Source organism: Onychostruthus taczanowskii, unplaced genomic scaffold, assembly GCF_017590055.1.
Source record: "Onychostruthus taczanowskii isolate IOZ18803 unplaced genomic scaffold, ASM1759005v1 scaffold155, whole genome shotgun sequence".
NCBI classification, from domain to species: Eukaryota; Metazoa; Chordata; class Aves; order Passeriformes; family Passeridae; genus Onychostruthus; species Onychostruthus taczanowskii.
Window position 1 is genome coordinate 343,952 of NW_024498741.1, and position 142,876 is coordinate 486,827.

At 51.6% G+C, this 142,876-nt stretch overlaps 1 protein-coding gene across 1 annotated transcript; it reads right to left on the reverse strand.

The window, feature by feature from the left end:
* Positions 1-43,987: 43,987 nt before the first annotated feature.
* EPHA8 (EPH receptor A8) lies at positions 43,988-94,910 on the reverse strand. The gene is made up of 17 exons (XM_041399107.1): positions 94,826-94,910; positions 82,338-82,402; positions 72,125-72,788; positions 59,250-59,405; positions 57,628-57,963; positions 54,691-54,815; positions 54,428-54,590; positions 53,558-53,654; positions 52,837-52,904; positions 52,240-52,365; positions 51,311-51,496; positions 50,647-50,708; positions 50,062-50,271; positions 47,939-48,088; positions 46,553-46,743; positions 45,400-45,555; positions 43,988-44,102 (listed from the first exon to the last, which is right to left on the reverse strand). Exons 1-17 carry the CDS (start codon positions 94,908-94,910, stop codon positions 43,988-43,990), a joined length of 2,955 nt encoding a protein of 984 aa, XP_041255041.1.
* Positions 94,911-142,876: the final 47,966 nt, after the last annotated feature.

The following is a 142,876-nucleotide window of genomic DNA, read 5'->3' on the forward strand; positions in this document are numbered from 1 at the left end:
TGCTGCAGCTCCTCACCCTTTATTAAATATCACACCTTGTGTCAACTGCTGATTAATTTCTAATCAAATCTGTTTTCCAGTGGCCATCTTCAAGCCCCCAGGGCTGCACTGCTGAGGATCCTGTGTCTCTGGCACCTCTGAGGTAGCATTTCTGCTGTGACCATGTGCCTCAGCCTCATCCTCAGCAGAGCTAGCAGACAGTCACAGAATCCCATACAGGTTTGGGCTGGAGGCAAACTTAAAGCTCATCCCATTCCATGGCCTGCCATGGGCAAGGACATCTTCCACTATCCCAGATTGCTCCAAGCTCTGCCCAACCTGGCACTGGACACTTCCAGGGATCCAGGGGCAGCCACAGCTTCTCTGGGCACCTGTGTCAGGGCCTCCTCACCCTCACAGGGAAGAATTTCTTCCCAATATTTAATCTAAATTTATCCTCCTGCTGCTTTCTCATCCAGCTCTAGAGGGTCTCTGCAGGGTAGGACAGATGGGAACCATGACTGTGACATCCACCTAGGGAACGCTGGCCAGACTGCAGGGGAGCACTCTGAGGTACGTGCCTTAACCAGACATCTTCCTTTTCATTACTGTTCATGACATATTTGCACTTGCCTGTGCTCTCAGGGGGCCCTGCTGTGTGCACCTCCCAGAACCCTGCGGGAAGGCTGCAGTGCTAAATGGTCCTTCATTCGATGGTCCCATGAGAGGAACATGGGATCATCATGGATCAGGCTGTTCAGTTTGGAGAAGTGAAGGGAGAACCTCAGAGCCCCTTCCTGTGCCTAAAGGAGCTGCAAGAGTGCTGGAGAGGGACTTGGGACAAGGGATGGAGGGACAGGACAAGGGATGGAGGGACAGGACAAGGGAGAATGGCTTCCTGCTGCCAGAGGACAGGAATAGATGGGATATTGGGAAGGAATTCCTGGTTGTGAGGGTCGGCAGGCCCTGGCACAGGGTGCCCAGAGCAGCTGTGGCTGCCCCTGGATCCCTGGAAGTGTCCAGGGACAGGTTGGGAAAGGGCTTGGAGCAGCCTGGGCTAGGGGAAGGTGTCCCTGTCATGGCAGAGGGTAGGACTGGATGAGCTTTAAGCCCAAACCAGTCTTGGATTCTGTGATCCCTGCAAAATGCAAACAGTGTCCTGGAACCAGGCAGTGGGAGGAGGAGCAGTTGCTGCCTGATTGTGCTCAGGGGGTGTATTTGGATCAGATTGAGGACAGATAAATCATCTGCATTCAAAGTGCTTTCCTTGTGCACAGCTGGCTCACATGACAGATCCGGGAGTCAGGGAGCTGGCGGGGAAGGTTTATCATACCTGAGATTAGAGAGGTGTCTGACAAGTGCTCACTCTGTCAGCCAGAAGTAAAGGACCCCTGTGTGAGTGAGCAGCGGCACCGGGGAAAGGCACTGCTGGGACTTGCTTTCCTTGCAGAGCCAGGACTTGGCAGCACTAATGGGCCAGTGGCCAGGGAGGAGCTGCAGGATGAGGGTGTGCCTATGACACCTGCACACAGCTCCCAGCCTGTGTCCCCTCTGTGCTGAGGCACCTGCCTGCAGCCCCTTTTCTGTCTCGCCCAAACCTCTTCACCTGTTGCCCTAACCCTCTGCCCTAACCCTAACCCTTCCCTGCCCAGTAACTCCTGTGACAGATGCAGACAGCACCAGCCAGAAAGGAGAACCAGCTCCAGCTGGGTGGAGGAGCTGGAAATAGCCTTTTGTTAACCATTTTTAACAGTTCATTTGGAGATGCATTATTTTGCCAGCAGAAACTTCAGCGTGCTGTTTATCCCTCTTAGGGGAAGGTTGTTATTAGTGCAAAATGAATCAGTGTGGATGCAGCTCCTCAGCAGCTCTGAGCTGGGAGGGCAGCAGGAGGGATGCAGCAAGCACAGAGAGAGCCTTCAAAGTGCCATTATTAATTCATGCTCACATTCATTGGAAGAACACATTCAATTGTGGCAAATTCAGCTGCTTTAGCCACTTGGTGCAATGGGCTTGTGGAGCTTTGTGAGTGCGGGTCCAGGCTTGGCCTGCAAAGACAGAGTAGACTGGTAGTGGTTTGACTGGGACCCTGGCAGGGATGGTGGCCTTCACATCCCACAGCTTGCAGTTACTGGGCACAGAGGTGAAGTCATTGTGACCCTGTAGGCAGGGATGGCTCATGGACATGGATATTCACAGAACATCTCAGATCATCTCCTCCAGCATTCACAGCCTCCTTCAGCTCTCATTTCACAGATTGCACCACATAAAAGAAGGGTTACATAACACCCCAGTGTCCCCCAGTCTAGTGCCCATCCTGTGGAGGCTGCATGGAGGTTCCCATTCCATAGGGAGGGCATCCTGGTCCTGTGCTGACCCCAGTCCCTTGTGCCTTGACTGAGGCACTAGTGCAGGGCACAGCAAAAGGCTGCACATATGTGATGGGAACAGGAGGCGTGGGAGGAGCGGTGGCACCCAGACACACAAACACTATAAATGCAGGTACAGCATGGACAGGCACCCACTCCCAAGCACAGATACACCACTTACTGTTCTCTGCATTTGTCACTGAGGATTGTCAAAATAGAGAGGGGTTTTGTATTTTTAACAAAATATATGCCCAAGGAAATGGGGCAAGACACTGAGAGTGTTTGGTGCAGGTGTTTTGGCAGCTGACCTACAGCTTGTCTTCCTGCCTGCTCTGCCAGCAAGTCTTGATGGACAAACTTTGGAGAGAAAACTTAATGGCAGCCCAGGGATGCAGGATTCCCGACACTGGAATTTGGTGAGGGGTGGGATTTTGGATAGTAGCAGCAGGGTGTCCATGTCCATGCCCTCTCCAGGCCAGCCACGGAGGGCACCTCCCATATGCTCCATGCTTTGCCCTTTTTGCCTGGAGTATCATCCCGGCAGCATCGGGGATGATCCAGCCTGGTGCCTCATTGCCAGCAGCAACACCAGCACTGCCCATGAAAAGGGAGGAGTATCCTGAAGATTTTCCCAGATGGTGGTGCCCAGCAGGAGCAGGGTGGGTTCAGTGACACCAGAGCTGTCACAGGGAAGGGACAGCACATCCCAGCCAAGCCCAGAATGATGCAGCTGAGGAAGGGAAAAGAAGGAGGAGGGAGTGGGAGACATCCTGCATTCCCTTGGGGCTTAAACCTGCAGCCCCATAGACACAGGGCTTTGGGAACATGTGTGGGCCACATGAGAGGGGTCTCAAGGAGGAGGGAGGTTGGTCAGAAAGGCTCAGACCTGCGGCTGCAGCAGCGCTGGGCACAAGGAGATGCTCTGGACTCAGCAGAGCCAGGCTGTAAGGATGACAAACCCTTCCCATAGCACAGGGTGATTGAATATTTGCTTTGTTTTTCTGGCCTTTGCTGAGGTACTAATGAAGTGCTGTGAGGCATGGCAGCAGTGACGGCGTCTCCTCGGCCCGGCAGTGGCTGCTGGAGGGGCTGGTGCCGCATGCTCAGCGCTGTGATCCATTATTTACAGCAGAGAGCCGGGCCTGCACTCAGCTGCACAAACAGGCACTTTAACAGGGCCAGAGGCAAGGTCACACGTGGGGAGAGGAGGTCACACTGTCAGACGGGCTGTGTCCTGGACAGCAGGGCCCTTGGAAGGGGACTGTAGGAGAGCACACCTCACAGAGGTGCTGTTGGTGTGTCCCCAGGGCAAATGAGGTGCTGGTGTGAGTAAGAGGTGCCAGAGAGGGGAATGACCTCCCTGTCCTCGTGTCTGGCTGAGCCCTTGAAAGATGTGATGTGGCTGATGGCTTTTTCCAGCAGAGGATGTTTCTGGTGCTGTGCTGGGTGCTGCAGGCAGATGGGCTGGTGAAGGTCAGGCATGAGTGACTTTGTCGTAAGACAGATCCTCCAGACCCAGGCAGATGCCAGGTATTGCCTGAGGTGTCACTTAGACACCAGCTCCACAGAGGTGTGATCTGAGACCCGCTGCCCAGCTGTCCCATCACTGCCATCACCTCATCCATGGCACAACCAGAGCAAAGCAGGTACTCATTCATATAATGGTATCAAAACATGGTCAGGAAGAGGCTCAAAGACCTGAAACTAAAATGTGCCCAAGGAACAAAACATACCATGTAAATACAAGTATTCTATCTTCAGGTCCATTTTCTCCTGCAAACCTCTGGGTGCTACTCACTCACTGTCACAGGTGATGTGAACTCCTTCTTCTGATCTCCTGCTCCACATGCTGCCACCATAAAAGTTCAGGGGGTTCTGTGGTCCCCAGTAAAAGGAGGATATGGACCTGTTGGAGAAAGAGAAAGGCCCAGAGAAAGGCCACAGACTTGTTCAGGGGGCTGGAGCCCCTCTGCTCTGGAGCCAGGCTGGGAGAGCTGGGGGGTTCACCTGGAGAAGAAAAGGGAGACCTCAGAGCCCCTTCCAATGCCTAAAGGGACTCCAGGAGAGCTGGAGAGGGACTGGGGATAAGGGATGGAGGGACAGGACACAGGGAATGGCTTCCCACTGCCAGAGGGCAGGGATGGATGGGATATTGGGAAGGAATTCCTGGCTGTGAAGGTGGGGAGGCCCTGGCACAGGTGCCCAGAGAAGCTGTGGCTGCCTCTGGATCCCTGGAAGTGTCCAAGGCCAGGTTGGATGGGGCTTGGAGCAACCTGGGATAGAGGAAGGTGTCACTGCCTATGTCAGGGGATGCAATGGGATGAGCTTTAAGATCCCTTCCACCCCAAACCTGTCTGGGAGTCTGTGATTCCTGCTCCAGGTCAGAGCAGAGAGTGAGCAGGATGGGTGAGGGGAGACCAAAGAGGCAGGAGCGAGGAGTGAGGGAGTGAGGGCAGGGGACAGCACCTGTTGATCCCTGTGGCTGGAAGGATGGAGGGACGCAGGCCATGCAGGGAAACCCCTTCCTCACACTTCATCTTCCCTGTGCAGCTGGAGGCCACGTGCTGTGCTGGGTGCAGGGAAACCATCAATCTGGCTGTTTGGGCCTGATGCCAGCACTTAGGATCAGGATGTCACCTCCAGGGAGACGTGGGTGACACTGATCAGTGACTGGGAAGCTCTGGCTTGGCCTGAGTGTTGGCTTGAGACCCCTGGAGCTGCAAGCATCTGTCCATATAGAGATGCTTTGCTGTGGTGGAGTCCTTCCTCTGCCACCAAAGAGGATCTGCATCCCTTCCCTTCTGTGACTCCCATGTGCAGGTCTCTCCTCTCTGTCTTGTTTCTTGCTGCCTGAGCTGAGCAGAGCTCCAGGTCTCTGCACAGGGATACAGCACAGCTCTGCTGCTGCACAAGCTCTCATGGCAAGCTAATTCTGGAGTCACTAATTTAATGATGATTAATGACAGGTACACCACCTTTTCCTTCCTACTTTTATCGATTGGGGAAAAAAAAAACTGGAGCAGAGCCGGATATTAATTAATTCTCTCAAGTGGAGGGGAAAGTAATCAGACTGAAATCAGATTGAATTTAGGACTTGCGGGTGAGCACGAGGATGTGCTGAGTGATGAAAATGAGAGATGCCCAGTCTGGCTGGGCTGGGAGGGACAAGGCTAATGAGCAGATTGTCCTGGAAAGTGCTGGCAAAAGTGGATGTAAGGGACAGATATCCAGGCTGGACCTGCCCACCTGGGGCACACAGCCAGGCCCCACACTGGGAGGGAGTGGGGATGATGGGAATTTGATGCAAAGCCTGGCACGGATTTGGCCTGGGTGGCCTCACCTCTGCCCTGCCTCCACTTTGGTTCTCTTTCCTACAGGCAGCATCACATTACACCTCACTGGCAGTGGCCAAGGCCAGGCTGGAGGGGCTTGGAGCAGCCTGGGCTAGTGGAAGGTGTCCCTGTCCATGGCAGGGGTGGAATGGGATGAGCTTTAAGGTCCTTCCCACCCAAACTAGTCTGGGATTCCGTGATTGTATGAGCACCCAAACCGATTGAGCTGCCACAGAAAGCCACAAAGATTTTGCAAATTTCTGTGATCATAGATTTTTTGTTTCACCTGGGAATGCCAGAGCAGGGCTAATCAAGGCTGGGGAGTCAATCTGCCAAGCATCTAACTGTTTTAAAACCACATATCCTCAAGAACATCCATTTCACCTTGAGAAAATACCTCCTTGCCTCCTTCCCTGCAAATCAGTTCAGTGGGAGGTCAGGGCTGAGCCTCACAGCTCACTGAGGCTTGGGGCTCCAGCAATCTCCCAAGTACTTAGGCATGACTAATTGGCTTGTGCCTACCATACAAGGGATTTAAAACCTGTATCCTATTCAAGCATTGGTCAAACCCACAACTGCCTAATTTCTAATAGCATGCACACTCAGCCATCAGACAGGAGACATTCCAGAGTGCCCTTTCCCTTTGCAGTCCAGAGCAGTGTCACCTCACATTAGGACTGGGACCATGAATCCTAAACCTGTGACCCCAGTGAAGCAGTCAGTGATGCCGTGTCAAAATCTTTTGACATTATGCTTCAAAAAAGAATCTTAAAGAAAACGAACGAAATTAAATAAATGCAATTAAACAGACATTTTTCATCAGAAAAGAGGTTACTCACTGGGTCCACTCCAGGATGTGAGCAACCTTGTGTTCATAAAGGACAAGAGGAAGTTTTCTGCTGAAGTCTCCAGTTTGGGCAAGGCTTTGTGGGTCAGGTCGGATTGGACTGAGCCAGGAGTGAGGGCTGTCCTCCAGCTCTACGGGGGAGTGCAAGGCAAACACAGTCTTAGGAATGGCTGGAAAGAGAAACAGGAGCAAACCAGCAATCTAATTCCTGCTCCTGCACCAGCAGTAGAGACTAATTTAAAAGAATCATGGAATATCCTGAGCTGGAAGGGACTCACAAAGATCATCCAGTCCAGCCCCTGGCCCTGCACAGACACCCCAACAATCCCACCCTGTACCTGAGAACATTGTCCAAATGCTCCTGGAACTCTGGCAGCCTCAGGGCTGTGCCCATCCCCTTGGGAGCCTGGGCAGTGCCCAGCACCTTCTGGGGGAGGAACCTTTTCCTGATATCCAGCCTAAACCTGACACAGCTCCAGCCATTCCTTGGGTCATTTCACTGGCTACCAGAGCAGAGATTGGAGCTGCCCTTCCACTTCCCCCTGGGAGGAAGCTGCAGACCCCAATGAGGTCTGACCTCATCCTCCTCCAGGATGAAGTCAACTGACCTCAACAATTTAAACACACTGCCTTTATGCCCTGGAGACAAGGTGTGCGAGTTTGCTGGATGTCTGTGGGGATGCCTCAAGGGCAGGACATTGTGGAGACAGCAGGCTGGAGGGAGCACTTCCAGCACACAGGCATGGAGATGAGGAGAGGCACAGCTTTTTGTAGGGTGGGACTACAGAAAATGGGTCCAAGCCAGAGCCCTTATGTCCTATCACATGTGCCACCACCTCCAGAGACCTGTGTGATAATGAACAAATAATTTTCTCCTGTGTTTTGTGGAAAGAGCAGAGTGAACTCAGTGTCTGAGCCAGGTACTGCTCTGCAATCCCCGGGCCAGCTCTGGGGATATTCACTGCTGTGTGCCATGGGGACAGTGAATCACTGAGGACTGTCACAGCAGTCCTGCCCTGCCAATGGTCACACAGCAGCAGGAACTGCCTTTGACTTATGGGCTCTCTGAGAACCCCTCACCAAGGTTCTGAGTGACCCAGTGCTCAGTGACCTCAACTGCAGAGGTTCAGAGGGTCTCTCGGGGGATCGGGGCTGGCATTTCTGAGCTGGACTTGGGCCAGGATGTGCAGGAGAATCACAGAATCATTCAGGCTGGAAAAGACCTCTGAGATCATTGAGTCCAGACACCAAGGGAGCAAGGGGAGGGTGGGATGAAGGTGGGAGAGAAGGAAGGGAGGACCATCCCTGATCCCTAGCTGACATCCCAGCCTCCTGCTGAGGGAAGGAGGTCAGTGGAATGATGGCACTAAGGGGCAGAGGTAGGGCCCCCTCTGGCTGCCTCCTGCAGCCCTGCCCAGCTGAGAGACAATTGTTAAGGGCTCTGAGTAGCCTGGTCTGATGGAAGGTGTCCCTGTGCCAAGGTGGGTTGGAATGAGATGAGATTTAAAGTCCCTTTCCAATGCAAACCATTCTGGCATTCCATGATTCTGTAAGTCTAGAAGGGGGATATGTTGGGGTTGACTCAGCCCAAGATGAAGATTGTTATAATTAAAAATGAGATAAACCTATTTAATAAAAAAAATCAAAAGTAGAATTTATTACACGATTGATATACAGTATCAAAAGCCACAAAAATAAGAGGCAATGTCAACCCCGGGAATCAATGCCGGGTGAACCGTGGTCCAGCCTCTATCACACTGAACCCCCTCTGTTCACAGATTTGGTCTGGTACAGTCTGCTCTTATACTGTTTTTCTGGCCCGAGGGAGAGTTTCTCTTGTTCTTTTCGTAGTCAATCATATTCATGTGTCTCTCCAAGATGGACTAGAGGATGTCGTTCATAGTCAGCGATGAACTTCAGTCAAATATATTCATGTTCCTCTCAGGGTTTGGTTTGACAAAGCAGTTCCTGGCAGGCTGGGATGGCTGATGGCGTATTTATGGGAACACAATATTGGGATGCAATTTCCCCCGATAGCCCTCGCTGTCTTGATCTCACCACTCAGTTCTGGCATCGCCAATTTCCACCCTGCCAATTTCCACCCAGCTAGGTTCTTTAGATTGTAAATTGGACATTCCCGCTGCCAGCTACAATGCTGCAATGTCATGCAATCCGCCCACAAGCTGTAACATTCCTCAGACCCCCACATGTAAGTTTACAATATCCCTTACATTACCTATAGCTCTTACTACATATATATTTTATTTTATATTCTATAACAGCACTAATTAGATATTATATATCACAAAGATGAATTAGAAATAAGACCATGGGAAAACCACTCATACCTATAGAAAATCACAAAAGTCTGTCCCAGCATTCCCCAGTTATTTTATGCAAATTTGTACTAGAAAGTTCTCTGTTCTCTCCCAGTTGATTTGCTCCCAGTTACCTCGATGTCCTTGATTGGTTGATGTACCCCTGCAATGTTTTCCACATCCTTTCCTATTGGGCCTTACCCTCAGACCCTGCCTTAACTCTGCCCTTCTACCTAACCTATATGTACCCTGCAAGCCCACAGACCCCCAGCTCCGGTCATCTGTTTTAGGGTGCTTCCATGTAGTTTATTCATTTTCCAGTTATTGAAGTGTTCAATTCCCAAGCCACTACACTGGATGTTTGTCTCTCTATTCAAAGTCGCCCCATCAGACTCTGGACCTAGGGCTGGGACACAACAGGGATGTGTCGCTGAGGCTCTGGGAACACCAGGAGCACATCCTGACCCTGCTCTGAGCAGTGACGCTCTCGGAGGGGCCGGTCCCTCCAGCTGTCTGTGCTGCCTCCTCTGCCCACAGCAGAGGCCGTGCCTGCAGGCAGGGCTCCTTCCTCCCTTCCAGCATGGAGGCCGTGCCTGCAGGCAGGGCTCCTTCCTCCCTTCCACCATGGAGGCTGTGCCTGCAGGCAGGACTCCTTCCTCCCTTCCAGCGCGGAGGCTGGGCCTGCAGGCAGGGCTCCTTCCTCCCTTCCACCCTGGAGGCCGTGCCTGCAGACAGGGCTCCTTCCTCCCTTCCACCATGGAGGCTGTGCCTGCAGGCAGGACTCCTTCCTCCCTTCCAGCGCGGAGGCCGTGCCTGCAGACAGGGCTCCTTCCTCCCTTCCACCATGGAGGCTGTGCCTGCAGGCAGGGCTCCTTCCTCCTTTCCACCATGGAGGCTGTGCCTGCAGGCAGGGCTCCTTCCTCCCTTCCAGCGCGGAGGCTGGGCCTGCAGGCAGGGCTCCTTCCTCCCTTCCACCATGGAGGCTGGGCCTGCAGGCAGGGCTCCTTCCCGCAGCCTCGGGATGGGAGCAGCCGTGCCTTGTCCCCGGCAGCCTGTCCGACAGCCCCGCTGCTCCCTTCGGGGCTCGGCTCCCTGGGACCGGCATGGAGCCTGCCCTGCGCAGGGCGGGATGAGTTTGTAATTATTATTGATTGTCAGGAGCGGGGAGTGCTCTGCAGGACACGGAGGACAAGGGAAGACAGGCTCCGCCTGTGCTTCTGCAGCAGGGCTGCTGTGTGATAAAAGTTTAATAAATTGAAAGACACACTTTCCATTCCATTGGTAATTAACTTCTGCTGCTGTGTTCCCTCCTAATTGTCTCTATTACTCCAGATAAAACTGAGATCAATAGAAACCAAAGTCTGGAGGCTGGGAAAGTTGCAATTAATTAATTATCTCTCTCTTGCATGCGTCCTCCATCTGCTGGTAATCAAATGAGACAGGCTGGTCCTCGTGCAGATCCTGGCCCTCCATGACTGCTGGAGTCCTGTGGGGACTTTGCAGTGGGCTGAGCAGTGTGTCCTGGAGCCAAAAAGGGCAGAGGGACAGCTCTCACTGTGCCACTGCATTCCTCCTGGGTGTTTGGCCTCTCCAGGATGGATTCCAGGAGGGACCACTCCACTTCTCCCAGGGTGGGGGCTGCTTGTCATTCCCTCAGGCTCTGAAGTTTGTGCTGGGACACAAACACCAGGAAGCCCCTGGAAGGCAGTGGTGTGACACATCTTCTGTTAAGGCCTGTGACTGTGAACAAGGCTGAGAAGAGCCAGAGCATTTTTCACATGGTCTCTGAGAGCCTCTAGCAGTCTTTGGCATGCTTCATAACACATGGACTGAACCACCTGTCCCCAGAGCCAGCTCATCTCTGGATCCTCTTTTAAAGGCTGGAGTATTTATTTCTCACACTCCTTCTATTTCTGCTGTCTGTAGAAAGTGCTTTTCTGGGATGCTGTCAGCTCTCCCAGCAAAAGCTCTGTCTGCTGGAGATGGGAGCAGATGGGGAAGGGTCTGGAGCACCAGGAGCCATTGAGAGAGTTGAGGGAGCTCACCCTGGAGGAAAAGGAGGCTCAGGAGGGACTTTCTGGCTCTGCAAAACTGACAGGAGGGGACAGCTGGGGGGTTGGGTCTGCTCCCAGGGAACAGGGACAGGAGGAGAGGGAACAGCCTCAGGCTGGGTCAGGGGAGATTTAGGTTGGATCTGAGGAAGGGTTTTCAGGCACTGGCACAGATTGCCAGGGCAATGGTGAAGCCACCACCCCTGGAAGTGTTCAAAAACCATTTAGACGTGGCTCCTGGGGACATGATTTATTGGTGAACACATGAGTGCTGAGCTAAGGTTGGACTCAATCTTAGAGGGCTTTTCCAACCTTATTGACTGTGATTCTCTATGATTTTATACTCAGCAATGCCCTGCTGTGAGCCAGGACTGCAGCAAGTCACATCTGCAACCTGTGCTGACATGGTGGCCAGGCCCCTCCTGTGCCCTGTGTCCCCTGGGGCTCTCGTAGGAGACAGCTGCTGCTGGGGGTGGACACTTGGTAAGGATTTGCATTAAGTTATTCCACTGCTCTGAGAAAATAATGTCATACCCATAAAGGTGAACACAGCAGACCTCCAGAAGAGCTGTGCCATTGCCACCATCCATCAGTCACAGATGGTGGGACTTCCTGGCCCAGACACAGGTGCTGAGTCCTGCTGCTCCGCTGCCAGGCACTCCTTGGAAGGTGGAGGATTACTTCCCATTGTGTACTGGCGGGTGCTGTCACATTTGCAGTGTCCTTGGCCATGGCAAGAGGTTGGAGTGAGATGATCTTTAAGTTCCCTTCTGACCCAAACCTGTCTGGAATTCTGCGATTTCGTTTTTCTCCATGCTTTAAATTGCTTGTTTCAGGGTGTACAGGGAATCCCTGCAGGCAGGCTGATGCATGGGTGTGTCACAGCAATGGCCCCTGGTCTGGTAATAATTAGCATTGACCCCATGATTCAGCTGGACCTAATTGGTCTTTCAATCCAAACACCATCACCATTGGCTAATTAAGAAACCACCCTTTGGTAAACAAATCTCCATAACACATTCCACATGTTCAGAACAACAGGTGCAGCAAGTGAAGAAAAGAATTGTTTCTCATTCTTTTCTCTGATCTTCTCACAGACTTTTCTCCAGGACAGTGCCTGGGAAAGTTGTTTCTCTCTGTGGCCAGAGAGCTGCTGCCACACCTGTGTCCTGACAGCCCATTTATATTCCCCTTGCAGAATGGCTCTCTGTGGTGTTCATATCATTTGCTGCGATGTGGGTGCTGCTAAATCGAGAATTTAAGAAGAAGCACTCAAGTGTGCTGCACTGAATTTCAACACGTCCTTCCCACCAGTGCCAAGGACCTGCCCCAGCCCCCTCCCAGCACTGGTCTGTCAGAGGAGCCTTTGCAGGCACAAAGCTGCTCTGGGAGCCTCTCCACCCCAGCAGCTCCATGCCTGAACCACTCCCATGCATGAGGAGAAAGGTTCAGGAGTTCCCTGGCTTCCATCAGTCTCCAGGGGACAATCTGTGGTCTTGTCCTACTCTTGGTGCAGATGCTTTCAGACAAAGTGAGTCTTTGGGTCACCCTAATCTCTTAATTTTCCTTTGGCAAGGGGATCCTTCCTGGTCTTGTCGGTTTATTTTGGAGTCTCATGAAGATGTGGGATGCAGGGAGGAGCTGGCTGGAGTCTCAGTGTGCCCAGCCAAGTCAGTTCTTCAGCTTCTCCTATGGCACCTTTCGTCTTCTTTAGGCCTTAAACATCTTCCACATTTTGGATTGCAGAAACTATCCCTAAGAACACTGGCTGCAGCTCCATCCTATTCCACCTGTGGATGTGACTTCTCCTCTCTGATTGTCCACCTATTCATTCGTGATTGCTTCATCCAGGCCCCTGAAAGTCATCCTTTGCCCTCAGAGGTTCCTACACCAAAAACTACCCTCTCAGAAGGAAACAAGGGGTCAAGACACAAGAAACCAGGAGTCAAGAAGAGACTGGACTACCTGAGCTAAGCCCAGTTCTCTGCAGTCATGGCAATCAAAGAATACCAGAATGGTTTGGGTTGGAAGGGAGCTTAGAAATCATCTCCTTCCACCCCCTCTAATGAGCAGGGACACCTTCCACCAAACCAGGCTACTCCTCATGGATGTTTGCTCCAAAAGCACATTCACTGCACTTGGACTTCTAAAATATTAAGGAAAAGAAGATATTTTTGCAAAGCTTGACAGGTATCAAGGAAGAGAACTGACAGCAGGCAATTTCTCTGGGGAAAATTCCAGCTAATCCCGGGAGAAAGTGTACAAAACCTATAGTACAGAGGGAAAATAACAGCATCTCTGGCTGGGGGAGCTTCATCCAGACCTCAGTTACAATGACAGATGTGTCAGGTCTAACTGATCTTAACCTGTACATCATTCCAGCTGTTTCAGTGCTCTGGCAGGGAAGAGAACAAAGAGACTGTGTTAGGGGAAAGAAAAAAAAAAATAAAGGAAAAAATGGTTTCTGGCCCTGCAGGTGGCCAGCAGGAACTGACAAAGAGATGCTGGCAGGCAGTGATGGACCATCCCTTTGAGCCTCTCCAGGGGATGCTGTTATTCTGTGTGTGATGCAGACCAGCATTTCCAGCACCAGGTTGACTCCTTCCTTGACCCTTTGCTTTGGAATTAATCCCAAACCTCTTTGTCCCATTCTCCCTGCTTGGGAACCCATTCCCCTTTTTGTGTTTGTGAATCTCTTAATTTTCCATGTCACCGTGGTTACAGGCAGTTTATGCAGATTTCATATGCTAACAGAATTGTCTCTGAAATCGGATAATCCCTTTCCATATTTAAGAGATGGTGATCTCCTTGCTAGACTCTGGTTGTGTCAGGCCAAGGTCCCTGTGCTCCTCCAGTCCCCAAATCCTCCCAGCACTGCTGCCAAGCGCTGGAGCTGGAGATAATGATGTGAGTGAGATCTTAACACTGCCTTGTACGTCCCTGTCTCTGCTGCAAACGCTCTGTCTGCTGCATTGTGTGCCCGCATTAGCCACAGACTATTGGGAATCAAATTAGATTAGAGGAAAAAAGAGATATCAACTACCCTTGATCTCTGAGGTTTGAGACCAATTGTTTGTGACTAAGATCTTCACTAAGCCTGATTTGAGAGGCACATATAATTTGCCTGGAGTGAAACAAATTAATGGAAAAGCCTCTCAAATGAGGTAAATCCATTTTGGGGTCTTGGTCATGGTTGTTCATCCATAACTGCCTCTGCTATCTTTCAGTATGATAAACCACACTTTTAGGGCAACACCAGGCTGCTTTATAAACCTATAAATGGAAGGAGTGGTTAAAAATCTGTAAAACTTCTGCACTGCTGTGTGTTAAGGGGGAGAAATGCTCTTTTAAACACTGCACTACAGCATTGCTGGTTTGAAACATCTACCATGGTTAAACTGCAAAGTGAACCAGTTTCACAGAAATTTTAAAAAAATAAGGTCCTAATGCAGAAAAGAAAATTGTGGCCAGACCTGGGCAAATTAAGTGTCAAACCATTATGAATGGAATTGAATATTTTTAAGAGCAACTTCTTAGCAGCTCATCAGCTAAGAATGCAATTCCCCACACACATTAGGAGGTCACACAGTCAGGAGTGTCACCTCTCCTTGGTGACATTCTAGTAGAGGACAGTGGGAGCACATGGCTCCACAGAAAAATAAAGTTAAATCTTTGCATGATGTTCTGCAGTGCATGAATACCCTCTGATCAAGGAGATTCCTGCACCATAAGAGCTTTGCCAGGGGCTAAACACAACAAACTGCCTCAGAGAAGCATCAGAGGAGGTGTTGGAGCAAAACGTGCCTGACGAGTCCCAAACAGTCAGGTCTATGTGGGACTCAGACAAGAATTCCTGAAGAATCAAATCAGCTACAGGCTCCAATGTGTAACCTCAAATGGGTGTTGAAGGTGACATGTGACACTGAACCATATCAAATACCATATCAGATAATGTCATACCCATAAAGATGAACACAGCAGACCTCCAGAAGAGCTGTGCCATTGCCACCATGAACCAATCTGAACCATACAGATTTCTCTGTGGCCACCTAGACAGCTTATCACCAGTGGGTCTAAGTGTCACACCCAGCAACTGGGGTAAGTGCAGCGAGGAGCAGAAGAGACACCTTGATGAACAGAATTCATTAAGAAAATGCCTGAGATTTTCTGTAGAGGGGAGTCAGCTCTCTCAGACCTTGGTGAGATCTTTGAAGTGGTGAAAAGGAATGTGGAGGACTATGAGGACAACACCAAGTCCTTGGATCTCTGTGCCAAGGTACCGCAGAAGAGACTCCTGTGCTAAGGGGCCATGGCTAGGCCTTGTGGACTGATAACAATCTCAAAGGAGAGAAAATCAGAACTGGGATGAGATGTCCAGGTACATGGTGGGAGAGCTCACCATCAGGTCCAGGAATTCTGGCAGAGTCCCAGGCTTGGTAGTATGTTAGTAACAATGAAAGGAGATGGTGAAAGCTGAGACAGCAATACAAATCTATTGAGAATGTTTGGATCTGAAAGGGAATATGAAAAGCTGCAAAGAAAGGCAAAATAATGATTGACAGGCAGATAAAATGACTCTGAGTCCATGCCCCAGACACAAAGCCATTCAGGTGGAAAGGAAACCCAAGCTGAATGCAATAATGGGCTCCAAACTAGAGGCACACAGAAAGAATCTTGCAGCTACATGAAGCTCCCTGATTTTGCCTTGAAACTGTCCAGTAGCAAAGAGAAAGGAAATTTATGAAGTAAAATATTGAGAGCAACAGGGAAGCTTTGTTACAGCTCCAGTGACCTGAACAGCACTGGCAGTTCTGGCCTTGGCACCAAAACTGGTTTCTTGCAACAGAAATGGGGCCAAAGGAGAGAGGTGGGATGGTGGGAGAGGCAGACCAGGTACATGAAGATAGATGGAAGGGCTGGCAAGATAGGCTGAGGAAGAGGGATGCTTTGGAGATCTGTGCAGTCCTGCTGGGTGTGGGATGAGGAAGAGCTGTCAGAATTGGGAAGAATTGGAATTGGGAAGGGATGTGTTTCTGGAGGATGGATTTGCCAGAGGTGGGGTGCTGGCCCTGGGAGTCCCTGTTCTGCCAAGGGCTGTGCTGCTGTGGCCACCTGCAGTGTGCAGCAGCAGGCCCAGCCCAGGCAAAACCTGTTGGCTCCCTGCTGGTCCTGGATTCAGCTGCTGCATGAGGGACAGGTTGGGCAGGCAGCCATAGCCTGCTCAGTGACCCACCATGAGCTGGGAAAGGACTGGGAAAACACACACCATGAACAGGCAGCAGTCCAGTCAAATCCAGCCACTGAGTTTGCTAGAAAATTGATTCCCTGAATTGCTTCTTTGCTGCAGATAATGAAAATTAGAGAAGGGAGTGTAAACTGCTAACAGGAGAGAAGGGCTGATTTGTTCTGCCTTGGGTTTGATGGAGCTTGGCAAACCCACGGAGCCTCTGCTCCCCTCCAGGTGACACTGGGGTGCACTGGCACCATCCCAGACTGGCAAAGGTGTTTGCAGGGCTCCACACGAGCGGGGTCCAATCTGATCTGAGCTGCTGTTGGCACAGGACAACTTCTCACAGGCTGGAAGGGATCCCTCATGGACCTTTTTCATGGATCCTGATCTTCTCTGGAGCCAGGGCACACCCACTGGGACACAGGCCAGAAATAATCTTCCTGTCCCTGCTGTGCCCACAGACCCTGAGGACAAGGTGCAAGAGCGGCACAGGAGGTCCTCCAAAATTTGGGCATCCCCAAAGGCCTTTACATACCTGCCCTAGTCCTGCCCCCATCTCTGACTTTGTGCACTCATATGAGCAGCAGCTCCATGTCTTTTAAGTCATGGTTGTGAATGTTACTTTAATTCCTGATTTGAAATCCTGTATCTTTTGTGCTCCTGGTTCCCATCCCTTCTGTCAGCTGTAGCCCATCCCTGCTTAGCTTCTCTGCTCTCCTAAACAGGGATGTTTCTGTCTGGCTGCGCCCCAGACACCTGCTTTGCCTTATCCAATGTCCCATTCCATCTCTGCAGGCTTTGCTAGGCATTTCACCTTCTCTAAGGCAGAAATTCACTGTCACAGCCATTTTCAAGTCTGCTGTACCTGTGTCTTGCTTTCCTGCTCCTCTGGCAGTTCCCTTCCTGCCTTTGCACTCACTCGACCCCTCCTGTCCATCTGCTGCCAGGCTCTGAATTCTCCTTGTTCTCTGTTCCCCCAACCCCTGTGGACGTTCCCCTCCTTTTGTCTCACACCTGAATCACAAACCCCTAATTACTCCCACTGTGCTGCCCTCCTCTGATCTCGCTGCACAATGCCCTGCCCATGCCTCCTTCTCTTTCTTCCTAACACTTTCTCCTTCTCTTCTCATACTCTTTCTCCCCACTGCTCCTGACAAATATTCCCTTCAGATCCTCGACGTTCTGAAGGCTTTGCTTGGCCTTGCCTCACCCACCCTCTCCCCCTCTTTGGGACAACCCTTGCTCCCTGCTGCCCCATCAGTAACAAGGCTGGGGCTCATTAAAGCAACAGACCCACAGCCCTGTCAGGAAATACCCTGTAAAGAATAGGCCAGAACCTGGCAGCTGAGCTGCTGGCAAATACACAGTGGATTGTGGAAACAGAAAAGCCCTTTTTTTTTTGTTTCAGTGCCATAAATTGATTCCACTTAGGGGCCTTTAGTGCTCTTCTCCCTTTCCCATCACCCAGCCAGCATCTCCCGCAGTGGAGTCCTCTGGAGCAGCACGGTCTCTGACCTGTGAGGGGATGCCATGGCATCCCCTGGGGACCTGAGGCCATGGGGCTTAGTGCCAGCTTAGAATGAAGCAATTAATTTTCACATCTGAAAACCCTTCACATTTCATCTCATTCTGCAAGAAGTGCTGATAAAGCCACAAATTCCACAAGGAAAAGGGTTATCTTGACAGTCGATCTTGTTTGCTCTCTTCCCGTGCAACTCCCCCATCTCTGACAGGGCAGAGCTGCATCTCCCTTGGCACAACAATTCCAGCCCAGAGGATGCTGAGGATGTGTCTGTGGGAAGCAGTGCCTGATCCCATTGTGAACTAACAGCACGATGACATTTCCCCTCTGTGCTGGAAAGCTGCGGCTCACCAGCCAACCCCTCCCATGCTGCCAGGAAAGATAAAACCTCTGCAGCAAAAGTGAGGCTGTTTGTTCGCAAATATTCTGTTTTGCAAGGGAGCTGAGCGGGGAGTGGGGATGGGAGTACTTGAAAAGCAAATGAACTTATGTTTTATGCTTTTTAAGATGTCTAACAGAGTACAAAAGTTCATCTTTAATAGGAGGGCAACGCAGGGTGCTTAGAGCTGCAGTTTGACACAGATACAGAGCTCAAATGCCTTTGAAGTATCTTCTGATTCCTCATTCTGCCTGAAGTAACTTTAGATTTATGCAGCAGATGGGAAATAGTCCCTTGTTACGTGGCTCTCCACTTCAGCGCTGACTCCAAGATAAGGCAGCCTCGCTGCATCTGCACTCCTCAGAAGCGCTCTTAGTGCTTTAGTCTTCAGGGGCCTGAGTTTGTAGTTTGCATATTTTTTTCCTGTTTTTCTCTAAAATTAGTCTTGATAAGTCCAACATGTTGTGAGACTCTTCAAAGGAGAATGAGGAGGAGAAAAGTTTGTCTGTGGAGTAGAGGTGATTCATTTCAATGCGTTTGAAAACAGTTCTGTGTGTTTGGGAGAAGAGCCTTCGGAGAGGCGCTGGGGAGCGGCCTCGCGGTGACCCCAGCCTCGCACACGCCGGCTTTGAAGGACTCACTGAAAAAGCTTTTGAGTGGCTCTCAGCACTACAAACCGCACCCTCAGCCTCAGCGAGGTCCCTGCGAGGGGGCCGCTCCCCGAGGGGGCTGCAGAGAGAGGCCAGTGTGCGCCGGGCCGGGCTGGGGCCTGCGGCCACCCTCAGCTCCGCGGGGCCCGCGGCCGGCCCGCAGCCCCGCCGCACGCACGGGCTGCTCGCACAGCCGCCTCCAGCAGCCTGCTGGGCTTCCTTCTCCCTGGCCATGGCACCAGCCTTTCTCCGGGGGTTCAATGCTCCCAGCCCCACGTCTGTTCCTTGGAAGGGAGGCGAAGCTCCTCACTCCCTGCCTGGCACGGAGTTGCCTCACCTGTTTGAACCCGCGCCCTGCACCACAGCCTGGAGAAGAGGAGGCGCGGGAGGGACCGAGGGACCTTCTCCTCCTCTACAACTCCCTGTCAGGAGGTTGGAGCCGGGATGGGGTTGGGCTCTGCTCCCAGAGAACAAGGGAGGGGATGAAAGGAAATGGCCTCAAGCTGTGCCAGGGGAGGTTTAGATTGGATAGAAGGGAATTTTTTTTCACAGAAAGGGTTGTGAAGCATTGGAACAGGCTGCCCAGGGCAGTGGTGTCTTCACTATCCCTGCAAGAGTTCAAAAAATATGTGGATGTGAGACTTGAGGTTCAATGATGAGCATCCTGGTGGTTCTGGCAGAACGTGATCTTAAGTGCCTTTTACAACCTTAACAACTCTATGATTCTATGATTTTTATGCACTTCTTAGTTCATTCTGCATGGTCAGGACAAGGCTGATCAGTCCTGAGGGCTGGCCCATCCCCTGGAACTGGTCCAACTCCCAGCAAAGCTCAAGCCAGCCTGACTTAGGGTAGCTTCCTCACAGGGCTCTTACTGCTCCAAGAGATGGTTTAGGCCGCTCAGGTGCTCTCCCAGGGCTTGGATCGAGTTGTGCCTGGCAGGTGCTGGGTGGGGCAGAGCAGTGATGCCTTGACGGTTGTAACCAGGTGTGCTAGGGTGACATTATGATGCTTGTATCCCCAACTGTGTGTTCTGTTAGTGCTGGATATTATATTCTCTGCCTTCAAGACTGGTTCTGAGAGCAAAGGTGGGGAGAAGAAGAAGCATGGAGTTTGTTATCAGAGACTGCACTCACTCCTCTAAAAGCAACACTCCTCTACATTCTGTGCTGGACTGTGTTGTCTGGGCACTGATGGAGCAGAAGAGAGTGCTCCTTTGCTTTTTAGCTGGTTTAGCTAGCTGAGGCAGAATTTTCCCTGGACTGTTTTTTTCCCTTTCCCTTTTCTGGGAACTGTTCAAACCTGCTCTGGACTGGGACCTGGGGAACATCGAGAGCTTGCACCTTGTGGCCTACGGGGGTTGCTCTGGGCAGCAGCCTTTCCCCCTGCCAGTGGGATTGATAACAGAGCGACCACCCACCAGAGAGACTTCCTGAATTTGTTGTCTCTTCAGAGCAGCGAATGAGTTTTGTCATCTGGTATTGTTCATTTTTTGTGCTGGGGAGTGCTTTGCCTGTTAAATAAACAGTTTTTTTCCACTTCTCTCCGAGGAAACATTTCCCAAACTGGTTGGGAGGAGGGGCCGTGTGGGTGGGCTTTCTGGGGGGACCCCCTTTTGGAGGTTTTCTCCCAAATTTGCCCTAAACCAGGACAAATGATTGGCACCCAACATGGGGCTCGAGAGAGTGGAAAACACCAGGAAAGCTTGTATATTATATCACAAAGTACCTGCAGTAAGTGAGATTGTGCAAACACCAATTTTATTCTGGCAGGACTTGCAGCTATGATGGAATTGGCTTTGTTTCCAGCTTTGAAGTTTTCCCCTCTGACCAGATGCTGACGGTTGTCATGTTTAGCCTCCTGCATAAAAGCCTTCTTTCACATACAGCTTGGCATTTCTGCTCCTTTCAAGATTCCCTGGAATGAACCATGCTGGAGCATTGCACTCCTCAGATCCTACCCAGAAACTTCCGAAGTCTCCAGTGCCCATTGCCCCTGCAGGGGCCCATCCAGGCACAGGAATCCTCTCCCTGAGATGGTGCTGCAGGAGCTGCTCAGCCTGGGCAGCCAAAGGTGTCTCACAGCCTCCTGAGGCTCATTCACCACTACAGAAGGCAAGTGGGGATGTTTAGGACAGGGCTGCCTGACACCCCTCTCAAGCATCTACTGCTGGCCCTTCTCCTGGGGTGCCCTGCAAAAACTCCAGAATGTATCTATATAGATGTAGATGCCATATATATTTATATATTATATTTGTATTAAATAAAAACATATATATATGTATTATATCAATATATGGCATGACATCATGCTCAGCTGCATGCTCTGGGCTACAGGACCAATCATAAAATCCCAGAATGGTTAGAAAGGACCTTAAAGCTGATCTGTTTCTACCCCCTGCCATGGACAGGGACACCTTCCACTATCCCAGGTTGCTCCAAGCCCCGTCCAGCCTGGCCGTGGACACCTCCAGGTACGGGGCAGCCACGGCCTCTCTGGGCACCTCAGGGCCTTCCCACCCTCAGAGAGGAGAATTTCTTCCCAATATCTAGTCCTAATATCCTAATATCTATCCTAACATCCTAGTTCCTAATATCTGGCATGGACACTTTGTCTATTTATTGCTGCCATGTTCCAGCCAAACTGTTCCTGCCTTCTGCCCTTGGTTAAAATCCTTGGAATCCATGTCAGCCCAGGTGCCCCAGGCATCCCTGAAATTGCCTGTGTGAGTGGGGAGAAGATGAGGGGGCTCCTGTAATTGGGACAATTCTTCTCTCAGTCCATTTCCTGTGATGTTTATGCCTCTCTCTTTGTCTCGGGTGTTCAGAGCTGGCTGATCGGCACAGTATTTATGACTTGTTTGTACAGTAATTGCTGCTTAAGATAAATGATTCATAAAGTCCTACCATAGTCTTGAAAATGGTGTAAACAGGGAGAGCAGCTGGAGGACAGCAGTGGGATGCTAATGAGGGACCTCCATGGGGAAGTAAGTGCAGAAAGACTGGGGAGGAGGGGGATTAAAGCAGCCCCTGATGCTGAAGAGCATCCAGTGCTCATCTGCAGCACAGGGCAGAGCCCAGGCTGCCCCCGCCCCAATCCTGGAACAAGAGGTCTGCAGGAGTCACTTTGAGCAACGAGGGCAGGAAGGATCTGAGCCCAAGAGCCAGGAGCCAGTGTGGGCAGTTCTGAGATGGCAGCAAGGACACGGAGGGAACAGGACTGGACAGCCAGCCCCAGGCCCCAGGAGGCAGGTGGGACTTGCAACACCTGGCATGGGGATCAAAGACACCCAGCTGAGCTGAGCTGGAGCAGGTGAGGAGCAGGCTGCTGCTGAGCAGGAGCACAGGTCGCTGCTCACCAGCTCTGCTCCATCCGCTCTGCCTGGCTGCCACCAGCTCTAGCTCCAGCTGTAACACCTGCATTGACAGGACACAACACATGGGGTGGAGGGCCAAAGGCTAGGGACAGCCCTGCTGCCAGGTGCCCAGAAAACACTTTGGGGAGTGGGAAATTGTTATTCCACATACCAACATATAAAATTCTCTATGTCTCCTACTAAGAGTGTCAGTCATGGGGGGTGCTGGGTGGGAACCCTGCTCCAGCCCTGGGAGCAGTCTGAGGACAGGTTACAGGAACAGTTTTCTGGGGTCATGTTCCTTTGACAGGGGGCAAGAGCTACTTAAGGATAGGCATCTGACCTGCCTCTGCCTCACTGCTCTCCTCTGGCTGCTCAGGGAGTGTGGGCACTCAGGAGGGGTCTCCAAAAACATTCTTCTGAGCAACACTTGGAAGAGACCAGCTCCAGACCAGCACCTGGAAACAACTTTGAAGAAGATTTACATGTGCTGAACATCCCCCGTGACCACCCTCAGCTCCAACACAGTGTCACCCCATGGAAAGACAAAGGGCTCTCCCTGCCCACTGCTGTCCAGGCACCGTTCACTAATAACACAGAGGCTGCAGGGCAGGTGTGGTATTATTCAGCCTCTCATTGAAATTAAAAGAGCTGAAACTGGTCACTCTCTGATCCCATAATGACAGCAGCAGAAATACATTCCTTTACTTTCTACACAACAGCTTCAGCAGGCTGAAGAAGCCAAGCCCAGCCCTGTCAGCACCCATCCCTCATTGCTGGATGTGGATGGAAAGGCAATGCAGTGTCAGTGCTGCAGTGGCTGTTCAAGGCATGTTGCTGTTGAAGAGCAGAAGTTACCATTTCATCACCTGGGCAGAGCAGCTTGGAAGTGGGGCAGAAGGATGAAAATGTCAATGTGTGGGGCACTTCCATTGTCTCTGACTGTGGGGCCACTATGGAAGGGTCTCTGTAGGCTGTGAGCAGAATGCTGCACCCAAACATAGCCAGAAATCCCCTCAGTGCTCACCCTCTCCAGGCTAATCAGTGGCTGGATAAATAAACACATGTAGGAAGAAGATGGACTACAAATAACAAGCTCCCTGCAATGCTCAGGTGAGTGACCCAGGACAGCAAACCCCTCCTGCTGTAGCACTTTCCTACTTTGTGCTTTCTGGGTGTTGGGATGGTGTGGTGCCCCAAAAGGAGGATTTTGGGCTGCACGCTAGCAGGATACCACACACACATCTCTGCAGCACCACCCTCTAATTGCAACACCTCCTGAATTTTTCCAGTCCCCAAACCTTAGTGCTATGGCCCCTTGCAGAGCAGCTGTGACCTCCCCACTCCCCAGAGAAGCCCTTGGAATAGCTGGGACACAGCCAGAGCAGACAATAATGGTGACAGGGCCAGCTCTGGGCTGCTGCAGACTGCCATCCTGGGCCAGAGTGCAGGCAGAGGTGTGAAGCTAGGATTGATTGCCAAGAATATCATGCAAACCAGACCAGGGGCTGGAGCTTGGATGCAATGCAAGAGCTGAAGTCAAACTCTTTCAGATTAATTCCCATTTTTAAGGGCTCACGCTGTCAAGCAAATGTGTGATGTTCAATGGCTGTATGTGAAGCCCAGGGCTGAGGAGGGAGGCAAAGTGTGGAGCTGTGCTCCTGAACTGACCTGGGACCAGAGCTGGGATGGGCTGAGGCAACTGAGTTTGTTTTCAGGGTGCTCTGCCCTGTGCCCAGTTGAATATGCAGGATTCCAAGATCATCAAAGGTCACAAGTGACAGGACTAGGGGAAATGGCCTCAGGTTGCACCAGGGGAGGTTTAGGCAGGATATTGGGAAAATTTCTTCACTGAAAGGTTGGTCAGGTATTGGCACAGGCTGCCCAGGGCAGTGGTGGAGCCACAGTCTCTGGAAGTGGATGTGGCACTTGGGGACATGGCTTAGTGGAGAACATTAGCAGTGTTGGGAGAGTGCTTGGAGTTGATCTTAGAAGGCTTTTCCAACATTTATGGTTCCATGATCTTATGAATAAAATTGCTCCCTGCAAGCTGCATCCCCCTACCACCACCAGTTCTCTGTGCCACCAGAGCGAGGAGAGGACAAGAGGTGGCAGCAGCTCTCAGCACTGCCAGCATCCCTGTGGGAAGGCCAGTCCTGGCCATCCCAGGCCCAGCTCTCTCAGCACCCTCCAGCCTGAAGCAAAGGCAGGAGCTGCTGTGAGGGGACACACTGCTGGAGGTTCCTGGTGCAGGCGCCAAGGCAGTGCCATGTCCCTGTGCCTTTGGAAGGACTGGAGCTGATGCTGAGCTAGAGGAGCATCCATTATCCCAAGGCAGCACTGGCCTGCGAATCCAGGACTTAGCTGAGCTTCCAGGGAACCAGAGAGCCCAGCCAGCCACCACGATTTAGCCTGAGGAGAAGGGACTAAGCATCACGCCTAGTGCTGGCTCTGCTGGACCCCAGGAGCTGTGGGACAAATGAAGAAAATGACAGACTAGAGGGAAATTAATAGAGCAGAAAATTTGAAATGATGTGGAAATAATTTCCCCAGCTTAAGGAGATCTCCTTGTATGTTTAATTTCAGAATGCAACTGTTTTCGTGTTGCTAAATTACAGTATCAAAGCGAGGGGCCCTGCCTGGAGCTGATGGGACATGGGGACATTCCCATGCCTGTGGTGAGCTCTCCCACCTGGTGCAAAGTAAGGGCTGGGGTGACCTATGCTTGCCATAGGGTAGGGGGCAAGGAGCTATCATGGCTGCTCTGGAGAAGTCCAAGTGCTGCTTGTCACCTCCATGAAGATTTGTCCCGTTAACCTTTCATCCCTAATTTGGGGCTGCCAGAAGCAGCTGAGGGGGAGGGCAAGAGGCTGTGGGGGCTGGGAGGTGTCTGCTGACTCCTTCCCCCACTCCCACACTCTGCTCCCCCTCTGCATGGGGATTTCTGCCCACTCTGCTGTACATAGCCAGGCTTGGGAGCTGGAGGAGCCAAGAGGGATGGAGGGAGCTGCTGCAGTGGAAAGGCTCTTCTTGAGCCAAAGACGGGGAGGGCACCCAGGACCCAGCTGCCTCTGCCAGGACCTGGAGGAGTTGAGTGGAACTCTTCCTGGGCACGTTCCCAGTCTGGGGATATGAGGTCACTGGGCAGGGGCCACAGAAAGCAGAGAGTGCAGTCACCCAGTGAAGAGCCAGATCCATGGCAATGGTGCTCCCTGCATGCCAGCCCAACCCAGGGATCCCCTGCTCTGGCTTGGTGGCAACCGTGGGCTTACACTGCCAGTGAGTGCCTGGGGAAGGAGGCATAGGGAAGATGCTCTTTCAGAGGCTGGAAATCTATTGGGAAGTCCCCAAGGAGCCTCAGGGAGTGAGGAATCAGCTTCTTTCCTGACAAAAGATGTTTTCAAGGTGTCCTTTAGGCTTCAGAGAACAGAGTGAGATTGATCTGTGCTCAGCCCCCCAGAGAAAATCACCAGTCTGGATTTTCTCTTTCCTCACACATAAATGGGCAGGAGTTGCCCACATGTCCCTGCCAGTGGGAACCAGGAGCAGGCAGCCCAGGAAGCAGGGAGAAGGGAGACAGACAGGGTGTCAGAGCTACATCCAGCTCTGTCCCCCCTCTCTCTGCAGCAAACACAACGGGCTACAGACTCCTGACATGCAGGGTGTGCAGGGCATGGACAGCAAGGGACAGAGCCCTGGGGTGTGGGCAGAGGAGCAGGTGTGTCCCATCTGGAGACGTGGCTCCTAATTTCCCTGGGCAGAGTGCTGGGAAAAGGGACAGCAGCTTTTTGCAACTAAAGTCCTGCCCTGTGCTTGTTCCAGTGCAGCCTCCACCGTGCACGCAGGACCCACAGACCTGCAGCCCTGACGGGACATTCAGTCAGCACACCGGGGTGGCAGCTGCTCTGCCCCACAGTACCGGGCACTGGGCATCTGCACAGAAAATGTTCATCTGACACAGGGTGCTGCAGAATGCCCTGGTGCTCACGGGCGGTGCAAGAAGGACCAACCCCAGAGGTCTCTGTCCTCTTGCTGGTGAGTTAGAACGCTCCAGGCACTCTTTCTAATCAAGCTGAGCGGAAGTTTCAGTCTTCCTGGGAAATACCCGGGCTTCCCAAGGCTGCATCCACAGCCCAGTTCATCCCTGCCTGTTCTTGTTTCCGCCTGCTCAGCGCCGCGTATTCCCCCAGCGCTGGGAGCTCTGTGCAAGCTGCAGAAATTCCACTTTTGTTACAGCAGATGGAGTGCGAGCCTTGAGAGGAGAGAGGAGAGAGGAGAGAGAGGAGAGGAGGGGAGGGGAGAGGAGAGGAGGAGAGGAGAGGAGAGATCCTCTGCAGCCACAGCCTGTGTGGGGCTTGCCAGATATCCCCTCTGAAGCACAGCAGGGCAGAGAGGGAGTGTTCTGCCTGTCCCTGGGGTGAACATCTCTGCTCTGATAGCCTGGACACGGGTAACCAAGGGTCCCCCGCAGTCACCCCCTTGCACACACCAGCCCTCCCCTTTCATACACAAACCTCAGCCACATGGGATAGTGCTTTCCCTCTGGTTAGAACATTCCCCATTCCAAACCCCTGAATTTCCTACCTAGATGGAACCTCTGGGGCATCTCCTATGCTTGGGTTGCTGCCGCTGGTAGTGCCTCACCAGTGGGTCTGCTGTCCTTCACTTCCAGCACTTGTAGCATGGAGAGATAGCACTTTGGCAGTCACTCACTCTGGCTGCAGCAGAGTCTGTCTCTCTTCCCTGGAATTCTAAGCCCCAAACTGAGCTTGCTGGGGAGCCCTGGCTGAGTGTGGTGCATGGCCAGCACATGAAGATGAAGTGCACCACAAATGCATAGAGAAGAAAACACACAGTGAGCCCTCTGTGCATGGAAATGGGCCCAAACTGAAGTGCAGGAGATGGAAAAACGGCCTTGGATTTAGGAACACCCTGTGACAGTTTTGTCACCCCCGAGGCTAGGTCTGGGAGAATGGGTGAGGGACCACGAGGAGTTGCAGCTTCCAGAGCTGGACCACTGTACCCAGTGGTTCTTGGCTCAGAGCAATGCCAGCCACTGTCAGCTGGAACTGGAAGAAGACAGACAGACCCTAAAGCCTGGCCACAAGACCTAAGACTGACAAATTCAAATTGAAAAAGATTCTCTAAACCATACTGGTGAGGCTGGGATAGTCTTCTCCCACCAGTGACACCGGTCCAGGAAATGCTGCAGAGGGAAAGCCATGAAGGCTTCACCGGTGGCCTGGGGCAGGTAGGCAGCGAGGGGTGAGAGGCAGAGTGATGAACCTGCTCTGCCACTGCTCCCTGCCCAGCACAGCCCCTTCCGCTGCCCGAGCAGCACCCGCTGCCTGCGGGATGCTGGCTGGGAGGAGGACAAGCCCTGGGAGATGCAGGGCGAGAGCGTGTGTGTCAGAGAAGCCCCTGGCCGCTCGCTGTGTTGTGGCAGCAATAGCGTGTAAAGCGCTGCCTGTGCGAGAGGAATCGCGTGTCGAGCGCTCCCCGGGGCCGTGGGATCGCCGCCGCCGCGCCCGCCCCGCGCGGGGCCGGGGCAGAGCAGCGGAAAGGGGCTGGAAGCGGCGTCTCCGCAGGCAGCCCACCTGCCGGGCAGGGAGGCAGCCGGGGCTGCAGCCCTGGGCACAGCCAGGCTCCCCCAAAACTGGTGACATGCTCCCAAACCCGCCCCGCCAAGCCAGGGGGGCAGTGGGTGTTGGGGTAAGAAGTGGGTCAGTGCATTGAGGCTGCTCATCTCAGCTCTCATCCTCTCATAACTCTGTTTATTCCAGCAGACTGGCTTGGACCTGTAGCCTGTGGGATGTCATTCCTGCTCCAGCACATTGCCTCCCCTCACAGTGTGGGCAGGAGTTCATGGAAACCTCTGTGCCCTTGGCTGAGGGCTGAGGGACATGATCTCCCCAGGCTAAAGGTGTCACTGCCACATCTTGAGCTGCACCCAATTGTCACAGCACACGTAGGCAGACTGAAAAACCATCCCTGGAGCCAAGTGACAGTCTCTGAATGGCACTTGTTGAAGGCCAATGAATCAACCTGTAAGAAAGGCCAGAGCTTTTCCCAGAGCAGAAAAACCCTAGAGGATGGACTGGATTGTTGCACCAGGGAAAGAGCAAAATCACACAGTCCAGGGGCTTTGTGGTTCTGGGGCTGTCCTGAAACAGGACTCAGCCAAAGATTTTTGTTGGAAGGGCTCCCTGGAGATCCACAGCCCAGCCCCCAGCTCCAAGAATGGCTACTTCAAAACTAGATCAAGATTGCCCTTGGGCTGAAAGTCTTCACCAGTGTGGATTTTTTGGCCCTCACCAGCACTGCCTTGGAAATTTTACACATGCACACAATTAACAGCACAGGTGCCATTCAGGGGGGTCAAAAGCAGAGGAGAGTTTTCACCTCTCCTGCAAAATTACCCATCTGTTTTCAGATACTTGAGCATTTACATTTGTGCAAAATTCTGGTGCCTTGGATGCCTCCTGCACCTGGTTGCCTGGGAAGAAGACTAGCAAGATCCTGCCATGCACGAGCCATGTTCTCAGGTGTGTGGATGGAGCTAGGAAGGAATGGCTGTTCCTGCACAAGAAAAGCTGAGGCAAGTTGGGATGCACAGAGTTTCAAAACTAAAGGTACACATCAGCTCTAAGGTTGCCCTGGGAAAGCACAGGGACAGAGAGAGGCTCAGTAGCACTGCAATCTCTGCTGTGTCCCCTTTTCTCAGCGCCTCAGAGCAGCTCTGAGAAGCTGCTAGCACTCATGTTGTCCCAGATAAGTGAAAATTTGAACAGTAGGAACGTCCTTGCTAGGTACAATTAGCTGCCTGAAATAGCCCAGCGGAATTCTCCAGAGCTAGGCCTGGTCATTAGGAAAATCATCAGGATCTTACTGAAGAGAGAGCATTTATCAGCCTGTTTGGGACCTGATCTTGTGTCCCTGGAGCAGGAACAGGAGCTGTGTCCTTGGTGCAGGAGGTCTCTGGTTGCACACCTTGAACTGCATCCTCCACACCAGGCAGGGCCCAGCCACCTCTTCCCGAGCAGTGCTGCTCCATGTCCCACCGTGCCCAGTGGTGAAAACCCCTCTGCACTTGGTGTGGGAATGAGCCCTGGGAACGCCAGCTTAGGGAGAGGGAGGCAGGCAGATGCCAGCTCACTCCAGAGCTGCAGGAGACGGCAGGGGCCAGCAGTGGCAGGGCCAGGGGCGGAGGCAGGAGAGGCAGACTGCATGCAGCAGGAGCAGCCGGCAGCAGCGGCTGGTTAATCAGCCGGCTGCTTCCGTGACTGAGCTCCGAGCTCACAGAAAAGAGCTCCAGAGAGGAAAAGGCTTCTCACTCATGAAAGAAACATCAGGGCTAATTGAATCCGGGTCCAGCCCAGCAGCACGCGACAGGCCACGGTGCCTCATTCATATTTCATGCTTTGCTCCACTTTGGCAGCATAAAGGATGGTGCAAAAGGTGGGGGAGCCCTGCCTGGCATGGGGAGAACCCCAGGAGCATGAGGAGTGGCCAGGGGAGAGAGGAGCCAAGGGCTGGGTCACACATGGGCTGGGGCTCTGGGAGGGACTTGCCAGGGAGTCAGTGATGTCCCAGGTAAGCTCGAGTCAGTGCTCACCCATTTCAGGTTCTGGCCTCTGCAGGTCAGTAAAGCAAGTGGGATGCACGGGAGTCTGTGGCTGCTGAAGGCTTTTCCTGGCCCCTGGATTTGGGCAGTTGCTCCTCAGTGCTGGTAGAGGTGGGTGAGAACCCAAAGAAGTCCAAGCAGATCATGGCTAGCAAGGTGAGACGGCAGCCCCTATGACAGACAATGACTGAAGCCTGTTTGCCTCCAAAAGCATCTCTTTAGAGGCTTTACCCTTGTCTGGAAGAGACTGGGGGGGACCCTACTGAAGTGAGGTGGGGTGTGGGCACAGATCCCATCAGCAGGCACAGGGACACTGCTGGTGCTGGAGAGGCAGATTGCAGGCAGGACCCTCAGCCCATGGCAGGAGGTACTGAGGTGCTAGAGCATATCCAGAGCAGGGCAATGGAGCTGGGGAAGGACTGGAGCACAAGTCTGAATAGAAACAGCTGAGGGAGCTCAGGCACTCAGTTTAGAGAAAAGGAGGCTCAGGTCGTCTCATCACTCTCTGCATCTACTTGAAAGAAGCTTGGAGCCAGGGGGGGGCAGGCTCTGCTCCCAGGTACCTGTGCCAGGGGAAGTTCTGGTTGGATATTACTGAAAATTTCTCCACTAAAGGGCTGTCAGGCATTGGCACAGGCTGCCCGGGGCAGTGGTGGAGTCGCCACTCCTGAAAGTTTTCACAAACCTTACAGATGTGGCACTTGGCTACAGGGTTTAGTGGTGGCCCCTGGAAGTGCTGGGTTTAGTGGTGGGACTCAATGATCTTACAGGGATTTTCCAACCTTAGTGTTCCTATGATTCCAAAGTTTCTGCTGTGCAGCAGCAGAGCATTTTCTGTGAATGAGTAGCTGTGGGGGGAATTGGCTGCAAACTCCCAGCAGGAATGGAGGAGGGAGGCATGCAGGGAAGGCTGATGAACCCATGATCAAGGCTGATAAGCAGGAAGAGATAAAGCAGGATTAAAGCACACAAGCTGGAAGTTAGACAAACAGGCAGGGAGCCATCCCCACTCCTCTTGGAGCTCTGACAGAAGGCACAGAGGAACAAGACAGGAAACTTCTATTTTAGCTCCACTTGGCCCATTCCTGGTGCTTCTCTTCAGCATGCCCAGAACAGTACAGCAGCTGGTGGCAGCTGGTGAGCCTGTCACTGGGAGAGCCTGCTGCCTTTCCTGTGCCAGGTTTCCAACTCCCAGTAGTACTTTCTGCTTTGGGTTTTCTTAGAATCACAGAATCATTAAGGTTGGAAAAGCCCTGGAAGACCATCGAGTCCAACCACTAACCCAGCACTACCAACTCTGTCACTAAATCATGTCCCCAGGTGCCTCATTCACACCTCTTTTAAATCCCACCAAGGATGCTGGCTCCACCACTGCCATGGGGAACCTGTACCAATGCCTCACCACCCTTTCAGGGAAGAAATTTTTCCTAATATCCAACCTAAACCTCCCTGGCCCAACTTGAGGCTGTTTCCTCTTGTCATATCCTGTGCTTCCACGTGGCTCAGGGATGCCATGGAGATTGCATGGAGAAGCAGCTGATTTTGGTGGAAATATCACTGAGCCTGTGGCTGTCTGCAGGACATTCCATCCATCCCAGCACTGTAGGAATGTGCGCCCTCTTGGCAGAGTGACTAAATTATTCTTTGTCTGCTTAGAAAAGCAAAAAGCTCAGAAGTTTCTCTCCCAGTTTGGTACAAAGACACCTCATGCAACCTTTGGGACTTCACCTCAGACCTGGGGCTGCGGAGCGGACAGAGGCCAAAAGGTCCCACCTGGGGAATTCACTAGAAAAGGAAGAGAACAAAGGAAATAATTGCTTTTGTGGGGTGTTTTAGCAGGAGCAAGAACCTCTTGCCCCTGGCTCAGTTTTTCTCTGTAAGAGCTTCGTTATTTTATCTTTTATTAAACCTTTTTCTGTTTCTAGCACTACCTCAGAAGCCACCCTGCTAATTTTATGCCATTTGGGATAGCTGGGCTGTCTCAGGTGTGATAGGTTCTGTGAGAGCTCATAAGAGCTGGCTTGAGGAGAAACCCATCACACCCCCTTCCAACCCTGCCTCATTTCCACCCCTACTCCAAGCCTCTGTCAGGAGCACAAAAGCCAGCAGAGATCCTCCTGCAGTTCAGTGGCAGCTGGTGGGTCCTGCCCTCCACAAGGTGTGTCTTGGCCACCAGCCAGGTGTCCTGAGCCCTCCAGCTGTGCTCCAGGGGCGACCAGGCTCCTTCCTGTGGCCAGATATGTGGTGGAAGCTCCAAGAGTAGAGTGCAGACAGGTGCCAGTGAAAAACCTGGGGCCCCTGTACTACATTGCTGTCTCCCAGGGACTGCAGCCTGCTTTCAGCCAGAAGCCATCTCCTGGGCTCCCAAAGCTTTCCATCCAAAGCTGATGACTCATTTTGGCACCAAGGGCACTGTCAGGCAGCTCCCCCCAGCTCAGCAGGTCAGTAGCAGGGAAGACACCTTCTCCCCAGGGCAGATCAGTCCTACATCAGGAGGACACCAAGGCAGGGACTTTGGCAATCAGGGGTGGCAGAGCCGTGCAGGAGCAGGGAGATACCATCACAGGGGAAGAGCAAAGGAAGGAATGGCAGGGGCAGCCACTGAGGCTGGGGCTCATCAGAGATTGCCACGAGGCTGTGGCTTCCCTCACCCTCCTCCCAGGGCCACAGAGGATGCTAAAATGTTCAGGGGTAGTGGCTGAAAAGGTGATTGAACCCTCCAGACTCCAGGCCTCCCACAGGTCTGGGGTGTTAGGCAGCATCCCACACTGTGACCTGTGCATAGGGAGAGGGCTGGAACTGAGCACCAACAACCCCACATGTAGCCTACAGCAGCAAGGAGCTCACTTGAGGGCAAACCCAGCCTCCTGGAGGTGACCCAGAGCAGGGTGTACCTGTCTTGTCCCCATAAGTTGCAGGCTTGCATCCCCAGCTCTGCCTCAAGGAAAGGTACTGAAGCCACAGCAGGGAAAAGAAGGATTCAGGTCAAGCAAACAAAAATACCAGCAATTTCCTGGATGGTCTCTCCAGATGGAGCCTTCCCTACCTCCTCTTCCCACTGAGTGTAAACTCATGATGTGTCTGCTCTCATGTCCTACGCTTGAGCTTCCAAAGCCCACATGAAAACACAGGCACACTGAGAGACACAGCAAGATCTGTGGGCAGTCAGCACAGGTGCCTCCCATGGACACTGAACATTCTTTAAAAACTGTGAATGTCACCCCAGCTGTGATGCTGGCTCTTAAAAATCTGTCCCAGGTGCCAGCCCTGTGTACCAGTCCTTTCCATTGCTCTTAAATTCCACAGTGTCCCCCAGCCCCCCACAGTGTCCCCCAAGTCCCCCAGCGCCCCTTGCAAAGCTCTGGGATGTAGAGAGGCTTGAAAAGTAAATGTAGACACAGACATGGTAGTGGATGTGAATACAGACATGGCAGTGGACCTGGAAAATGGAGAACAAAAGATGCAGGACTAGAGAGAAACAGCTGGGGCAGAGCCTCTTGTCTTCCGAAGACTGTTTCATCAGGCTGGTGGAGAACTGGGCCTGCTGCTGCTCATCCTTGAGCTGCTTCTTTTCACCCCAACAGCTTGTTCCTCAGCACAGGCCCTCCCCATCGAATCACAGAACCAAAGAGAAGTTTGAGTTGGAAAATACCTTAAAGCTCATCCCATTCCACTCCCTGTCGTGGACAGGGACACCTTCCACTGTCCCAGGCTGCTCCAAGCCCCATCCAGCCTGGCCTTGTGCACTTCCAGGGACAGGGCAGCCACAGCTGCTCTGGGCAACCTATGGAGGGCCTCCCCACCCTCATAGGGAAGATTTTTTTCCCAATATGCCATCTAAACATGGTCTCTTTCAGTTTGAAGTTATTCCCCTTTTTTCTGTCACTCTCTGCCCATGAAAAAAGTTAAAATCCCTCTTTTTTAAGCCACCTTTATGTACTGGAAGGCCACAATGAGATGTCCCAGTTATAGGCTGTGAGAATAAAGGTTTTTTCATACTGCACCAGAGCTCTGGAACGGACCAGGATCCATCTGTGGATTCTCAGCAAGGGCAGTGTGGGCAGGGAGGGCTCTGTTCGAGGACAGGATCAGTCCCTGTTCCAAAGCACTCATGTCAGGTCTTTGCTGCTGAAACGAGGATGTGTAAAGGCTGAGGATGAAATTTTGTCAGTGGTGGGGAGAGGATCAGACTGAAGGCACAGCTTTGCAGGGGCAGGGAGCTGGCAGCTGTCAGCTCTGGAGGGCTCGTCAAAGCTCCCAGAAGCACACCCCGAGCATTGCTCAGCCCAGCCACGTCTGTCTGTCCATCCTGTCCTCCCAGAGGTGGGCGTCTCTGACAGGCTCTCTGCAGAGAGAAAACAAAACCCAGCTCCCCCCAGCCCAGGCCCCTCCTGAATACATGTGCAGGGAATTTCAAATGTGATGCAACTCTGCTTTTCCCAGGAAGGAGCTCTGTGCTGCCATCCTCTTGCAGGCAGTGTATTGTCCCTGTCACAGCTGTCCTCCTTGGGCATTGCCCTGCTCAGAGGACACTCTCAGGGAGGTGAAACAGGACTCACAGAACCTGAGACTGGGAGAGATCCTGCCATGGGCAGGGACACCTTCCACTGTCCCAGGCTGCTCCAAGCCCCATCCAGCCTGGCCCTGGACACTTCCAGGGATGGGGCAGCCACGGCTTCTCTGGGCAACCTGTGCCAGGGCCTGCCCACCCTCAGAGCACAGAATTTATTCCCAATATCTAGTCCTTATATCCTAATATCATCAGAATGTCTAACATCCTAATTCCTAATATCTGGAATGGGCACATTGCCTAACCCTGCCTTCTTCAATTTTAAAACCATTCCCCCCCTTTTCCTATCACTACATGAGTACCATGGAATCCCTGACCACCCCAGATGTTTTCCCACCCTGCCCACTGCCCTCAGTGGGCTGTGAGGAACCTGAAGGAGAGGAGATGGAAGGCTTTCAGGGAGCAGCTGAACAGAGGGTCAGGAGAGCAGGGGCAGGAGAAGGGTATGGAAACCAGAGAAGGTGAGCTACAAGAAGTCTCGTGGTCACTTTCTTCCAGGACAGGATCTCCAGACTCACTGCACACTGGAAGCAAAGCTTTGCCCGCAGAGAGCCGTCCCACGTCCCTGTTCCATGCCTTCTCCCGGCCATGTGCAGAGACACGCTGAGCCTGCCACTGTCTTTTCTGCGGGGGCACTGCTGCCTCACTGCTGTCAGCTCTCCGTGCAGCCTGGACAAACGCCAGCCCCTCCTGCTGCTGCCTGTGCCACACCCGGCTGAGCCCACGGCTGCTCCAGGGCATGGGGGACAGGCACGGCTCGGGGGAGGATGCTGCCTACTGCTGAAGTGCCAAGCCCTTGCTGCTGAAAAGGTGGAAGGTGGGGAAATGTCTCAGAAAGCTGTGTGATGACATTTAGGTACTTTATGTGCAGCATTTATCAATGAGTTGTGCTGCTTAGAGAGTTTCACTGCCTGGAAATTTCATAGGATGGGCAGGGCTGGTGAAAGGGACCTCAAGGTTCTCCTGTCCAGCATCATGTTTATGGTGTCACTGTCACTTGTCACAGGTCAGGTTGTCCTGCAGCACTGTGTGTCCCATCCAGGGGTGCAGCATGTCCTGGCTGAGCGTGGCTGGAGTCCTGCCAGCCTCTCCTGATTATCGACTCTTCTGCTGCCTCTCCACTGCCAGCCCCAGCCCCTGGGTTGCCCTGAACGGGCAATCCCAGCCCACTGCAAGCACGGGTGGGTGTTGATCACTGTCACAGTGCAGGCAAAGCAGCTGAGGCATGGAGGGGCGAGAGCTCCATTTCTGGCTCAGAAAGGAGCAGGACTCAGAAAGCACCAGGAAACAGAGGCAGGAACAGCACTGAGGAGATTCACACCTCCCCTCAGGCTGGATGTCCCTTATCCTGACAAAGCCTGAGAGGATCCATGCTAGGAATGACAAACCATGTCTGTGCCTGTTCCCTGAAGTACCAGAGCACTGATAAATGAAAGGGCCTGGAAAAGCAAGGATTCAGGGAGGAAGGTCAGGTATTGATAGGAGCAAGGGCTGGGTTTTTTTTTGCTTGGTGAGAGCATGCACAGAAATGTGCCCATGGGCAGAGAAGGGGCCACACACCAGCAAGTCCCATCCTGTTTTCATCTCTCTGAGCAGAGACACCAAAGATTTCACTAGAGCTTTTGTTTCCTTTGCAAAGCCTGTGCTCAATAAGCTTTTGCCTCTACTTACGAAAAGCCCTTTTCCACAGCAGGCACAGCTTGCCCTGGGCTCTTATTTCAGCTACTGCCCCACTCAGGCCTACCTTGACTTCCCTGTGCTTCTTATCTCCTGTTCCTCCTCCTGCCTCAGCCACATCCTACTTCACCTGAATCTGTCCTATTCACCTTCCTTTTCCCACCACCCATCCCTCCCTCTCTCCTGAAGAACTCCACTCCCTGAGCAAGGTGCTTCCATGCAATGTTTACACCTCTCAGAGACAGAACTTCAGCAGTGGAGCTGGTGGACTTTTGTGTCCTCTGAAGTATCTGCAGTCAAGGAGACTGCTGCTCTGCTCCTGAGACCCTGCAGAGCCCAGAGATCTCCAGGTCCCCAGCAGTGGGGACCTCTCCCCACACCCCAGCAGTGTCACATCAAAGAGCACAGCCTTTTTTAGGCCCTGTTTGAAGTTTGCTGCTAATTTTTGGTATGCACGGAGTGGTGTTTGGCTCCTGCTTGTTCCTGGAATAAATGCCCATTGCATTGCTCTTAAATTATTGGAGACCTCCAATTTTAATCTTTTATTCATAATCTTCTTTCAGCTCAGATACAGAAAAAAACATGTAAATTCAAAACTTGCAAGAATTGAAAATTTCATAAGTGCTGCTGACCCTTCACTGGCAGCTCTGAATGTGAGAGAAATAAAGTAATTGTAGTGAGGAACCACATTTTTGATAACAGGTTTAGAGGACCCAGGCATGAAATGGGGTTTCACACGTTCCTGCTGTGTGTCCATGAGAGATGTCATCAGTCCTGCTGGGCAGGGACTGTAATCCTGCTGCTCCTGCCTCTCTGTCATCTCCTGCCTCTCCATCTCATCGCCTCTGCACTGAGGTGTGAGCTCACCTGGTGATCACCTGGTGATGTTGGGACATCCCTGCCTGTGTTGCCTCACCCACTGGCCCCCAGGCTCATGTCCCATTGGTCACCAAAGCCCAACAACCCAAACTGCCTTGGTCCTGCCGTGTTCCCTCAGCTCCTGTCCAGACACAAAGGCCACTGCTCCCCATGGCCTGTACCACATCCCTCACCTCTCCTTCTTAGAATTGTGATAAATATATATTAAATTCGTGCTTGTAGAAATATATATTAAATCATGTTGGTAGAATGTATGTTATAAAAAGCACCCAGGTTTTAGAAATCTTACACAGGGGCTGGGAAATCAATTACCTCACTGGATTGTAAAGCACAGGTGGTCACTGAATAGGAGTCCTAATTTGCAAGTGAAGGAACTTGCTCCTGTGGAAACTTTGAGCATCCAAGGAATCTCGGAATATCCAAGCCATCATCGGCCAGTAAGGACCCCAGATAACCGAGGGACAGCCCAGGACTCGAATGTGAATACCCAGCTCCCGTAACTCGACTTTCCACCTATCTTTTCCCCAGGCTCTGTATTGTATTCCCCAAGACAGCTTTGTCCGAGCAGGAGATGGAATTCCTCCAACACCAGAGGACAGAGGACTGCATGAATATTCAAATCTTTCCCCAGACGAGGTTCTGTCTAGTCGAAGATAGGATTCTTCCAGCACTGGACAGGGGATGAAGACCACATGAATATTCGGGAAAAAGAAAGAAACAAAGGAAACTTCGCTCTGGGCAAGAAAAACAGTATATAACCAGGTCTCACTGAACAGACTTTGTGAACTCAGTAGATCTGATGTGAGAGGGGATCAGATCTGTGTTCACCCAGTGTCGAGTCCCAGGCTTGGTGCTGACCCTTTGATTGTGGCTGGCAATGATTGTATTTTGATTCGCGAAATAAAATCTATCTTTGAATTTTAATCTGGCTTTCTCAAATGACTGATTTGGCCTTATCTGGTTGTTGCCTATAACAGGATCATGGAATGACAGAATCATGGAACATTCTCAATTGGGAGGGACCCACAGGGATCATCCAGCTCAACTCCTGACCCTGCCCAGGACACCCCAACAATTCCATCCTGGGCATCCCTGGCAGCGCTGTCCAAAGGCTCCTGGAGCTCTGGCAGCCTCGGGGCTGTGCCCATTCCATGGGGAGCCTTGGCAGTGCCAGCACCCTCTGGGGGAAGAACCTTTCCCTGATAGCCAGCCTAAACCTCCCCAAGCACATCTTCTGCCATTCCTTTGGGTCCAGGTTCACCCATCCTCTGCACCATTCTGTGCTTGGGAAGGAATATTATCTGTTGTTACCTGCTCAGTGCCACCCCCCTGCCCACTCCCTGCCAGGATCACGCTTCAGGACAATTTTGTGACAGGAGGTTTAGAATTCAGGGAGGAAATGAGAGACATGATGAGAAATAAGAAAACTTTAAAAGACTCTGGGGTCAGGCAGACAACAGTGAGTGCTGGGAACAATTTCACCTTCTTTCAGCATTAGCAAAATGAAAAAACTTGTCATGGCTGGGATTCGAGATCAACAAGTTCCAAAGCCTTTACCCTTTTCACAAGGTTCCCATGTGGTGTGCAACTCCTTTGTACTTTTAACTCCGTAAATAAATTCTTGCTTTTTGGGTTTTTTTTTTTCTTTCTGAAATGAGCAGGATGGTGTGTAGGGAAATACTTCCAGCTCTGCATCCAGAAACTTTTCTGGCACTTGCAGATTATCTGCAATTCTGTTCTGGAAGGACCATCATAAGCAGGAGATGTGCACTGGGGCTTCCCAAAACACAACTGCCAGGAGTTTTCACCCAGGAAAGTTAAGAGGCTTTGTTGTTTGAATGGATATTGGGGATTTTTGACAACCTGTTCAGAAGAGGTTGGTGTATGATGGTCCAACAAACTGCTGAGGGTGCAGAGGTGAGCATCCTGCTCACATGCACAGCAAATCCTCCCATCTCAGGCCGTGGGGGCTGGGACATGGGTCCCTGAGGAGCTGGGCTGTTGGGCTGTCCCCTGGCACTCCCTGAGGAGTGGGATGCTTCAGGGGGCGTCCCACGGACAGTGGGATGTACATGGTGTGACTGCAGGTTCAGTCAGGCTGCTTAGTGCAGGTTTACACCCAAAGGAGAGAGGGAGTCCCCCCCACAGGAGGGGGTGAAGTGCCACTGCCTTCCTCCTTTTTGCTGTCACAGCAGGGACTGCTCTGAGATGTGAGACCTGGTCTCCTGATGTGAGACCTGCCTCTCTGCCCCGAGTCCTGCCCCGTATTCCCAGGCCTGCAGCAGAAGTCAGGGCTGCAGTCCCGGCTCATCTCTCCCCAAGCCTGGCTGGCTTGAGGTGGGGAGACATTGGGCTGGTGGCAGAGTGAGCACTTCTGTCATCCTGGGGTGAGCTATGATGTAATCTCAATCCCTGATGGTGGTTTTCAAGACATGACCTATGGGACACTTCAAAACCCATGCAGAACTTTACCCATAATCCTTCCAAGAGTTAAAGCAGCAGCTGGGGCTGATATTTCTATCTTACATCAAATTATCCTGAGTAATTTATTTGGACATGATGCTAAACGACTGTGCTAAAAGCAAGGCGAGAAGGTGGTTTGGGAATGCAGCCTTCTTGGCAGACTAAGCTGGTATGTGATCAGACAGGACTGTATCAGGGAAGCCGAAGCCGAGTTCACCATCTGTTCCCGGCAGCCTGGAACGCATCTGACCCCAGCAAAGCTGCGCGGGGCTGGCACCGACCGGAGCGAGCTGGGGCAGAGGCGAGGCGGCTCCACGCAGGGCTCGGCAGGGCCAGACTGCCACCTCCAGGCACACGGAGCTCACAGAGCCTCACCTCCTAATGACACAGCCAAATCGGGCCCGGGCAGCTGCAGAGGAAATGCTTCCGAGATGAGTTACTGGAAGCCTGAGGTAATGCTGGTGTGAGAAGGAAAAAAAAAGCTGTTTTACCACGGAAAGACCAGCTCCCAGTGGTGCAAGATGGGATAAAATCCTCTTGAGGGACATTTAAGTAGGTGTGAAAATCCTGAGGTCTCTTTTGGTACAGGAAGGGGTTTATTTCCTGGTGTATCTGAGTGAGGCTGTCCATCACCTCTCCTGGGATCGAAGACTTTGCCTCTTGACCAGCCCTTTCCCCAGAATCCTCTTCTCAAGGGGTTTTCTGCTGAGCCAATTTCTCTCAGCCATCAGGATCCCTGGGTGCATCCCTGGCCCCAGCCTGGCCAGATGGGAATGCAGGAAGTCTGAAAACACGGCTCTGTGTCCTGGAGAAGTGTCTCCAGTGATGGACCTTTGCCAGACCACCAATTCCCTGGCAGTATTTTTAAAAATGACACAACTGTGCCTCATCTTCCTGAGGCTGTGAGCAGGGTGATGCCCTGGGCATGATGTTCACAGGCTTTGAAAAGTGATGCTGCAATGACCAGGCCCCTCCCCACACAAAGCCATGCACAGCAGCCTGGCTGAGTGCCCCTGCCCCTACCCAGGGAAGGAGCCAGGCACCAGCATCATCCACCCTTCCAAATGTTTGGTCTAAGAAATGTAAGAAAATCTCATACGTTTTGCACAATGTGGACACTGGCTTTATTAATAACTGAAATACAGTAGTGAAATGTGTGTCCTCAGTGAACAGTAATAGGTTCCAGCATGCCCAGGCTGTCCCACTGTGCACAGTGACAGTACTGCACCATGAGCAAGGTATGATGCAGTTGCTGTCCCTGTCTGCATGATGTGATGAGAGTCTGAGCAGAACCTGCCCAGGTGTCTGCACTGCACAGGCACCTGGAGGGGCAGGATGAGGTGACCTTCAGAGATTCCATCTAACCATATTTATCACAGAATGGTTTGGGTTGGAAGGGACCTTAAAGCCCATCTTGTTCCCCACCATGTGCCATAGTCAGGGACACCTTCCATAATCCCAGTCTGCTCCAAGCCCTGTCCAACCTGGCCTTGGACACTTCCAGGGATGAGGCAGCCACAGCTTGTCTGGGTAAAGGAGAAGGGTTAGGAGAAAGTCATGGTTATAGTGATGGGAAATGTAAATACAGAAATGGGATAGGTGAAGGGGAATGCAGAGCACAGGACTTGAAAGCTCAATCCTCAGCACAGGGGACACTGACCTGGAACAGCTTGTCCAGCCTGGGACCTGTGCTTCTGTAAAGGGGCACCAGAGAGAGTGGTGTGAGGGGGGACTGTGAGGAAGGAAGCTCTGGATGGGCTGGCATTCCATCTGACAGTGTGCAGGCAGGCTGGGGTAGGACAGAGCCCTGGGCTGGCCTTTCCTTATGTGTGGGATGGGGAGTAAGACTGGGGCCAGTGAACAGTCACCTCTGTCCTTGAAGCGTGGCAAAGGCTGGGAGCATGTGAGCAGGCAGTGACAGCTTTAGAGACAACCCCAGCCTGTGCTGGGGGGCCCTTTTTTCTTTTATAGGGCATTTCCTAAAAATGGTGCTTTCTTTGTCCTGCAACTCATTTGCTGGTAAATCCTTATCTGAAGGGCAGCTGGAACACAGCTAAACACCTTCAGGAAGAGTTTTGCAAGCAGACCTACAATATACTTTAGCTCAGACTTCAGGAGATGAGGGTTGAGGTTTTACTGGTTTGGGTTTTTGGTGTTAATTTTTCTTTTTTCTAAAAAAAATTCTGCATCTCCAGAAGAAGGTAAGGCTGAGTCTAGGAAAACCTGCAAGACACCCCCGAGGTTCAGAGGAGCCTTTGCACACAAGGTATCTTTTTCTTTCATCATGTCCTGCATGAGACACTCCTACATAGCAATGACTTGGTGGCTTTGGGGAGTGCTCTCCCAGTCCACAGCACCACTCCCTGGGAGCCTACAAACATCCTCCAGGCTCTTCCCTGTCCCTGTGGGCCCATCCCATGGCTACTCCTGCTTTGCAGGGAAGCATCCTTCACTTGTGGGAGGCTTTCTGGAGCAAGGGAGGTGCGACTAGCTGAGCATCTCAGTGCTGGTCCCCCTGAAGCAGCTGGGGTGTCCCCTATCCTCATTGCAAGTGGTGACAGCTCTGTGCAGCCCAGCAACAGTAACAGGCAAGGAGATGGAGCATGGAAAGAGGGATTTTTATTGTCCGGGGGAAGCACACACTCTGAACATAAAAGGCAAACCCTGCCCCACCATCCCCACAGCCAGGAGCAGCCCAGTGACCCCACACTGCAGGATCTGACTCATGAACCACCTGGAAAGGGGCCATCTGGCAGCTCCCAGCCTCAGATCCTGCAGCCCACCTGACTGGGGTTGTCCAGCAAACCCCAAGGACACAGGTGTGGCACTGGTCTGACCTCTGCTCTCACCAGTGTGTCCGTGATGGAGTCCCAAATGTTGGGAAGAGAGGACAGGGCCAGCACCCAGCCCCCTGTGCTGCAGGGCTTGGATGAGCTTCATCACATGCTGGCTGTGGGGAGGGAGTGTGCCAGGGCTGAGTGCAGGATGCAGGGTGCAATACAAATGAAACAACACATTGCATCTGTCCCCCTTACAAAAAGCTTCCATAGGAAGAAGTAAAGTACCCGCCATAGTCAGAGAATCCATCAGCAAGCACACAAGTGCTCTGCGTGGAAAACCAAGCCAGCCCTGGACAGGCTGGTTTAGCCAGGATTATTGCAGCTGAGAAATGGCTTTAACCCACCCCCCACCCCCTTGTGCCCAAACAGACCTGGCAGGAACAGCCCTGAGGCCACTTCCCACCAGCACCTGCCTTGGAGTGATGCTGGGTTTGCTGTGCCATGTGAAGGACAGGGTGCTGTGGGTCAGGCTGGACCCTGCAGGGAGCGTGGCTCCTCTCCAGTCTCTCTCCCCTCCTGTCACCCCCACCCCAGCCATGCTCCCAGCAGGTGTTTTTTTTTGCAGTGAGTTCAGCCCCACAACTGAGGCTTCTGTGCTTTGAGACCACTTTGTGTACTTAACATCCTACTTCAGTACAACAGTTCCCAAACCCATAGAAAATTGTATTTACACCAAAAGGAAACTCCCAGCCCACAGCCTGCCCCACTCCCCAGTTCATCTGCACCCAGATCAGCCTCTTGGACCTGCTCCACACATCTTTGGAGGCCACTGCTCAGCACCAGGCAAGCTCACCCAGAGAGATGCTCCTGTGGAGGACAGACCACTCTCCCAGACACTGGGGTCACCAGCAGTGAGATACTCTGTGCCCAGAGCCTCTGTCCCCAGCCACAGGATGCTGTGATTGCAGCTGGAAACACTGTCAGGATCCCTTCTCATCAGGTGATCCAGCAGCCCTGGGCACTGGCAGGCAGGTGACGGCACAGCTCTTGGGTTTCTCTAGGACAATATAACAAAGAAGAGCTGTTTCTCTGTCCCTCTATCATGTGACACGGGAACACACTCTCCCATTCCTCTCTGTTGTGGGGGACGGCAGGATGATTCTGCTGGCAGAGAAACCTGAGCTTGTGGCCCTAAAAATATGCCTGGGCTGCCTGGAGGGCTGTGCTGGATCTGTGGAGGAATAGTGCTGGTGGGTTAAAGAGGTGGGGAGTGTCCTGCAGCACTCCAGGGCTTCTTGAGTCTCCAGGTAGAAGGCTTTGGACAACTCTCTTTCCAGCTGGGAAGTAAGGTCTGAAGGCAGAGCCAGATGTTCCTGGCACTGCCACCTTGTGTTCTGTCCCCTGCCCTCCTGCTCTTGGTACAGGTGGGCCACCTTCAGGCTGGTGCAGTTCAGGAGGCCCAGGCTGGAGTACGCTGGGAGGTATGGGAAGCAGGGCTGTCTCTGCTGTGTGCAGTATGTGGAGCCCTGCTCAGTTCGGAGATCCCAGGAGCTCCCCAGCTGCCTGATCCAAAGGAGCTGTGTGCCACGGCAAGCCCAGCCCACTGCTCCTGGTTATTGCTGATGTGTCTGATGCGCCTCCACTGCAGGAGCAGCTGGACCATCCCACTGGGTGAAGGGGTTGTCTCCTGTCCTGCATAGTTGCGGGGAGATCCCCAGTCCCACAGGGAAATAGCACAGTCATGATGTGTCTGCTTGGAAGGCTGCTCCCCCCTTCACCTGGGGGAAGGAAGCAACAGGACCACCAAGGTATCTGGAATACCATGTTTCCACCAATGCTGAAATCACAGAGATGCTGGCAGGGCTCCAGCTCCTGGTGCCCCTGTTCCTGCTCACTACCCTGCAGCCCCTTTGCCAGGGTAAGTGTTAAGGAATGCCTGATGCAGCTCTGCAGAGCTTTTGGTCAGAGATGCCTCCTGGGGCCGTTTGTGTTCAGCAGCTGGGATCTCATGGCCTGGATGCTGCTCAGGATCTTCTTCTGGTGGCCCATCATGGTGATGCCCAGACTCCGAACATCCCTGGAGAACAAAGACACTGTCAAAGACACCTGTGCCAGGCCCCAGGGAGACAACTGCACCCTGTGGACCAGCCCAGGGGCCTGTGCCTGGCTCTTCTCCACTTGCCCATCAGCACAAGGCTGGTCCTGCCGAGGGTCCATGGACGTCCTCCCAGGGACAGAGAGACTGCCATTCTCTTGGACATGTCCTCCTGACAAGGCCACTGTGACAGCCCTGTGGGGAGCAGGAGCAGGATCACTCCTGACAGGCTCGTAGATGACAAGATCGATGCTGTGAAATTGGATTCAGTTTTAGTGAGATGCCCTCAGATAACCCAGTCAGAAGGATGGATGATGAGCCTTCCCCATTCAAAAGATTCTCTGATGTGCATGAGAAACAAGGATCACTATCAACTCAATCCCAAAGCAAAGGCCCCATGTACAGCCCCGATCAATGCACTTGACAACTCTCTGTGTCTCTCTGCCTTCCCTTTCACTGCCACAGGAACCACTGTCCAGCAGCTCCATGCCTTTGGACAGGGAACAAGTCACCTTAGAGGCTGAACAGGCTGTCACTACTGGTAACAGCAAGGGATGAGGGATGTAAGCAGGTATAAGGGCAGGAGCTGGCATAGTTGCCTTCTTTTCTGGTACTGCTTGGATGCTCCACCTTGGAAACTCCCTAGATAGGTGGGAGATCGAGATTCTTACAGCAGGAGGGTGATGAGACAGATCTTCTCCAGCTCTACTTCCTTAACCCACCTCTGGTAATGTGTTAATGACCTTCCAGTGATGTCTCCCTCCTGGCTGGACTGAGCAGGGAGCCAGTCCTGTGTACAGGGTCTGACAAAGGTCCAAGGTAACACCCAGCTGTTTCCCAGTGATCCTAGAGAAGCTGTGCAGAATAGCACAGCCACACTCTAGTCCAGAAGTGCCTTTTGCAGGGAAAGAGGAGACAAGGAGACAGCAACCTCCTGCCAGACCCTGCTGTGACCAGGAGATCGGGTTAGCAACCCAGCCTGGAGCACGCTGCAACCTGAATGACCTCCTATGGGCCTATGGTGACATTAAGGAGACACCACAGAGCATTGGAGGTGACTTGGGGTTCACAGCCTCTCAGTACAACTCCCACACCTTCCCTCAAAGCTCAGCCTTGGTCATTGTCCCAAGTCTCAACACCATTTGCCTGGACATATGTCTCTAGAACCAGGGACCAACTAGAACGAGCCAGCAGTGGCAGGACGGTCACTGTTTGGGGCTGGCGGGTTGGTGTGGGTCTGGGGACACCCAGACAGTGCTGTTTGTTCCCTGCTACTCACTCGATGTTCATGCGCATCACCATGCCCAGGGAGGAGTACCCAGCCATGGCAAAGTTGTCCCGGTAGTGCCCCAGTCGGATGGAGTCCAGCCAGTCCTCCACAGTCAAGCAGCTGGTCAGGTCAAGGAGACCCCTGTCCAAGCGTGTCTGGGTGAACCTGGGAGCAGAACAGAAGGGGCTAGATGAGAAAGGTTGGTCTGAGGTGACCAGGCTGTGAGGGCCACCTGAATGCACCTATAGAGTCAGGAAAACATTACTGCTGGAAAAGCCTTCTAACATCATCAGCTCCAACTGTGGACTCAGCACTGCAAGGGCTACCACTAAACCATGACCCCAAGTGCCACATCCACACCTCCAGGAATGATGACTTCACCACTGCTCTGGGCAGCCTGTGCCAGGGCCTGACCACCCTTTTTGTGAAAAAAATTTCCCTATTATCAAACCTAAACCTCCTATGGCACAACTTGAGGCCATTTTCTCTTTTCCTGTCCCTCATTCCCTGGGACCAGAGGCCAATTGCTGCCCAGCTGCACCCTCCTGTTAGGGAGTTGTGGAGAGCCAGAAGGTCCCCCTGAGCCTCCTTTTCCCCACGCTGAGCCCCTCCCAGCTCCCTCAGTCTGGAGCCAGGGTGCTCCAGACTCTTCCCCAGCTCTGAACACACTCTAGGCCCTCCATTTTTGTCTTGTCATGAAGAGCCCAGAACTGACCCCCAACCCCAGGATTCAAGGTGGGGCCTCACCAGTGCCCAGCACAGGGGGGAAATCACTGTCCTGGTCCTGCTGGCCACATTATTCCTGATCCAGGGCAGATACCATTGGTCACCTGCCCACCTGGGCACACAGCTGTGACACAGCTGATCTACAGATCGTGCAAAGCAGAACAGAGAGAGCCCTAGCAGGCAGATAAAGGCAGGGATACTGCTGCACAGACACTACTGCATTTCCTTGGCCTTGGCATGGGGATGCCATGGTGGGAGCAAGCGGATGAAGTGCAGGAAGTTCCTCACTACCCACCACAACCTATGTCCACGGGCCTGTGTATGTCCATACTCCCAAGGGACATTGGTGCTGCAGCCAGGCAGGACTGCAGCCCACATGCTCTGACCAGCACCAAGCCATTAGCCCCTGCTCACACAGGGGTCAGGGAGCCCTCACCTGTTCATGGTGCCCGCGCACTTGAGATTGTCGGGGTTGCGGATCAGCTTGTCCAGGATGCCGACAATCTGGGAGAAGCGAGGCCGGTCGCTGCGCTCCTTCTGCCAGCAGTCCAGCATCAGCTGGTGCAGGGTGCTGGGGCAGCCCATGGGGGCAGGCAGGCGGTAGCCTTCCTCCACAGAGTTAATGACCTGGAAGGAAGCCACAAGCTGCAGTGGGGCTGCACCCCCATCCCACTCCCAGCCCCGCCGATGGGGAGATCCATGAAAGCTGCTGGGGCCGTGGAATGGGAAGCAGAGGGATGTGCACAAGCTCCGTGCTACACAAGTGAATGGCTGCGTGAAGGCTCTGTGCAGAGCTGGCAGCAGGCTGGACATCACACACACGCAGGAAATCAGTGACATCAGCTATGACAACAGAGTTGTTTAGTGGTCCAGTGGCCTAAAATACTGCAGCTTCCCTCCAGCAGACAAGCCGTAAGGGCTGCACTCACACTCAGTTTTTCTACAGCCAGGGTGTGGCACTGGTTGGCAAGGCTGGAGGAAATGCTGCTTGAAGAAATTTTGTGGAGGAGGTAGTATAAGCCACTGCATTCATGCCCTGCTGTCATCAAAGCCACCACAAAATAAAAAAAAAAAAAGGAAGAGAGGGGGCTTCCAGCAAAGGGGGAGATTTATAGTACTCATAGGTAAAAAAAGGAATCCTGTGGTTCTGCAGAGCCAAAATACTCATTTTACTGCCTCCTTTTGAAAATTTTGCCCTCAGGTTGGGGTCAGGATTATAACCTACATTTCCCTTCAGATTTTATGCTACTCTTGAGGTGAGAGTGGCTCCACACAACTCAGACAAGCCCAAAGCCTACAGCTGGGTGGTGCTAGCCTGAGGCTCTCAGCAGACTCATTTGGACAATGGAAGGGATGGACGCCAAGCATTGGAACTGGCAGGCTGGTGCAGTGGGGCTGCAGTGATCCTAGGGAAGCCCTGACCCCTTCCAGGGACTGGAAAATGTGGCACAACATGAGCTGACTCTCTCCAGCCAGCAGAAAGGCAGGATTGCAGACAGCCACAGAGCGCACAGCCAGTGTGGCAGAGATCTCCTTGCCTGCATTTGTACTGGGAACTTAAGTCAGTGTCCCCAGGAATGGGGCAGGACTGGAAAGAGCCAGCAGGTAGGTCAATATATGAGCTCTGGTCACTCCTGGGTTCCACGGGACTGCAAAGGCAAAGGCTGTGCAGTGCAGGGATGGACTGCTGTCACCACAGAGGGGACATGCACCCTGTGCACAGCCCCTGGGGATGACTGCTGATTGTTGGGCCCCTGTTCCCAGCCCCCTGCCAGGCTGGCCTGGGGAAGACAGGCAGAGGGGCAGGTTTGGTACCACTCACGTCCCGGTTGGTCATGTTCCAGTAGGGCCGCTCGCCGTAGGCCAGCACCTCCCACATGACTATTCCATAGCTCCACACGTCGCTGGCCGAGGAGAACTTGCGGTACGCGATGGCCTCGGGAGCCGTCCAGCGGATCGGGATCTTCCCACCCTGGAAAAGTGAGAGTGGAGGCTGAGAGCAGGCAGGGCTCAGCATTCTGAGCTCTGCAGCTGAGACAGCTGTTGGACAAGTGATAAGCTGGGGTGGCATCTTGAAAAAGGACTGAGGAGGTAATCTGCCCAAAATAAGCCCAGAGGTGTATGTGAAGGACGACCTCAAGGTGCTTCCAACAGAGCAAGGAGAACACTGTGCTCTTTTACAAGGTCTTCATGCACAATTTGGTTCCCCAGTGCTCAAGAGACAAGGAATTCAAAGTGATGAACAGGAGCCCTGGGCTACCAGAGCACACAAGCACAGAGCTGACTCTGTGCAAGCAGAGAGCCTGACTTTAGCAGACAAGGAGAGTGATGGGGTGTGCTCCCTGTCCTTCCCTGCTTTGACTTTCAGGCAAGAACTGAAAAGGCAGATGCATTCAATCAAAGGACCATGCTGACAAAAAACAGCAGTATATGGACTAAGAATGCTTTTAAGCTGGAAATGTGGTTGCAAGCCATCTGAAGAGGAAAGTTGCAGTGTAGGGGACATTGGGTGGGCTTCCCAGAGCATCTGGGGCAGGAGTGGTGTGCCATCACCATTCAGGGATACCTGTATAGGGAGAGTTGCCTCTACCCAGCTGAGTCCTGTCTGCTCTGGCATGTGCCTTGATAAGGACTGAAGATTAACAATATGTCTTTTGGGAGAGTTCCTTGGGTGAAGCAATCTCCTGAGCATGTTGAAAACAACACAGGAGGAATACAAGTTTCTGAACACAAAATAAACCTCATTTGCAGGGTACCCTGACTGAGACCTCACCAGAGATCCTGACTGTGCCACTGCATCCTTGTGGTTCAGCTCTGCCCACAATATGCACTATCCAATCTTCCTCCAGAGCAACCAGATCTGGTGGGTTTCACTGCATCAAGGTACCTCAAAGCACCAGAAACCAAGCAGCAGGAACCTTCCCCAAAGTTAAATTATCTGGAATGACATGCTGTTTCTTGAGAAGGAGCAGATGAATGCACAGACACACACACACACAGGGAGCCCATCTGGCTCAGCTTCTCCACTTTGCTGAAACCAAGCAAAGACCATGAAGGGCCACGTTCTTTAGGCTGGGCCATGGTGCACTCATCCCTCAGAGCTACAGCTGCTCTGGGACATGCTCAGCATCAACTACCCCAAAGGAGCCTGAAGCTCTTTCTGCTTCTGTAGTCTTGGTCTTTCTGAGAAATGATGCTCGGACTCCTTTGCTACAGCTCCAAACTGGCCTCCATCAGGAGCAGTCTGTCCACCAGATGTGTTCCAGGGGAGCACACTACTTCTTTTCATGGCTAGAGAAGAGCAAAGAGAGCTCAATTTATTTAACATAGTCTATGTATTTCATGAAAATGCATTTCATTTTGCTCCTAATGACCTCCCATGGAGGAGGACATCAAGAAACAGAGCTGCCATGTTGGCTAGAAAAATCTCAACATGGCTTCACAGACAAAAGTGTCCTGCATGAAATAAAACCACAGGTTGCAAAATCAATTCCCACCTTTTCCACATCCATGAATGAGGCAGAGTCACATGGAAAAACCAGTGTGTGGCCACAGTGCTGAAGGGTGGACCAGAACACCCCACTATGGATTGATGGCTCTAGGACAACTGAGGAACGGATGGAGCTACACAGCTTAGGGAAGGACTCCAGTGGGGACACAGAGGCCACACACACCCATGGGAGCAGTTGGCTGGGAATGTTTGATAACTCCCTGTCCTGCTGCTCTTTGTTCACTGCACACTCAGTTCTGGGATGTCCCTGTGTCAAGGACAATGCATTAAGGCTCAGGAGCTCCTTGACTTCAAACTGTTGGCCCAGATATCACCAGGAAGTAACATCGCCATTCCTGCTCTACCTATTTTGACTTGCGAGTCTCTGACTTTTCCATGTGTCAGAGGCCTGGGGCAGCAACCAGCAGCAGGGACCAGCTCTGTGAGCCACCCACCGTGGTGGTGTACGCAGCATCGGGGTCGTCCTCCAGGATGCGGGAGAGGCCGAAGTCGGACACCTTGCACACCAGGTTGCTGTTGACCAGGATGTTGCGGGCGGCCAGGTCCCGGTGCACGTAGCCCAGGTCAGACAGGTACCTCATGCCTGCCCCAATGCCCCGCAGCATCCCCACCAGCTGGATGATGGTGAATTGCCCATCGTGCTTCTGGAAAGGAAATACCCCAGAGTTTGCTTGTGGTGCTCACCGCCATCCTGTTGGTGCTGCTGTCACTAAATCAGCCCCCCAGTGCCTGTCATCTTTGGCTCTGTACCTCCTCTGACCCCAGTGCCTCCTGCTTGTGCCCCTGCCCACTTCCTGCCCTCTCAGTGCCTCTGACACCTGCTCAGGCTGTTGTCCCTGCTTTTGCAGTGTCACTTCAGGGAGCCAGACACAATGCCTTGAGCCTGTGTCTGCTGGAGAGGTGAGAGCCCAGCACCCACAGCTCTCTCTCACACAGGGGTTTCACTGGCTGTGAGGCTGAGGAGCAGGAATCAGGCCCAGGGGATGTGCAGTGAATGAAAACACAAACTCGCTCCTTACCCTGAGGAAGGTGTCTAGTGAGCCGTTCTCCATGTATTCAGTAACAATCATTACCAATTTGCCTGCAGAAGACAAGGGAGGTCAAGTTAGCAGAGAAGTCACCTTCCTCCAGGAAGCCCAGTGCCAGGTTTTCACTGAGAGAGACATGAATTCAGGTCTGTGGGTCTTCTGCAGCCCCTCAGACTGGTGTCACCCCTGCACTGGGCAGGACTGTCCCAATGATGGGGATGTAGCAACAACCCAGACAGGTATCCCTCCCTCCAGGTGCTAATGACATGGCTAGGTCAGTTTCGTTACCCTGCTGAAATTTGCATGCCATTAGTGTAAGGCTTTGCATCAGAATGTGCCTTTTTGGAGGAAGACTTCAAATTATGATTCAGTACAGGCAGCCTTTAAAATAAATGCCTTTGAGTAGGACATCTCCCAAACCAACAACGATCTAGAGCACACTGCAGAGCATGGTACTGCCATGGGGAAGTTTGTTCTGGAAAGGAAGGCAAGGGGGTGGCTGTCCCAGGTAAATGCAGAAATCTGAAAAGCCACTGGGGCAGTGAAGGATGGAGTGCACTCAAAGTGAGCCCTGACCCCATCTCCCAGGCTGCCCCAAGGGAGATGAATCCCAGCTCTGCTCTGCCATACACTCCCTCCCCTGCCAGCCACATACTCCTGGTGACCACCCCCTCCAGGTGGATGACGTTAGGGTGGTCGAACTGTGCCATGATGCTGGCCTCACTCAGGAAGTCCCGCCTCTGCTTCTCGGTGTAGCCAGACTTCAGTGCTTTGATGGCCACGGGAATCTCCCTCTTCCCTGGCAGCTTCAGGCGGCCGTAGCACACCTCTCCCGACTCCCCTGCAAGGCAAGGGAAAGTGGGGGCATGGAGAGCTCCTTAGCTTCTTGTGCTCACCAACCAGCACCATGAATCATCCAGTCAGCATACTCACAACATGCCTCAGCCCCTCTAGCTTTCAGTCTGGATTTCAACCCCCTCAAACCCCTCCAGGATTCAATCCTCTGAAAGGATTGATCAGCTCTTGCTTCTAGTTCAGGAAGGGTGGGAACAACTGAAACACCTCTCTCTGGTGCCTGTCACTGAAGGTAATGGGCCAAGGGCAGTGATTACAGTGGCATCATTCATCTGGGTTAGGCCCTCAGGGTGCTGCTGGTGAAGTTCTGACTCCAGCTCTGCACTGTGCTTCCCCAAAAGCCTCTGTTCCTATGGAAAATCCCCTTTTGTTCTGAAAATGTGCCATTTTGCTTGGAATTTCACTTGCATTTTATCACTCCAGGTTTTTTCATGGGTGCATGTTGGGACACCCCTGGGGACAGGCTGAGCCATCTGCTGTGTCAGGTTGAGCTGCCAGTCCCACACCTGCTGACAAGCAACTCCCTGCACCAGGCTGCTCCAGAGGGTTTATTTCACTCCTCCAAAGCCCCACTCCACCCAAGGTTTAGATCTCACAAGGCTAAGGAGCAGATGACATCCTGATGAGCACAGCTCTGATCCCAGCGGGCCAGGGGCACGGCACAACCTCAGATCATGGATTTCCCTGAGCAGACACCATGCAAAGGGGCAGCTGGCCACCAGGACTCACCAGACCCGATGACCTTCTCAATCTTGATCCGGGAGGCCTCTATTTCACGGGTGAACTCATGCACAGCTTGGCAGGGGTCCTCGTATGTGTGGGGGTCCACATAGAACTTGGACTCGGGGAACTTCACTGCCGGGTTTCAAAGTGGAGAGGGGACATCAGCACTCTCAGGCAGCCCTGCTGGGAGGAGGGACACCCAGCCACAGGGCAGAGGATAGGCAGGGGCAAGACAGGCTGAGGAGCCATGGAGATGCAGCACAAGGAACCCTAAGTCATGCTTTGGTGTAGCAGTGTCCTCAGAGCAGTTCAGGACCTGGCTGCCCAGGTGTTCTCCACAGGATTGTCCCACTCCATCACCCCCCACCCCTGTCCCTGGCCTGCTGCTCTCTGGGACGATCCTGTGCACTCACAGTTCAACATTTCAACCCCACTACCAGGATGCCCCTGGGATCAGATCACCCACTCAAATCTCCTAAGACACGTTCCCAGAAGGAGGCAACATATAAAACTCTTCCCCTTGGAAACCACAGCACTGTCAGGGGATAACAGTCCATCTCTGCCCATCCATGGGGCTGGAGTTCTTCCCAGAGAGTGTCCTACCTTGCCCATTCTGATAATGCATCTTCTCCTCATCAGAGTCCTGGAAAGCCTTGCTGTACCCACAGTGCCTGCCACAGGAGGACCAGGGTCAGAATAGAAGCCCCCATCTCTCACTCCCACAAGCATTCCAAAAACAGGGTAGAAGGCAGTGCATGCTGGGGCTGTGGGCAGCCAGAGAAAACACTTGGCCATCCACCAGCTGCATCCCTGCATCTCACTGTACTGAACTTTGGTCTGGATCAAAGTACTCTCCAGGTGCTCTCCAAGGCTTGGCAGTGCTAAAAGCATGTGTGCTCCATGTGCCTGGTTCAGCCATGCTCGTACAGAGCACACAGTCTCCCTTGGATCTGTCTGCTGGAGAAAAGATCTCTCCACCCCTGACCTACCCACCAGTCCCTCCAGTCAGCTCTCGTACTGGTAGTAGTTCTGTTACTGGTATTGCTATTGCTCGTGCTACTGATATTCCACCTACCATATATTATAATATACACACTGATTTATTACTATTCAGCCTGCTGGCATGGTGGGAAGATCTGGAGACTGGCTCTGACTTAGGGAAAGTGGTGACCCTTAAATGAAGTCTCTTGGCTGCTTATTAACCCTGGACCTATAGATGCTCTGAACAAACTGAAAGGAGAAAAGTTGTGCCCAAGTTCTCCCATCTCTCCTGTCCCTGTTGGAGACCTACAGAAAACCCCACTAGCCTCCACAAAACTCTTACCTCTTCTTGCAGATCAGAACCACCAGCAAGGTGACAAGGCCAGTGATGAGTGTCAGGCAGATCCAGACAATTGTCATCGTGTCGTACCGGAGAGACACTGGAAAAAGCAGGGTAGGAAGGGGGTGAGCTGGAGTGGGGGAATTCACTGCTGAGCTCAGGAACATACCTACCCCATGGTCTTCAAAGACAAAGCCTTGGGCTGACAATGTGGTAATGGTCTTCAAAGATGAAGCACTGTCCCACCTATTCCCAGTTTTGAGCCTCTCCCAGTGTAGAGGGACCATTTACATGTGGGGAAACCAAGGAGAGATCTGAGAAAGCCATGGTGACACAGCAGACCAGTACAGAGAGGGGACTGGAGCCTCAGGACCTCTCCAGGTCTTCCCTGCCCTAACTGCTACATCCTTCCTCCCTTTTCTTTCTAATGTATAAGAATAGAATCTCAGAATCATTAAGGTTGGAAAAGACCTCTAAGATCACTGATCAGTAGCATCACAACCATTAACCCAGCATGGCCTAGGCCATCACTTAAACCTGCCCCCAGGTGCCATATCAACACATTCATTGAGCACTTCCAGGCATGGTGACTCTACCACTGTTGTGGGCAGCCTGTTCGAATATCTACTTTCAGTGAATAAATATTTCCTATTACCCAACCTCAACCCTGTTTCAATTTGAGTCTGTTTGCTCTGGCTCAAAACATGTCAGGAATGCAACCTCAAGCAATCCCTGCAGGCTGAAACACTGGGGTGATGTGCCTTCAGGCCCCCTCCCTGTGTGGCAGAGGAACAGTGGCCACGGAGAAGGGCATCACCAGGCCCCATGCTCCCTGTCCCACACTTCCCACCCCCCACACCTGCGCACACTCACCTGGCTTCCCCGTTTCCACCTCCACAGTCTGACTGAACCTCCCGCAGCCGGCAGAGGTGCGAGCCCGCACCTGGAAAACGTAGCGGGTTGCAGGCTTGAGCCCAGAGATGGTGGCAGTGGTGCTCTTGGATTTCAGAGTTGAGTAGCTCTGCATTTCCTTGTCCTGGGGAAAATCAACAACAAAACCTTCTCTGCATTAGCACAGCGACCACAAAGTCTTCCAAAGAAGCAGGGAGCTCTCAGAGAAACAAGCTCAGTGTTACCTTCTCATAGTACTTGATCTCATACTCCAGGATGATGCCGTTGGGCTGGTCTGGCTCTTGCCACAGCAAGGTGACGCTGTTCTGGCCTGTGCTCTCCTGATGCACTACCACCACCTGGGATGGGGCTGGGGACCAGACACAGCGGGTTAGGTGCCTGCTGAGGGAGGGCAGCAGGAGACAGCAACAGAGAAGGGTGGAACCAGAGCCCCAGGCAGGACCCCTGGCTTAAGCCAGGTTTCTGGTTTAATTAAAGCCATGTAGAGATGAGTGCTGTGATGGGGATTGCAAACAGGCTTTTCCTTGTTTTGGCTGCATCAGTCTCTTTCTCATGGATTAAAGCAGCTCTGAGAAGATGAGAGAGGAGGGCACTGTCCCAGCACAGGCAGGAGGGGAAACGGGTGATTTGCTGTGATCTGGAGCCAGAAAGGAGAAAGACCAGTGTGGTTGCAGGTCATGGAGAGTGTGGAGGCTGGTGGACCTACACAAAAAGGGTCCATTACGGTTCCTTGGATGGACAGACCCTAAGTGAGAAAAATCTCCCCTGTTCAAGGCAACTGAGCAAAGCCTCTCCCAGGATGCTTTGTTGTGTATACAAATGTACCCCAGTATTACCTCCCTGGTTGGCCTGTTGGCCTCTCCGTCCCTTTTTCCTCATATGTATATGCCCTAGAATGTTCTCTCTTCCCCGCTTACCCATTGGCCCCATATTGCTGCAGTGTCCCGCCCCCTTTACCCTATTGGCTGCCACCCCTTGTCCCGCCTCTGTACCACCCTGAGCCCTCAGCCCATTGGCCCTGATGCTCTGCTCTGCCCCCCTTGTCCTCCTTATTTAAACCTGGACCCTGCACTGTTCTTTTGTCTTTGTTCCTGGACTCCTTTGTGTGTGGCTGGAGTAAACCTCCTCCTCAGAACTCCATACAAAGGCCCTTCCCACTTCTTTGTTGTTGGTGATTCTACAGGAGCTACCTGAAGCATGTGTTGGAGTGACTGTGTGTGTGTGTGTGTGTGTGTGTGTGCCTGCCTGTGCCTGTGCCATGCGGCTTCATTACTGGAGACGCTTCTGGAAGGTCACAGCACCGCTGCCTCTCGCTCGACCGCCAATGGACTAACAGCTCGAGATCCCTAACAGCACCCTGTCCCCTCCTGTTCTACCTGCAGTAAAGGGAGAAGGGCAGGGGAAGAGGGAAAGGGGACACGATAACCGTGGTCAGGGTCTGAGCAGCAGTCTAAAAGTGCCTGGGCGTGCTCTACTGCCCTGGGATATTTGTCATCTTCCCAGTCCTGAGCTGGGAGCCTGTGAATCTGTTCTTGTACCTGTAGCCATGCCTGAACTGTAGCTGTCACAGCTGAAGGAACCAACTCACCAGCCTCTTTTCCTACAGGGAAAATATCCACTGGAATATCCCAGAGTGTAGTGGGTGCTGTGATGGCCAGGTGCAGCCATAGGGTCTGACTCATGGGAAGGTTTCGGGTCCCACTTGTGAGCTTCATTGTCAGGTGAAAAATAGGATGTGACAGCTCTCGGGAAGACAGAGCTGCAGTGGCCATGGCTGCAGTGCAGGGATGTCATCAGAGCAGCACAGAGACCAATAGAGGCCACAAGGACTGCAGCAGCAATTTTAGCTCTTTGGGGCTGGCTCCTCTGAGAAGTAGAAAATGCTTTATGGTACAGGGCACCCTGTACCACATGGGGAGATGGGACAGGGTGGGACGGTGGGAATCAGTTAAACAGCATGAGCATGGGCAGTGCCTTTACACCAAACAGCCCAGGGAACCTGTGCTGCATCTGCCTTAGCCAATGGGGCTGGGGGGACAAGGGTGACCAGTGCCCAGGAGGTTCCCTCAGCCCCCGGGAGGGCAGGGGGCTCTGTCACGTGCAGCTGCTGGAGCACAGAAGCTGAACTACTAAATTCCCAACCCTGCTGCTTTCACAGCACCTGCTCAGAATCCATTTTGCAGCTGAGTGGTCAAAATAGGAATACTCAGCACTTCCTGAGAGCATATCCATCTGAGACATCAGGCTGAGGCAGCTCATCAGCACTTGGAGGGATTGTGGGGGATCAAGGCAGCATGACAGAGCCATTTCCACATGCTGCAGAAGTACTACAGGCTGGCATTAGTGACAAAGGGGCCTGTTCTCTTGCCAGCCATGAGCTATCCAGCAAGGCTCCCAAGCTTCTCCCACTGGTACCACTGCCATGAGAACAGAAGGGGCTCAGCATCACGGGAAGTTCTTGTGGGCTCATTTCAAACGGGGAGGACTGACAAGGAGGATCAGTCCCTGCCCTGATCCCTCTGCTTACAGTGTGCTACATGGAAAAATGCCACGGAACAAAGTCCTGTCCTACCTGGGCTAGAGCACTGCTCAGAGGATTTTCCTGAAGAAAGATCATTTTGCAGTGAGGAATTTGCAAAGGTGAGACATGCATGAGAGAGACTTTCCCCAGCAAACATTGCTGCCACTTGCTGGGGCTTGGCATGGATGTGAGATAAGACCAGAGTATGAACTGCTGCCTGGCCATTTGGGACAAAAGGCTGGAGGATCAGCCTGAAACATTCATACTCTAGTGTTCCTGTCAATAAACAAATGTTCTCTGTGTTCCCTGTGTCTTGCAGAAAAGGAGCCTCCAGCAGTGTCTGCAAGCTGAAATGAAGGGAACAGAGAAGGGAAAAGGACACCATGAAGCAGAAACAGAAAAGGGTAAGAGTTATCTTTGGCAGCAACTTATCCCCAGCCCATCCCAGTTCCCTGAACCCACCTCCAGCAGCATAGAGGCCACGGGTCCCATTTCTTGGCTGTCCCAAGCACATCACCAAATCAGCCCTTCACTGCTGGAGCAGGTTCTGGCTCCTGCAGACACTGCCTGGAGCAATGCCAGAGCAACATCAGCATCACCCCCAGAGGCCAAGTCTGGAGGGTGGGTTTGCTCCTCCTACCTGCCTGGTTTGTCGTGATGTTGGCGACCGCGGCTCTCCTGGACTCCAGGCTGAGGTCAGAGACGCCGTTGACAGCCTCCACCCAGAAGGAGTAGTTGGTGTGTGCCAGGAGGTTGGTGACGGTCAGCGCTCCCTGCACCAGGCTCATCTGCTGGGGCACGAAGCGGATGCCGCTGCCGCAGGCCTCGCAGGGCCCCGCGTCCCCCGCGCAGCGCCGGCACAGCACGTTGTACACGACGTCCGCACGGCCGCCCTTGTCCAGGGGTGGGCCCCACTCCAAGGTCACAGAGGTGCCGTTCACACTGGAGATCAGGTTCACGGGAGCAGAGGGGGGCCCTGGAAGAGAAGCGGGGATTCAGGCAGAGCGAGGGCCGCAGGAGTATTGGAGCGTGGGACTAATGGAGATGTGCCTTGGGCAGCAGGACCTGAGTTCACAAACACTGCTGCAAGGGACACAGAACTGCCAAGAGCAGGGGATGTGCCGGACATGAGACAGCAAAGACACAGGCAGGGCACAGGGTGAAATGCCTTGGAGGTAAAATGGTCAGGATATCAGGATGCCAAATGCCAGACAGCAAGAGCTGGTGTTAGTTCTGAGGAAGCCAGGAAGCAATGGTGAAGCATGAAGATTTGCAGGGAGAGCCACAGTTGATGAGCTCGATATGCTCACCTAAAGGGAAAGATGAACTCACATTTCCTTGGCAGGTTAATAAACTTGGGTGGGTATTCCTTAGGGAAACACAAGTCAGGTGCTGCTTATGCCTCCTTCACCCTGGCCTCAGCTAGCAATGCCACATCTGTCTGTCCTCCTGGACCAACTGCAGAAAGGAGGACTCCCCCTGGGATGTCCTTGCCCCCTTTTAATAGCACTGGGCCCCTCAAAGCAGCCTATTGCAAAGTTGAGCTGAGACCATATGACAAACCCTGGTGTCACTGTCCACCCGCAGAGGAGGAGAGCACAGCAACACTTGCACTGACCCCATGGCTGCCCTGGGGTGTCTGACCACCCAGTGCCCTTCTGGGGAGGGAAAGCTGGGGTGCGGGTCAATCACTTCTCCCAGGTAACAGTGACAGGACAAGAGGAAACGGCCTCAAGCTGTGCCACAAGAGGGTTAGATTGGGTATTAGAGAACACTGCCTCAAAGAAAGGATGGTCAGGCATTGGAACAGGCTGTCCAGGGAAACAGTGGAGTTACTATCCCTGGAAGCGTTCCAAAAAATGTGTGGATGTGGCACTTGGGGGCACAGCTTAGGGGTGAGCATGGTGGTGGTGGTGGGCTGATGGATGGACTGACAAACACAGAGGCTTTTCCAACCTTAACGATTCTGTGACTCTCTGACCCTGCTCAGGGTGTTTGGAGAGCAGCAGGATGGGGATGACACAGAGGCAGTGAGGGAGTGCAGGTAAGCACTCTCAGCTCACATGCCAGATAGACACTCAGGGCTGTAGGGCTGGTGGAGCATCTTGGGCAGCAGGTCTAGGGCCAGGGGAAGTGCTGGGCTCAGCCAGGAGCAGCACCAGGTCTGAGGATGCAACACATGCCCCAGTGCAGCATAGCTGGGCACAGGGCAGCCAGGGCTGCTCAGGGGGTGCTCAGGGGGTACTCAGGGGGTACACTCACGGGTGCAGGCGGCCGAGGGGGGGTCCTGCACAGCGCGGTAGAAGCTGCTGTCACAGTGGCACACACGAGCTGCCCGGCTCTCCGAGTGGCTGTGCAGGGGACATTTGGCACACAGCTGGTCCCCAGGGGCTGATTTGTAAAACCCCAGCTGGCAGGCTGCAGGGAGAAGGGCACAGGTCAGAGGAATGTGCCTGGATGAGGACCATCCCACAGCTCAGCAGATCCCACCAGCACAAAGCTCAGCTCTGTTCTCATGCAGTGCACAGGAAACCAGCCTCTCTCCCCTGCACCTGGGTGAGTCCTCTCCAGCTGCTCATCTGGAAACTGGGCTCTGTGGAAACATCTGTTCCCTCAGCTGCACTTACTGCCATCCTGACACCTGTTCCCCGCTGCTTCACAAGCAAACTTGGGTGCCTCTGCTGTTCAGGAGCTGCCTGCAAAGCTCCAGGTATTCTTGCCCCTGTGCCTGCTGTCTAGCCACTGTCTGCCTTCAGGACAGAGAGCACTGCAAGGATCAGACCATGCAGCACTGGAAATCTATTGGCACCTACTCCAAAATGCCATTTATGGGGCAAATTTACATCACAGTCCTCACTTCATGGTGGTTGCCACAAACATTGGCTATGCCCAAGTTCCCAAAAGCATCTATGTGGGAAGTTTCAGAAATTAAATCTCTACATCTGGGACATGGTGCATGTCCCTCTGCAAGACCCTGGGGTGCTGCCACACAGAGCAACAAGTTGTCTTGCACAAAACGATAGGGAAAGAGCCTCTCTTGTTGCATAGTACAGCAAAAAGGCACTGCATGCCTGCTGACCTCTCTCTGGAGGCAGAGGGACGTTCAGGCCAAATGAGACAGCCTTGGAAAAAAGTTTTTTTTCTGACAGCACAACCTGGCTGCAGTTTCTCTGCCTCCTCCTGATGCAGGAGCTCATCCCATGCCCATCTCTCTGCCTCATCCTGCTCCCAGCAGCCCCTCAGATAGATCATTTGTCACACAAACAAACAGCCTGTCTCTCATTAAAAAATCAATTTGTTCAAGAATGACATGTGGCATGTCAGGTATCAGTCTGGGGATGGAAGGATCTGCCCTCTCCTGCAGACTTAGGTGCCAAATAAGGGAAAGCAGGCTCTGTCTGGGTCCCTGTACTCATGAGGTACTTTGAGGACCAATTCTAGTGATTCAAGGATTATTCCTGACTCTGACTCATCTCTGTTTTTTCCCACTGAGGTAGTAATACCTTCATTCTCTCATCTTTACCTCCAGTGGCCAGATTTGCATACAGCCTCAATCTTCGCTTTCAGGCATGTAAAAGGGGTTTTTTGTGATCCAGCATCCTCAGTGGGCTGTGTCCCTCCATGCTGTTTGTTCTGTTTCAAGGTGCTGATTTGTTTTCTTATTCATAACGCTCCTTTCCTTGCCACAGGTCTCCCTGGACTGATGCTACCAGCATATTCATACTGCACAGTGACAAAAGGGTCTTTTTATAACTGAGCTACTCTGGCAATACCAGCTGAAGGCAGTGCTCCAGTCATGCATCCCTGGTGTGGCGAGCACTTGCTGGACCCTCTCCAGGCTCTGTCACCAGTTTCTTTGGCACTTTTACACCAAATGCTCTATTAACAGCAGGGGAGTCATACCACTGGCAGGACAGACACGTGCTGCATGTGCCAGAGGTAGTGTCACAGGCTGGTGTCACTTCTTGGTACAGCAAAGGCCAGCAGTTCAGACTTTGTTCCTAAATTTCTGCTTCTCCACTCCCCAAAGGGCATCAGGGCAAGGAGCAGAAATGCCCAAATTTGGGGATGCAAGGGAAGGCAGATGTGAAATTGCAGCAGCTTGGGGCTGTTTTTTCCCCCCAGCTCTTCTGGCGCCTTTTACCTCCTCAAGGGCATCAGGAGAGGAGAGAACACAGGAGTTGCAGATTTCAGGGGAGGTTTGCTGTCCTTTTCCAGCTGGACAGCAAACCTCCCAAGGACAGCCTGAGACATTTGGCAGGCTCTGGTGCTGATTGGTCCTGATGATTCAGGGACTCTGCCCTTGCCAAGTGCCCCCTGATGCACCACCCTCCAGTCTGCAGCCCATTGGTTTTGGGTGTAAGACTGAGATGAGCACAGACACACCCTGTTCTTATGTGGGGACAAATCTGGGAGGCAGCCAACTGGTGGAAAAAACCCCGCCCAAACTCCAGAATAATTTAGAAGAAAGAAAATTTCCCAGTTTTTTTTGGAAAGCATGAACACACTGCATGAGCACGGAAGGGAGATGAGCAATGGCACAGCCCCAGTCGGTGCTGCGCAGGTGCAGGACAGGAACTGCTGCCTTTAACTTGTGTGAATGTCCCTTGGACCTGCAAACCATCATCTCTACCCATGCAGCAACCAGCGACTTGTGACTCCAGAGGCACTGGAGTGCTTCCCTCCACCACTATTTAATTAAGGGCAGAGAAATCAGTGCTACCTCAGGTACGAAAAGACGGCAGCAGGAAGGATGGGAACACAAAGTATAGCGGATTTGCACAGAGCAATTGTAATCACTTAGCATTTAATGCTGTAAAAAACCCATTAATTACCTGTAGCAATGAGTCACAATTATTTTAGATGCACTCAAGGGGAAAATTATAGTAAATGACAAATTGCAGGTGAATTTGTGCACCAGGGCAGAGCCAGCTCCCAGCACGTGGACAGCATGAGCACACAGGGAGGGCTGGGGAGCACCTGGTGCTGGGACAGGCACAGCTCGGGGGGTCGTGCACCTCTGGGTGTCTCAGTGCCCACTTCTGAGGGAAGCAGGACACACGTGCAAAGCCTTCACAGGCACGGGAGAGGGCATCGACTCGAACCTGCACATAGTCACTACTGGATGCCACGCGTGTCCTGCTCTGGACTGAGCTCTCATGCCATGCCAGTGACATGTGGAAGACCAGGACCTCCCAGGTTAGCTCTGGGAAGAGCAAACAGCAGAGAAGTGACCAGTGGGAAGAATTCAATCAAACGCACCAGGTCTAAAACACACTGGGCTCCACAGTTGTGGCACACACAGAAGCCTCCCAAGTCTGCAGCCACCCAGCAGAGAGGTGCAGAGTGGTTGTTCTGCTCTCTTCACTGCAGTCGAATATAGCCACCTGCCAGAAGTGCCCTCCCTGCAGCCCTGGGGAAGGTGAGGGTTTCTTTTATTCCCATTATTTTATGTAATTGACACCCTTGCTCTGAATCTGAGGATCTCAAGTCCTGCCTCTTTGTGAGCCACCAGAAGAGCTGCAATGTCCCTGAGCCACCCCGTAACAGGCAGCCCCAGTGCCTGGCTCTGCGCGTGATCTCCCGTGCACAGTGTGGCTCTGCAGTGCACGTGGGACAGGGGCAGCCCTTCACCTGCCACTAGCTCAAGAACTGCACACCTGCATTCTTCCTGCAGCCCAGACACCTGGGTGATCCCAGTGTCACCAGCAGAGCCTACAAAACCCAGTGTTGGACCTGTGCTTGGCAGAGCCTATCTCCAGCCCTGTATAGCACAGGTGAGTCCCCAGTGATCGCTCCAGACCTGTCTGGGTCTATCCCATGGGGTTTCCACTGATCCCCCCACCCTGCACTGCACACCTTGCCTGTTTTCCCAGCCCACCAGCCCCACTCTCCTGTGTCACCTGCCCAAAGGACCCCACAGTAGCAGGTTTGTCTCAGGAACAGTGAACTGCCAGCCATCTGGAGTTCGGTCCATTTGTTTCATTCCCTCTCCATCCTCTGGGGACAGGACAACATCTGCTAATAAGCTGGCAGAGCTCAAGAGATGATGGATGGAGCTGTCAAGGATACACTAGCAGGGAGTGAGCTGCTCCTCTCCCTCTCAAGTGGCTGCCTGGAAGCAGTGCTCTGCAGGTGGCCCTGGTGGGACCACCAAGGGCTGCTCCAGTGGGGCTGCAAATGCAAGCACTGCTCCCATGTCAGTCTCTCTTGGCTCTGTCTTCTGCCCAGGAGGGCTGGGCAGGGTGAGGGCATGGCTGAGGGTGACATGGGGCAGCTCTGTGACACTGGTGCTACCCTTCCTGAGCCTTCAAGAGATCTGGGCATCTGCAAGCAGCAGAAGAGCAGCCATGTATCTCCCTTTGGCCTTGCTGGGAAGAGACAGAGATGGCAATAAAGGTGTCACAGTCACTGTGACAGCCAGAGACAGGCACCAGTCCCAGAGCCCCCCAGGCTGCACAAGCCAGCACAGAAAATCCCAGCCTCCTTTCAATCTAGTTTCAGCATGATGCCTCAAATCTCAGCTCCCATATGACACAGACACTGAAACAGAAGTCAGTTATTCTCAGTCATGTCTTGAAATGACACATTTGCCTCGTTGCCCAAAATTGTCTGTTTCAGCAGGGCTGTGCTCCCCTCTCCCTGCAATCCCAGGTCAGCCCAGGCTCTGGGCTCTTCAGTGGCCTGGAGGGAGTCTGGGGGCCTGGCTGGGCTGCTGCTGTCAGTAATCCCTGGTCCAGAGGTCATGCCTCGCCCTGTGGCCCTGCTGGTGCTCACATTCCCTCCTTGTGCTGCTTGTCTCCGCACTGCCTCAGTCATGGTCACCTCTGGCCCCTGAGCACCACATCAGCCTGTCCCAGCCCCATTCCCACCTTGCAGCCCCTTTGCACAGTTCACAGATCTTCCCACCCCCAGTACAACCCGTCACACCACTGCATACCCTTGAACTTGTCTCCTATGGCCCAGACTCCACCTCACATCACTTCCCCACTTCCTGGCCCGTCTTCCCACAATTAACCCACTTCATACCCCATTGTACCCCTGAGTCTTTCAGAGGAGGAAACAGGAGGAGTTTTTTACCCATTAAGGCTTTGCAAAGCCAGCAGGACCCTGTGCCTGGGGCTCTCAGCAAATGGCACACACGGCAAAGACACTCTGCATCCTTCTTTGTAACACCCAGGTTTCACTGCCACCAGAACAAGTTTTATTTAGGAGGGTACTGCCCTTCCAAGTGGAGGAATTCCACTTGTAGTGCTGGGAAAACTGGAACTGCAGTTGTAGAGACTGGCGCACCGCAACACACTTCCTGGCCTGTCTTCCCACAATTAACCCACTTCATACCCCATTGTACCCCTGAGTCTTTCAGAGGAGGAAACAGGAGGAGTTTTTTACCCATTAAGGCTTTGCAAAGCCAGCAGGACCCTGTGCCTGGGGCTCTCAGCAAATGGCACACACGGCAAAGACACTCTGCATCCTTCTTTGTAACACCCAGGTTTCACTGCCACCAGAACAAGTTTTATTTAGGAGGGTACTGCCCTTCCAAGTGGAGGAATTCCACTTGTAGTGCTGGGAAAACTGGAACTGCAGTTGTAGAGACTGGATGCATCCCAAGCTGGAAATCTGCATGATACTGCCATAGAAAAATCAGCAGGTCTTAGAGTCACAGAATCACTTAGAATCACACCTCTAGCATAGAATTCCAGAATCCCAGAACAGTTTGGTTTGGAAGGGACCTCAAAGATCATCCAGCTCCCCTGCCCTGCCATGGGCAGGGACACCTTCCACTAGACCAGGTTGTTCACATTACCATTCAGCCTGATTTCAGTACTGTTGGACACACACCTGACTCTCTTCTTCTCTTTCTCACATCTTAAAAAAATGAAAAACAAAAGCAGGAAACACCCAAGTCCCAGTTTGCTATGAGTGCTGCTCTGCTGCCTGGTGCAGACATCCTTCTGTGGGAGTAGAGGTGAGGCTGTGCAGACTTGTGTAGGTGAGACAGCCTGACGTGCTCAGAGTAAAGCTTTTTATGAAGCTTATCCAGGGAAAGGCTACAGCTTGCTGGAGTAGGATGGAAACAGGCAGCCTTGTGCCAGAATTAGAAAAAAAGCTGTTTCCCAAACTCAGTCTTGTCAAAGAGTTTTAGACAGGAGTATCCAAAGCTTCTGAAAAACCCCACAGATTTCACCAAACCAAAACCAAACCCAGAAAACACAGTGTAGAGGAAGGGGTGTCACACCTGAAGGTGACAGTGCTGGAGGTAACTCCGTGCCCCTGTTGTGTGAAAGGGGAAAGGCCACACAGAACAGCAAGAGCCTCATCCCATCCCTGGCAGGAGCTGGAGTGCAGCTCGGAGGGGCAGGTGAGCCCTCTCAGCACAGCCATATGGCTGTGGATGTGTGGAGGGGCTGAGCTGTAAAATGAGGGTGCCCAGACACCCCAGGGCCAGCACAGCCCTCACCCCGCACAGCTGAGCTCCACCAGCCTTTGGATCCTGCTCCTCCTCAGCAGCAGCCTGTGCTCAGAAGGGGAAGCAGCCCTCACACAAACAGTGACATGTGTGGCATCTGGAGCTCCTGCCAAGGGCAGAATAAGTTTCTGGCAGGGCCCTACTGCTCTGTGGGATGAGGAGAATCTTCTCCATGCAAGGCAATCTCACCAAGCTTCTCAATGTGCTGGTGGGGAATTTGAGATCCCCACCCTCCACTGTGTTACACTATCCCCGATGTAAGTAAGGACTGGTGCAAAATTCCAAGTCTTTCTTGTGCTCTCTGTCCAAGCTCCCCAACAACAGCTGCACACTGGAAATCCACAGGAACAGCCTGTGTTCACCACCCAAAGGTAGCCAGTTTTATGGAAGAGCTCAAAACAAAAATCCCCTGAAAAAAAGCACATTCCCAAACTGGTGAATGTCCTCATCCATCACAGCCCAGCTGCTCTTCACCACTTCTCAGAGGGCCACAGAGACCTGCTAAGCACAAATAAAATTTGATTAATCCCCATCACTACCCTGAACTCCAGCTCACTATCATTCTCACCCTTCATTTCTGTCAGCACCGAAACACAGAAAACTCAGGAGGAAAAGTGGCAGTGGATAATATTCAGCCAAGGACAAGCCCTATATTGTTGTGTTGGTTAGATACAGTGGTGCTCTGCAGGCACCTCCATCCTTTTTGTTTGTTCCTTAGCGGAGAAATAAGTAAATGGGTTTAGGTGCTGGGGTTCTGCTTTGTTTTGTTTTCCAAGCAAATGCAATTAGCCACTGCATTCTAGAGGTGGGAGTGATGCTGGAGATCTGGGGATCACCCTGTCCTGCCTTCTCCAACGATCTCACTGGGCTGAATTAGCTACACACACGGAGCCCAGCACGCCTGGGGTCCAAGCCTAGAAGCCAGGTCTGTGACAGTGGGCTGGAGGTCCTGACATGAGACAAGTGTGAATCCAAAGATCCCATAAGCCTCTAGGGGAAGAAGTCTTTCTTAATGAAAAAAGAAAGAGCAGGTTTGGGTGGCGTATTGGGAGAAATTCTTCCCTGTGAGGGTGGTGAGGCCCTGGCACAGGTTGCCCAGAGAAGCCAGGTTGGATGGGGCTTGGAGCTGCTTGGGGTACTGGAAGGTGTCCCTGCCCATGGCAGGGGGTTGGAAGGAGATGAGCTTTAAGGTCCCTTCCAGCCCAAAGCTTTCTGATTCTGTGTTTCTAGATAGTCACAGCTTATGTGTCTTGGAAAACAGGAGGATGCAGAGCTTTGGGACAACCAGGATCCCACCAGCAACATGATACATGATCATGATAACATGATAACCATGATCTCACCAGCCAGTATTCCCTGTATTTCACAGAGCAGCTGATGGCCTTGCAAACCACAATGAAAATCTAGTGAGTCACCAACATTTTTTTTATTCTTTTGTCTGACATCACAGAAAGGACTTTTGCATAACTCCCACAGCACCACTTTGGAACTGTTTCTGCTTCTGGCCTTGGAAGCTTTGTCCTGGTACATTAGCAGATCCCCTCTGTGTGGGACACCTGGGGCATTGGTGCCACCAGCTCTGGGTACCAGGTACGGCCTGGTATCCAGACAGCAGGCAGAGAATGCTGCAGGCAGGTAAGGCTGTGGCTTGGGCCTGCCATGTGTGTGCTGGGACTTGCACAGAAATCCCTCTTGAAATTCACACTGAGAAAACTGAAACATCTTCCAAGATGTTTGCTTGGAGCTGCAATAACGGTATTCTCATAGAATCATGGAATCACCAAATGATTTGGATTGGAAGGGACCTTAGCCCATCTCATTCCACCTATGGCAGGGACACCTTCCAGCAGACCAGGCTGCTCCAATCCCCTTCCAGTGTCTTCCCCTGGCATGTTTCTCCTCAGGTGTTTCCAGGGCTTTCCCTGCCCCTGTGCCAGACTTTGCCCCCAGCATGGGGTGCAGCAGGAGAGGGTTTCCCCTCATTTCACACAGCTCTGCTCTCCCCTTGCCCCACCAGCTGTGGGACTTCCTTCATAAATGTCCATGGATACAGAACTGTATTCGCAAGCACATAATTACCAAGCTGGGTATTTTCTCCTCTTAATTAGCAATGCCGTGGTGCTTTAATTGCTCAATTAAAGTTGCCCACAAGGAAGTTTTAAGGTACATTAAATCTGCTGATTGGTTCATCAGCATGAATCCCACCAACTGGAAAAAATTAACTGGCTTCCAGATTGCTAACCAGACTTTCCAGATCCATTTCCACCAGCTGTGTACCACAGGAGGCATGAGAGAGCTCAGCAGTCCTTCATCTATTCCCACCTCTCCTTCATTTTGGGGGCTGGAAGGGAGAGGGTCCCAGCAGTGGCAATGTCCCTCTCTTCTCTTGTCCAGAGGAAAAAGGCCATTTTCTTGCTGAAGTAGAGCTGGGTAAAATCTAACCCAGGGCCAGATCCTCATTCAGCCACACACAGCAGACCTGTGTTTGGTCACTGTTGTCACTCAGGCTACAAACACCCATCCTCATGTACAAATGGGCTGCTGGAGCAGGAATTAGGAATTGCTCAGTTCCTGCTCCCTCACCACCATTTTCCATCTAAAGGGAACAGCCAAACTGAAGGTCCCAAGAACAGAGGGAAAGCAGCCAGAGCAACCAGAACACCCAGAGGATAAGATGCCTGTTTCCAAACTTCAGACAGAAATGTCTGAACAGCTCCTGAAAGCCATGGATATTCAACAAAGAAGCTCTTTGGAAGTGGCATTTCTGCCAAAGGCTCATCCACCCACTCTGACAACAGGAAAGAGGGCCTGCCCTGTTTTGCATTGGATTATTAACTAGAACCCTTCCTGGGAGATTCTGTGCTCCTGGGATTCCCCACGGCTGGATGCTGGATGGGTTTGTGTCAACTCCCAGAGAGCAGCACCATGATCTGTAGCCATGGCACTGCTGCTGATGCTGCAAACAAACTCCCTCTGTGTGTACAACCCGTGAGCAGCTGAACAGATTTTAGCCCAACTTGAAGTTTTGCTCACTGATAGCTGGTAAGAGATGCAGCCCAAAAATTAATTCAGACTTGACTCAAAAGGGGGAACCTGATGCAAGGACCATGGATTTACATGGTCCAAGGACCAAGGTCTATCCACCAAGGACCGCCACCAAAACCCAAGGTCTTGGTGGCTCAGGAGCCTGACAGGCTTCCCCAAAAAGGGGCTGACCACAGCTGGTAGGAGGGATGTGGTTGAAGAGCCACTGCCCCCACCTGCCTGACCCTCCATGTGCACCTCTCCATCCATCCACACACAGGACAGGGTACTCATGTCCCAGCTCTCAGGCTTTGGGGAGGTGGATTACATGCCCTTCCCTGCCCACAGAAGCACAACAAGGCTCCCCTTTCCCATCCCTCTAATTGCACTGACCTTACTGAAATGGGTATCTATTTGTCCTGCACAGCAGCTGCATATCAATAAGGTGAATTATGCTGATTGTCTCCTTATCTGATAAATTGCTGGGACAGATCCCTTTCCCTCCTGCTCTTGCTTATTCTGCTGTTTAGGCAGAGCAGTTGCTATTTGCTGTGTGTAAGAGATGTTAATGTGTTGTGTGTAGACTGTTGCATTTCAAGGAGGAAAGAGCAGTCCAAGGCTGATGTTAGGGGGTGAGGGAAGAAAAGTCCTTCAGAACCTTGAAAACAGAGGGAAAAAGAAGTGGGTTGTGCTGTGCCAGGAGGAGTTTTATCCTTGGGGTGGCTGTGGCACAAGATGCTGTGGGACTAAATGCTGAGAATGTTAGGAGCTGGCAGACCCCAGGAGGTCATCAACAGATGTAGGAATTCCGGCTCAAATCCCATTTCTGTCCAGTAAAGTACTGTAGCACATGTGCCTCGTCCCAGCTGGAGAAGGGGGTTCTCTGGAGAGGAATCTGGCAGAGGCATTAGGCACAGATATGGGGACAAATGTCTGGTGTGTGGGGGCTGTGACACATTCAATGCCAAGCCAGATGGCATCCTCAGATGATCCTGATCCCAGTGCCCCGCGCTGAGATCTGGCCCCCTCAATCCCATGGAAACTGCCCCTCACGTCCTTATGGCAAAGAGCAGGACATCAAAGCAAGGCTAAATGTGGATCCTGCTGAGATGAGTGCAGGAGTCAGAGACCCCAGCCACCATCCCCCTACCCCAGAAAAGGTCAACAAAGGATCCAACATGACGGATGTCAGCAAAGCCCCATCCCTGCAAGGCCAGGCTGGACAGGGCTTGGAGCAACCTGGTCAAGTGGAAGATGTTCCTGCCCATGGCAGACAGTGGAATAGGATAAGCTTTAAGATCCCTTTCAACCCAAACCAGTCTGGGATTCTACAACTCTGTGATGGGGATGAGAGGCAAAGAAGTTCCCAATGTTCCTACACATCTTTCACCATGTCCCACCTCACCCCTTCCTTCCCAGGTCTGTGGCACTGTCTTACTTCTCCTCTGAAGGGCTGGGAACAGCTCTGGCTATGGTCTGGTTTCCTGAGCTGTCTTCCATCACTCTGGCAGGCCCTTAGGAAAATGAATGTTAAAGAGGAGGGGAAGAAACCTCCACTGTTCAAATATCTTTAGCTTTGACAAATAAGGCGTCCGGCTGTGAAAGGCAGAAGGAAATTAATTTGGAATCATATTTTAAATGCTGCCATAGAGGCAAAGTATCTTCTCTAATTTCTCCCCCTCCACACCTCCTCTCCCCAAGCAAAAAATGAATTTCCCTGATATTTATAGAAAGATTATTAGGGCCACAAGGAGTGATTTATACCATCTCATCCCTGTGACCGAGAATGAAAAATTGCCGGGGCGACAGCCACTAGAATCCTGCTTTTGTCTGCCTGACAATTAAAACGGCTAATTTCCAACTCCAACAGATCCACTGGGCTTATAAATCATCCCCGAAAGGCACTTTTCAGCCTGAAAAATGAACTCTGCCCCAGTCAGACACAAGATCAGAGATTTGCATCTGTTTGCCTTCATGTGTAAATATATGTCCTGCTGCCCCACCAAAGGGGACGCAGGAAAGGAGGTGCTGCCCCTGTGATGTCAGTTCATCAAACTGTGCTGGAGCCAGAAAAACAGGGAAGGCAGGAGGGTGAGACAACACTGAGGTCAGAGAAAATCCAGTGACATTTCTGTCCTGTTTCTGATGCCACAAGGCTTGGAGAGTTTTACCAGAGAACATTGCTGGGTCTGAGTCCATCTGCGGGGCCACCTGGGGACACATGCTGGACCACGCTTCCTCCGGTGCCATGCCTTTGGGAGGAGCAATCCCACCAGAAATGGGAAGGAGGGCAGAGAAGGGGCTCTGCCACAGCTTCACTGCCAGGAGAGAGCAAACCTATCCAAGGAATCACGTGAAAATGAGTCAGGCAGAGCCCAGCACCAATGCCACAGTCTTGCTCAGCCTCCTGCCTTTGGGATGGGGATGTTCTGGGGCAGAGTGTGCAGTACAGGACTGCTGGGGGGGAGTATTGGGAAGGGCTGTTTGTCTGTCTGAGCCAACTTGCAGCTCCTTGTAGTGGTGGGGCTGGCACAGCCAGCCAGGAGGCCCATGCCAGTGCCCCCTCCTGCAGCAGCACATGCCTGGCCCCACATACATCTTGCACCCACTCTTTAACATGATGGAAGACCTTTTCTGAGTTATTAGATCTATCCCAGGACAAACTTTCAAACTGACTGTCACAGACAGGAGGAGTTTCAGATAAAAGCATTTATTCTGCCCATCCTTCCCAGTCTGTAACTGGAGATCTGCAGGAGCCAGTGTGGGTCCCAGCAGCCCCTGGATCCATTCCAGTCTGGTGTCGGACGTCCTAACCTTGAGTCAAGCCTCCCTAAGACAAACGCTCCACTTGACGTTACCACAAAACTCAAACAAAGGCCCCACACTCATATTTGTGCTGCTCCCCCTCAACACATCCCATGAAGAAACAGAGAGCAAACAAATCTGTGTGGAGGGCTCTCTCGGGGAGCCTGTGCTCTGTATACACACATCTCTGTGCCTGCTGCTGGTCACCCCACTTCCTTATCACAGTTTGTTCAGTCGGCAGCTCGAAGCTGCCCAGTGGCACTGGGGGCCCCTGGGAAGCCTCCCCACACCCCCGGATGAGGGGCTCTGCAGCAACCCCGGGAGGTGAGTGATGGAGGCAATGACCTTGTTCCATGAAAGCTCAGTGTTTTCCTTTTTGATTTTCCCCCTTTTAAACCCATTCCAGCAGTGGGTGTTTTGGAGAGGCCAAGTAGTGCCCTGCTGGAGAACACCAGAGATCTCAGCACCAGTCAGAGCTGCTGGGGGCTGATCCAGCTGAGCTGGGATCTCTGGGCCAGTGATCCATGGTACAGAAAGATGGAACCAGAGCAGCCCCTGTCCTGATGCCAGCCAGTCCCTATCCCAAAGCCCTGCCCTGTGCACCAGGACCTGTCAGAGCCACAGGAACTCCCAGGGAGTTTCTCGGTCATACCAGCCACATATTTTGAAAGCATGAAGCCAGCCAGCAAAGGCATGGACAGCCTTTGGCCTCCACAGAGACTGGTTGTCCCAGTTTCTGTGAGCAGGTTTCTGTCTTCAGCCCTTCCCCGAAGAGGCAAGAGCCCCTTGCAGCCACCCCTTCCCTTGCAGGCACTGCAGGCAAGAAGCAGGGACTCACCCATGCAGGAATCCCGCTGCTCTTCATAGCCAGCACTGCACACACACTTCCCGATGGGCACCAACCACTCTCCCTCGGCACTGCAGTACATTTTGGGGGTGTCCCTCTCTTCCGAATGGCCCACGCACTCCCCCCGCACTTCCACCAAGGAGGACGAGTCCGCCCCGGTCACAGCCTCGGAGAAGGACGCCAAGTTCCTCACTGTAGCCGGGCACTTCTTGTAGTACACTCGCACCGAGACAATGGCAATGCAGGCACCTATGTCCTGGAAGGCCAGGTAGAAGCCCCTCTTGCTCAGTGGCCCCACGCCCCGCACCTCTGTGTTCAGCTTCAGGCGCCGCACGCCCAGGTCCACATTGGTGAAGCTCTCATCTGCCGCGATTGTGTCAATCTTCAGGAACTGGCTCTCCCGGGTGCTGGTGCCCAGGTCCCGGTCAGACTCCATGTAGTAGAGGTTGAAGGTCTCCTTGCAGGTGCCCAGCACACCTGGCATGCTGTTACAGTCCCTCAGCGTGAATTTGATCTCTGCATAGACCCGCCGCGCTCCGTCCCGCTGGACCCAGTTGGTCCGGAGCCAGTTGTTCTGATTGGGGGTCATGACGTTACAGACCTGGTAGGTGTGGATGGGGCTGAAAAACTCATCCATTTCATTGATTGAATCCCACTGTAGGACAGAGAAAACAGGTGATTCCAGATGTTCCCAACCCCAGGGGTAGCAGGGAGCATGCAGGACTGTGTGACATCTCCCACCCCTCTGCTCCTGTGTCTGGATGGGAGGTCACTGCTGCCACAGGGCAAAGGGAAATGAGGAGCACTCGTTAGCTGCACTAATTTGGGCAGTGACACAGTTGTACTACTGTGGGAGGTGCAGCCCTGCTTGAAGAAAGGAACACTAGCTGAGGTCCTGGCAGAAGCTGATGGCAATGTGTGCTTGGCAGGGCTCCAAACCCTCCTGGTCATGTCTGCGAGTCCCTTTTCTTGGTGCTCAGCCTGTCATTTCCAGCAGCAGCAGGAACCACCTGCATTGTGCTCACCTGGATCTCTGCTAGCTCATACACTGTCCATGAACAAACTAAACTGGTGTTTTCCATCTGGAGAAGGAGATTCAGGGTGGGTACCAGAGGGTGAAGGGGAAGCATGTACTGAGCACAGGACTGTCAGCAAGAAATGTGGACTCATGGGGGCTCAGAGGTCTCTTCTTCCTTTCAAGGTGGTGCCGGTGTGGCTCCTCATTGTGAGCCCAACCCAGTGAGAGGCTGGATCAGGGCTGGCTCTGGGAACCAGGACATTCATGGCTTAACAGCTCAGGGGTGAAAATTCCATATACCTGTGGCTGCTGGGCAAACCTGGGGAGGAGATACTGGCAAAAGCAGGATTGCAATGGAGGGTGGTCTGGATGAGTTTAGAGGGACAGGGACATCACACAAGGGAGGGATGCTAAGTGGGTTTAAGTGATAGGAAGTGAGAAGAAGTAGTGATATTTTGGATATGAGTTCCATAGTTGAGGAACAAGTAGAACTTAGCTGTTGGGAGCTACATGACACTTCTGGGGGCTCAGTCTTGCCTTGTGTCTCCCTCTCCACTCTCACCAAATGCCTCACCAGGACACAGACTTTCGCTGCACTGGGGGCTTCTCACCACCTCTTTAGCTCACATTTCTGCTCCAATCACACCTCCACTGATGGGTCTGGGACCCCTGAATTCTTAGGAGAGAAGGGGAGGAGAAAGAGGAGCAGAGGAGAACTTCAAACCATGTGGCTTTTCCCCAAACTTAGAAAGAGTCTTTGAAATCCCACCCCCATGCCCAAGTCCAGCTGTAAGGGACAGCCTCAGATGCAATGCTGCAGAAACTGGGGAATGCACTGGCACTCCTGCTCCTTTGCCTTCCAAATGATCACCACCTTTCTTCCCCCAGCCTCAGCATCCCCCTCCAGCACCTTCCTGGGGTCCTGGCTCTGCCTGGAAGCTGGCAGGGAGCAAGCCCCCACCTCAGCACCTGTGTGTACCCAGCTGTCTGTGGGGGTTGGGGGAGCCAAGTAAATCCCCAGCCATGCTGCACAGAGCAGGAAAACAAATCTTTTAGGTAGCATTATAAGTACTTTAAAATAAACCTCTAGGCTTGTTCTGACAGGGCAAAAATGGTGTTTTCTTATGCAAGTGGTGACTTGTGTTTCATTAGACACAAAACAGCAGTCCCAAGAGAAGGATGCTTAGCTCAAAAGAGGTGAGCCTGCAGCCTTCACCCCAGTGATGTGGGAGCTGGCAAGGGTGCAGATCCCTGGGACAGGCACCCGCCAGCCTCTCTGTGTGACTGCCAGCAGAGTCACAGCTAGGACAGGGCACAGCTAGGAGAGGGCAGCACACCTCCAGAGCATAAGAGATATAGGAAAGAGGTGTCAGTGATACCTGTAAAACAGTCCACTCCCTTCTCAGCTCTCAGACGGGAATGTCCTTCCTTGTTTGACCTCCCTGACCTGTTACTTTTGGAGAGGTGTTGTCGTGCCTTCTGCTTGTGTGATGGTGATCAGAACAATCACTGCAGTCATGTACATCTTCAGTTTTCTCTAGCATCTCCAGCTTTCTCCTGCATTTAGGAGAAAACTCTGCTTCTCTGTCCTAAAAAGCTTAAAGGAACCTGGAAAAGGCAGCAGCTCCAGGTGCAAACTACAATGGAAGCTCATTTTAAGGGGAATGTGCTTGCAAAGGAGGTCAAAATCAAACCATTCCCAGGGAAGAAAAATGTTTTGGGATACATTTAAAAAATTGTCTTCTGAATTCCCAGAAATGCCCAGGTTCGTGCTGGGATCACTGGGAACATGCCCTGCACTCCAGTACTCAGGTGGACAACCTGGAAAGGGGCCAGGCTACAGGTGTGCTTGGCTGGAGGGAGGAGGGCAGCAGCCCTCAGCTTCCCACGCGCAGGGACCAGCCTGTCAAAGGTGCTGTGACACCAGGACTCTGCCCTGCTGCTCGATCATCGGGGGCACAGGGGTGCTGAAGCGTGTGCAGCAGCAGGCATGGTTCAGCCCCGGCAGCGCTGCAGAGCAGAGGGGCTCCCTGCTCCCACACCCACTGTGCTCAGGCTGCTGCGGTGCTTACAGCGGGGTGGAAGTCGCTGTCGAAATTAATTGAGCACAAATTAACGCAACATCTGTTTCCTGTCTTTTCCCTGCTGAGTTTCCCGCGGGAAGTGAAGCAGAGCTGTGCACGGGAGGAGACGCAGGGTGTGAGGGTAGAGCTGTGGGGGTGAGCAGGGATGTCCCCCACAATGCACAGCCATCTCCCCTCGGCACTGCCTGTGCAGTCAGGGCTCTCTACGAGGGTCTGCCAAGGGAAAGACGAGGTTATTGTGTGCACCAAAATGCTTTGGCTCCAGCTCATCTGGTTGGTCTCCAGACATTCACTTCTCTCCCAAATCTGACAGAGGAGATGGAGCTCACTACTGCCATGTCCCCACATGCCTGTGGCAGTCCCAGAGCTGGCAGCATCCTCCCTGCAGACAGAGCAGGAGATAAATGCCCACCTCCAAGTACCAGCAACAGTTGGTATCAGCCACACCTCCACCCTCTGGGGTGAATTTGGAGAGTCTGCATTTGCACCATCACTCTTTCAAACGTAGTGCTGTTTTGCACAGCAGTTGCACTATCAGCTCTGTCCCAAGGGCACTTGGGATCCCAGTCTGAGACCAGCCCAAAATACCACACTTGGCCTGCAGGGAAAGTGCTCTAAGAATGGGGCAGGCAGGCTACCTGAGCTTGTGGCTCAGATGCGATAGATTCATCTTCCCATCGTGTCACAGGGCAACCAAGGTCCCATAGGCCCTGTCAGGTTCCAGGAGGTACAGGGCCTTTGGGATAATAGAATCTGAGAAATTATTTGGATTGGAAGTGACCATCTTGTTCCAACCCCCTGCCATGGGCAGGGACACCTTCCACTGTCCCAGGCTTCTCCAAGCCCCATCCAGCCTGGCCTTGAGCACTTCCAGGGATGGGGCAGCCACAGCTGCTCTGGGCAACCTGTGCCAGGGCACCCTCATAGGGAAGAACTTTTTCCCAATATCCAATCCAATATACCCTCTCTCAGCTTAAAGCCATTATTCCTTATTCTATCACTGCTTAACCTTGCAAAAAGTCCCACTCCAATCTTCCTGTAGGCCCTTTTAGGTACCAGAAGGGAGATGGAAGGACCTGTTTCAGGAATTCCCATGACTGGAGGGGGTTTTTTGTTTCACCTTAGTTCCAGGCTCTGTGGGCAGGAGGAGACCTCTGTGACACTGGGTACCACTGGTTCAAGAACGCAGGCACCATGCACGACACAGGCACTGCTGGCTCTCAGTTCATGGGCTGAAGTGGTTTTATGAACCAAAGCTCAGCTCAGCCCCACCAGTGTGATAAGATCCCCCAGCGAGATGGAAATGAGGACATCATAATTAACGTGGTGAGCGCACGCGCTGGGGGATGATGTGATTGCATCTGCATTCAGGAGTTTGCCTAATAGTTTAAATTAAAGTCAACACCAGTTATAAAATATTTGCCAGATTATGAAAGGCAAGAGATGCAAACACCAGATATCTGGGCAGCTGAGTAAGGTCTTATAAGTCTCCCAGGGCCTGTGTGGCACAGCAGAGGAGAAGGAGGAGGAGCAGAGGAGAGACTGTGTCCCCTTGGGGCAGCAGCTCAGCCTCCCTCCATCCTTACAGTGCAAAGGAATGAGTGTTCCCAGCCCTGGGACAGCTTCCAGGAGGGAATGCCAGGTCTGCCTGGCATAGCAAAGCTTTTGTGGCCACTGAGACATCCAGCACTTTCCTTCCCAGCATGCCATGGCACCTCCTTACCCCATTGTCACTGGGAGAGGAAAAAAGAGAAGGCTGTTATTGAAGCTATAAATCATTAGATGGGAGGCCTTAATGGAGATAATCCCCAAGAAATCAGTCACTGCTGTGCCTAAGGAGGGATTTGTCAGGCAGTTAACTACCCTGAGCCTCACTGCAGGTGATTAACTACTGGTAGTGACCAGCATCTGGGGAATTAGCAATAACCCAGGATTTACTGAACAAGCACTGGGAGATGAGCTTTTATCTCAATTACCAGTCTAAATCTTTATTGTCCAGTGTTCCCTTCCTACGTTTTTTTTCTTTCCCCAAAGAAAATTAATTTCACCACAGCTTGAGCTGTAACTTTCTGGTACTTCTGGATCCAGGTAAAGGCTCCAGCTTGGAAGAGAAACCCAAGAAATACACCAGGGACATCAGAGTGAGGGAGAGCAGAGACATGGCCTAGGCACATGGGAGAGCCCCAATATCTCTTGGTGCTCTGAGAAGAAGAGATGAACCTGGAGGGGGGTGGAATAGCAAGGACACAGCACAGCTCAGACTGGGGATGGGATTTTATGGAGTGAGCTTGGGGCAGAGGGAGACCCTGCTCCCTGACAGAGGAGGCTCATCCCAGCCACGAACTGGCTGTTGGCTGCAGGATCAGACCCAGGCAAAAAAAGTCCCCTGGTGTGTAGGCATGGCACTGCGAATAGCTCAGTCCCAGGGCTGAAATCCCCATTCTTAATGCACAAATACTGCTGGGAAACCATCCTGTGGCCGTGTCTGTGCTTTCAGCTGGGGGTTCCAGCAGATCTGGTGCTTTTCTGACAGTGTTCTCTCTGGGTACTGTAGGATGAAGGAGGAGCACCCTTGGCTAACTGTGCCCAAGGGCCTCAGGATACATCCCTTTCTGAGGAGCAAAGGGGCAGGGATGGGGAGCTCCAAACCCCTCTGAAGTTCATTCCTGATTCCACCAACAAAGCCAACATGGAGCATGCTAGGTGGGATTTCTGGGGATTGTACAGGGCCAGGAGTTGGACTTGATGACCCTTGTGGCTCCTTCCAACTCAGGACAGTCCATGACTCTGTGACAGATGTTGGGGCAGCTGCCTGGGTGACAATGCCCAGCAGCTCTCTGGGCTGACCCCAGCCCCTGCAGCAAGAGGGAAACTGTGGGGCTACTGCAGAAGGTGCTGGTGGGGGTGGATGGGGAGTCATGGGCAGCATGGGGGGCCTTCCTCCAGCACTCAAGGTGCTCCCATTCTAATTAGCTTTTGCAAGGCATCATTCAAGCTCCTTGGATACCCTGTGTCTGAACAAAATAATTTCCTGTTTGACTTTGTAAATCAAAGTAGACGATACAATAATTATTAATAATATGTTGACTTATCTCATCAGTGTTTTAATTAGTCAGTAGAAAGGCAATTTGCAAAGGGGCTGATCAGGCTCCCTCTGATCCAGCAGGCCATGTGCCAAGCAAGGAAAAGGGAGAGAAGGGCACTGGGGCACTGGGGCGTTTTGCTGGGGAGAACTGGGATACAGGAGGCATGGCAAGGGAAGGAATTGACCACACTGATAAGAGTTTAATTTTCAATGCTAAGGGAATTGTTCTGGGAAAGGAGCAAACTGCAAAGCTCCTGGGAGCCCTTTGAAGTTATAATTGAGAGGAACCGCAGCCTGCAGGACAGGGATGCTCCCGGTGACCCTTCTGCTTCCTGCACGTGTCTCTGGGGTGGAGGTGAGGGGGGGGATGCAATTAAACCCCTGAGCAGCAATTACAGTCAATTACCCCTCAGTTAATTGTCTGTCAAGAGAAAATGTCAAAACAGGCCAGGCATGGCTCCCTGATGGCCTGACATTCCCCAGGGCCCACGGCACTGCTGACCCTCACTGTGCCCATTGCTCCCAGCTCCTGCTCCTCTGCTCTTGCTGGCCGTGGCAAACCCAGAGAGGGAAGTAACCTTCCAGTGAATGCCCACAGGTGAATGAAAACATCAGGACTTTGCAAGTGGTACCCGCCCAGTTTTGCCTTGGCTGTGCAGGTAGCTCTAGGATCTCCCAGTCAGAGGAAGAAGCCTCTGAAGCTGCTGTCTTTTCTCTGGATCCCCAGGTGTGACAGGACCTGCAGGTGCCACAGGGCAAGACACAGGGCACTAGGCAGGGAGCTAGCAGACACAAGTCCTCTTCTGGAGCTCCTTAGGCTGGGGACCGAGGCTCTGTGCTGCCTAGTGCCATGAAAAGACCCAGGCCGAGCTACCCACCTCCCACTGTCTGTCACCCATGTGGTGGCCCTGGGGGAATGGAGATGTGGGTAAAGCAAAACGAACATGACTTCAGCCAGCAATGCTGTCCCTGGGCAGGAGGATGCTGTCTGTGCCTGCCCACGGATGGAGCAGACACGCTGTGGGGAAATCCTGCACTGTGGCCCAGGCAGCACAGCTGGGAGGTAGCAGGAATGGGGGGGCACTGCCACCAATCTTTCAGCTAGAGTATCTAAATCAAGGAAATGGCAGCAAAAATAAACTACCTCAGTGAAAATCTAACTTCACAGTACAGTGCCTCTATACAACCCCAGCCCAGGCCTTCCAAAGCTACGGCACGGGGCAGTGGGCAGGGTCAGCCCCAGGGACACCCAAAGCACGGGGCACAGATGGTGACCAGCAAAGGGAGCTCCTTTCTTAGTGCAGGGCTCACACCAGATCTCATCCACCTAAGCCTGCACTGCTCTGTAGGGGCTGCTTGGGAGGCATCTGCTCAGAGCCAAAGCATTGGCACTGACAGCAAGCATTCTACACCAGCTTCCCTGAGACACCAGCACCATAATGCATCTCCTGGGGACAGCAGACAGATCTGAGGGCAAATTTCCTACTCAGAAAGGAGGTGAAGGACCAGCATGGAGGGGAAGGAATGACATGTGCTTTCCAGATCAGTGATAAAATGGCCCATGGAGGAAGAACCATGGTCCAGACAAGTGTTTAGAGGAGCTATTAAAACATCCAGCTGGAAAAAGATATGCAAAGTTGAGGGGTTTGAAGACAGTTTCCACACACATATGTGGTCATCCTGTCGGTAACAGGGCCACAATTTGGGCAAAAGCACAGAGTAAGTGCACAATGGAGTTATTCCACGACTGACTAAGGTCCTGTAGGACTCAGCAGCATGGACAAGAGGTGGCTCTGGTGTTGGGTGTTACACAGCAATTAATTTTGTGAGCCTTTTTGGTTTTCTTTTACTTTTTTGGCATCCAGTATTATAATTTTGTTTTATTCCTTGTTATATTTATTTACTCTTTTTAAAAGAGTAAATACTTACTGTAAAAGAGAGAGTAAAAGTACTTACTGTTTTATTTCATTTATTGTATAGATTATTCATTATATTATTATTTATTTTTAATAAACATCACCAATAAGATGGAGAATTCAGATGTACTAGTGTTCAAGAGCTGCTGGTGAAGGACTGCTGGGCATCTGCTGTAGAGAGCCCTAAGACTCAGCCCCAGCCCCTGTGTCACCTGACAGTCACAGCTGACAGTCCAAATGGGTTGGGGCTCTGGATTCATCCCTGGATTTGTCAATGGCCAGCACAGGATGCTGCACCTTAGCTGGCCAAGGAAGTCCCTGGTGTGGTGAGAATGAGACTCCTGTAGGCTCAATCCTTTTGCTGCTTTGGGAGTGCAAGGCCCTGCCCTGCACAGCCAGCTCAGGTGGATTCATCCTCACCCAAATCACCTCAATGATGCAATGGATTCCACCTGCATTCCTGACAGGGACCAAGGGCCTGGGCACAGGGTCATCCAGAAGGATAACCTGCGAGCAGCAGATGGTCTGACTATGGGGAGGAATTGCCTAGGGAGGGATTAAGGACAGAACACTGGATGTGGACAATGGAAAACAGCCCTGTCTCCCAGAAAATCCCAGAAACATTCTCCCTTGCAGGGGAGCAGAGGAAGCCCTGAATGTGTGTCAGGCTCCTCCAGGATGCCACGGTCTGGCAGCAGGGCTGGGATGAGATGACAGCTGATTAGTGACAGGACAGCAGCGACAGCCAAGGGCAGCCATGAGGAGGACAGCACCTGCCTCATCCAGGCAGAGGCAGAAGAAGGTCCCCTGGCTGGAGACCAGAGGCAGACAAACCCTCGTAGCCATCGGTTTTTAACAGGGGCATGTTAACAGCATCGCCACAGGATTTACCAGCACCAGCAATTTTGCAGCCAAGGATGTTTTTTCCTCAAAGCTGGGCTGCTCTGAGAGCTGAATGAATTGACAGGTCTGAAGGCCCGTATTTATGCAGGAGATCACATCACATTAGTTCCACAGTCCCCTCTGACCTTGTACCTCTCAATCTCTTACATTCCCAGGATACTCATCATTGCAACAACTAACTGCTAAAATTAGAGTTGAGTTAGCGATTTAATATATTTACATATATGATAAAGTCTGATAGAAATCTGATCATTGGTATTATTATGAATTCACTGTTCTGATCACTCCTGCTCAAACAGTGCAGGGACTGAAAGTCTCAAGCAACAGATCAATGAAAATTATTAGAGGCCTGGGAAGATTTCTGTGGGAGGTGGAATTGAAAAGATTAGGACCATTTAGTTCAGAGAGAGGATAAAAAGAACGGACATGAAAAATCAACACAGCAGCAACAGCCAGGTAGGTACCCCAATTTTGCACATTTTGTGCCTGCAGAAAGCCCCACTGTGCCTTGCAGTTGATCCTGTGGGTATTTATGTGATTATTTCTGTTCACTAAATGAATGAGCAAAATCCTTCCAGCCAGGTCACCCTGACATCTGGAACTCACTATTTCCAGAAAGCTACTGTGTCAGGAAAACCTGGGCATGGAAATGCAAGTCAGGGGAGCCTGTGGAAAGGATCCAGCCAGTGGAGATGGCAGGCTCACGTGGGGGTCACCACGCCATCATCCCTCCTGAACAGGTCACAGGGCTGTGAGTTTGCACCCCCATTCCTGTAAGATGCAATCTACAGGGGAGGCTCCCCTCTTACCCAGTTCTCACAGAAATTCCTTGAATTCCAGGTGGTTGGGAGCTTCCTGGTCACTTGGGGCTGTTTCCCCTGATGCTCACCCAGTGCAGTGAGGAATGAGACACTTCTTAGCATGTCCCAGCTCTTGAGTCCCTTCAAAGTTCAGGACCTGGTGACGGCCTGGTCCTTACCAGGGGACATGGAGGGTTAAATGGCATTTCCAAAACAGCTGTATCCCTCTGCTAGTCCATCAGGCTGGCATTTTCCCAACAGACATGTTCTGTTTGCCTCATCAGCACTGACTTAGGGCTGAGATGTCCTTTCCCTACTCATCCCCTGACCCCTGCCACAGTGACCCATGGTGGCCCATCCCACTGGGGTCCCCCTCTGCCAAGTTTCTTCATACTTACCCCATGTGAGGGATAGGTCATCCAGCCCCAGTCTCCCAGGATTGTTGACGTGTCTAGCAAGTTCACTGGAAAACACAGGAGCAAAAGCTGTATTAGAAAGCTTTGTCCCCATCCCCAAGGACTGAGGAACAGAGCCACCATGAAGGAGCCCTCTTCACTTGCCACTCCCTTGAAAACACCTCCAACCCATCGATCTTTCTTCAGGGACTGCCTGGCTGGATATGAGGCAAGTATGGAGTTTGGGGATGGCAACAAGGGATGCTCCCCAGAGCTGGTGGTTCAGGATGGAGTTGAGTCCTGGCCCCACCACTGAGAGCAGTGTGACCTTTTGGAGGAGAGGAAGCTGCAAACAGCAGGTTGGAGGGAATGCAATGCAAGGAAGGGTTGTGGAAACAAACTCCCAGCATCAGGTTGTCCACCAGTCCCACCTTGAGATAAGACTGATGCAACTGGGCACTGCATCAGTCTTATCCTCAGCTGGACACTTCTCCTCTGGAAGCCCTTTAGGCTCAGCTCCCTCTCAGCATCACTGGTTTGAAGTCTGCACTCCAGCAGCTGCTGTAATTGCACACTGCAGTGCCCAGCTCCAGCACAAAGAGACTCCCCATGGTCCTGGCTGACACCCCACTGGAGAAGTCCATCAAAGCCAACCCCTCCCCACCAGGAGCCTGGCTTAAAGAGGAAAGAGAGGCAAACTGCAGGAAGAGGAGAGCAGATTGTGTGGGAGGAGAGGTGAGGATGCCTTCCAATGTGCTCAGAATCTATGGAAACCTGTGCAGTGGCAGCAGTGGAAGAAAGCGGGATGCCATGGCACTGCTGCCTCTGAGCCATCTGAGCCCCACGCCCAGATCCCACAGCGTCAGGCAGAGGAGAGCCTTGCCTTGCCTGATAACCTCGAGTTACTCAGCACCTGGGGAAGGAGCCCAAGCCCCAGCTCCATGGTGCAGATCCAGCGGGATGGAGGCTTTGGGGAGGCTGCCAGCAACGTGCCTTGATCCTTGGTGCAGTGGGCACCAGGACCCTGATGCCTCAACACCCCCCAAGAGCACCAGGCTCCCACAGGGACCCCCAGTGCCTCCAGTTTTCCCCATTCCCTTTATCCTGAAGCCACCCAGTGAGGTCAATGCCACGGGAGGCTTCATCCTTGCTGGCTGCCTTTCCTCACCCTTGAGGAGCACCAAACTGGACCTGGAGGCACCTTGTCACAGCATCCCTCTGCAGCAACAGGGCTGGGCTGGTCCCTGGGCTCAGGAGGGATGGTGGTCTTGTTGCCAGGACCAGCTTGTCACAGCAGGGACAGGGCATATCAGGACAGTGTCTCCAGTCCCAGCAGAGCCTGGGCTCAGCATGAGGCTGGTTCCTGTAGCCCGAGGAGCGGGTGCCACTTTCATTTACTATTACCAGGCAGGGAAGGAGAGGGGAGGAGAGAGGAGCAGAGACGTGAGCTGGCTGTGAAACACCCGGACGTCATGCTCCTGACAGAGCAGATTAGGAGCTTTTGAGGCATTTATTAATGTTAGCAGAACAATTTGAAAGAATTTCCAGGGTTTCTTGCGTGGTTCCATTGGCCCAACAGCAGGCCAAGCCCCTCCACTCCCTGCGCAGCGCTGCTCCCACTGCTAAAGAGGCCCCTTGCCCTCAACACAGAGTAATTACCTCGGAGATCTCAAATCCATTTTTATTTGTTATTGTTAATCTGAAGATTTTCTGCCTATTTTCCCTGGGTAATTCACCCAGCAGGAGCCCAAGCTTGGGAGTTTCCCTGTTCACAGTGCAGGACCACAGTCCTGGTGACCCTCAGCAGGCAGGTTGCAAGGAGGGGACAGCTTTTGCAGACCCTCTCTCCCCCCCACCGTGGTCTCTGCACCCTCTTTCCCACGCTGGGATGCTCAGCAATGGACGTAGCTGCCTCCCACTGTTCTGCAGGCAGCAGGAGGAGCCTGCATGGACTGGGGTCCAGTGGGAGCATTGCGTTATGAGGAATGATGCTGAGAGCACCTAGTGGGGTGTTCCCCAGACTTGTCTGCCAGCAGTGTGTGGGACCTGGAGCTGGCTTGCTACACCCCATCCCACCACCCTGACTGTGTGGTCATCACTCAGTCTCACAGAGATGTCGTTATGACCTGAAGAAGTCTTCTCCTTTCAGTTGCTTTGGTTCCCAAACAACCTATGCCAGCTTGCATCCCACTCATTCCTCTGGCAGGAAGAGGGATAAGTTTCTTTTATGCCCCCACTTCAGCCAAGTGCATGGAGCCCTGCATTTTAAGCCCACACAGCAGGCACTGCACAAACACAAAGGCATTGTGTGTCCGAGATCTCCTGTTAACTCGTGGGATGGCACACACGCCTGTGGATCCCAGTGTCCGTCCAGCAGCACTGTGACATGCTCCGATATGGGGACACCAAAGCTCTCCCAAAAGCCAGCTGGTTACAGCCCAGGTTACAGCCCAGCTCCGAGGGAACCTGCCACACCTCATGTGACAAGTGCCTGCTCAGCCCCGTGCAGTGAGCTCCCGGCTGCTCAGAGCCCGCCTTCGAAGCCGCAGGGTGAGCAAGACCACCACAAAGGACCCCTTTCAGCTCAAACATTTTTCAGAAAATGTGCCGGTTTGGGAGACCTCTCTCCTACAGCTGGGCAATTCTCTTTGATGCTATGGACTGTCTGCGCGTATCAGTCTCAAACCGTGAGCTCCATTTTGTTTTCCTGAGCACCATTTTGTTGTTTCCCTATTCTGTGCCTTGGCCTTGCCTCGGCATATTGAGCCAAAACACCAGGAGGTGTCAGGGGAAATTCTCGCCCTGGTGGAAAAGCTGTCAAGCCTGATTGCCCATTCAAATGTAAGCACCTAGGAGCGAGCAGGTCGTTTCCCAGCACAACTGGGGTCTGCAGATGGAGCCTCACGTAAGGCAGACCCTCATGCTGCATAAAGTTGCATCATGCAGTGGTGCACGAGTAGTGGACATTGCAGCCTCATAGGTACAGACTACGCAGGAGTCAAAGTGTGCAAATCAGTATATGATGTATGTATATATTGTATTTATACCTATATCTCTATTTTTGGATCTATATCTGTATCCATTTCCATACCCATATCTACCAAATTCTATATCCTGCTTGTGATGAGTGAGGGAGCTGAGACTGGGACTAGCATCCAGAGGATGTGCTTTTTACTTGGGACCATATATCTCTTGTCATATCTATATCTATATCTATATCTATATCTATATCTATATCTATATCTATATCTATCATCTCTATATCTCTATCTTATATATATTTATATCAATATCTATATTTGTATCATATATCTATATCTATATCTATATCTATCATCTATAAAGAGTGAGTGCTTAGATACCCTTCCGAACACTTTCACTGGTGGCCACAGCTCCTGCAGGGATGTACTGCATCCCTACAAACAGATGTGGGAGCACATTGGGGTCCTGGGCTCAGGAATGGGCTCATGGTATCTAGGGGAGCTTGTGCATCTTCAGCCCATCCTGGATTCACGGCAGGGTGGTGGAACAAGCCTGGGGGTGACACACTGGTGGATGTGCTGAGTCCCAGCCTCTGGAAAAACAGTGGGGGACCAAAGAGGGCTCTGAGCACCCTCACTAATTGTTAACCCACTGTGGTCCTCCCTCTAATTACTCCACCATCTCCCTCTTAGGCAGGGGCTTTGTAGTGCAGTCGTGGGGAGGAAGGGTCAGTGGGAGCAGCCCTGTTCCCTTGGGCTTCAGTTCCTCTCCATCACAACTTCAAAGGCCTCCCAAGATTCACAGCAAGGCTCCCCCCCTCCATGCAACAATGCCTTTTGCATTGATAATTAAACTCTCACCAGCGCAGCTTGGCTGCTCCCCACTACCCAAAGATCAGCAGGCTCAGCTCCACCGCTCCAAGCAGGTCTGCACAGCCCACACCAGCCCCACAGCCCCAGACCCTCTTCATGGGGAATGACACAGGGAGGTTATCCACAGTGGAAAGAGAGTCTGCGAAAGGGGCAGAAGAGGCTTCCTGAGAGGAGGGGAACAAGAGCCAGTGGCATTCATTTCTCCTAATGTGGGGCAGAACTTGGAAGGGGCAGGTGGGGCCAGGGTGGCTCAGCTATTTGTGTCCCACCATTTAATGCAAGGGCCGGCTGAATAGGCAGCCCTGACCTTTCCAAATCGGGGGGCAAAGCTGAGACACAAAGTCAAGTCTTACTGGCCTTGGAACATGGCAAGAGGACAGGATGGGAAGCTTTGCTTTCAGCCTCCTGATCCCTGGGACAGTATTTATCTTTAAGGAGTGAAAACCAGCCATTTATTCCCCAACACATGAGGCCAATGGGTAGGGCTCCAGGGAGGAGCAGCATGCCTGGCGGGCAGCTCAGCTCTCCCTTTTCGGGAGCTGTGTGCAGGGATGTTCCCCACAGACCCGGGTCAGCACTGGGTTGCAGCTCTGCCAGACCAGCAGCCAGATCCAGGCAGGATTTGTCCAGCAGCTGCTGATCCACAAGGCTGCACATACTCAGGACACAGCGGGGATGGGGCTCCCCTCGGCACCCACCGGCCTTGGCTGCCCAGAGAAGGTTAGAAAAGCAGTGCAAGTAGATTCAGGAAATATCATCAAATCTGGCAGGAATTTTGGATTTCCACACTTCTAATGCCAGAATCAGGCTGGAAAACAAAACAAAATAAAACCAAAAAAAGGGCAAAAAATCAGAGAAGAAAAATACCAAAAAAACCAAAGGAAAAAAACCAAAACAAAAAAAACCCAAACCAAAACAAAACACCAAAAAACAAAACAAAACAAAACAAAAACCAAAAAACAAACAAACAAAAAAAACCCAAACCAAAACAAAACAAAAAAAAAACCCTAAAACCAAAAAAACCACCAAGCTACAAAGAAACATTTTCAAATGAAAGCAGTGCTGCTTTTTCGCTGTGCCCTAATTCCCATTTCAGGATTTCTTCTCAGACCTCCAGATTGTTGCTGTGAACTTTCTGCATTTAATTTTATATCATTTTGTAATGCATCAGGAGCGGCAATGCCCATAAGGACTGCCCAGAGGGTCACCCCTTTTCACTATATCCAGAGCAGGAGACACTTTGATGTAAGAAGAAAGCTTGTTTGTTCAATCAGTGCTAACAAAAAGCCTCAGTTCAGGTTTTAAAAATAAAATTATCAACCTGATCCTTCAAGCCCCTGCATGATATCATGTAAGATAATGTGCAGCACAAGAGCACATTACCTACCTGTGGTAGGACTGAGGTGTTGTGAAATAATGCAAAAAATGAAACAAAACAAAACACCCTGAATAAAGTATTTCTAAGGCTAAAAACCTTGAAATTATAGGGCAGGTTTTCGCAGAAAAAAAAAAAAAAAGCACATCAAAAGCCAAACAACAAAAAGATGTTCCCTCTCAAAACTACAGGTGAGAAAATAGAGATGTAAAATGGTCATGTATCCTGCTCGCTTTGAGACTCCCAGTGATTGTGTGCAGGGGGACAGACAGGGAGAACTGGGCATGCTGGTGTAGGAGACCCAAATTAAACAAGCTACCCACCACTGGGCAGGGTGTTACAGTACAGGTGTGCACCCTGGTACTGGTGGGCACCCATCCCCAGTACAGGTGTGCACCCTGGTGCTGGGGTGCACCCTTCCCCAGTACAGGTGTGCACCCTGGTACTGGTGGGCACCCATCCCCAGTACAAGTGTGCACCCCGGCACCGTGGCACTCATTGGTTCCAGTGCAAGCTGAAACTGGAAATGTCAGAACCCCTCGGGCTGTCCCAGGGCTCGAGGATGAGTGTGTGGGGCTGGACAGAGGGCTCCAAGTGGGGGTGAGCCCACACTTCCATGTCCCTGGTCCCAGAGCCAGTGGGAAAGGAACTATTTTAGGCTCTAGGGGTGACTGGGCTCGTTGTAATTCAGGGCAGAAGCCAGAGGAGGAGGTGGGAAGGCCCTGGGGATGGAGGGGTGAGAAAGGTCAGGGATTCAAGAAATTCCATGGAAACATCCAGTGTGAGCAGGCGAAGAAGCAAGACTGCAGTGAGGCTGGGGAAGGAGCACTGGGGTCCCTGTGGCCCTGGAGGAGGCACAGCTGGTGCCCCCAGGTCTGGATTTGGCCGTCTGGGAGTCACACATGTCTTTTCTGCCACAACGTCCCCAGCCTGAGGGACAGCACAACAACACAGCCCTGTCCATCAGCAGAGAGGAGCCCATGCCTGGCACAGCCACCCCTGCATATCTCATCTGGCTAAAGCCCTGTGAGAACAGATCTATTCAACTCCCACACCACCAAAGGGTGGCTCCTGGCATCCCTGGCCACTGTCCTCAAAGCCAGAAGCTTGAGGAACAGGAAACAGACCTGCACCCAAATGGGGATTTCCCTCTGAGCTGCAGTTCAGGTACAGAGACAGCCTAAACACCTCATGGTACCAGCAATGCAATATCGGGACAGCCTTTAAAAATTACATGGGAGTTTTCTGACACAAAATAAATGTCTTCTCCTTGCAGTCAGCAACACCTCTGTGGTACAGACTCCAAGAAAGGGGAGCTGTGTCCAGAGGGGTTTGTCCCAGTGTTCTCACACTAGTCCTGACTCCCTCTTCTCTTTTCTCACATCTGTCAGGTATAACAAAATAGACACAAATGCATTTTCAGCTTTAGTCACCGAGGTTTCCAACCTCTGCTGCATTTTTTGGACATTGAAGCTGATGCCATGTGAGCTGCTAACACTGTCCCAAGTCCTTTTCCCAGGCTATCTCACTCCCCACACGTAAGGTGCATGCCCACTCAGTTATCTCCTGCCTGTTTGGGATTTGGAGGATTTCTTATCCCACACTGCCACTTCCCATGCCACCCACCGTGACTCAGGCAAACCTGGCACTGGAGATCTGTGCCTGTATCAGAGCCAGGGCAAACCTTGCAGCACCCTGAAAATGCCATTCTGCCCTTCCCACCCATCCCTGCATCCCTGGTAAAGCTTTGAGTGTTATCCTCTCTGGAATCCTTACTAGGGAAACGTGGGTTTTACAAATGTGCTCACTTATCTGGATTATCTGGAGGGGCTTTGCATGGCAGTTTTTCAGGCTGTCGTATGCTTTTTCCCTAATTTCTCTGAGGACATTTTTGTTCTCGCACCAGTTGGCCACCCTAAACTGTGCTGAGCTGTTTGTACCCCAGTGACATTTTTAAAGCAAGATAATTTCTTTTAAAGGCTTTTGCCTTTGCTCTCTTAAAAATAGCTTTCTAAAATGGAACATTTTCACAGACAAAAATACCAATACTAACCACCTTTGAGGGGACAGGCTGAATATCTCACATGACTGGTAATTAAATATCACAAAAGTCCTTAATAATTGCAAGGAAGGTGCATGACACAGAAGGTATTTCATCCAAGGAAAGACCCTGGAACTTGTGGCATCGTTAATGCTGGGGTGGAGCTGGGATGGATTCATCTATCCAGCTGCAGCCAGCACTGTTGCCACTCAATGTGGTTAAATAAGCATTGTAAATATGAGAAACTGGACATAGAGCAGAAGATACTATAAGCACAACTATGATAACCGGGGCTGGAGGTAAAGAAAAATCACAGAAGGGAACCTGCAGAGCCCAATCTGCTCATGCCCACAAGGGCTGCAAGGTGCACAGGTTGAGTTTACCACTTTCACAGCCGAAAAATATGAGCTCTTTAATCCTGCAGGAAAAGCCTAACAAGAACAAACAGCTGGAAGGTGAAGCCAGGGAAATTTGTATTAGGGAAAGAGAGGCCTGATTCTTAAAGGCTAGGGCCGATGAGCCCTTGGAAGGGATTATTAAAAGCAGCACTGCCTTTGCCGATGTTTTCAGATAAACAGCGAATACTTTTCTGGCCACTATCCCTAGGCCAACGCACTTCATTAGGCTTTATTAGTGTGCCTGGATGTGATCCATTAAGGAGTTACATCCTTTACACAGCTGTTTATGATACCGAGTATCGCGCACCGACACGGGCAGGACGGGGGGTTTGCTTCATTTTGAAGGTAATATAAGTGCATTATCTGACCACTCTCTTTGGGACTGGTAAGGCTGAAGGGGTTAATCGCCTCTGTGACAGAGGAATCATTTTGAGTGTTGGCCAGGCAAACAGGCTGGGTTAGAAGAATGAACTATCAAAAACTGTCAGGGTATGAATAGAGTTATCATATGAATGGATGTGCCTCTGGAGATAAAGCCAGCACCGAAGGCTGCCAGTGAGGCCAGCAGGGACAGGCAAAACACAGGACCCGACCAGAACAAAGAGCGGAGGTGGCGGGATGTCTCCATAAAACCATGCTCCCCAAGTCCTGCCGCCGGGACCCAGCACTGCCGCCGGGATGTGCGGGATGAGCTCCCACCCTTCCTGAGCATCTCTGGGGGCTGGGGTTCGCTGCTGGTTTGTTGAGATTTTTTTGAGTAAAATATTTTGCTAACCACCTTTCAGCAATCGAAAAAAATAAGGAATTCTTTCCTCCCCGAAGCAATTCATCAGGTTTTCAGTTGCACTTAAATTTGGCTTCATCAGATCCATTTCTACCATCACCAAAATGGGTGTTCATTTATTGTCACTGGAAAAAAACCCCTGCAATTTCAGAAAACGAGAATTCAAGGAGAATGAAAAAACCTGCCAAAGTAGGTTTGTTTTGTGCATAGGTGTGTTATTTTCCTGCAAATTTTGGAGGTTGATTTTCCAGAAGTTTTATAAGCTATTAATACAAGAGGGATGGAAATTAAGATGGCACCAGAAATGTATCCCTGTAAGCCTACCTAAAATTATGCAAATATTTGCTTTATGTCAGCATTTTGGGAGCAATCAAAAAATTAAACACCCCCAGATTTTTTTTTCACTAATGTAGCCTAAACCGGCTCCCTGTTTTAAACCAATGCTTCTCCATCCCCCATCACCAAAAGTCCATAAGCTTAAACACTCTTGTTTCCTATCCTTAGAGAGGAACACAGACCCCCACAGCCTTTTTAAAACGGAAAAGGCGATTTCCTCTCCCTTTCAATGTCTTGCTTTTCCCGCAGCCCCGACTTTGGCATTGCTGCAGAGAAGTAGGAAAGAAGCATTGAATAAACATGCAGATTAGTTTTTACCTTTTTTTCTGTTTGAGCAGAGGGGCAATTAATGAGATTACAATGAGAGATTAGCGGGAGAGACCCCCATGAGCCCTTCCTGTGGCCCCCGTTTCAGCAGCGCAGCAAGCGGCTGGGTTTTCCCAAGGATTCTGGTGCTTTCCCGCACTCCATCCTTGTTGAGTGGAGGAACAAAACCCCATCACTGCGGTACAAGGAAAAGACGAGCATCCCCTCCTTGGCTCAGCATCCTCCGCTGTACATCACCCCATCCCCGTCATCTGCTGTTTGCCTCAGCCAGCCCGATGTGCCCCAAAATGTTGGGGGAAATGTCCCCAAATCCCCTTCCCCTGCTTCACCAGGTCCCACATGGAGCCCTCCAAGCTCAGCCGCGGGCCAAGGGGTCCATGTTGTGATGGGGAGGAAGGTCACCCGTCTCATGGACGGAGGGCAGAGCTGAGCTGGGGGCATCACCTGGAAGGGAGCAGACCCCCTGCAACAGCATTTGAAGTGCCATTTTTTGACAGAAAATACAATTTTGTTACCCCCCCACCCAAGCGCCAAATGTGATAATTTCTGCTCGTCTGATTTTCTTTCGATTTAACAAAGATATTTCATATTTTATTATTTCACTTCAATTTGTGCTAAAATATAAAATACCCGCTTTAATATTTTCACCTATGCAACTCAGTCTGCAATAGTGTAAATATTTTTAGTCTCTCATACTTCATATTATTGAAATATCTTATATTGAAATATCATATATATTGAAAATAACTTTTCCACCTCCCTGCTCTAAAGCAATTTAATAATTTCAGACAATTCTTTTTTCAGTGCTCCAGATAAAAATCTTCCACATCCTGCAAATTTTTACCCCTTTTTTAAAAAAAATCAGAGTTTTGGCTTTCAATGCATTTCGCAATGGCTGCCGTGCTGAAATGGGAGATTTCCCATGGAATGGCGATTCCCTTTTCCTCCTATTTCTCGGGCGTGCCTGTACACAAGACTGAAAGGAATAAAAAATATAAGCTTAAAACTTCTTGGAACACATATTTCAGGAAAGATAAAGGCACTGGGAGCTCTTGGAAAGAAAAAAAAATAGGGTTGAATCTGTTTTTTTGGTTAATACATGTTTTTATACACCAACTGCCTCCCAATACATGCATGCAGAGTGTAGCACACCGTGGCCTCAAATTTGCTTTGTAGTTGTAATTTTCTACCTTGCAGTTCCCAAACCAGCACTGGGTTTGCTCAAGAACACGGTCAGAAATGCAGGGCACTAAGAGGCAGTGGGAGCAGGCAGAGGTGATGGGCAGCCAGGTACACCTTCACACTGTGCCCACAGTCACCACACGCTCTGGGAATGGGGCAGCCAAGCCTGGCACAACTGGAGTGTGGCATGCACCAAGGCTGGGCTCTGCTCTGCAGCATCTCCCACATTTCCAGTTCCATCCCAAACCAGGGTACTCAGCGACTGGCACCACAGCCGATCTCAGTGTGGACGCTGCTCCCAGCCCATCCCAGCACCTGGGACACTGGGAACTGGCAGAGCCCACAGCCACATCCCAGTTCCACTGCTCTGCTGGGGGCCCGGCTGGCCCGTGCCAGGGCACAGCAGAGCCCCAGGATCCGCGGAGCCATGAGCAGCATTGCGGCAGTGGATGGAGCACCACTAGCTTTCTGCAGGTCCCACACCTTTCCTTGATGCCATTCAGTACCACCTGTCTGGTCTAATTGAGATCCAGCTTGCTTGGTCTGCCCCAGAGCCCAGCGCATCCCCAGCCCTGTGCAACCTCCTGACCAAGGCTGTGATTGAGGATAGCTTTCTTTTCCAACAAGTCTTGTGAGAAAGCCAGGTCTCTCCCAGCTGGTAACAGGCAGACAGCAGTCCAGAGCCTGGCTATCCATGCAGGCACCATAAAGCCCAACTCAGCATCCAGCGACCTCTTCCATAGAGTACAGGAAGGAGGCCCTTGCCTCATTTGTCAGTGCCCAGGGTGCGCCAAGTCCAGGCAGGGCTGTTTGGCTTTGCGGGGCTGCAGCACTGAGAGCCTGGCGCTGCACAGGCAGCATCCTGCACCACTCCCTGCCCAGGGCATGGGGCAAAGGGCAGCTGCTGCATCCCAGGATAAAGACCAAGCAAGGGCTGGGAGTGTTGGGGTGCTGGGGCCCCATTGTGCACCCTCACAGCCCATCCCCAGCAGTGGGACCCCAATGTACCCCCCTGCATGGGCAGCAAAGCATATGGGAAAAGGAGCAGGAAGAGGGACAGGAAGTAAGCATTGGGCAGAAAACAGGGCTAGGACCAGCAAATAGCTGGAAATTGGGAATAAAGTGAGGAAAATGCTGGTGGGTGTTGGACGATGGCAGTAAGCACAAGGACCCAACCCAGCAGGATTCTGTGAAGTGCACAAGGTGCAGGGGTGGCAGCCCTTGGGCCTCAGTATGCTGGAAGGATGGCAGAGGTGCAGGGGCAGGAGAAGGGAGAGATGCCACCGCCTCCATGGGACACGGACACCGGCCCTGGGGCTCGCTGCAGAGGCTGTGCCGTGCTGGCCGTGGCTCTCAAGCACAGCAGAAGGGAGGAAGGATGCTGCTGCCGGTGCCAAGGACATGCTCGGGAGTGGGAACAGCAGATCTCTGGCGATGAAGATCAGCAGACCTGGGAAGCAGCCATGCCGCCGCTGCCAGCACAGAGGGAGACAGGCGAGCGGGTGGGTGGCAGGAGCAGGAGCAGCACTGCCGAAACCGAGGGGGGCCTGAGATACTGGAGTAGGGACACGGACAAGGGCCGGGGATGAGGGCAGCCAGCAGCTGGGTAGAGTGGCCGGCTGGATAGAGCAGGCCTGATGTGGCTGACACCAAGATGTCGGGAGAGGATTCTCAGCTGTATCCCTGCTTCCTACTTCAGAAGTTTCCAGCCCTTTCTCTCACGAGAAGTTTCCCACCTGAATGCCCTTTCCAGCTCCCCTCATCCTCCGGATCTTCCTGTGCCCACCCACTCGCTCCATCACAGCCCACAGTGTTCGGCCAACGTGCACGGCCCCGCGCTGCTGCCAGCAACAGTGATGGGGATCGCCATGGCTGAGCTGGTGCCGGTGTCCCTGTCCTCTCTGCAGCCACCCCTGCATGCTGCAGCAGAGCCCGGGCAGAGGAGGGAGGCAGAGCTGACGGCATTGCTGCAGAGTCAGGTTCTCCTGACCAGCTCCGAAGTTTTGCCTCTGGTGCAAAAGCTCCAGGATTAGCAAACTCAGGCAGGCAGGAACCTGGAGCTGCACTCCCCTGGGAGCACAGAGAAGCAGAGCCCGGCAGGGCTAAGCTCATGTGGACACATCCAAAGAGCCACAGCGATCCCGCGGGTGTCCCTAACACTGCCCCGTCACTCCAGGGCCGCCCCGGTTCCTACCTTCGCTGGTGGTGGCCGAGAGGCAGGCAGCCAAGGTTATGACGATGGAGAGCGAGGATGTCAGATCCCCCTGTGCCCATGCCATGGTCCGGCGGGGGCCACCAGGAGCGGGGCCACCTCGGTTGTCCCAGCACCTCTGCGAGCGAGCTACCTCTGCCCGGAGCTACGGCACTCGCCGGCTAATGCAAAGGCACTTTGCGCACATTGCTCGCAGCCACACGGGCGGGCGAGCAGGGAGGGAGCAGCCTGCCCGTCACCGCTCGCAAGCCAATGGGCTGGGTGGGCTCTGTAGCGAACCCCCCTTTCCGCACCACACGCGCTCGCTGTACCCAGACCCAGCATCGGGACTCGGGCTCCCACTCCCCGCTTTCCCTCACCCCCCATGCCCTCGGGAAGCTCCAACAGTCCCCGCCGCATCCTGTGCTCCCCATCCCGCTCCGCTGCTCTCACTGGCCGCGGCGAGAGACAAACTTGCAGCGCTGCGGGGAGCTCTGCACTCGGTCGGCGTCAGGTGTGAAGGGGACGGGGTTACCCGTCCATCCTGCTGTGCAAGGAGAGGAAAACCCCTCGTAACTGGTCCCTTTGCATGTCTGAAGGAGACAGGTAGGACGCCCCCATCCCGATGCTTTCCATGCCACATCGTTCTGGGAGAGACACTCCGCTCACAACTGACCTGTGGCAATGGGAGCAGGGGACAGCTCAGCCAGGGCTCACAATGCCTTGTTTACTGCCACGTTGGTCATCTGACAGAGGGTCAACCCTTTCCAAAGCAGTTTGGGAAGACACAGCAATTGTGCCAAGGCAGAAAGGCTGGGCACTGGGCAAGGGCGTCCTGTGACAGGGGCCTGGGGCTACCTAGGAAACACAAAGCATCCTTCCCATAGCCTCTGCATCCCTCTTGCTTGGAGCCACCAGAATCGCCGTGCCAGGTGAGTACCTTGCTCAGCATTAAACACTCGACATCTGTCAACAGACCCCCTACAGCCACTACTGCTTCCCCATCTAAATGCTGAACAATCATTAATACCTGCCCGTGGTAACCACAGATGCTGACTCCCATCTACACCACGTGCAGTGACTTATTTGCTCCTTCATGCACTCGTGGCTGGTGCATTGTGACTGCAGCTCTACCCTGCCCCAGGAACTACCCCTGGGCAAGGCGCAGAGGGCCGGATAGGCATCTCTTCTGTTGTCTGTCAGGCCGTCCCTTGGAAAAAGCTCATCCTAGACTTGCTCAGTGGAGACAGGGAAGTAGAGGGGGTGTTGCACACCCTCCATTCCACTCTGTGTACCTTGTGTGTTCCCTGGAGATGCTAGACCCCATGCTAGGGCACCCCATGGTGCTACCAGCAGCTTTCTGCTCGGAGGAGAGGAGCTCCCTGCCCGACTCCGAGCACGCAGCGGTAACAATTCTTCATTCAGAATGGATGAGGACTGTACGTGCAGGGATGTGTCTGCACCACTCATCACCAGGACCTGGGAACAGCACAGAGCCTCGGGTCCCTCCAGGCTTTTACCCTGCCTGCCTGGGAAGCAGTCAGTCCAGCGACAGTGCTGGAGAGATCCTGTCATCAGCAGTATCATGGGATGGGCTTGCAGGGCGGCTTAGGCAGGGACACAGCTGTGGCTCAGAAGACACCAGACATTCCCAAGGCAGCTGGCAGAGGCCGAGCGGTGCTGTCAGGTGACAGGTACAGCTACACAGTGGACTTTGCAGTCGACCTTGGAGCAAAGGGGTCAGGGCTGATGGTCTCCAAAATCACAGCAAGCCACCAGGAAGCCCCAGATGATCCCACAGTAGTTGCACTCCTGCAGCTGATGGGAAAGCAAATATTCTGCCAGCTATCACATTGCTACCCTGACCCAGACATTTCCATTTGCTGAAAGGGCTTGTCACAGCTCAGTGCTGGATCATTCAGCTCTCTGTCCCACAGTGCCCAAGCAGAGCCAGGCATTCCAGAGGGATGATGTTCACACTGCCACCGTCTGTTTGGCTCTTGTGAAACCCCCCTGCAGAGCTACCTCCAGCTCTCGTGTTCATCTGGAGAAGAGAAGGCTCTGGGGAGTCCTCAGAGCCCCCTCCAGGGCCTAAAGGGGCTCCAGAAAATGAACTTTGGACAAAGGGTGGAGTGACAAGATAAGGGGAAATGGCTTCACACTCATACAGGGCAGGGATGGATGGGATATTGGGAAGAAATTCCTCCCTGTGAGGGTGCTGAGGCCCTGGCACAGGTTGCCCAGAGAAGCTTCCCATCCCTGGGAGTGTTCAAGGCCAGGCTGGGTAGGGCTTGGAGCAACATGGTCTGTTGGATATGGGGTGGAATGAGATGGTCTTTAAGGTCCCCTCCAACACAAACAATTCTATGATTCTGTGATGTCAGTCCCAAACTCTGGAAAAAGCTCTGGGGAGGCAGAAGCCAGCTTTGGTCTTCCAGCGCTGAGTGATTCCACTCCCAGTGCCATGCCCCTTACCCTGCAGATCTTCAACACATCCCAGCTACCCACACGGGTTCTCTAGTCCCCTGATGCCATCCCAGCCCCATGTGTGACAGGACTGTGTCTGGGTCTTGCAAAGGTGCCAAGAGCTACCAGCTACTGCATGTCCCCACAGGTTCTGGATTTGCTGTGCTCCAGGGTTGCAGAGAAGCTGTGCTGGCTGAGCACTGTTACAGGCTGTAAAGCAGCTTTGCAGGAGCCACGAGACAGCCACGCCAGAAAAGCCCCAAAATCCCTTCCAGGGAATGGGAGGCTTCTCAGATACACTGTCAGCTCTGGGGAAAGGGGATGGTGTGTAATGGGATGTCTGCAAGAAGTGGTGGGTGCAGCAGGAAGCAGGGTCAGTGTGAACTCTGTACCACAACACAGTGCTCACACACTGGGCACAGAAGGGCTGTGGGGGTAGGGGCAGACATTCTGGTTTCCCTGGACACTTGGTTTTGTGGTCAGGATGTGCCTTGAGTGCATAATCAATGCATGCGCATCGAGGCTGGGCACTGGCAGGGGTGTTGGAGCTGGTACAGGGTCAAACACTTCTGGGATGCTCCTGTCTGGGAATGCAGACCCCTTCCACACTAGGATCCATGTGCAGCCACAAGGGGTGGTCACAAGGCATCCCAGGAACCCCAAACAGACCAGGAAACAGAAGCATGGAGGGCATCACACCAGGATCCCTGTCCTTCTCCTCACCTGCAGCCCTCCCCAGGCTCCCATTCAGCTATCTCTGGCCTGAGCCCAGCTGCCTCCCCCTTCTTGCTGAGTGCTGCTGCCTCCGCTCCTTGATGAGTCTCTTGCCACGTCCCTCAGCCATGGTCCTGCACCTGGCTGTCACTGAGATGGGGAGGATATTTATAGATGCAGCAGAGAGAGGAGAGCGCAGCTCAGACAGACAGATCAGCAAAGGAGGGAAGGAAGCCTGGGTTTACTCCCTTTTAGCAGCACCCAGGTCACTGTGCATTTAGTAGGGAAGCCACAGCCTCCTCATTAACTCAGGAGCTCAAATCTAAGTGGTTGTTATCCTTTGCATCCAGCTTTGCACCCAGGGACTGTCCATTGCAGTCCTGAAAGAGCAAATCTGTGCCTGGACTGAGAAGGGCAGCCCTGTCTCTGGTATTCCAGCACTTCTCCAGCACAGCCAGGCACTTCTCCTGTAGCACCTGCAGGGCCACGTGCCTTAGGGTCAAGACTGCTGGAGGAACCACTGGCAGTCCTCAAGGGAATGGGACCGTCTCCACACCCATGTCACTCTGTGTTGGGACACCAGCAGAGCCAGGATCCCTGCTCCAGCCCTGTGGAGAAGGAGATGCTCAGGGCAGGGACAGAGCCATGGTGCAGGTCTCCACAACCCCTGACACCTGTTCATCCATCTGTCCCCCGCTGTACGTCACTTTCTGAGGAGGAGGAGACAGGATAGGACATGGGTGCCCTCTCCCAAACCCAGTGTTCTTCCCATTCATCAGGTGTCTGCAGAAGAAGGACAAGGACGAGTTGTGTGTGTCCCTGAGCAGTAGCAACACTGCACAGAGGTCCAGGATCCTCCCAGAAAAGCACTGATCATTGTCGGTAGGGGGACAGGACCCCTGGGGGACTTTCTCCACCCAAATAGCCTTAAACTATGCTCCATCCACATCTTGACCAGGCAACAGCCCTGAATCCAAGGAGCTTTAAAACCTGAGGTTTAACAAGTCAGATTCCTACTGGCTTCCCTCCCTATCCTGAACCCTCCTTTCTGGCTCTGCAGCAGAGCCCCAGAGGTCACAGGACAGAAGGAAGGTGCTGGACCCATGCAGGTGGGACATCCCCCTCTACACTTCCAGTGGCTGTGGCATCCCCCAGTAAAGTTTGCATTTGATGCCTCAGCCTGAGCTGTCAGCAGGAATTCTCAGAGAGTTCCAGTGTGCCCCATGTAAGGATGCCAGTGGACAGCCCTTTAAACTGGCATCTGGTACATAAACATGCTGACAAGTTCTCTACATCTGTATAACAATTCACCTGGAGCAATCTGGGTGCTAAATCGCTGTAATTCCTTGTGCTGTGTCTGGGCTGGGACAGATTGCTCAGCTGCAAGGCTGAGGATCACAGGGACCACGTCTCACTTCCTCCCTGCCTCCTGGGCAGACTCAGGCTTTTTTCCCTTTCCAGTGCCTTGGGGTTGTACTTTTCCTAATGTGCCAAGATCCTTTTTCAGCCAGGTGCCTTCCCTGCTTGCCCAGTCCTCCCTGGCGCTCACAAGTATTCCCATCATTGCCTGGCCTCTTACCCAGGGGAACAGCCATTCAGCCAGGATCTTTCATGAGATGCCATGGCTGAAGATCTCCTCCATTCCTTCAGCACAGCCAGGTGGAGGGTCCTGCTCCCTCCTCATTATCACAAGCAGGTGCCCAGGTTGTTCCATTAATGCCAGCAGAGAGGACCAGCCCTTGGCATCACTTGTGATGAGGTATGACTGTGGGAACCACTGGCCAGCTGAGCAATCAGCAAAAAATTAATTCAGGTCAAGGCTGGGGAGGCTGGGCATGCCTCTCCTTGTCATTATCAGAAATGCTGTGTATTAATATCCTTTATATTAAGAAAAATAATCTCATAATAATTTTTCCTCATTGAAAGAGACAGTTTGGAACTGGAATTGAGACAAACATAAGCCAGGAGAACCAGCTGCAGAAAGGGAGAGTTTGAGAAAGGTCTTTTGGTAATATCCATCGTTCCCTTATCAGTGAGGATATTAAATGTATTGAAATGCTAAGCAGCTCTTTAAGGGCTGTCTCTGATTTTCATTAAACAAGCAGGGGATGAGCAGGACGGAAGGTGATGCAGCACTGTTCTCTCTCTAAGAAATTCTGATTGCTGGATATTAACAGCATTAGTCCTTTTATCCAAGAGCACCAGGGTTGCACTTGCCTTCATGCCTATTCTGTGTCTTGCTGAAGTGGAACTAAGTCTCTGCTGTCTAACACTGGGCACACAGTGGCTTTCGAGCTGTTAGGGACCAGGGCTGTACAGAGATGCACACCAAGAGTGTCCCAGGGACCAGGAGTTGGGTCCCTGTATCTCCCAGTCCCACCATGTTCCTACTGCCCAAAAGGAGATGTTAGCTCATGCCTTGGCAGGGCAGTCTGGTCTTGAGAGGAGATGGGGATGAGCAGTCAGAAGTTTAAACCAAGTGAAATCACAGCCCCAGGCCCAAGGTGGAAGCATCACCTGAGGGATGGTGAGGGAATGGGCTACACCCTTGAGGTGTATCTGGCACTGAGTCCTGGTGATCCCCAGACATCTCCAAGCATGGAGAAAAATGCTTCTGTGTCCTGCCTGAAGGGAGGCCTGGGAACACCTCTGCCCCACTCTGGGGAACACACAGTGCTGTAATGACTTCAGAGACCATCTCTCAGCTTCCCAAATGGGGACATTGCTATGGGAATGTTGGAGGGAACCATCACAGCACGCAGTGCTACAGCATGGTCAACAGCAGTGCTGGGGCCACACAGGGCCACAGCAGAGGGTTTGGGGTACTCTGCAGAGGGTTTGGGGTACTCTGCAGAGGGTCTCAAGCCTATCTGCAATGCTGGCATGGTCAGCTGAGCACTTGCAGGAACTCCAGCTCTGACACCCAGGCAGGGCTGTGACAGCCTCTGGATCTCTCTGCCAACAGCCCAATGATGCTTTGCTGGCTGAAGAAGCAGAGGTGCAGCACAGTCAAGTCCAACCACTTCAAAGACACATCACAAAACAAAGGCCATGAATTAGGTGCCAAAATGGCAAAAGTACCACAAGTACACCTCAGCACTCTTAATATCTTTTCTTTGCCTTCCAGTTTCTAACCTTGGTGTGCCCCTGGCTCTGCTCTGAATGGTCACAGAGGCCAAAGGCTCTGCTGCTAAAACCACAGGCCTCCAGGAGCTGGGACTTGAAAGCACCTGAAAATAACAAGGCTGCCCATAGCATTTGTGCGAGACAGCAGCTATGGAAGAAGGCAGGCAACCCCCACCCAGTGTACATGCATTTGGAAAATAAAGGGACACAGGGACAGCCCCAGAGCTCTCTAGACAAGGAAGGGATGGTACAAACAGAAATTAGCTGGAGCTAATAAAACAGGGGCTGCCACAAGCCCAGGCAGCACGGCATGTGTTTAACCCCAGTCTCCAGAGCCCAGCAGCTCAGATACTGCCAAAGGGAATGGCTTTGTGGGCTAAGCAGGTGGTTTGAAATGCTCAGGCTTTGGGAAAACACAGTCCCTGCAGGACAGCTGGAATCTGCAACCCAGCTCACTACCCCTCCCACACAGGACCCTGGCATCACCCTCCTCTGGGCCATCCCTCTTCTGTCTTTGGACCCAGCTTGTGCGTCTTTCCTCCCAATTTATTCCACACTTATCTTCACTCCCTTCTGTCCTTGCTCTTTCCTTTCTTGTGCATGGTTTGTTCTGTCCTGTCTCTGAGGCTTTATCCCACATGGACAGATGAACAGCTTTGTGCCTGCCAGATGGCTGTGGCACCTCCGTCCCCATCCCCTGCCACCCATCACCGCCTCCTCTGTTCGCAGAGCTGGTCACTGCTTCCAAAGAATCCCAAAGTAGTTTGGGTTGGGAGGGACCTTAAAGCTCATCTTGTTCCAATCCCCTGTCATGGGCAGGGATACCTTTCCCTAGACTGAGCTGCTCAGAGGTTGCTTTGCTTCCAGCTCAAGCTCACCCTGGCTGCACCATCAGGCTGTGAGCAGCAGTGAGACAAGTGCTCTCCAAGACACCCAAACCCCCTGATATTTGTGCCATGGGATACAAATCCTCCACAGGATCAAACGGGGCACTCTATGGTTGTTTCTTCTTCTGGTTTCTTGACAAAAATAATCAAGCCTTTCTTCAGACACTGTCATGAGATGGAAAGGAAAGCATGACAACCACATCAGCCATCTCTAGAGTCCTGCAGCCCTGCCTTGGAAGTACACTACAGCAAGAGTCACCATCCTTTGGCATTCCCAGTCTCTGCCATCCCAAGCTAAAGATCTCTGTTTGGCCCTAATCACTGGTGCTAAGGGGCAAAGACACAAGAGAGGCAGAAAATACCTCCAGCCCCATCTCAGGCGACTCTTGTACAGCCAAGAGAATGCTCTGATGCTGTTGAAACTGTCAGCTTCACTTCAAGCACATTGTTTCTGCTGGACATGGAAATTTCAAAGAGACTTAATTACAGAGCTGGGCAGACCCAGACATAATCCTTTTGAAAGCTGACAAAGAGATGCTGTCCAAAAATAATTTTGATGCTATAAAAATAACCAAACAAAGCTGCATTTAAAATGGGATGAGTAATGGGGGAACAATAGCAAAATATATGGGAATACCCGCAGCCACTTCAGAGCCCAGGCCGGTTTCCCCGTGCAAAAGGAGGTACTGGTCAGGCAGGAGCTGCTCCCACAGAGTGGTACCCAGGTCCTACTTACCTGGGCTATGCTTTCCCAGAGCTCTGGGCTGTTTGCCACTTCAGGGAATTTGGGAAGAGGTTATCAGCATGCAAAGGTGGGGCTGGCAATCGTAAAGTACACTCCAAAGCCACAATTTTCCCCCTGGTTTTGGTTACACATCCTGGGATCCCCAGCTGCAGCTTCAGGTTTAATATTTGCTCTGTCCAATGACGAAGTTCAGCTGTAGCAGGGACCATGCCACCAGCTGGGCCTATTTATTACCCAGCATAGGTCTCTGTGTGTGCAGTGTGAAGCCAGCCTCCTGCCCAGTAGCATTTCTTCGTGTGGGATGTTGGATGCAGGAGTATTTAGGAAGAACTGGAGCTATGCACCCAGCCCTGGCTATTGCAGAAAGTTATAAATAACCAGGTTACCTTGGGTAACATTTTAGAATTGCAGCCTAATTTCTTCAAACATCCACCCCTCCACCTCATGTCACTGAGATTTAACTCCCTGTGGGGTGGGGGGGGTCAGTGAAAAGCCCTTCACCAGTTCAAGAAGAAGATGAAAAAACAAATTGATATTTCATAAAGAAAGTGTATTCAATTAATACTGTCTCAGGAAATAATTAAACAGATTCAGTTGGAAATTGTCCAGAATGTAACCTCTGTTTTAACAGAAGGTGGAAAAGTGTAAGGGAGGACACACGTATTGCACACTGTTAGGACTCAGGTCTGGGACTCAGATGTAGACAAAGGCCAGCCTTCTGCCTGGAGCTGAGCCTTTGCTGCCTCACCGAAGCACCATGTGTGACCACACTGCCACCGTGACCAGAGGCAGGGGAGAAGCCACACGTCTCCTCTGGAACCTTGCCTGCTCAGGCCAGCAGGAGGCTGTTTGCTGCTCCCAAAGGTCAGTGCAAGCAGTCCCAGCTGCACAGAGGAGCCAGGAGCTATTGAACAGTCACTGAGAAGCCAAGGCTGGCAGCATCTGGCATCACCGGCTGCCACCCCACAGCCTCCTCACTGCTCAACCTGCCCCCATACTACTGGGTCACAGCACAGCTCCAGGATTGGATACCAGCTTTGCCCCTGGAGAGGCTGCAAGGGCTCGACCAAACTGTGTTGTATTGCTGTCTGCTCAGCTGAAGACAGTGGGATCAGCAGCCAAGTCAGAAGCAAGAGGTCACGTTGCCAGATTCTGGCAGCACTTTTCCCCATGCCATGTTTTCAAACATTATGAGATTTTCCTAGCCTGCAGCATGGGGAAGTTTATTTCTCCCCTGGTTTGGGGAATTTGGGCTAAACTGAAGTCAACTGACTTCAGATGAGAATGTCATCAAACTCCAGATATTGCAAGGCCTGAGATGAATGCCCAGGAATAGGAAGGACAGACACTCCCCAGTCATCTTCCTCTTGTTCTGACTGACAGCAAGCTGTCTCTAATTTTTAAATATATACATTTTTTTCCCATTCTAGCTTTGGACACAGTCTCTCCATAAGGCAAAGTAAACAGAGCTCCAAGCAGAGTTGATTTAGTCACTCCAGCTTCCCCCTGGCTGCTCTCCTCTCCAGTTCCCCATCCCAAGGACACTGCAGCAAAGCTCCTCACTCACTGCCAGCAACCCTGGCACAGGCCCTCTTGTGCTGTGTGAGGTCCCATGGGGCACCAGGCACTGGCCAGAGCCACCCCAGGCTTTGGTCTGCCTACAAGGAAAGACTGTCTCCTGCTTAGGCACCTCAGCCCACCAAGGCACCTCAGCACCCCTAGGTCCATACTTGCTTTCTAAGCTCTCAATGAAAATATTTCTCAACAGCATAGTAATTCTCCTTCCCAACAGTGTGTCTGGGGTCTTGAGGTGTCCTAATTTAGGCAATAGGCTCCCTTTGAAGGCAGCTCTGCTGTCAGTTGCACTTCTGACCGTGTCATGCCCTGAGGGTCTCTCATCCCAATCTAGCCACTGAAAGCTTTGCAGTAGACTCCATGCCCCGTGTTTCTGTCATCTGGCTATGCAGGAGGACATTCCCTAACACATTTCATTCCTTTGGTCCTCCAGTTACAGCACTCAGGTGCTGATGTTAGCAGAAATAGGTTCTTATCTGGTCAGTGGCACACTCAGGTGATGTTCACACATAACAGAGACAAGTCTCTTCACCACTCTCAGAGGAGCTCCTTTTGTAGAGATACTTTCTGTTTTGCTCTCAAATATCTGTATTCAAAGTAAAGCTGGTTGCCTTGACCTGGATATTTAGAGTCCGTTTGCCTTCTGCAGCAGCTCTTTCCTTCACTGCTTTGAAGAACTCATCTGAGCTAATAGCATGGGCAATTTCATCTTTATCCTTCCCGTGCATCTGCTGGTGCTTACAGGCTCTTGCATTTGCTGCCTCTCCCAACTGTGGGTGCTTTGCTTTCGGAGCTTATCAGAGCCCATGCAGCATTCAGGTGCTGTGCTGGCTTCATCCCTGCTCTCAGATCTGCTCTCATCTCCGCCACGGGTCGCTCTGGTGGTGTCAAGTGTTTTCAGCGGTCTGTGAAGGTTCCACACTGCTCACCCTTCAAAGGTGTCACTCTGGACAGGGTGACTTCTGCCTGGCAAATTCTAATTGCTGTGCCCCAGCATTAGCTCTGCAACCACACCTTACTCACTGCTTCTGCCTCCCTCTCAGTTGCCTGTTCTCCAGCCACACATCAGTCACCAGCTCTTCTGAGATTTCTCTTTCTTTCAGTCCTCTTTGATTAAAGCATGTCTTTTATATGTTTCATTTTTTCCCATAGTGTTCCCACATGCCTCAGGTTTCTGTGCTGCACTCCTGTAATTAGCTTCCTCAGCCTCAGTCAGTTGAATGCTACCAAAGAAATCAAATGCTTCAGAACCAGCCAGTGTCAAAAATAAGGCCTTGACACCTTTGTTTTTACCACAACTTACTACTTCCAGTAGCTGTGAGAAAGCTGCTTGAAGCTCTCTTCCCGTGCCAGGGAACTCCAGCATCCTCCCACGGACCCCAGGACACAGAGAAGCAGGTCAGGAGAATAAACACTGCGGGCATACAGCAGCACAAGTGACCAGCAAACTCACCTGTGCTGTGGGGCAGAAGTGTCACACCTCCCCCTGCCCAAGGGGATTCAACCCCCACCTTCACCCTCTCCAGACTGTGCTCCAGTGTTTCGCAGATGGTGCATGGCTGGACGACTTGGGCAGATGTGAGCCTTGAACACAGAGCCTCATGCAGCAGCTCATCCTTCTGCAGGGCTTGGAGAGACAGATTTTGTCCCAACAAGGTCTCTGGAGGGTCAGATGTGGAAACCAAACTCAGAAGACCACTCTGGAGTTAGGATCACACCTTAGAAAGAATAGAATTTTTGGCTTCTCTGCTTTTCCCAAGCCCCAGAAGACACCAGCCTGTCTTGACGTTATTGCAGGTACCTTGCACTGGGAAGGTGGGTTGCACCAATCAGGCTGGTTTTGTGGGGCCAAAATCCCATTAAAGATGTTGCCTCCAGAGCTGAGGCACACGAGAGTGAACTGCACCACACTCTAACCAGCCAAGTAAAAAAATCTTATCTCCCTGCTTGACTGGGAAGCTCAGTCTTGCACAGCAGACCATCCATAACATGATCAAGGTTGAAGATTTCCAGACCATATTTTTCCTCTACCCGCAAGAAAAGGCTACTGCTCCAGAAGTTATTAAATAAAATTACTGAAGAGGAGAGAAGGGTACAGAGAAGACAGAACTACCTTTGAAGAACAGATAGAGACCTGGGCCCTGTTCTCTCCTTTGCTTGCAGGTTTATTCCCCAAGTCTTGCCTTGCCTTAAAGCCCAGGCAGCAGATGTCCTGGCCAGGCTACTACCTCTCAAGTTCTTCCACATGCATATTACATGGAATGCCCTTGTTCTGCCCGATAGGGTTGGAAATTTATTTTCTACACTCCCAAGACACTGTGAATGCTTCCCATGCAGCAGAAGAGAGGAGATGAGGACAACCTACATCCAGGAGTGGCAGATGTCCTAAAGAATGGGCTCCAGCCTGGCACCAGGGTCTCCCAGAGAGGGGACATTTTTTCAGTGGACATGTCTGAGGAGACAAACCTAAACTTAAGTCAGAGCACTTCTCCTGTCTAAATCATTTGATGAATGTGGATAAGAAATACACATCACCAAGGAAAAGTTTCCAAAATCAATGGGTGAAGTTAAGGAGCGGGTCAGGTACTTTCTACATGGCTCTGCTGGATCCACTAACCACATCTTCCCTGCAGGAGAGCTGGTGTCCCAGTTATCATCCCAGGGCAGTGTGAGGGCACTGCAGTAGGTTCTGCTGTACCTGGGAACAGCAACACAGAGCAAACAGCTTTAAACTGGAGTCAGAAGCGTGTTTTGAAATCAGAATTCATATCCCTGTAGCTTTGTTGTCTTCAACCTGTCCCACTGCAGCACAAAGCCGCTGATCTTCCCACAAGGCATTGCCTGCTCCAGTAGGTGGGGAGTAAGGGCAGGGGCCGCTGGGGCTCTTTGGAGACACCTGCCAGATTTTCCGAGCCCCGGGGAAAGCAGAGCAGCACCCCGGCAGCTCAGAGCAAAGTGTTTGCAGAGAGCCGAGGAAGGTCCCTGCTGAGCGGAGGAGGCGAGGCTGGGAGGAGGAAGCCGCCGTGAGGAGGAAGCCGCCGGTAGGCCGCTGCGGACTGGCTGCGCTCGGGCCTGCCGGTGCTGGAGCTCGGCTCCCAGCAGCGCACGGACTCAGCCGGGTGGGGCGGGACAGGAGTTCGGAGCACCGCAGTGAGACGCCGCGGCCCCCCACGGCCCCTTGCCCTGGAACGGCTGTCAGACCTTCCCTGACAGACTCGTCAAAGGCAGGCCCCGGGGACGGGCTGCCGGACGGGCGCTGCGGTGGGCGCGGGGACGCAGCCCCGCGGTGAGCGACCCTGCCGTGCCGGGGCCGCCAGCCTGCCCTTGCCGGGCCCAGGGCTCGGAGCAGCCGCCCAGCGCTGTCAGCAGCACATCACACTGCCGCACGGGCTGGGGCTGATGCCGGCAGACACGTCCGGATATTCCTGCAGTCAGTGAAAAACAAGTTCCATCTGGTGCTGCAGAGGGATGAGGTGCCTGCACAGTCCAAACCTACCCGTGGCGTGATGCCGCCTGCACCCACTTGCCCTCCCCCTGTCCTTTGCCTCCTCACACACAGATGCTGAAGTCCAGCTCAGCACTCACCCACTGACAGGTTTTCTCCGGGGAACTGCTGTCTGCCCACCCTCAGCGCAGCCCAGGAGCTGGGAAGCCTTGGTGGAGTGCTCCCTGGAAAATGATAGGTCTCCAGCTTGGGTTAGGAGATATCCCTTGTGCTCTTTGCTGCTCCACACAGCAAGGAAGAAGTTTAACTGGGTTTAAACTGAGAGAGGGAAGGGTTAGATTAGATAATGTGAAGAAATCCTTCCGAGTGAGAGTAGTGAGGCCCTGGCACAGGTTGCCCAGAGCAGCTGTGGCTGCCCCGTCCCTGGAAGTGTCCAAGGCCAGGTTGGATGGGGCTTGGAGCAGCCTGGGACAGTGGAAGGTGTCCCTGCACATGGCAGGGGATGGAACTGGATGGGCTTTTAGGTCCCTCCCATTCCGAACCCAAACCATTCCGGAGTTCTATGATAATTATAAGTGATAATTTATTAATCACTGCTTAACCTGTTTACTCTGTCTAAGCCTGTTCTCCCTGAGCTAGAAGACAGGGCCAGGGAGCAGAATGACACCCACCATTGTAAAAGGGTTAATGGTCAGCAAACTACACCAGAGAAACTCACACATGTCTATGGAGTCAGATGCGATCTGAGGGATCTGATGGAAGTGCTCACTGAGCCACTTTCCATCATTTATCAGCAGTCCTGCCACACTTGGGAAGTCCCAAATGTCTCAATGTGGTGTTCCCCAGGGCTCAGTAGTGGGTCCAGTCCTGTCTAACATCTTTACTAATGATTTGGGTGAGGAGATTGAGTGTACCCTCAATAAGTTTACAGACAACTCCAAGCTGGGTGGGGGTGGGATCTGCTGAAGGGCAGGAAGGCCCTGCAGAGGTATCAGGACAGGCTGGACTGATGGGCTGAGAACAACTGCACAAGGCCAAGTGCCAGGTCCTGAACTCGGGTCACACCAAACCCAGGCAGTGATCCAGGCATGCAGAAAAGTCTGGAAAGCTGCTGAGCAGAAAAGGACCTGGGGTGCCAAAGATGAGCCTGTGTGTGCCCAGGTGGGCAAGAGGCCAATGGCAAAGCAGGACCAGGGCAGTGACTGTTCCTCTGTGCTGGGTACGACGGGAAAGACATTGAGGGGCTGGAGCATGTCCAGAGAAGGGAATGGAGCTGGGAAAGAATCTGGGGCATCAGGAGCAGCTGAGGGAGCTCCTGGAGAAAAGAAGGCTCAGAGGGGACCTTCTGGCTCTGCACAACTCCTGACAGGAGGGGACAGCCAGGAGGGTCGGGCTCTGCTCCCAGGAACAAAGGACAGAACAAGATGAAGTGGCCTCAAGCTGTGCAAGGGGAAGTTTAGATTGGATGTTAGGAAAATTTTATTCACTGAGAGGATGTTCAGATATTGGAACAGGCTGCCATGGCAAGGGTGGAGTCACCATCCCTGGAATTGTTAAATAATGTGTTCATGGAGCATTTGAGGACATGGTTTAATGGTAAACATGGTGGTGCTGGGTTGATGGTTGGACTCAATGATCTTAAAGGTCTTTTCCAACCTAAATGATTTTATGATTCTAATTAGAAAACAGGGAACCAGCTGCCTGACCTGGGTGGTCTCTCATTTCCATCAGCAATGCCCACTGCTAAGCTGGAATGGAGCTGCAGGAGCACTGCCCTCCCAGTCCACTGGTGCAGGAATGAGGGCCTGGGAAGGAGCGAGGGACTCTGGCTGACTCAGGACAGTCCTCAGCAGGACTGTGCATTGTAGATATTCTCAGTTCAGCTGAAGGAAGAACAGAGACAATTTGTCCCAGGCTGAGCTTGGGAATCTTAGACGAAAGAATTCAAACAATTATTATCTCTCTTTCTGTAAGCGTTGTTTATAGTTATGGTTCTCCACAGTGTGCTATTCATAGCATGCCAATAGTGTGAGATGTTTCTACTTTGAGACCAATCAAGTATCACCTTAGTGAGTCACATTATAAAAAGACAACTTTCATTAAAAAAAACCTTCTGATCCACCTGGAGACTGGAGTCTTTCTTTCCGTCCCTGACTCAACATCACAGAGGGGCATGGGAGGCACCTAATTCATTGTGGAGGGATCAGAGAATCCCAGAATGGTTTGGGTTAGAAAGGACCTTAAAGCTCATCTCATTCCACCTCCTGTCATGGGCAGGGACACTTTCCACTAGCCCAGCTTGCTCCAAGTCCTGTCCAGCCTAGCCTTGGACACTTCCAGGAGTGTGGTTACAGCTTCTCTGGGCAACCTGTGCCAGGGTGAGGCCCTCACAGGGAGGAATTTCCTCCTAACACCCAATTAAAAACAGTCCTCAATTAGTTTAAAACTGTACACCCACCCCAGTGTTCTGTCACTGTCTGCCTATGCAAAGTCTCATTTCCTCCTTTTTATACACTCAGCTTATCAAAACTACAGCTGCTTTGGGATTAGCAAACAGGAGAGGCTGAGACAGACCCTCCCCATCAGCAACATGGTCAGTGGCTGGCACAAGGGAGGCCCTGGGCCCCTGCACCAGAGCAGGAAAGCCAGGATTGATGCATCTGGCTGTAGCAACCAGAGCCCATCTGGAAAGGAAAGAATAGAATAGAATGGAATGGAATGGAATGGAATGGAATGGAATAGAATAGAATAGAATAGAATAGAATAGAATAGAATAGAATAGAATAGCCTGAGGTGGGAGGAGTCCACAAGGATCATGGAAGTCTCCTGGCGCTGCACAGACAACCCTACCTCCCTCTCCATGAACAAGGAGCTGTTCCAAAGCAGTGATGCCTGGGGTCAATGCCAAGATTCCCTCCTCCTCCTCCTCCTCCTCCTCCTCACCTCATGTTCACTCACCTGCAGGATGGCCCTGCAGGGAGAGGAAGAGGAGGGTGTCTGGTTGCAGCAGAGCATCAGAAGCAGGGCTTAGTGCAGCTGCCTGTGCCTGCAGGTTCCTGCTAGGCCACTGCAGTGGAGTCTGGCCTGCAGCAAGCTGCACACAGCTGCCTGCACTGCCAGGCCTCCTGCTGGGCACCAATCTTCATCTCTTTGAAATCCACATTAAAATACATGAGCCACACTCTCTGGCCAGGGCTCCCAGCGCTGGATAATTGCCTTTTAAGTGCTTTCTAAATGCAAACTGCATGTCATTCTTACGACCATTGCCACCTCCCCTGCACCGAGTCTTTGATCTGCTACATGTCATGACAATATTGCAATTACCCTGTCAGTGTCGGGAAGTGCAGGCACTCCCAGATGGAAAGTACAGGGACGTGCTGGACACTGGAATCCTGCCCTCCCAGCTGACCCTACAGAAAAGGGGCAGGCAAAAGTCCTGCACACTGCCTGGACTTGATGGATCCAGAGGAGCATGTGGGGGTCACCAGTGAGGAGCACCAGGATAGATGCCCTCAGGCAGGGAGGTGACCTGCTTCAGGCTGAGGCTGGAAATGCAGTGCATCCCTGATTATGCAATGGATCCCTGGTGATGCAATGAATCCCCTTGCAAGCTGTGTGCAACTTCCTGGCTGTGTCCTCCCTCTGCAAGGCATCTGCAAAGTCCACGGCTTTTAAAACTCAACCAGATCCCTGTCTGTGTATCCTTTTTCCTCAGGCCCATGAGCCCAAAATCTGCTGCATGCTGAAACAGCAGAAGTCACTCAATTCACCCCAAAACCAACTTACAGTGACAGAATAATAGAATCACTGGAGTTGGGAAAGCTCTCTAAGATCATCAAGTCCAGCTGTTAACCCAGCACTGCCAGATCCACGACTAGCCCATGTCCCTAATTGCCACATGTACACATTTTTTAACCCTTCCAGAGACCTTTTTCTATGTTTTTGCTTTGTGAGAAATGCTGAAGGAGCAAAAGAGAAAAGAAAAAAAAAAAAAAAAAAAAAAAAAAAAAAAGGGGAAAAGAAGCCAGTACCATTCTGGTCTGGTTGCAGGTGTTGATTTAAAGGTGCTATTTCCAGACTTGGCAGCAAAGCTGAACTCTGATCCATCCACCACATCCTGGGAGGACACAGCTCTGAAGGCAGCAGCAGTCAGGCTTCTCCACAGCTCACTCCAAACTCTGTGCCAGCATTGTTCCTGGCTGCTGGAGGGCTGCTGGTGGGAACCTGCCCCTGCCACTACCTGCAGCTGCCCAGCCCTGTCATCCCCACCACAGCCAGACCGTGGGGCAGGGCAGATCCTTTGCACAGAGGTGAGACAAGGCAGTGCTGCTTACTAGAGTGTGGCTCGGAAAACCTTCGGGGATGCCATGCAGATGCAGGGAGGAGCCCTGAGGCCTTTTCCTTCCCCACCTGCTCCATCTGGCCCAAACAGGGATGGTGAGGCTGGGATACAGGTGGTTCCCAGCAGGGAACACTGTCTGGAATGGAAACACTGTGGAAAGAACCTCCCAGTGGCAGCAGAGCCTTTTGGACTGTCACATCAGCAGACCCAGGAAAAATGCCCAAAATCATCCTAATACAGTTCTGCGGGAGTAACATGCACCATGTCACTGTCCACAGCGTCACCCTCCTGCTGTCACTGTCAGCAGGCAGGGTCAGGAGTACAGGGCTGTGCACTGGCTCCTCCACCAGCTTCCAGTATGCCCAGTGTGCCTGGCAGAGCGGTGTCCAGGGAGAAGGCATAGGGAGCTAGCAGCTCCCATCTCCACAGGAAGAGGATGGAGCAACTCCTCACCTATGGGAAGTTCCAGAAGGCACATGGCTGTCTGACTCTGGACAAAGGGGACAAAAGCAATATAGAAAAGTCAGTGTTAATGCTGCTTTCCTTCCCCGTTCACTCTGGATGGGTAACCCCCTTCTGACTGCTCCTAAATCTTGGCAGGGATCCTCTGAATACCAATTTCCACATCACATGCACCTCTGAGTCTCCATGCAATGCAGCCCCCCCACAGCTGTCTCCCCCTCTCCCACCACCTTTACTCTGGAGTACCCAACTACATCTCAGGCAGTATTTCCCAATTTCCAGAGCTCCTTGCCCAGTCACACATGCACTGAGAGACCAGGACTCAGCAGGGAACTGCCTTTGAACTTGCCCCAACTTGTGTTCACTGCCTTGGGGTGCAACATGGCTCAGAACGTGCATCTGGGATGTCGGCACTCCAATCCCCATGGATGTACCCACTGTGTCTGCAGTACACAATCATTTCAGAAGGCATTTGGTGCTCAGCACTGGCTGGGAGCTGCTGCATTTCATACCTGGCTGCCTCATTTGTAATGTGCCAGGGCCCTGTCTTTGTGCCTATGAATGGCCACAGCCACAATCTGCTTGGTGTGGTGCCAGAGGGAAATGCCACACTAGGAGCTGCTGGGCATCTCTGCCATTTGCGGAGAGACAGAGCAGAGCAGAGATTCTGCCTTGCTCAGTGTTGGTGGGAAGGTGGACAGACATGGAGACATTGCAGGCAGAAATGAGCTGGTACTTTGTCCTCTGCTTCCTGCTGCCTTGGATCCCACAGGTCACTTGAACCCTGCTGCCCCAGATTCCACAGATAGATCACTTGAACCTGAAGAAAGCTCCTTCCTGCATCCATTTGCAAGAAGGGCCCTTTCAGCTCCCCAGGTGCCTCTTGCTTTGTTGAGAGTGGCTGGTGGATGCATCTCCCCTGTCCCATTCATTATTCTATCCATCTCACCCTTTCATTTGTCCCTTCTCAAACTAAATAGCTCCTTTCTCCTCTCTTCTCATGTGGAAATCACTCTCCACCCATTATCATTTTCATGATTTCACTTTCTGCTGTATCCACTGTGATGAGACATGAGGCTGCAGCAGTTCTCTGTGCATTTCTGAGTGTGTGGAACATCTGCCCTCACGCTGGTGTGTCTTGTCTTAATGCATGTGGAAAAACTCATTTCCTCCCTTTTAGTGGTGATACTATCCCCTGGTGAGAGCTCATTGCTCTCTGTTCCCAGGCCCTGTCTCAGTGCAGGGGCATCAGAAACACATCTGAGGGTCTTGTTCCCAGCTTCAGATGACCTTCCTCTCAGCTGTTGCACTGCTATCTTTAATTTCCTTCTTTTCATCCTCTCATGCTGCTATAGGAAGATGCACCATGTACCTCCCCATGATTCCTCACCAATTTGCTCCTGGATATCAGGAGCATGGCACCATGGCAATCCCTTCAGAGGGGTGCAGTGGCTTGGAGGCATTTCCAGCTGTGGGCCATGTGTGGTGTGGTCCTGTCCCAGCCATCAGAGAACTGCCAGCACCGTGCAAAGAGCAGGCCAGGCTCACACTGCCTGGCTCGGCCTCTCTGTTACACCCAACAGAGCAGTGCTGGGACCAGTGCAGGCAGGACCTCTGCCACCTGGGATCCAGCATCCAGCCCCTCCAGCCACTGCCAGCCTGGCTACTCCCAGAGTCAGCTGCTCAGAGAGCTGAACAAACACTTGGGCTGGTACATTTCTGATAAAGCTCTTTATTCTGTAAAACAGTGTCACACTTCTTATCTGACACAAATCCTCAGTGTTGCTCCAGTAGCTCTCCAAAGCAGCAGTTTAACCCCAGACACATTGGTGTGAACTTGGATAATTATCTCCAGAGCCTCCAGCTCTGCGAGGGCTGTGGGTGTTACAGGTGCTCTGTCTCAGCAAGGTGAGCTGGATTAGAGACATCATCCTCCCAGGAGAGGGTAGCTCAGTCCTGGAATATAAATCAGCCTCTTCTCCACGCTGATATGTCATTTTCCTGACGCCCAGAGCATCGTGCAATGCTTTACACCAGTTCCCTTGTGACTAACCAAGGCATTAGCAATGGCAGCTGGGCTTTGCGGTGGTCTGCCCGTTCATGGCCAAGTGGTTTTTATGTGTGGTTTCCAGATGATGACCAGCTGTCACACCAAGCCTGACCAGCACCACCAGCAGAGCCTGGAATGGTGTGGCTCAGGGTGGCTTCGCCTTCCACTCCCTACTCTCAGCAAAACTGAAGACTGAAAGGACAGGTGAACCCTTTCCACCCTGTCCATCTCCTGTAGAGCCGGCCCAGGTAAGGAAAGGCCACCACCAACTGTCCAACACAGAGGGGTATTGCCAGCCTTGAGGACAGCCCAGGGAGATGCCTCCCTGCCCACATGTTTGCTGGGATTAGGGAGCCTTTCTGAAGGGCAGATCTCACAGTGGGAAGTGTCTTGGCACTTCACAGGTGATCAGAGAGCCTAGTGCTCCTCCACAAGATGGGAACAGCCTTTGTGCTGTTTGTCCCTAGCTGTCCTTGATGTCTGAGGCTACGATCACCATGGGCAAGTTACCTGGGCTGGGTACAGTGGGGAAGGGGAACAGATTCACAGCATGGCCCTTGGGGTGAGCCTAAGGGACAGTGACATCTGCAGGGACATCCGCAGTAGAACTGCCTCACTTGGGTACCAGCTTGAGACCCTGGGCAACTGGAGAGGGGCCACGCTGGCTCTGCCCAGAGTCCCAAAGCCACCTAGGCACTGGCTCCTGGTAGGGACAGCAGAGGACATGGCCAGGCTGGCGGACAGGACAGAACGACCATGATGCCGCAGTGACATTTGCAGCCTGATCCCAGGAACGTTCTCAAATCCTGACACATCCCATAGCCACCGTCTGGTGGCAGGCCTTGCTGCTTGAGAGAAAATCCACTCATCCCCCAGGCTGTGGGAGAGAAATGGGAATTTCCAAGGGTCATGGACAAAAGGATGCACAAGGACCGGAGCATCTGTATTGTGCATAGGTCTGGGACAAATTTCAGGTTTGATCTCTGCATGTCTAATGGAAGAGAAGCTTCCCTACACAGGCTGTTCCACTGCAGCAGGGACAGGCTCAGATGCACACCAAGGGAGGCACGCAGATGCCAGCATAATTAGCCACAAAATAGACTTTTCAGTATCACACAATGACAAAGGAAAATAAAAAGCTCTGCGTGCTGATAATTCCTCAGTGCGCCTCAGTGACAAGGAACTGGGACAGACCTGAGCTTCCACTGAGCCAGAGGAAAACGTATTTTTAAAAAGCAGATTATCTGGTTAAACAGAGGGCAGGGGGCTGAGCCGGGAGATAATGGGGGTGTCTGTGACAGCTTTATTAGGAAGTGCCTAACGTCGGAGTGATTTCACAGAGGCTTTCAGAGCAGAGGCTAACTCTGAGAGCTGAATCCCCACCAGGAAGCCTTGGCAGCACTGTCACATGAGCTTAGATGGCAACTGGCCCCAGCTCTGTGCAGCAGGGGACAGTGGGAGCGGCAGGGATGTGCTGTAGGGGGTCACCACCTGCGTGTCCTCCTGGGGTACTGCCTGAGGGTGGCAATGGGCGAGTGCTGTATCCATGAGCCATCATCAGTAGGAGTAGCTCTACTACCCCAAAAGAGGGGAATGCTCAGAAACACAGGGGAATGCCATTACCTCCATCACCAGGACTGGCAGTCCTGGTCCAAACACTCCCAGGCTTGGCAGGAGCAGGATACAACCCTTCCCTGGCCTTGCAGCTGCCACTCAGGATATGCTCACCTCCTTTTCGCAGGGTTTCCATGTTGCTTCTGTCTCATTCCTTGCTGTGTCATGTTCCCATATGATGCAAAGACCCCTCAAAGTTGGCATGGCACACGTGCAGCTGACCCCAGCCAAGGACAGTCCTCAAGGGTGGCGGGGCACTGGCTCCCCAGGGAATGGTCATGGCCCCAAGGCTGCCAGAGCTCCAATAGCATTTGGACAACACTCTCAGGCAAGGGTGGGATTGTTGGAGTCTTCATGCCGGGCCAGGATTTGGACTCAATGATCTTTCTCTGTCCCTTCCACCTCAGAATATTCCATGATTCTATGATTCTCATCACATCTCCAGCACCTTCTGCATCCATGGTCTGCAGAGAGTTACTATCTCCAGCTCTCAGGGTCCTGCTGCCCACCCTGGCAGCACACCATGTCTCACACAGCACTGACCCCTGTAGAGCCGGGCTCCCAGAGGTTTGGGAATGCACAGCTCCAGGGTGCATGGGCAACACATTGATGGGATGGGTACATGGGGATGGGGCACATCCTTTCCTTCTCCAGGCTCTTCTGTCAGGGCAGGGACCCAGTCTGGCATCAGGGTGTCACCAGTGTGCACTAGCAGGATGCTCACCACTGAGAAACCCAAGCTGTGATCATCCCCTTCCTAGGGACCAGTCAACAATGCAGGGCACCAGAGAAAAACAAGGCTTTGCTAGCGTGACTCCTGGCCTAGGTCTCTGGGAGCAGCTGTAACTGGGAACAGGGGCACTTGAAGGCACTCTAATCCCAGATTTTACATGAGCTGAACAGGTCCTGCCACTTGCCTGGGGCTTACAGATGGATTGACAGCCACTCCCATGCTGCCCGGATGCCCTGGCCAGCCAGAGCTGCCCCAAGTGGCTCCCGTCATCCGGGCCAGGGATTTCCTGTGAGAGAAGGGCAAGCTCAGCTGCTGGGACTGGCCTTGAACATGCCCAGCCATGGCTCTGTCCACAGGCATCAGAAGGAGGATGTAAATCCGGGTCCCCGGGAACAAAAGGCTGCGGCGCCTCTGCCCCCAGAGCTGCCAGCTCAGTGTGAGAGGACTCCCCAGGGCTCAGGGGAGCCAGCGATGAAGCTGTCTCTGACAAGGGAGGCTAAAGATGTAAGAGGCAGCATGAAATCACAGGTGACAACCATAGCAGGCAGCTCCAGACATGCGAGGGGGAGCAGGAACCGTGCTGCATCCACCCAGGAGGCGCAGCCACGTTTGTAGCAAGTGCTGCATGGTGGTGGGGTGCGGGACTGACACAGGAGGAGATGGAGACAGACCCTGCACTGGCCCCATTGCCTGGTGATGCTTTGTCCTGTCTCACCAGCACAGGGAGTGGGTGACATGTCCCAGTCCTGGCCATGATTCCAGCTGCTGGATCTTGCTGTCCAATGCTGCAACCCTGAATGAAATGTATTTAACACAAAGGGGATCGCAGCAGCCAGGGTGCTTCACCTTGACTGGGCTGTCAGCCTGAGTGCCCAGCTAGGACGGAAAACACTTGCTAATTTCCTTGTGAAAGTATTTCTGTTCCATTGTCAGTTTTACCCAGAATGCCTGAGCCAGTGCACCATCTTGTCAGACCCTGGAGCTGCAGAACACAGTGCCTGTGCAGGCAGGGTGCTGCCTGTGCTGGGATCTTACCTGTGCTGGGGGCTGTTTGTGGTGTCAGCAATGCTGCCCAGCTGCTCCCATCACTTCTTCTCACCACCAGCTCCACATTTCCCCTTTGTATGCCTCTGCATAAGAGCGCCAGAATTTAGCCACCCTCTCTTTCAACTCTTCCCCTCTCTCCTTTCCCCCACTCTGTAACAAATCAGTGAAAAGAGGGAAGAGAAGAGGCTCCAATGACAGATGGAGCTGGCACTATCATCTCTCTTAACTGTCACAGAGAAAATCACATGGCAGCCACTGAAATTCAAATTAGAGTTTTGCTGAAGCTGCTAAAACTCATCAAAAGATATCTTTGAAGTCCACTGTCAGGCTGGTCATTTCTTTTAAATTAGTCCCTGTTGAAAATGAAATTGCAGGGAGTTGGTGAATTAGCATATTGGAGTGAGAGAGAGAGCATAATGCGCCTTTCCAGGGAGCAGAGGCAGTTTGCTCTCGCACAAAGCCCCCGCTCAAACGGGGCTCTTACTGCATTAGTTTAAATGAGCGAGTCATTTCAAAGCTCCCATTAAGGGGGCCGGGCTGGCGCTCGCAGGGAAGGCGGCAGAGACAGGTCAGTGCTGTCCCCGTGTCTGTGCCCTCGGAGCCGAGCCCCCGGCCGCAGCACCGCTGCCCATGCAAATGAGGAGCTGCCTCGTTAGAGGAGCCAAATTGATGCCCAGGGGAGAGGGGCCCCCTCCAGTCCCAGTCTGGCGTTTGCCAGAGCTGATGTGGTGCTCAGGACATGCAGCTCATCACAGCCCTCTGGGGGGATGCAGAGCAAGGATCAGTCCCACAGAAGCAGGGACAGTCCCCTCCCCAGGCTGCTTCCATATTGTGCTTTATTCCAGCACCTTCCAGATAGATCAGAGTCAGCATCCTGCTGTCCCAGAGGTAGCTAAGCCCCAAGGAAGGGCTCTGGAGAACCCCAGACCACCCTTGGAAAGCTGCAGCAGCACCAGCAGGAGCCCAGGCAGACCTCCTCTGAAAATTTGGCCCTGAAAAAGAGGATCAGTCCCAGCAATGGCTTCTCACCTGAACCCCAGGTGCCTTGCATCCCAAAGGTGCCTTTTGGAGGTGAATGCAGGCATTCAAGGCCATTGTGAGCCACAGATTGTGGTGGGACTCCCCTGAGACATGGGAAGCCAGTGAACTGGATACAGTGGGATGGTGGGCAGTAGCCCCAAGAACAGCTGCAGAATCTCCCATTAGCAGATTTTTTCAACACAGACAAAATTGGTCTGTCAACCTGTTCCAGCTCAGTCCAACAAAGATTTGCCCAGAAATACTGATTTCTAGGATGAGTACCAGCCCCCTTCTCATCTCCCAGGCCCTGCACCACACCACACTCCCTTCTCCTGGGAGACTGAGCACAATATTCTTGCTCTTCAGGAGGTAGTCAGCCACTGCTCCTTCTTTCCCCAGCTCCTCTAGCCCAGAACATATAGTTTCCTTTGCCTGCCCTGAATCTCTGAGCAGAGGTTTCCCTATCACTCCGAACCCTTAGGCAGACAGTTGCTGTTGGATAGAACTGCTTCTTTCATTCCCAGGCTGATGTGATGGGATTTAGAGTGGCACTAGTCACACTCTGGTGTCTTGACACAGACTGTCTTTGAGCCAAGAGCTATTGGCTGCAGATTTCACAGAGCCCTGAGATGGGCTGGGAGCTGGTCAGAGGTGAAGAGTGTGGCCAAGTCCCCCCTGAACTGCAGGAGACAGAGCAGAACTTGCCCCAGAGCATGTAACCTGTGACATTTTCCTGAGCCAATGCAAATTACACCCACCCCCAGGCAGAGAAGCTCCTGCCGTCACCAGCACACTTGGCACAGGCTGAGCAGACGCTTTTGCTGAGGGTTTTGTCAGGAAGGTCACACAGTCCAGGGCTGAGCCTGTCCTCCAAATTGTTAGCTCCTCACTGTGATTTTTTCCTGGATTTCTGACACAGCGGCACAAGGAGGCACAGATCAAGTCTAGCAAATACACCATTAGGGTGCATAGTGCGAAGGTTTTCTCCACCACCTTGGCTAGTTTATGGCATTGAACTGCATTTCCCAGCCTTGTCTGGGCTGAACACTGAAGTGTTGGATGGGGTGGAGACTCTGAAGGTCATGCAGCCTGTGCTGTGATACAGCCCAGCACCCCAACATCCCAGGCAGGAGCAGAAAGCAGGGGAGCCAGTGCCAGGGTTCTGAGTGTGTGTTTCTGACATGCAACCCCAATCCTTCCCCCTGCCTCGGAGGAGGCTTGAAGCAGCAACTGCAGTTTTGCCAAGGTCACCAATCCCCAATTTGGAAGGAAAAGCAGTGCCCAGGTATTGAATAACAAAGTGATCCCTGACAAGGGCATGATTGGCATCTGACTCCAAGGCTTTGGAATGCTGAACACTCACTTTATTAAAACTATACTATATTATTAAAGAGAGATACTATACTATACTATATCATACTTACTACTAACTGAAAAACTCGTGACTGTCTGCAGACCGACAGTCCACACAGCTTAGATCTGATAGGCTAATTAACATAAACAATCACCACCAGAACCCAATTACCAAATTCCTTCAGGTAAACAATCTTCCCAACACATTCCACATGTGCAAAACACCAGGCACAGCAAGCAGAGATAAAAATTGTTTTCCCTCTATGCTTCTCCAGGAAAAATCTAAGAGAGATAATTATGTCTCTCTCTGTTCAGAGAATGTGAATGCCACACCCAGGGATCACTGGGAACATCCACCATGGTTGCTTCTAATAGTATCAAGGAATCACAGAATATCCTGAGCTGGAAGGGACCCACAAGCATCATCAAAGTCAAACCCCTGGCCCTGCACAGACACCCCAACAATCCCACCATGTCCCTGAGAGCATTGTCCAGGTGTTTCTGGAGCTCTGGCAGCCTTGGGGCTGTAACCATTCCTTGGAGGACCTGTTCAGTGCCTCACCACCATCTGGGAGACGAACCTTTTCCCGATATCCAGCGTAAGCCTCCCAAGCTTTGATAAGGAACTGGTCTGCAACTGGTGGGATCAGATCCCGGTCACCTCCTGCAGGGCACTTCCTGAGCTGGAAATTCAAACCTCCAATCCCAGTTTTCAGGATCTCATCTCAACCCCTTGCATTTCCCCAGAAATCCTGTCACTTAGCTATCAGGAAAAGTAGTAGGATGGCCACAAAGCCATGACAGAAACAAAACTTCTCCAACTCTGGGCTGTTAATTGCCCTCTCTCTAAAATGCTGGAAGCTGGGATACTGTAGGCTCCGACTGCTTTGCTTTCCCCTGGCAACTCTTCATCCCTCCACAGGCACCAGCAGCACCAAGCAGAATGTGCCTGGGGCAAGGGCAGCACCTCCTGCCCACCTGGGCCACATACCTCCATTGCTCAGCCCAGCACCAAACCCCACTCATAGCTGCTGAGCTCCTTTTTGCTGCACTGGAATGCTTGGCTCAGAGCCGGCAGTGCAGGGCGGCTGCTCCCGCACCAAACACGGGAGGGTCGCTCCTTCCAGCTGCTCGTGCGCCAGGAGCAGAGCTGGTGCCTCGCCCCAGCCACCCCTGCCCGCTGCCTCCTGTTCAGGGGCCCAACCCAACCACCCAGACGTGGCATTGATGGGGAGCAGAGGGCAGGGAAGGGCAGGGCACAGCTGCCGTCATTAACTTCTCATTGTGTGCTCCACTTCCTCTTGGAGAGGAAGGCTTTAAATGTCACCATTTTCTGCTGTAACAAACCAAGAGGTGGTGATGCACAGAGCAGTCCTTGAGTCGCAAGCCCTGGTCAGGTTTCCAGTCTGTGGGCATTGCAAGAGCCAAGAGGGTCCCAGCAGCCTGGGCATCAGCTCCCAAAATATCCCTTTTCTGAGCCCAGAGAGCCTTGTGTGTGGTGGGAGACCCTTCTCAGGGTATTCCCTGAGGGTTTTGAAAAGCCCCTAAGATGGACAGGATTGTTTCCTATGGGATCACAGAAGTGAGTTGGGGGAGGGGAGTGGAGAACTCATGTCCCAGACACATTATCAGTCCAGGGACCAGCATGATGGCACAACATCCAATAAGGCTCCCATCTGAAGTGATCTTGACACTTCTCCTTTTAAACCTGCTTGTTTTACCTTTTGGTAAGATCAAAAGTGATGTAAAACCTCAGTGGGAGACTGCATTGGGAAAGGGATTTATTTAATGCCATTTCCAAGATGAACTCATCCACTTGTCCTCAGCACCCAGCAGTGTCCAAGTGGTATGAGCAGAGCCCCTTGTGTGTGACAGAAGGGACATGGGATGTCAGTCAATGTAGTGACAACAAACTGGCTTTAACACCCTTTGGGAAGCAGTGGGGATTCCAGGGTCATCTCTCACCTCAGGATCTTGCTCATCCCACCTCACAGATCATGGGCTCAGTCACTGCCTGTTGTGTTGGTCACTGTGTCCTCATTCTGCATGGCCATAGCCATAGTCTTTCCCAACTAACCCTCTGCTGCTGGCTGTTCCCAGGGCAGGGCACAAAGGCTGTTCTGCAGGATGGATACAGGGGGAGAAGTCCAGGTCATGAGCTGTTTTCAGGACAGGGATCTGGTCTTAGCACTGTGGGGAAGGAAGAACTAATCTGAGTTTCTGCAGGTTGGTGAGGATTATCTGCTGCTCCAAGGGGACGTTCACACCAACACACACAAACTGCAGAGCATCCCCCTCAATGTCTTGCCCAAAGATCTGTCAGAGAGGCAAACACAGTTTCAAGTGCTCATGAACAGCTTTATTATCCTTTTTGATTTGTCATCAGCCTTCGTGCCTGGTGGTTATTAATCCAGGGTCCACTGAGGCACTTGGAGAGACAGAAATGGAGTGACTGCCCCATGAATGCAGACAGATAAGTAGGAAACCAAGATCTTTTTAATGCTACCCAATAATCACAAGAGTTAGAAGGAACCTTAAGGCTCATCCAGTTCCACCCCCTTCCATGCGGGGGGACACCTTTTACTATCCCAGGTTGCTCCAGCCTGACCTTGGACATTCCAGGGATGGGGCACCCACAGCTTCTCTGGGAAACCTGAGCCAGGGCCTCCCCACCCTTACAGCCAGGAATTCCTTCCTTGTATATATTCTAAACCTGCTCTGTTTCAATTTAAGGCCATTATGAAAGAAAGGAGCCACATTCTCTGGAAGGATTAATGGTAGGAGCAGCTCGGTCTGTGATGGGCTGAGGGAATCACACTCTCCTCTTTCTGCTGGAGTCTGGCATTTTGTCTGCATGTGGACAGTTGGGTTGGGTGATGGATAGCTTCACAGCGAGCTTCCAGAGCTACAGATTTTTTGGGCTGGATCCCTGTAATGAAGTCTGACAGCACTGCTCAGGTCTGCTCTCCTGCTCAGCATTATCTTAATGAGGGGGCACATAAAAAAGAAAACTACATATATCTTGGTTTTCCATTCAAGAGATAAACAACACACAAATGTGAATGAGCAGAGTTTGGAAACACTGGTGCAGAGTTTGGAAACACTGGTGCAGAGTCTGGTGCTGCACAGCCAGGCTAGTGCAGAACATTCCAATTCTTCTCACTGGAACTAGGTCACTGTTCTCCTTCCAGAAACAGAAACAACACCTGCAAAGGGCCCAGCAAACACCACAGTCCCCACAGGCACATGAATGACTGTGAAGGAGTTTTGCATCTCCATGCAGGAGCAGAAGAATCAGTTTTACTTTTTGAAGTGCAGACCAGCTCTGAACAAAGAGATTCTGATATTCTCCAATCTTATGGCTTCCAAAGGGGTCACGTTAGAAATCTTGAACCTCCTGAATCCCACATTTTTTCTAAAGAAGTATTTTTCCCCCAAGATAATTTTAAATGTCTTCAAGATTAGCAAAACATCACTTTCTGTGGAAAAAACCCCAAACTGTCCAGGCCCAGTCACCCCCCTGCATCCTTGATCCCTCTAACAAATGCAGCAGACACAAAGCATGAGATAGAATCTTCCACACCATTACCATGTGCCAATGCAGAGTTCACCAGATGTGTCACCAAGCATCTCCTCATTTCCTGAAGCCCAGGACACAACACAGTATCTTGGACTTCTCCTTCTCACTCCTGCACTGCTGAGGGCTGTCTCAGACCCTTGAGTTCTGGCTTTCTGGAGGAGGCATTGCTGAGTGAGGCCATTAGCCCCAGCCCTGTCCCCGCTGCACCTGCGGGTTGGGGACCTTGATGCAGCCAACACCTGAACAGCCTGCTCATGCCAGAGGCTGCTCCCACCATACATCCCTCACATGGTGACAGGGCCAACCAACACAGTGGCTGCTCCTCAGCAATCCCTGGCAGGCAGTGACAGCTCTCCCAGCACTCTGTGCCAAGCAGCGAGGCAGCCACTCGTCTGCAGATGGATTAGGGACAGTGTGGCAATGAGTGGCTCTTACCCTGCCTGTGCCACCCTCGCACTCACATCACAGCCGTGGAGCAGCACGCGGCCTGTGGATGTGGGCATCAGGCCTGGGACCAGGTCACATCCTGCCACACGTGTGCAGCTCAGGCCTGTGTGGAAGGACAGCACTGGCTTGCACAGGGCCCTTTCCAAACCTCCCCACCCATATGATCCCTACTCAGATCATCCCTTCCCAAACCTTCCTTTCCCAAATCCTCCCTGCCCATACCCTCCCTACGGAAGCATTCCATTCCCAGATGTTCCTTTCCCAAATCCCCCCCACCCAAAACTTCCCTTCCCAAATCATTACTTTACAAATAATTCCTACCCAAATTATCCCTTTCCCAAACCCTCCCTACCGAAACATTCCATTCTCCAAACTTCCATTCACAAACCCACCCCACCCAAAACTTCTCACAAACCTTCCTTTCCCCAAACCTCCCTACCCAAACCATTCCTTCCCAGATCATCCACACCCAACTCATGCCTTCCCACACCCTCTCTACCAAAACCATCCATTCCCAAATCTTCCCTTTTCCAAACCACAAAACATTCCCTTCCTACACAAACATTCCCTTCCCAAACCTCCCCACCCGTATCATCCCCACACAAATAATCCCTTTCCAAACATTCCATTCCCTAACCTTCCATTCCCAAGTGCTCCCCACCCAAAACTTCCCTTCCCTAATCATTCCCACCAAATCATCCCTTTCTGAAATATTCCCTTCCCAAATAATCCCTTTCCCAAGACCTCCCTACCCAAAGCTGGCCACCCAAATCATCCCTTCCCACAGCCCCCCTAACAGAAACATTCCATTCCCAAATGTTCCTTTCCCGAATCCTTCCCACTCAAACCCTTCCCAAACCTTCCCTTCCCAAAACTTCCCCATCCATATCATCCCTACCCAAATCATCTCTTTCCAGACATTCCATTTGCTAACCTTCCATTCCCAAGTGCTCCCTACCAAAAAATTCCCTTCCCAAATAATTTCCTAATAATTCCTATCCCAACCCCCCCCCACCTAGACATTGCTTTCCCAAATCATCCCCACCCAAATCATCTGTTTCCAAACATTCCATTTGCTAACCTTCCCTTCCAAAATCATTCCCACCCAAAACTTCCCTTTCAAAATCATTCCCACCCAAATCATCCTTTTCCCAAACCCTCCCTACTCAAACATTTCCTTCCCATCCCTCCCCCACCGAAATCATCCCTTCCCACAGCCTCCCTATGGAAATATTTCATTTCCAAACCTTCCCTTCCTGTTGTGATGCACCAGTGTAGTTGTTCTCTTGGACTGGGTGAGTGGGAATTTGCACAGAATAGTTTTGTATTGCACTGTGTAGCTTATGTTACATCATGTGGTTTGGTACCCCAAGGGTCTGTAGCTAGCCAGAATGGACCCCAACAGCCCGGCAGAAAACTCGATATTTCACCTTCCCAAATCATTCTCACCCAAATCATCCCAATTCAGATCATCCCTACCCAGATCTTCCTTCCTCATCCAATCCCCACCCAAACCACACCTGCCCAAATCAGCCCTTTCCTTCTCACACTCTTCCTACAGAAACCTTCCATTACCAAACCATCCCTCTCCCACATCATTCCCACCCATATCATCTCTTTCCCAAACATTCCCTTCCCAAACCTCCCCACCCACATCATCTCTTCCCAAATCATTCCTTTCCAAACATTCTTTTCCCAAACCTTCCATTCCCAAATCCTCCCCCCCAAAAACATCCCTTCCCAAGTCATCCCTTTCAAAATCATTCCTACCCAAGTCATCCCTTTCCTAAACCCTCCCTGCCCAAAAAATCCCTTCCCAAACCTCCCCCACCCATACCATCCCCACCGAAATAATCCCTTTCCAAGCATTCCATTCCCTAACCTTACTTTCCCAAATCCTCCCCACCCAAAACTCCCCCTTCCCAAATCATTCCTTTCCACCCAAATCATCCCTTTTTCAAATCCTCCCTGTCCAAACCTTCCCTTCCCAAAACATTTCTTTCCAGATCCTGTCCATCCAAATAATTTCCTGCCAAAACTTCCTTTCCCAAACCATCACCACCTAAATCATCCCTTCCCAGACTTTCCTTTCCCAAATCATCCTGACCCAGATCACCCCCACCCAAATAATTTCTTTCCTCAATCATTCCTTCCCAAACCCTCCTTGCTCAAACATTCCCTTCCGAGACGATCCCCTCCCAAGTCATCCCAAACCAGAAATTCTTCTCATAAACCTTCCTTTCCCAGATCCTCCCTTCCCAAAATATTTCTTCCCAGATCATTCCCTCCCAAATCATCCTTTCCCAAATCAGTCATTCCCAGATCATCCCTCCCATGTCAGCCTCTGGAGAGGCAGCAGAGCCTGTGCTGGTCCCTTCTCACAGCCCACGGCTGCGAAGTTTCCATGGGCATCATTTGCTCCTTTTTCCTGAGCTGCCCTTGAAGATGGGAGAAATTGGGATGTTTAAATTATGGAATCATGGGATAGTTTGTGTGGAAAGGGACCTTAAAGCTCATCCTGTTCCACCCTCTGCCATGGGCAGGGGTGCCTCCCCCTATCCTAGGTTGCTTCTAGCCCCATCCAACCTGACCTTGGACACCTCCTTGAACATCTTTGTGATTGTCCAACCTGCCTTGAATTTCCATGGACCACCAATAGAGCTGGATACGTGGATAAATTCCATTGTTTTCCCCTAGAATGTCATCCCTGGCTGCAGCTGCAGCCCCTTAGCTTCTTTGCCTGTGGGAACCCAGCTGGAAACTCAGTGCTCCTCATCCTCCTCCACAGTTTGGAGCCTTCTCAAAGAACTGGGAGAAAGGGTTCAAAATCTTTCCAAAAATTTTCCGAACCCTGAATTTTTTAAAATCAATACATGACTTTCAGGAGAAAACATGAAAATAATTTAAAACTTCATCCCTCTCATTATTTGAAAAGTTTATTATTTTGATATTATTAGAGATTGGTAATGAGTTTATTATTAATTTTATTTGTTACTATTTAGTAGGACTTGCAAAGCCAGTCTGTCTTGGTTTGAAAAGACAGGTGTCTGCTAAGGAAGGCAGGAGCCTCTCCTGAAATGGAAAATGTAAATCTCCTCTGTCCAGATTATTATAATTTTGAAATTAAGAGGCTCTCAGGCAAAGATATGAGAGCAGGAATAACAGTTCTTTATTAGGGAAGAAAATAAAAATAAAACAAACAATGCAGTAATACAAAACAACACTGACAGAGTCAGAACACAACCTGACACCCTGTGGGTCAGGGTGGTGGCAGCAGCCCCATTCCATGGTGGCTCAGCCCTCCTGCAGTGCCAGGTGTGGTACTGGTGGAGCAGGGATCCTGGAGAAGGGTGGAGTTTTCCTCTGAAGGTCCAGGGCTGCTGGAGATGGGCCTGGTCTTTCTCTGGGAATGCAATGGAGAAGAAAGCTGCTCCTCTGGGAATGCAGTGGGAAAAGGCTTTGCTAGTATCCCAAAATCTCAGATTCTATCCAGGTAGGAATGCTTTGATCCTCCCGCTGGGCAGAGCTTCTCACAGTGGGATGATGCAATTTTATAAGTCATGTGGTGAGACTCAGTGGCCCATTGACAGCAGATGTCTCCCTGGAGGGAGGATTGGCTGTGGGGGAGATGAAGAAAACTGCCCAATGAACAGAAGAGAACTGCCACACCTCTAACAGATGGTGATAGAATAGACACGCCCAGCTACATCTTCTAACCTAAGACACCTTCCTAGGTGGAAAACTGCTTTTTCAGGAAAGTTCAAGAGCAGGAATAGTAATAACAGACCAGGAAAAGTGAACATTTTTATAGCAGGAATTCTGTTCAGGGAGAAGCTCTCAATGAATTTACCCAATTCCCAATTTTTGAAGGTTCAATTGTCAAAACCGTAGATTTGAAAGTCCACTCATGAGTGCTGGAAATGGATGGTTCCCTCTGCTTTAAATGGCAATTTTTAACTGGGGATGAGCAGTGGGAAATGCAGGAGACTCCCTGGACTGGCATTGTCTTCCAGGTGCCACCCTCTTCCATCCTTTTCCAGAGGGAAGTTTCCAGTTGCCTCCACCTCATCTCTTCCCATGGAAATGCTGTTCATATTCCTTACAAATTTTTGTATTCCCTGCGCAGAACAAGCCTTTCCAGGATGTTTGGCACCATTTCATCCTCTTATCTCCAGAAGATTCCCTGCCTGGGAATCCAGTAATCACTGAAATCCCCTTTTCCATGCAGAAGTCACTCAGACACTCATCCAAATCTGCAAACAATGCAAACAATTCCATGGCACCAGGAAGAGGTGCTGACTCCAGAGAGCTAGGAATCAGGGCCCAGTGTTGGTTTAAACACTCTGCATTGGATTGTGGAGAGAGGAATGAGCCAGAGCAAAATGGAAGGAAAATATTGGGAACTAAGGACCCAACAGGTTGATGGGCAGAGAAAAACTGTCTGGAAGGAAATTAAGGTCCTGCACCTGGGGAGAAAAAACTGCCCCAGGCAGAAAACCTACTGGAACAGCTTTGTGGAGAAGGACCCCGGGACAACAAGGTGCCCCTGCCCAGCAGAGTGATCTGGGTACAAAGAGCCAGTGGGATCCTGGGGACCATCAGGAAGAGCATTCCCAGCAGGTCAGGCAGTGATCCTGCCGCTCTGCCCAGCCCGGGGAGGTACCTCTGGAGTGCTGTGTCCAGCTCTGGGCTCCTCAGCACAGCAGGGACAGGAGCTCCTGGGGCCGGGTCAGCAGAGGCTGCGGAGCTGAAGAAGCCAGGAAAGCCCTTCCATGCCCAGGAAAGGCTGAGGGAGCTGGGGCTGCTCAGCCTCGAGAGGAGACACAGCTGAGAGGGGCCTCAGCCCTGGTGTCCCTGTGTGCAGGGAGGGTCACAGCAGGGCCCAGGCTCTGGACCAGAGCCACAGGCAGGGTCTGATGCCAGGAATTCCCCTTGCACAGGAGCAGAACTTCTCTGTGCAGTGCCCAGCCCGGAGTAGAGACCAGAGAGGCTGTGGAGTCTCCTCCCTGGGGATATTCCAGAGCTGTGTGGACATAATCCTGCACCCTTGTGCTCTGGGATGGCCCTGCTAAAGCAGGGAGGTGGCACCAGTGACCCACTGTAGTCCCTCCAATCTGACCCATTCTGGAGGATCCCTCGTCCCATTCCAGGAGTGCAGTAGAGCCTGTGCTGACCCTGGAGCCATCGGAGCTGTGCTGCATTCCCATCCCTCCTCTCCTTCCTCACCTCCTGCAAGGAGACAACAGCTGTGTTTTCCTGCCATCTCTTGGGGCTCTTTCATACCTCACCAAATATCATCGCAGAGAGACAAATTACTGTGTTTACAGTGCTCTGTTTACAGAAGATGCTCTCAATTTAGGGTTTTTAATATGATACTTTATTTTTATGGCTCTCTGCATGATCTGTTTGTTTGCATTAATTTGAGTCAAAGGTTTCATGATCTGATTATGGGGAGCAGGGCTTGGGAAGAACTTATAAGCCACTCAGAATCCAGCAATGCACCTGCATTCCTGAGCACTGGCTGGGTTTGCTCCTTGATTCTCAACCTTCATTTCCCAGGGCTTTTTCTGGAGAGGAAAGGTTCTGATGGATCTGTGGCCAGGAACAGAGACACGAAAAGGACTTTGAATAGCTGTTTCTTAACTTTTAAGGTGTTCCCTGGCTATGCCCAGTGACCCAGGACCTGTCTGTGCATGAGTTTAATGGGTCCATTGTTACGAAGCAGAGTGATGCAGACTCCGCAGGCAGGTGCAAGAGAGAACCCTTTATTGCAAAACCAGGCCTTTTTAAGCAGTTAGGCCTTTACCAGTTGCATTCCATTTAAGCACAACAAATGTAATTCAACTAATCACCATAATCCACAATGTGAACATGTAATGGTTATATAACTTGTTTTTCTACCTCTAATTCAGCTGAGTCACTTTCCCATAGTCCTTTTCCAGTTAGCCAAAGTAATAGGCCTGAGCCATGTTTTACAAGGGTAACAAGGCCCTTATTTTGTGAAGTTTTACTTATACACAACATCTCCCCCTTTGTTTTTTGTGCGAAGGGTTCATGTACCCCAATGCCAAAACAGTCTGCACCTGTAAGGCCATTATTTTATTAAGACTATTACTGGTCATCTGCTGGACACAGGATAAGATACAAGGAATACAGATCACAATGAATAAAAAAACCCCATCAAATATAACCATGCCTCTGACAAAGAGATTCACAGCAGAGGAAAACAAAAATATGGTGTCCAGTGTCCCCAGGAAATGGAAATAAACAGCTACTGTTGCAAAGTTTATATGGCTGGAGCTCAGGGGCCGTGCTGTTTAGGCAGGAGGAAGTCCATTAGCTAAAAGCGCTGTCTTTGACATTACTGAATGTCCTCCTGGCAGCATGGAACAGAGAATAACTGAAGAAGGTCAGCAGGAACACAATAACCTGATGGCGGGTGCAGTGGGACACAAGACCTCTGTTAGCAATGTGTGTGGGGGTTTTTTTCCCCCTTCCTTTTGTGTCTGTGTAGATTAATAAAATGTTGTTTTTTCCCTCCATTCCCAAGTTAGAGCCTGCTTTGTTCTGTTCCCGGGTCACATCTCACAGTAACCATTTTGGGAAATACACCTTTCATGGGGGCACTGGCACTGTGCCAGAGTCAATCCATGATAGCAATAAAAACACATGCCTACCTTCTCCCCTAGGTTAATAAATCAGCTAGGCCTTGCCATTGCACACCCAATTATGAATCCTTACGTAAAACTTCTAGAAATTGGTTCTGTTGTGGCAGGCATTGTTCAGAGTGCTGCAACCTTCCCGAAGAAGCATCTTGAAAAAGACACATCGGGGGCACAGGCATGTCTTGTGCTCACACCAAGTGATTTCAGCTCTTCTGTGATCTGGGCAGCGCAGAAGGAGAGACGGGATCTTCGTGTGGGCCTCCAAGGAGAGCCTTTATTGAGCTCCTTCCTCAAAGGGATCCAGGGACAAAAGAGCCACTCAGGCTGCAAAAGCAGGGATTTATATAGGGATCTTGAGGGGTGGGACAGAACACCAGGGCCAATGGGATGAGGGCACAGGGGTGGAGCAGGGGGGAAGGGCCAATGGGATACACGGAATCAATATAAAAAACCAAAGACTTGTGGTGATGCTGTTTTTGCGCACCATAACCAAAAGCGTTGTGGCTTAGCGGTTGGTCCTCCCGGGGAGTGCAGCAGGCTTTTCCTTGGCCAGATTTCCAGCCTCCACAGGTTCTGCATCTGCAAATCTTCAGAGCAATATCACTTTGCCGGGGATCAAAACTGATTATCTGCTTTCAAAAATTCTTGTGTAAGTATTGCATTATCTAAATGTTCTCGAGGAACCATATTCCCCCTTCTTTGTTTTTTCAACAACATGCGCATCTCTCACTGTGAACATGAAGGCAACATAAAAGTAAAGCAATACGTGTGGTAAAGCAATAAACTCACACCAAGCAAAAATAAGCAAAGTAAAACATGTAATAATTAGTACACAAGAAAAAGGATTGTGATTTAGAATGATACATCATCAATTGCCTAAATACTGTACCATCACCTAGAGTCTGCAACAGCAGGCAAACCTTGTTCCACAATGAGGACTCAGAGAAGAATTCCCAGGAAAATGGTTTCTAGATTTACCTCAAAAGAGGGTCCAGCTTTTGTAAGTCCAAATTGGCAAGTCAAAGTGACCTGAGTACAACTTTAGTGCAGAAAACGCCTGGTCTGCTGGCATACTTCCAACCAGCTGGGGCTGGGAATTGGTCAGAGCGAAGGCCTTAACTGGAAGGGTCTCCCTAACGTATCCTGTGAACAAGCCTCTAGTAACAGTAATTGGGAAAGGTCCTTAAAATTATACATGTCCTTCAGATAGCTACCAACAGTATGGGAAAGTTTGTAAAGCAGCTGGCTTTGTCATTCATCCTTAGCTAAGTAGTCAATGGTACCACAAACAAACTCCAAACAACCAAAGCAATGCATATGTGTCAGCTTCAAATAATATTGTATGGATAATGCCCATTATGAAAACTCAGTGAATTCACACTGTGACATCAACAACATCTTCAGAATCATGAATACATCAACAGTGACCATCCTCAGAAGTTGAGATTATGTTTTTCCACACACCTATGCATATATGAAAATAAAGCAAAATAAAAGCCAGAAATAAAGCACTAAACAGCTTACAATTAATGACAGCCATAATTTGGAATTGTTACTCATTCCTCTGTGCCATCTATGGAAAATAAACCAGCAAAGATTGTGATGAATAATTACGTTAATTGATCAATGTGGTGCATTTATACCCATAGAATTTTCTTTGAAATTAAGGATCTAATAAACTGCATCCTCACATATTTTTATACAACTTAGTATCTTATCTTCTTAAACAGTTGCTTACCAAATTCTTCATCATAATTGCTTCAGTCAGTTCCATTTTATCTCTATAACAAAAGAACTGTATCTTGTAATTTAAATGAGCATATTTCAACAGCTCTTAAACTTAATGTCACTCAAACCTAACATCACCCAAACATAACAAAAAGTACCCCTAACAAAACTTAAAGTTAACATTACTGAAACTGAACAGAAATTAATCTTAATAGAATTTAAACTTAACAGAGCTTAAAATAACAGACTTAAACTGAATGACACTTTACTTAAACTTAACAGATATCAACCTTAACAGAACTTAAATTTAACAGAACCTAAACTTGGCAAACCTAAATGTAACAGAACTTCAAATTAACAGAACGTAAACCTAATATCACTTAAATTTAACAAACTTAAACTTAACATCACTTGAATTTCACAACACTTAAATTTAAGAGAAATGAACCTTAACATCACTGAAACATAACAGAACTGAAAATTAACATCACTTAAATTTAATAAAACTAAAGTCAGAGTTTAGAGTGTTCCTTTAAAAGCTTCAGATACAAAAGAATTTAACTCATTTTGACTCCATCGTTACAAGAAAGCTGTTGAAAATTTGTCATACAACAGTTAAGCATCAATGAACAATATGCAGGCACACAACTAATTTGTAACTGAAATAGCAGCAACATGGATTTACTGGAATGATTACAAAGGTGTGGCAAATGTGTTGTGATTTTACATAATTTAGTTTTGAGAATAGCTCATGGTAAGTGCAAATATTATTGAAAATATCTGTTCGCAGTCAGGACTTTTCTGGTGTAAGTTTGCCAGGGTTTATTCATGTGCAGCTTTACTCAGAAAAATGACAACAGTGTATATATCTTGCCAAAATGTTCTTCAAACCTGTTCAGTTCAGAGATGGTAAGACAGCTTTTCAAGATTGTCTGTACGGTAGATTTGAGCTTGGACTATTAAAGGTGAGATAAAAATATTTAGGGATAAAACATCAAGGATCTATATAATACTGCCATGAGTTTTGCACATGTAACTCAGTTAGGTCAGTGGGTGTGTGAGACTGACATGTGGAACTAAACTGCTACAAAGTCATGGTTTCAGATTATTCTAAAGGAGTGAGCTACTGTTTACTGTACTTGTGGTCCATCAATTTAAACTGTTTTAATATCAAGTCCAATTTCAATTTATAAGTGGCAAGGAAGAATAACTATGTTTGAATCACTAAACAGCTGTACCTAACCAAAATGCTGTCACATGTGTCTTCATGGCAAAAGATTCACAATAAAATTACTTTATCAAAGCTGTGAGGTAAAAAGCAAGCAAACAGGTGAAGCCAGCACAATTCTGCCTGCCTTTATAGTGGAGAGTCATGAGCTAATTATATCTAATTCTTTAATAGCTTCTGCAGATAACACTCAGGGTTTGCCTTCAAGTGAGCAAAGGAATGCCTGATTTATGAGTGGCATTAATTGCTGTGGCTTAATATTGTGTTCCATTAATATCCACCTGAAATATTTCCAAGGAGGGATCTACTGAATTTTCTAAGGAGCCACAATATCTTACAAATATGAATCTTCCTGTCCACAAACTAAAACATTAGCCACATAGTGATAAATGTGGCTCTGAGGGTATTGATTTGCAAATACTTTTCCAGGTATACAAATTTCTAATTTTCATGGTAACAGCTAACATCATTATAACTTAGCAAAGGATTGGTATTAATTCAGTCCAATCAGACTTTTAAATCAAAATTCCTGAAAAGGCAGTATTTATCCCACATGGCAAGTTTTATCATGCATTAAATCAGCATTTCTGTCGAAGAATTTAGACCTTGCTAAGCAGCCTCAAAGCAAGAAATTATGTAATGCAAACAGCAATGGTACTAGTTCGGGAGACTGGGAGAAATAGCTGCAGATGTAGTTGGACTGCATCTCTCAGTGCAAATCCCAAACCAGTGCCAACATGTAACAGAAACACTCTCCTGCCATTGCAGCCACATGACGTGGAGAGAGACCAGCAGCAACACCATCAAGAGCTTCCCAGGAGCAGCCTGACAAGGAGCAGCCTGAGAAGAGGCTGCAAATAGTGCCTAAGAGCCCTTCTGTGGCTCTTAGGAATGATAAATTTGGCATTACTCAGCAAAGAGCCCCAGCTTTTCCCCTGCTGCAGGATGGCACATGCCATCCCAGAGCTGCTCTAAGGGGTTTGCAGCTGAAGACCTGCATCAGCAGGCAGGTATTGAGTGAAAATAGAGTTAGATGGGACAGGTAAACTGCACCTATATGAAAAGTCTGGAATGGGCTCCCCCCAGGACTTATGAGCACCCAGAAGCAAAATATGTAGATTCTGATTAAACTGCAGAAAATAGTTTAAATGCAACTGAGGTCCTTTGCACAATCTAAAACATAAAAGACAGTTTTGGACACCAGGTTTCCAGGTCACATCCTGCTGGAGAAGCAGAGACATCTTCCAGATGCAGAGGATCCTCAGCTGCAGGGAAATGGCCCTGGGAGTCTGTGATGCTGGATCTCAGTCCCTCTGGGCTGTCTGCAGAAGGAGGGAAGAGGGAGAGCAACATGTAATTAGCAGATTTCACAACACTTTGTGCCAGAGCAGGAAAACCCCTGAAGCAGCTGCTGGGCTACAGCTGGAGCAGAGAGCCTGCCCTGAGCAAGGCAAACTTTGCTGTCATGCAGCAGGCATCATTTGAGGCTCCCTGGCTGGGTACCGTATCTCCCCCCCATTATTTCAAGAGACAAAGAGAGGAGATGGTTTCTTCCTCCTGAAAGATAAATGCCTCCAGATTGTAGCCACTCGACAGGTCCACTGAAATTCATCAGTTCTGACTTGAAATGAAAGCTGTAATAAATCTCCCTGTTGAATAGGAGATCAAAGGCAGATCATTAGAGTTCTTGGATTACCCAGTGAGTGTTCACTTCCATCAGCCACTGTGCTGCCAGTCCCCCGTGTCCAGAATGACCCCTCTGACAGTGCAGCTTTGACTCTAAAGAAAAGGACAGCTTTCCTAGGAGAAGATCTGGGTTGTGCCCCTCTCCTTTATCCACCTGTTCCCTGACTTCTGTCAGACAGCTCTGTGTGGCTTGTGTCCATGTCCCTGGCAGCCACAAGAACGGAGTGTGACATTGCTCCACCCCACAGGCACAGCAAAAGGATTTGGTGTTGGCCAAGGCCTCAGGGAAAGCCCTTCTCCACATCAAAAACTTCCTGCATCTTCTTTCCAGGGAAGGGAAGTCCTCCCCAAGATCTGGGAACTATCCCAGCTCAGCTGCTCTCCTTTAATTGAACACAGACCTCAAAACTGCAAGGTAGAGCCCTGCAACCCTTCAGTGGGACCAGGTGTCCATGTCACTCCTGTCTCTGGAGGGATGTAGGATGGTGTGCTGATTTTCCACTCTGTTCTGAGGATTCACAGCAGGAATCAGGAGCAATCTCTATCTCAGCCCCTCAAAACATATTTGTTGTCAGCAGCCTATGATATAGCCACAGTCTCAATTGGCTCCACAGGGAAAAAATCCCCCTTTCCCAAATCTTCCTGGCTTAACCCCTTCTCTCTGCTTGGGCCATGAGATCCCAAACTTAGCCAGCTCCTTAGGCTTTCTGCTTTCTCATTTCAATCTCAGTAGCCATGTTCACACAGCCAAGCTGGCATCTGCATGTGGGTGCAGGGGAAGGTTGTGCAGGAGGAGCATAAGGTAAGGAGGCTTCAAGCTGCAGGTGGTGGCATTCTATCAGCAATACAGCTGCTGGTCCACCCTTCCTGGCTCCTTGGTCCTGGCAGGGAGGATCTTCTCCCAGCCTGATGCTGATCTGGTGAGACAGTTGTGCCTAAGCCAGCTAGAGGATGATGGATAGCAAATTCTCTAAATACTAACAGCATAAGGCAAGTAGATATTTTCCAATGCCCTCACCTGTGGATTGCTAGATTTTCACCAGAACAAGCTGGGAAACATCATCTGATGTCCCTGGCTCAGGACAGATGGGACACAGACTTTGCTTGAGGTGCAGCAGAGCTGGATCTGGGCTGTGGGCTGCATGCCCAGCAGTGCCTGGGGACAGCAAGGGGACCAGGCCCTGCAGAAGCCACGCAGAGGGAACTTTATCTGCATGCAAAACATGCTGCACACAACAGAATTAATTTCATCCCTGGAGAGATTTTTTTCCCCCTGAGACCAGGTTTGCTGAGCTTAGGTCTGAAATGAGGAACCATAATAAGACCATTAGCTTCGGAAGAGTTATCCTGAGCACAGAGTTCGGCCTATGATCCTTCATTTTACAAAGAGCTAAACACGGAGAGGATATAGCAGTGGAAGAGAGAGAACCTCTGCTATTTTGCATGGCTGTGATGTGAAAATCAGTGCTGGGGTGAAAGTGGGGTTATGTAGGACTTATTTCACTGACTGAAACAAGTGATCCTAGTAATCAAGCTTCTCATGCTGTAGCTGCTTTTCTATTCTGTAGGATGGGGCATGGAGGGGGGGTCTTACACCAAAGGGTGCCTGGGGACATGGAGTATGTGTGTTGGGGGTGTCCCATGACATGGGAAGTCCTGCAGTTGGGTGTCCTGTGATATACCCTACCACACAAGTTATCCTCAGTTGCAGGTATCCCAGAGAATGGAAAGTCCTGACAAAACAGATATTGATACAAGACATTGAGCACCCTGAGAAGAGATACTTCGGGTGAACTTTTACTGGGTACCAGCCTGGCTGGCTGCAGGGAAATATCTACAGCAGGGCAGAAAGCAACAAAAAAGGTTCCAGCACTGGGGCTCCAATAATGAAGAAACAACTCTGCAATTTGTAGCTGAGCCCAGAGTTTTAGAAGCCCATCTTCTGACTTTTGAAGTGCAAACCAGCACAACCCCCCATCATTATCCAGCTCACCCTGGGAACAGCCCCAGCCCTTTATGTCACCTCCAGCACAGAAGGTTTCCTGGACCCCTAGCACAGCTCCCACCGGACACTCGCACAGATGAAACTGCTGAGCAAGATCAAACACAAACCATTCCCCAGGCTCCCCCCACCCCGACTGCTCCAGCTGCCTGATAATCCCTCCAACTGAAAGGGAACTTGAACCCTGAGTGGTTTTGTGCACTGGGAAATGGAGCTGAGCCCCTAAACCCTCTTTGTGCTGGGATAATGGTCCCGGTGCCCTCCATCCCCACACTGTCCGATCCCCACTGGCACTGACCAGCCAGGAAGATGAGCTCTGGAGCTGTCACCACTCTGAGCTTCAATCCAGCATAAACCAAACTTTTTGTTTGAGGTAGTAGTTAAAAAAAAAAAAAAAAGAAAGAAAAAAAAAAAGCACATATGTCTTTGATCTTGAATAAAGCTTTTATCACAGCGCCTTCAGTCCCGGTGAGCGAAAGGGATTATCTTTCTTTCGCACAAAAGTTCACCTCCCAGTGCAGGTCACGGGAGGAAGATTTCACTGGAGTGGGAGGCGTTTTCTCCAGGGCATTCACCTCAAGTCCGGCAGGCAGCTGCTCCCAGGGAAACCTTTTTATGAGCTAACCTACTGCCTCAAATCCTTTCACATGCAAAGGGAACAAAAATAAGAACCCTCCAAAAGAAAGAAGCAGACGCAAACTCCCTGACAATCACTGCCAGCCTCATTTAGCAGCAAAGACCTCAGCTCAGCATCCTGCCAGCTCTCCTAACTCCCAGTGAACAGCCAGGACTCAGGGAAGTCACTTGAGGCTGTATCCTGGCCCAAACCCAGCCTGCATGCCACCAGAATAGGAACTGGATTTAGCCTTGTGTGGGGTCTGCTCTGGATCTGGCCAAGGTGTCCCCAAGTTGCTGCTCCCCGTGTCAGGCAGGCTGGATCCATAAGGATCATTCCTTTACCCACAATAGGTTAAAACAGAGGTATTAAATGCCTGGAATGGGCCTCATTACCTCTGTTCTGGGCAGCCTCCCTGCCCTCGCCTGCCCTGCCTATGCATCAGACAGGCAGTGCTGGATAATGGGATTTACCAAGACTGCCTCAAAACTGCTGCCTGCTCCCAGGATCTGGCAATAACTGGGGGCAGGAGGTAGCATCACCAGCATGCTGTAACCTGCCCATGGGGGAACACAGGTATGGCAGGGCTGCCTGAGGTGCAGCACCCACCTCCACTCTCCTACAGCCTTCAGGAGCCATGGGGAGCAGGGTGCTGCCTCATCAAGGAAGGGTGCTGTGGTGGTAGAAGCCCAAGTTCTCCCACTCCCATGGACAGGGACATTAATGGAAGTGACAAATATGCTTTGACATCAATTATGTTGCTTTCTTGTTCAGCCGAGAAGTAATTAACTTAAGTGAAGCAATTAGGTAAACTTATCAAGTGAAGTTTGCAGCACCTTAAACAAACAGCTAATTGGGATAGGAAGGAGTGGAGATAAAAGGGGATAGGATGAAACTCCCAAAAGGGCCTGGAGGTCCCCAGGAGCTGAGGCTGCTGCAGGCACCAGTTCAAAGGCAAAATTCTGCAACAGGGATGTCTGGAATGAAACATCCCTCCTCCCATCTGTACCTCTGAAATTGTCCCTCCTGCTCTTCTCAGGACACAGGCAAGAGGAAAAGGCACAGCCACAGCAGTATGCTAAGAGAAGTGGTAAGAGATGAAGTGATCGACGGGGACCCCCCCTGTGTACAAGAGACTGTACAAGCAGGCCTCAAAGCATTTGCTGATAATAACAGGTAAGGCAGAAGATGGACATGGACACTCAGTGATGGACTTCCTGCAGAGACAGCAAAGACACAAATGGCTGTGTCTCATTCTCAGCCTTCTTCACTAGAGGAGCAAGAAGGGCTGGGGTGTTCTGCTGGGACAGATGGTCACAGGGCTCTGTCCCATGGAAAGAAGTGCCATGGCCCAGAAACACTCCTGGAAGCCTGTGTGCTCCCAGGACCCCATCACTTTATAAAAGACATAAAATTCTGAAAAAAGTCCCTCAAGAAGGACAGAGAGTCAGCACAGCCACACCAGGCACCAGCCCATGCCACGTGTGGAAATGGATGGTGTCCCCCAGCCTGTGCCACTCCCTCAGGCAGCTGGTGCCACCATGGTGTGTCCAGTCCACTGCCCTCCCTTTCAAGTCAATGAACTGCTAAATTTTAAGATCTAATTTCCAGATTTCAGAAGAATCCATGGCACAATCTGCTTTTAAAGGTTGCTAAGGTGTCAAATCAAAATGCAATACTATAAATCATTAATGCACCCCTGTGTCGCAATGAAGCTGGAATATTTTAATCACTGAATAATGAAGTCAATACTCACAAATCTCAGCTGTCATTAGAAATTCACATGCCTCTGTGCACCCTGCTGGAGAAGAAATTTTGCAAGTGGACTGGATTTACCCAGAGCACGTGCAGGCAGAAGCAGCGCAGCAGCAGTGGGACACAAGCGGGTGGGTTTTGCAGCTCAGTTTTGTGACCAGCAGTGAGTCAGCAGGCTGCTCTGAGCAGCATGATGGACTTGTTACAAGGGCATGTAGTGATAGGACAAGGGGGAATAGCTTTAAACTGAGACAGAAAATTTAGATTAGCTATTAGGAAGAAATTCTTCCCTGGGAGGCTGGTGAGGCCCTTGCACAGGTTGCCAGAGCAGCTGTGGCTGCCCCTGGTTCCCTGGAAGTGTCCAAGGCCAGACTGGACAGGGATTAGAACAATGTGGGATAGTGGAAGTTGAACATAGGGGGTAGAATGGGATGAGCTTTAAGGTCTTTCTAACCCAAATCTCTTTGGGAGTCTGTGATTGCTAAAAGAAAGAAACTCGAGCTGACCCATGACATGGTTCCTGGTAGAAATAACAGTGGCTGGAGCATTTACAGCTTGGATGATCACTGGGGTTTTGAAGTGAACAATACCAGACTGCTCACCATGGTACCAGGAGAGTTTTGCCCACTTCCATTGAGGACAGCCCAGAGTGGGAATGTCCTGCATCCAGGACCAGACACCATCCTAGAGTGGAAAAGTCCTGGAGACAACAGTGTGGAGAGAACCAGAAAGGGCAGATCTGGAAGCTGGTGAACAGAAGGCAGAAGGGCAAAGTTAGAACAGTTCTGTGAATGCTGGGACATGCCTGCAGGCAGCAAGAACTGCTGTGTCCCTGGCACAGATGGAGCATGTGGCTTGGAGCTGCAGCAACTGTGCGGGTGGGAGGAGGGTTGGCCCTGCCAGGGAAAAGAGGAACAGGCATTAGGCACTACTGAGTAACACCAGCTTCCTCAAAGAAAGGAAACCCCTGGAAGTACAGCATCAGGATGGCAAACAGCCAAGGCCAGCACGGAGGCTGAACACAGAGAGAAGTGCTGATGTTTCTGCCTGCTCCGGTTAGGATGTTCACAGTGATGCACTGCTCAGGTGTGTGGTCCCACCACTTCCAGGACATACCTTGTGGTGTGACAACAAGCCTGAGGCCCCAGCATTGCAATGGGGCTGCTATCCAGCTGGATGTCAGAATACTCATGGAACCTGCATGGTCAGGTGAACATCACCAGGACAAGAGGGACAGAGGAGTGGGTCCTGATGGAGGGTAAATCCAGAGTTTTTATTCTCAGCTGCATGGCCTCTGAATGCATCAACAACTCCACAAAGGCTCCTCCAGTGCATGGTCTGCTTGCCCTTTTACCCAGGGGAGAGGGGAGGAACACAAAGACCACCAACACCAACCAGGTATGGGGGGAGGGGGTCTCAGGTGAGAGGGACACGTGGGTGGGCCAATGGCCCCCCAGGGGGTGGAGAGCATCCTTTGAACCTGCCAATCACTCGATGCTCCCCTGGAATTTCTGGTTTGATAGACAGTGCCCAGCAGGGGTCAAAGTGGGGGAAAGGAAGGGTGATTGACAACCCACCTGGGGAAGGAAATTTCAGGGAGAAACCAAGGGAAACCGAGGCAAGCCATGACAAGACAACCTGTCCACCTTGAATTGTCCTGCTCCAACCTGTCTTGACATGAGGATTGCACTGAAGAGCACACTTAAAAGTCTTTTGGGTTTGGTCCATTTCTTCTCCAGCTGAAGAATGGAAGCAGCACTCTTGAGTTCAGCATTTGCTTAGACTGGAGAGGGACATTTTCAGGGGCATTGTAATGACAGGACAAGAGGAAATGGCCTTAAGGTGAATGAGGGTAGATTTAGATGGAATATTAGGAAGCAATTCTTTCCTGTGGGGTGGTGAGGTTCTGGCACAGGTTGCCCAGAGCAGCTGTGGCTGCCCCATCCCTGAAAGTGTCCAAGGCCAGGTTGGATGGGGCTTGGAGCAACCTGGTCTAGTGGAAGGTGTCCCTGCCCGTGCCAGGTGGTGGAACTGGGTGGGCTTTTAGGTCCCTTCCAATCCAAAACATTGTAGGCTTCTATGTTAGTTTTCTGTTCCAGTTAGAGGAACACAGCTAAAGCCATGGATTCAATCCTCAGGGGAAAAATTGAAGAGATCTGTCAAAAATTGGCAATCACAGAATCCCAGGGTAAATGGAGGTTGGACAGAAGCTCTGAGAATCACCTAGTTCACCACAACACCTTACTCAAAATATTGCTGTACCTTTTCCTCCCAACTTCCCTGAGCCCTCAGGGATGGCACACTCGCGGTGCTGGTCACATCTCAGGGTATAACAGCACAGATGCACAGCAGGACACACAGCTGGCATCCTCCTATGGGTGACATCAACAGTGCCTATCAGATATCACTTCTGTTTCGCTCTTTTTGAGGCAATGATTTAACTGTTGGAGCTTCCTGGAACTGCCCCCCTAGATAAGGGGGGCCTGGATCAAGTCCTGCCAAGCAATCCCTAAATTAATTGCAACCTGGACAACACCATAGGCTTTGCAGCAGTGTAACGGGGTTTGGCCCTCCAACAGTTATAGCCAAAATATTTACTTAAAATCTGAGGGGATGCAGTGCTCCAAAGGGATTTCTTTCCCCCTTAGGCTGCTGCAGAAGTGATCATGTTGGTGGCAGAGGATTTTCACCTTTAGTGCATGAGTCCAGTCACCTCTGAAGAAGGGACCCTGAGTGAGCTGGACCAACACAGCAAATCCCATTTCCTC

Excerpts from the sequence above, each read along its gene's own strand:
- EPHA8 (XM_041399107.1), bottom strand. The coding sequence starts at position 94,910 with ATGGCATGGGCACAGGGGGATCTGACATCCTCGCTCTCCATCGTCATA. Across the intron at positions 54,816-57,627 it reads CATCACGACAAACCAGGCAG|CCCCATCCCAGGTGGTGGTA; the intron begins GTAGGAGGAGCA and ends TCTGGTCCCCAG. Across the intron at positions 52,905-53,557 it reads GTTCTGATCTGCAAGAAGAG|GCACTGTGGGTACAGCAAGG; the intron begins GTAAGAGTTTTG and ends CTCCTGTGGCAG.